Here is a 105597-nt window from a genome sequence, read left to right as displayed (position 1 = left end):
GTCGGAAGAAAAGAGGGATTCTTCAGAAGAAGAGAGAGATTCTTCAGAGGAAGAAAGCAGCCAGGTGAAGAAAAAGAAACAGGAGAAGAAAAGAAGAAGGGAAGAAAGTGAGGAGGAAGAGGAGGAAAAGACTGTGACGGTGAAGAAATTGAAAAAAAGAGAGAGTAAAAAAGAAAGAAACAGAAGAAGTGAATGCAATTTATAAAGTGTTCTGTTGTGAATTGTGAATTGGATTGTAACTATGGAGAAAAGAATACATTAATTATATAAGGTAAGTGTCTTTGAGTTTTGATTTTAAAATAAGAAGCTACACTCACGCACTCATACACAGACATGTACTATAAGGGTAAAATGTTTTTTTTTTTTGTTTTTTTGTTGATTTTTGAGTTATTGGCAAATTGAAAGGCTATCTCTTTTCGAGAGAAGTGGGTGGCCCTGAAAAGGGCCTTTTTATTTTGGTGTAGGGGGTGAGTTTAAGCAATCAACTTTAACTGCCTTAAGCCTTTGCCACGGCCGAGGCCTACTTCTGATGATTGGGTTGAAATCACCAAGGGTGGTACGATAGGCTTAGTCACAGGGTTGGCATGTTTAGCTCGGGAAGGTCGTATTCTCTTCGGTCGTGATAAAGAAGTCTGATACATTTGTTTCAGACTTCTTAACTCCGCTAAAATGTCCAGCAGTACCGTAGCCGTTTGATTTTCACCCTCTTGTTTCTTTGCTGCTACTTCTTCTTCTTCTTGTTTTTTTCTTACCTCTTCTTGTTGCTGTTGCTGTTGCTGTAGGAGAAAAGCTTGTTCCGCTTCCTTTTGTCGTTGTATAAATTTCTCCAATTCTTCTTTTTGTCTCTGTCTAAAATTTTCCACTTGCGGTAATGAAGAAGGTAACGAAGGTTCCGAAACAAATTCTTGCGAGGTAAGAAAATCCACAAAATCCCAATTCACCTCTTCTGAAAGTAAGTCCGGGTTCCCTTGGGCAGTCTCCCCTGCTGGTGCACCCCCCCCCCCCCCGATCGTTTTCTGAGTTTCCGTCATGTTTGAATCACTGTCGCATAGATTGACTGTACACAAGCGCTTGCGAATCTATATAGACCACGTGACGTCACAGACTGCTCTCTTCGGATTGGATGCGGGCTGACTGAATTTTGTAACGCGTGTTCGGATTGGTGAATGAACTCAATCCGTTTCAATCCTTCCTCTACCTATAAATAAGCGCAGTTCACTGCATTGATTCACCTGTTCTCGTCGCCTCACGATGTGGACCACAGTTGAATCATCCACCCTTGTGTCTTCCATGATGTTTAGGACGGACATGCTCATGTATGTCCGGTCCAAGTGGACTGTTGTTGATAGGACAGATACTAGTCTATGGATGAGAAGAGCTTACATAGAAAGACAAGGATGCCTCAAGAGGGTACTTGTGTATGGACCTGCAGTTAGAAGGAGTTTAAGAAGAAGAAGAAGATGTGACAGATGCCGTCTATGTTAATATTAATATTAACATAAACCCAAAGGCCCTTTTCAGGGCCACCCACATTTCTCGAAAAGAGATAGCCTTTCGATTGCCTACCCCTTTATAAAAATTTAAAAAAAAAAAAAAAAATCCCATGTTCAATTCCCCTTGTCCCTAAAGTAGTTTTTTTTTTAACATGTTCAATTCTCCTTTGTCCCTAGACAAACCCACACTTTATTCCCATGTTCAATTCCCCTTGTCCCTAGACAGACCCAAACTCTATTCCCCATGTTCAATTGCCTTTGTCCCTAGAATCGATGTTTTTTTTTCCATTGTTCGAATGCCTTTGACGCTAATCTCAATATTTCCTTTTTTTTCCTTTCTCCAATGTTAAATTCCATTGACGCTAATCTTACCCAGGGCTTTTTGCCCATGTTAAATTTCCATTGACGCTAATCTCGCCCAGGGTGGTTAATGTTAAATTTCCATTGACGCTAATCTCGCCCAGGGGGTGTTTGTAATGCTAATTCCCATTGACGCTAATCTCACCCCTTTCACTACTCCCATGTGACCAAGTGGTCAAAGATGCTCGCTTTTACAGATGACTCACATCTCACCTCAGTACGCATGGGCTTGAATCTCGGCTCAGCCAATGTTGATATGTGAACAAATTTGCAAGAAGCTCCCCATAGGTCATTGGTTCTTCCTGGGGTCTTACTCCACCTGGTGTATTGGCTGCCATGTATAAACTATTGTGTGGCGAAAAACTGCACAAAACCAACACAAATAAAAATGTATCTAAAGTGAGAGGGAGAAGAATCAGTGAATTCATGTGTGTATGTACATGTATGCAGCATTCTCGTTGAAGTACTACAGTGTGTAACTTATGTACAACATTTCTGGCATATGTTTTCTTAAAATGTGCACACACATGTACATTGTACATGTCAGGTAAACTCTGTCTTCATCATTTTTGTAGTAAACATCAAAGAAAGGTGCTAAGTTTACTCTGTATTCAAATGATTGGAAATGCTGATATGTATATATGTGTGTGTGTTTCAGTAAGTATGCAAATTGTGTCTAAATATATATGCATGTGTGTGTATGTGTGTGTCTCAGTATGTATGCAAATTGTGTCTGCATATATATGCAAGTGTGTACATATGTAAACATGCATGTGTAATATGTATGTCACAAAATCCTGTTTTTCTCCATGCCATAGAAACTGATTATGTGTAAGCCTATTAGATATTTTATTTGACCAAAGTGTATAGAGTCGTATCAGATGTATGAAGTTTTCAACTGATCTTTATAATTTGGACGACCCATTTATTAACAGTAAGAGTTATGTCAACTGGACTGATAAGTAATTTGCTTAAGTAATCAAGGAAGCAGCACACACAGACCACCTCATCTTCAGAAAAGGTTTTGAATAACTCGATATTGTGTCTAACACCTATATGCAGTCAGCTACCTTAAAGCTTTAAGAACTTTAAAATATTGTTGAAATGAGTATTCAAAATCTGTACTGAAAAGTGAATTTTCTAATGCATTTTTTATTGTGGTCTGATTAGATAAAGAAAATAAGCAGATGATGGATGCAGTGATGCTTGTTATCTGTAATATGTTATTGATAGTGGTCAGGATAAACTTTGCGCAGTGTACAAAGTGTACAGATTTACCATTGGCACCTTTCTCTACTTAAACTTACACTGAAGATATATAAATATATATCTTAAAGAAAATTCCATCAAAATCCATTAAGAACTTTTTGAGAAGTTTAAAATCAAAACTTTTCAGAAAAGATAAATTCTGTTAAGGTCATTAATATTCCTGAGTTCTGATGATTTCAGAATATCCTAAAATATTCTAAACATGTATTATCAAGATTAGTATGATATCTTGTTTGTTTGTTGTTGTTTTTTTTTTTTTTTTTGTTTTTTTTTTTTGTTGTTTTTTTTGTGTTTTTTTTTTTGGGGGGGGGAGGGGTTGTATTTCACTGGATATTTCGGGAATGATGTACTTGCAACTAATATACGCAAAATTTGGAGCTTGATAACATTAATCAGTTTTATTCCTTTTCATTTCAGTATGCTATTATTATCTGTAATATAAAACACACAAGACATGAAAATCTTCTTTTGAGCTTGCAAAGATTAGTTAAATTATTTTAAATTAGATTTTTTTCACCTATGTTATAAATGTTTTTACAACTTTATTGTTTAAGGAGTTATCACCCCACCCCATCCCCCACCAAAAAAAAGAAGTGCTCGTTACCTAAGGCTATTTCACAGAATTTGCTCAAATTTTCACTCATGTTTATGTTAGAAATGTCGATTTTTTGCGGTGCTTATTTCCAGAGTTCTGTGTCACATGTACTCTGATCACTATTACTGGAACATCGCTCGGACTTTTCCGTCAGGTTGTGAAACAACCGCGGAAGTAGTTTTAGGAATACACACCAGTTTGATGTGCTTTGTGGTTCGTCTCTGGCGGATTGCATCACATGTGCTGTGACAGTAAAGGGCAAGATATTTCTGATCATCTCCTTCCGCAGCCATTATTTTTCAGTGTGAACGAAAGAAGTTCAGAATATAGTTGCTACTTAGCGACGTACATCCGATGTTTATTTGTTTGCACGTATATCTTTTTAAAAAATGGATTTGAGACATTTTAATCATTTTTATCAACTTTGTAAACACCGTTTGAAAATTCAGTGTCGCAGATCATAAAATTTAATATAATACGCCTTCGTTTACTTATGGTTAGATTGTCTAATCAAGTATCATGTCACTATAGTACTATTTACACATTTAGATTAATTATTGAAATTTGGGACATAACAGTTTTTCATCTAGATTTGAGGTGTACATATTTTACATCTAGATTTAAGGAGTACATATTTTACATCTAGATTTGGGGTATACATATTTTACATCTAGATTTGAGGTATACATATTTTTCATCTAGATTTGGGGTACACATATTTTACATCTAGATTTGAGGTACACATATTTTACATCTAGATTTAAGGTGTATATATTTTACATCTAGATTTTAGGGTATACATATTTTTCATCTAGATTTGGGGTACACATATTTTACATCTAGATTTAAGGTGTACATATTTTACATCTAGATTTGGGGTACACATATTTTACATCTAGATTTAAGGTGTACATATTTTACATCTAGATTTGGGGTATACATATTTTACATCTAGATTTGGGGTATACATATTTTACATCTAGATTTGGGGTATGCATATTTTACATCTAGATTTGGGGTATGCATATTTTACATCTAGATTTGGGGTATACATATTTTACATCTAGATTTGGGGTATACATATTTTACATCTAGATTTGGGGTATGCATATTTTACATCTAGATTTGGGGTATGCATATTTTACATCTAGATTTGGGGTATACATATTTTACATCTAGATTTGGGGTACACATATTTACATCTACATTTGAGGTATACATATTTTACATCTAGATTTGGGATATACATATTTTACATCTACATTTGAGGTATACATATTTTACATCTAGATTTGGGGTATGCATATTTTACATCTAGATTTGGGGTATACATATTTTACATGTAGATTTGGGGTATACATATTTTACATCTAGATTTAAGGTATACATATTTTTCATCTAGATTTGGGGTATACATATTTTACATCTAGATTTGGGGTATACATATTTTACATCTAGATTTAAGGTATACATATTTTTCATCTAGATTTGGGGTATGCATATTTTACATCTAGATTTGGGGTATACATATTTTACATCTAGATTTGAGGTATACATATTTTTCATCTAGATTTGGGGTACACATATGTTACATCTAGATTTGGGGTACACATATTTTACATCTAGATTTAAGGTGTACATACTTTACATCTAGATTTGGGGTATACATATTTTACATCTAGATTTGAGGTATACATATTTTTCATCTAGATTTGGGGTATACATATTTTACATCTAGATTTGGGGTACACATATTTTACATCTAGATTTAAGGTATACATATTTTACATCTAGATTTGGGGTATACATATTTTACATCTAGATTTGGGGTATACATATTTTACATCTAGATTTGAGGTCTACATATTTTACATCTAGATTTAAGGTGTACATATTTTACGTCTAGATCTGGGGTATGCATATTTTACATCTAGATTTGGAGTACACATATTTTACATCTACATTTGAGGTATACATATTTTACATCTAGATTTGGGGTATACATATTTTACATCTAGATCTGGGGTATACATATTTTACATCTAGATTTGGGGTATACATATTTTACATGTAGATTTGGGGTATGCATATTTTACATCTAGATTTGGGGTATACATATTTTACATCTAGATTTGGGGTATACATATTTTACATCTAGATTTGGGGCACACATATTTTACATCTACATTTGAGGTATACATATATTAGATCTAGATTTGAGGTATATACATATTTTACATCTAGATTTGGGGTATACATATTTTACATCTAGATTTGGGGTATACATATTTTACATCTAGATTTGAGGTGTACATATTTTACATCTAGATTTAAGGTGTACATATTTTACATCTAGATTTGGGGTATACATATTTTACATCTAGATTTGGGGTATGCATATTTTACATCTAGATTTGGAGTACACATATTTTACATCTACATTTGAGGTATACATATTTTACATCTAGATTTGGGGTATACATATTTTACATCTAGATTTGGGGTATACATATTTTACATCTAGATTTGGGGTATGCATATTTTACATCTAGATTTGGGGTACACATATTTTACATCTAGATTTGGGGTATACATATTTTACATCTAGATTTGGGGTATGCATATTTTACATCTAGATTTTGGGGTACACATATTTTACATCTACATTTGAGGTATACATATTTTACATCTAGATTTGGGGTATACATATTTTACATCTAGATTTGGGGTATACATATTTTACATCTAGATTTGAGGTATATATATTTTACATCTAGATTTGGGTATACATATTTTACATCTGGATTTGGGGTACACATATTTTACATCTAGATTTGGGGTATACATATTTTACATCTAGATTTGGGGTATACATATTTTACATCTAGATTTAGGGTATGCATATTTTACATCTAGATTTGAGGTATGCATATTTTACAAACACAAATCTAACACTGAACATTATTAATGAGTCTATTTGTGGTCTTCCCAAGTAAAACATCGCTTCGACACATGTAGTTTTCAGGAAAAGTGAATTTAACAAAAACAAAATCTAAACTGTGTACCTGGAAAAAAATTGATTCGGCCATCGGGGCAACTTACGATTTTATGTTCCCATATGGGTCTTTTCTCCATATATTTTGGCCATACAACTTCAAAAGAGGTCAGCAGAAACTGTTCATTGTAATTAATTACAATTGTTAGGAATATCTTGGTTACATTATGGCAATTAAAAATAGGTATAAACCTTGAATCGATTGCCATTAGCACACGCATTTCAGTTTTTACTAGTTTTCAAACCTTTACCTAATAATAACAATAATACATGTACTCTTAGCAGTTAGACTTACTTACAATTATAGTTTCTCATCTACTTAATGTCATGTGATCAAAATGCAATGTATAGATGCCCAAGATGGGAACACACCGCCTAATTATCTTCATGCGTTATTGTGTGTAGTAAAATGAATGTATATAAGTCCCTTGGCTTATCGAGCATAAATATATATTGTCTCAAGGTGATATGTGTAGTCACTTGAATTTATATGTTTGCCCTGACTTATATGATTGTAGTTATCTTTATTAGTAATAAAAATCTCTCTGAAAATACGGAATCGTCTTATTCTTCACACTTTCACAAAAGGACACTTGTTCGTCTTATTCTTCAAGATACTTGCTCGTCTTATTCTTCATATAGTCACAGAAAGAAACTTATTTGTCTTATTCTTTACACAGTCATGGAAAGACACTTGTTCGTTTTATTTTTTACACACTCATGGAAAGACACTTGCTCGTCTTATTCTTCACAGTCACGGAAAGACACATGTTCGTCTTATTATTCACACAGTCACATAAAGACACTTGTTTGTCTTATTCTAAACACAGTCACGGAAAGACATTTGTTTGTCTTATTCTTCACACGATCGCAGAACGGAAGCGAGATGTCGTGGGTTCGAACCCCGGCCGAATCATACCAAAGACTTACAAAAAATATTACTAACAGCTGCCTCGCTAGGCGCTCAGCGTTAAGAGGCTAGTGTTAGGACTGGTCGGCCCGGTGTCAGAATAATGTGACTGGGTGGGACATCATACTACATGTCTGCGGCATGATACCCCAGTGCTAGACATCACTATAAACTGCCAAACTGCAGACATCGTAGCGATATGACTGAAAAATTGTTAAAGCTACATTATAAATCTTAATCACACACACACACACACACACACGATTGCTGAAAGACTTTGTTCGTCTTATTCTTCGTAGTCACAGAAAAGCATTCTTGTTCATCTTATTCATAGTCACAGAGAGACGCTGGCTCTTACAAAAATATTGGTTTGCATCAATAATACACGCTAGATCCTCGTTTACATTTTATCGGGGTTTGAGGGCAATGCCTCTCTCACTAGATTAACATTACATATGAAGAGAAAGAAATGATAAACTTGGATCATGTAGTCTATCAAGGAATGTTGTTAAAAGTTAACAAGATCGTGTAGAAACAAATCAGACAGAATGCTGTTAAAACTTTCCAACAGGCCATTAAAAGGATAATAAATTATTTGGAAGTTACATTTCTGATCCAATTATTGAGTCGCTATTTCCCAGACTGCATTACATTTTATGTCCACTGAACGGCATCTTGGTTGACACATCGTTTTGCAGAAGAAATCATTTGAAGTAGTAAGTACTTAAAAAATAAATAAGATGCCAACTTTGTCTTCAACACCTTCAATTCTCGTGTTAAAACCAGAGACAAAAATAATGAGAACCCTTCTCTCTCTCTCTCTCTCTCTCTCTGATTTATTGATGCGGCTCTGTATGTAATTATACCCCCATTAGACCCTGGATGTCTCTCCTTCACAAACTTAAGTTGTAAGGTACCATAACTAGTGCTAAAAACATACGAAAAAATATCTAGTAACTCCGTATAAAAATCAGATGGAGTTGACATCTCAGTCCAAAGAAAAAAGTCCTTCATTATCATACATATCCATCGTATATTTCCGACAGGTGATTGGGCAATACCTGATATTCGTATCACGTGTTCTTCCTGGTCCAAGCACATTTATGCTATTTATGTCACCCCAACCGATACTTTAATATATTCATACTGACCGATGATGTTGCATCGAAGTATGACATGTACGTAAATATCGGAAGTAGATAATAGCTATATTCACCATAGTAAATTGCGAGAGATGATGATTAAACAATTTAAATATGCTTACTTGCATAAAACTTGGATTTCCAGCTAAACACCCACCCACCCTTTATCTCTCTCTCTCTCTCTGTCAGCATAATAGCTAAATGATAAAACTTAAGAAGATATCTTCAATAAAAATATAAAAGTATTCACATAATTCAAATTCATCTCCAAAATGGCATTCCTGGTTTTGCCTTCTTTATTTTTATCAGTGAAAATAAATGAACCCAAGACCAACCCCCTTCCGGGCTGTGTCTTGTTTTGACAGGACATTGTCTTATCACGGGAATTATCGGTACACCACAAGTAAGTTTAAAGTCCAAGAACATAGTTTATGTTAAATGATCAATACGCAGGCACGTGTCCACGACTTGTATATCAATTATTTAGTTGAAGTGAAGATAAGCTATCGTCATAAATATGGTCGGTTATCCTCATCCTGCTCATCGTGATCAGAATGAAAGAGGTTTTCAAATGGAACTGTTCGAAATGAAGAGCGAACAAGTCTTAAGTCGATGTCGTAGAGTCGCAAAATAATCCATAACTTGTTTGTATAATGTGGACACTAATTGGTCCATCTTTGCTGACCAAGGGTCATAACAATACACGTTGTTCCACATAGACCAAGAACTAAATGGATGGATGATTCTTGGCAAATTAATATTTTAATTGGTCAAAACAGACAAAACCATTTTGAAAAGAAAGAATTAAAAGAAATTACTACTACACAGCAAGAGCAAGTGAACGAATGTGTTTGTATTTGTAAAACAAATGATAGATAGACATATTCGAGATAAAATCATCGTATCTCTGTGGATGGCATGGTCATTCTTACTTCTTTATTTTAAAAAAGGTTAATGTAAACAAGCATACTTGCAATTTTAAAAATGGAGCCAATGAAGTTCACACATTGAGCTTATTATGGAATAGACACAATGACCAGTGGAAATACTAGACTTAGTAAAAGACAAGCTAAACACTACTCTTAGAAAGGAAAAGATTTTGAGATGTATTCTACACTAAACTAAGCAATGAAAAAATATGAAGACATAATGAACACACAACTGAGTATGGAATATTTCTAGAGAAATGCTGAATACTATGTTCCGTGAAGAACTTCATTCAACACTAGACTTCGTAAGGAAGAGACCTAAAGATATGGATGACCGGACTTAGTTAAGAACAAAACCTTCGAACATCTTGGACAATACGCTTGGTAAGGAACACAATTAATGGTAAATTAGCCACTGTGAGGAAAATAAGTAAAGGTAAATTGGAAATTATGCTTGGTAAGGAACATAAGTAAGGGCAAATTGGACAAGGTGCTTGGTAAGGAACATAGATAAAGGTAAACAGGACACTATACTTAGTAAGGAACATAAGTAAAGGTAAATTGGACATTATGCTTGGAAAGGAATATAAGTAAAGGTAACTTGGACACTATGCTTGGTAAAGAACATAAGTAAAGGTAAATTGGACACTATGTTTAGTAAGGACATAAGGAAAGGTAAATTGGACACCATGCTTGGTAATGAAAATTAAGTAAAGGTAAATTGGACACTGTGCTTGGTAAATAACATAAGCAAAGGTAAATTGTATATGAAGTTCTATGTGACCCACTGTTATGCGTTGGGGTGGGATGCTCCCAATATTTATTTGAATTGCTGTGGAATTCCCACCCTGGCTCGTTTTATAGGAAGTGAAATTAGTGATAGAGAGAGGCAAAGCTCCGATCCCCCAGTCAGCAATACCGACAATTAAATTATTAAGAACACAAAGGTGAAATTCAAAAGAATAACAATTTAATACAAGTTAAACGATATTAATTTCTCAACCAATCTTCTTCCTCTCGACCATGTAACAACCTAGTTCATCACGTGATTATAGTGTGAGATGGCTTTCCCCTGTACTTGGTTTCTACTCATCTGTGTTTACTCCGCCAATTCCTTTCCTCCTTCCGGCGTTCTCCGTACTACGTTATTCCTGTACGCTTCCCCTTCTTGTTCCTTTTTCTCCTCCTCCTTCTCTCTCTCTCTCTCTCTCTCTCTAGCAACTAGGCTTGATCTCTGCCTACTGCCTTGCTCTATACTGTCTCCCCCTCTGAGACTCGGGACTTAGTTCTGTCCCCAAAAGCTTCCTTTACGAAGCTTTCTGTCCTTTAGAATGTACTAAATGTTTTCCCGCCAAATCACGAGTGGCTCCCGGAGTGAGTATATTTCTGCTTGACCAGTACGATGGCTTACAATCACTAATTCGTTCACAGCCCAAATGACTGTTAAATTCTGGTTCGAATTGATTGCCCCACCCTTCCTCAGTTCCGATTGGATATCAATTCTACCCCAGTCGGTCTAGATTAACAGACGAGCCTCAGGCCATCTGTCAACGCGGGGAGATTTACAACAGCATCGAGGGTCCTTTGTTCTAAAACAAAGCTTCCAACATCTACATGCGAGTTTTGACACCTCACGGATCGGCTCTTGTACAAACAGGAATCGCCACGACAGTGCAGGGTCGACATACACATGGCGCTAACCCATTCCTTTGCTCCTGACTTACGCAATCGCGGGCAGGCAAACGTGACATTGTACATTGTGCTTGGTAAGGAACATAAGTAAAGGTAAATTGGACACTATGCATGGTAAGGAAACTTAAGTAAAGGTAAATTGGACAGCAAGCTTAGTAAGGAACATAAGTAAAGATAAATTAGACACTATGCTTGGTAAGGAACATAAGTAAAGTCAAACTGGACATTATGCTTAGTAAGGAACATAAGTAAAGGTAAACTGGACATAATACGTGGTAAGGAAAGTTAGGTAAAGGTAAATTGGACAGCATGCTTGGTGAGGAAAATAAGTAAAGGCAAACTGGACAGCATGGTTAGTAAGGAACATAAGCAAAGGTAAATTAGACACTGTGCTTGGTAAGGAACATAAGTACAGGTAAATTGGTCATTATGCTTAGTAAGGAACATAAGTAAAGGTAAATTTGACACTATGCTTAGTAAGGAACATAAGTAAAGGTAAATTGGACACTATGCTTAGTAAGGAACATAAGTAAAGGTAAATTGGACACTATGCTTAGTAAGGAACATAAGTAAAGGTAAATTTGACACTATGCTTAGTAAGGAACATAAGTAAAGGTAAATTTGACACTATGCTTAGTAAGGAACATAAGTAAAGGTAAAATGGACATTATGCTTGGTAAGGAATATAAGTAAAGGTAAATTGGACACTATGCTTAGTAAGGAACATAAGTAAAGGTAAATTGGACACTATGCTTAGTAAGGAACATAAGTAAAGGTAAATTGGACACTGTGGTTAGTAAGGAACATAAGTAAAGGTAAATTGGACAGCATGCTTTGTAAGAAACATAAGTAAAATTATATTGGGCACTATGCTTAGTAAGTAATATAAGTAAAGGTAACTGGACACTGCTTTGTAAGGAACGCAAGTAAAGGTAAATTAGACACTGTGCTTGGTAAGGAAACGTAAGTAAAGGTAAATAGGACAGCATGCTTGGTAAGGAACATAATTAAAGGTAAACTGGACAGTGTGCTTAGCAAATAACATAAATAAAGGTAAATTGGATACTGTGTTTAGTAAGGAACATAAGTAACGGTCAATTGGACAGCATGCTTAGTTAGTAACATAAATAAAGGTAAATTGGACACTATGCTTGGTAAGGAACATAAGTAAAGGTAAATGGACACTAAGCTTAGTAAGGAATATAAGTAAAGGTAAATTAGACATTATGCTTGGTATGGAAACATAAGTAAAGGTAAATTAGATACTATACTTGGTATGGAAACGTAAGTAAAGGTAAATTGGACAGCATATATAAGTCCTGCTCATGTGACTCTTTGATATATATCAGCGATCAGTGATCGTTGACGACCCTGCAAGTAAGCTTTTACACTGGAAAATAACACCAACATGACGATTGACGTAGCTCCAGCAAACCGTCCAAACCATATTTTTATCAAGGTCAAATTTTACGTTTATTATTTTTTTATTAACTAAAAATGAAAATAACGAAATATGAAGCATACAAAAAATTAAAAACTTTATGCTTAAAGAAAAACAAACGACTGTAATTGCTTTCTAAATGCGACATCTGTATTCGTTGATAACTCGCACCATTTAATAACAGCATGGACACAACAGTTCCATCGCATACAGTGTCCCCAAATCAGAATGTATGCTGTTCACCTGCATAAAGTAAAATAGACAGCATACACCCTTATCTTCCAAATACATTACGTAATAAACTGCATATACCCTTATCTCTCAAATACATTATGTAATCAACAGCATATACCCTTATCTCCCAAATACATTATGTAATAAACTGCATATACCCTTATCTCCCAATACATTATATAATCTCATAGATATATCTATCTTGTCATCTGTTGGACGCGTCTTATGCATGAGCATTATATAACGGGATATATGTATCTATATTGTTCTCTGTTGGACACGTGTTATACATGTGCATTACCTAATAGCATAGATATCTACCCCGTCCTCTGATGGAAACGTTGTAAATGAGGATTATGTAACTGCATAAATGTATTTAAATTGTTTTTTATTTGACGCGTGTTATACGGAAGAAGCTATGGTAACAAATTGATTCAGACAGAGTAATGATGGTCTCTGTTTACAGCTACACCCTGTGACACCTTTACATCAAGGTGCAGATGTTTCTATTGCCGTCGCCAGATAAACTGTTCCAGTAATACCAGTAATTATAATTTTCGTCAGGAATTTTAGTAACAAATTTTAAGTTCAAACGAACTACATTTATATATGACCGTCATTATATTACGGTCATGCATCCAACACCAACCCCTCAACTTCAGCTTTGGGTCAAAATATTTTGATTCAGGACGCGTGAGCTGGAATTTTATCCAAATTTACAGCTGACTTCAATCTTCAGACAAATTCTCGCGTGAGACTAAAACGAACAGCCAGCTACTGTTTTTAATATTACTTATTATCATAAAATTTTAAAATCATACAAGAATTTGTACAAGAGAGTGAGTTTTATGATTGTCACGTGCCATTCAAAGGAAACGTCCGGTAGGGAGTCAAAATAAGAAATATCGCGCATTCCAGTGGTGTGCATCATTTTTGCTTGAAGAGTCAAATTGCAATGTTTTCTTACTTACAGAGGCGTTGATGCAAGTTATGAAAAGATGGCGGGTTAGATATAAATCTTTGGAGGGTCGGATTATGGCGCACGGACCGTATGCTACACAACCCTGTTCTAAAGTATATGATAATCACGTATTCTTTGTAAAATATCTCAACTCTGTTTATAACATATCTTATTTGATTTATATGCTATCTCATAACACTTGTAAACGATCTTGTAGAGCAGGGGTGTCCAAAGTCCGGCCCGCGAGCCAATCACGGCCGCGGTAAGATTTCATACGGCCCGCAGCTTCGGTCATATAACGTATTATTTATGGCCCGCTAGCACGCGAACCCTTCTCCGCTCAATAATAAGATATTTTTTGTGTGAAAAGGGGCAACAAATGGAAGAATTGTCCGATCCTGTATGGCTGGCAGATTTGTCTCTTTTGGTTGACATAACGAAGCATCTGAATAGGCTGAATGTTAATCTTCAAGGACGAGATGCAGTGGTGAGCCAGCTATACGTTCACGTCAAGGCTTTTGGAACGAAGCTCAACTTTTTCAAGACACTTGTCCCAAACAGAACCCTGCACCGCGCACTTCCCAGCTTTGAAAGAGGTAATTGACAGTTTCCCACAGAACAACATCGGTGTGCAAATGAAGAGTTATGCAATAGCTATCGCATCTCTTTCTGTGGAATTCAACAAACGCTTTCATGATTTTGCAGTTATTGAAAAGGACATGGTGCTTTTATCTTCTCCCTTTTCCGTGGACCCTGATGATGCTCCTCCACAGCTGTTTTTTTATTTATGTATTGTTCTATAACAGTGTATATTTGCATGTAACTTTTGTGGTTAAAAAAAATCAGAAGGAACGATTGGCCCCCGGACATCTTCACTTTATCAAATCTGGCCCTCTTTGCAAAACGTTTGGACCCATGTTGTAGAGTGTATAAGATATATCCAAAATGTAATAAGAGATTTTTTATGGTTATGATATATCTAGATTTTTTAAATAAATATCGATAATAAAGATTAATTCAAGCAATAAGTCTACTAGCCCGTTAAACATTACAGTTTACCCCAACCCCAACCACCAGCACTATGGAATATAAATGTACCTGTAATTGGTTTCTTTTTATGAGTTGGAATTTGGCAGATGTGCTACACATCAAGGTCGCCAGGTAAACTACTAAAGCCTGTCAGGTTTGAGTATATGATAGTCATTCACATATTGCTTGAAATCTTTATAATTACCGCAAACACATAAAATTTTCATATCACGACATTTTGAGAGTGGTCTGACATTTATATGGTAGCCACAATCTCCACTTTACATTAAATCCTTTAAACTACCAGGCACTCGAACATGTAAATGCTACAATTTAATTTCTGCAACACGAGAGAGAGAGAGAGAGAGAGAGAGAGAGAGAGACTCAAATATACTGACATTTTATTCTGTTTATAGAAATACAATTTTATAACAAAAGGCTAAATATTCTTACAGGTTACAAACTATTACTGTGTAAGGATGAATTCAAGTCAACACAGTTCATTGAATGGTAGAAAACATGTTCCTGTGTAAGATTTCAACGCGGTAATGGAGCAGGATCAATTCAAGCCAATTCAAACATATGGTGCAAAACATGGGTGATATTTCCCACGCGGCGGAGGAGTAGGACGAACTCAGGTTAAGTCAATTCCAATTTGTGGTACAATATACGTTTCCGTGCAATATTTCCCACACTGTAGTGGAGCACGATAAATTCATGTTACGTCAATTCAAATACATAGTAAAAAACATGTTCCTATGGAAGATTTCCCACGCGGAAGTGGAGCAAGACGAATTCAAGTCAAGTCAGTTTAAATCAGTGTTTTAAAAAGCATGTTCCTGTATCAGATTTCCCACGTGGTTGTGGAGCAGGATAAACTAAAGTCAATTCAGATTTTTGGTTCAAATATTCCTGTAAAAGACGGATGAGTGGAGCAGGATGAATTCAAGTCGATACAATTTAATGTACGAAACAACGTTCTGGTGTAAACTCGTGCACTTGTTGGTGGAGCAGGATGAATTCATGTAAAGCCAATTCAAATTATTGAACAAAACATGTTCCTGTAAAAGTTTCATACCCGGTAGTAGAGCAGGGTGAATTAATGTAAAGTCAATTCAAATGTATTGTACAAAACATGTTCCTGTATAAGGTTTCCTACCCGGTGGTGGAGCAGGATGAAGTCACGTAAAGCCAATTCATATTATTGAACAAAATATGTTCCTGTATAAGGTTTCCCACCCGGTAGTAGAGCAGGGTGAATTAATGTAAAGCCAATTCAAATGTATTGTACAAAACATGTTCCTGTATAAGGTTTCCCACCCGGTGGTGGAGCAGGATGAATTCATGTAAAGCCAATTCAAATCTATTGTACAAAACATGTTCCTGTATAAGGTTTCCCACCCGGTAGTGGAGCAGGATGAATTAATGTAAAGCCAGTTCAAATGTATTGTACAAAAAATGTACAAAAAATGTTCCAGTACAACGTATCCCATCTAGTGGTGGAGCAGGATGAATTCACATAAAGACAATTTAAATTTATTGTGCGAAACATGTTCTTGTATAAGGTTTCCCACCCTGTGGTGGATCAGGATCAATTCAAAGTTATGGGACAGTTATTGATGTGTAATAATTCCCAGGTGGTGGTTGAGCAGATGAGTTCAAGTCAATTCTAATTTATGGTGCAAAACATGTAGATAATTAAACGTAACACAATTTTAAAAAATCAAAGACATGTGGCAAGACAATGGTACACTTCAAAGATGTTATGTTCGAATCAATACTATGTTATTAATGTCCTAATCTTGTGACCATTCATATTGAACCCTTCAAATTCTACTGTATTTCATATAAGCGGTAATGGCTTATTTATTAGACAGCATTGCATACCAATGTACGCTACTTTAAAAGGAGTAATCGCGCCCATTTTTAATACAACCATACATTTTGAAATAAAATGACGAGACAGAAAACATTTAAATGGTAGTTTATTTACAGCCATTTTCAATCTTTGAGTACACTTTTAACCAGGTTCAAGAGTGTCCCTAGAAATCTCTCTCTCTCTCTCTCTCTCTCTCTCTCTCTCTCTCTCATGAAAAGTCTGAATAATTGAAGGTGAATGTGAAGAGTTTTATAACATGGCAGCTATTATAAATGTTTAGTTGTTGCTGTAGGGTTTAACGCCATTTTTAAGCACACGATAGGTTATACATGGCGGCCAGTATTAATGGTGGAGGCAGAACCAATGAAATATCAGGGAAAAACCACCTACCCACGAGAAGCTACTGGCAACCTTTCTCACATACCAACATTGACTGAATCCGAGACTCGAACCCACGCAGAGAGAGAGATGGCAGTGATATGTAGCGGAGAGCGCCTTAGACCACTCAGCCACTCGGGCCCCCATCATAAAGGTTGTCTTCTATCTATATAGTACTCCATGTTCAACTCGTAATTTAACACGAAAGAACAAAATTTTTCACATACAACTTAGATAATACTTTCGACTTTTCAGTTTATGACGTTTTATCCTTTGTTCGTCTGCAATATTCTAAAATGTTCATGTAAAATTAAATATGTGAAGTTGACAATTTATACAGAGACTGCGCTTGAAGTCAATGGTGAAAAACAGGGCCGTTGTTTAAGTTGCTTTTTACTCAGCGTGAACAGATGCAGTGACAGAGGTTGTCCTTGAATGGATGGATGAAACTGAGTGTTTGGGGAATTTGGATTGAGTGAAAGCACGTATTGGTCTTTTATTTGAAACGAACACTTCAGTTCCATCGAAAACTCTATTGGTCTACCTGATATGGACCTGTATGACTCGATCATAGTAAAAATTAAATTCTAGACACCGTGTCGTTGTCATAGGGTTTCTTTCAAACAATTCGCTTAAATATTGCCTAAAGATGGTGTGATAATGATAAGATAGCCATCTTACATATAAGCATTTTTTTAGAGGAAGATTGGAAGAGGAAACTCTAAACATGGAGCTAATTAAATCCCAATAAACTCGTTATCATATAAGACACCCAACTAGGGGTGTGATGAAGAAATAATTTGTCATGGGCAAGCGACAAGTATTGAAAATAAAATGGATGTAATAGGATGTTGGAGACGAAATAAGAGTAGTGGTAACATTTAGAAAAGTGAACAGGCAAAGGAGACGAGTTAAACGGATTGAAGGCAGCCGTTCCGACCCGGGCTGGATGGGTATGTTATCTGCAATCCTTTGATTACGAGTCTGGGTTGTGCTTCCACGGTTTTCTACAATTTCCTTGTCCACTGAACTAACCGTGTGAACTGTACATTTATTAAAAAGAAACAAAAAGGCAAGCAACTAGCCGTCGTTATTGTTACTGTTAATTCTCCCTAAATATTTAAGTTCATGCATATCGTGTATCATTCCATTTTTTTAAGAACCTTTTTCTGTAATCAATATCAACATTTTATCTTGGTTGTCTTCAGTGTGATGGAGACTGACAATTAAAACCAGCCTGAGGACACAGAGAAATGATTGTGAGATAGATTTATATTTTTTCGAGTGACAACAGAAACAAATATTCATATTAATTATGGACTGATTTCTGCGGGAAAAGAACGACACCATGCTATAATGCTGGCGAAAATTATCAAGGACTCTCTTGTACTACTTACATATAGTCACATTCATGTTGATAGTTAAGTATATAATTATGGAAAATTTAGCATTTTAGCCGAAATTTGAAATCCATGATCAGTGCGTCTGTGACTTGGAGTAGTTTATGCCATGTTAAGTTGAAATGCCTAAATGCTATTATTATCCACTTGTTATCGTGGGACACCTCCCAGTCTCTATACACAATTCATGCCGCATGCATGTTATATAGTATGCCGTGTTTATACTAAGTAATGACCTTGTATGTTTGTCAGTTTTACTGACCGCTTTTAAAAGGAAGTGGCCTGTGTCGTATCGATCTGCCCAAGCTGTATTGATTCCATGTTGCTGTGGGAGATAATATAGCAAGTAACTGAGTTATCTGAAACCGCGTCACTACAAACAATTGTGCATGTCGTTCTCCAATCATAGCCAACAATAGTAATTTTAGGCAAACAAATCGTGCATTTGCCTGTTTTTCAGGTAAACAAATACATACACCTCTCTCTCTCTCACACACACACACACACACACGCACGCACAGTCATTTTTCTTCATTTCTTTAACTAATATAATGAATATAGTAGGGTCCTGTTTGTCATAAATCAGATGAAGTATATTTTTTAAGCTATCGGAAAGCTGAAATTATTTATTTTTGAATTCCAGGCATCCATCATCTTCGAAAATTAAATTGTCGGTCCCATCTATAAATGGCACGCATTAGTATATACACAACAACATAACTGGGGAATAGCGTGAGCCCTATCTATAAATGGCACGCATTAATACATACATACACAACAACATAACTGGACAATAACGTGGGCCCCATCTATAAATGGCACGCATTAATACATACACATAACTGGGCAATAACATGGGCACCATCTATAGTAGTAGTGGTCGTCATCGTCTTCATTGTGGGTCACAGGATGGCCGACTGGTCTAAAGCAATCGCCTTTACCGATCACTGCCATCATACTTCTGTCCTTTGGGTCGGTGGTTATTACCAATTATACAGACCACCGGTCTTCCGCTGAGAATTGACATTAAACCCAAAACAACTGTCGTAGACGCAGCAGTAATAAGAGAAGTAACGGTAACAGATCTAATTGCCTCGGCAGATATATATCAATAACTGCATCAAATTGTGATATCGAATTAGCATTTCTTGATTCGCATGGTATTGACATGGAGGCTAGCACATAGGGGCAAGGGGAGGGAAACTAACCCCTAACCCGGAAATCACCTCTAAACAAGTTTTGGCCTACGTCCGTAAAATTGAATAGTTGACCACTACGTGTTTGCTAACCCACTCACACCCACACCCAGCCCCGAAAATAATTCAGCGGGTGCCCCTGGGCATTGATGTTGAATATATTTCATGTATTGTAAACATACAGCAGACACTGTACTTGAGTAGTTTTAACGGTGATTTTTGTAGACCTGAAATGTAGCTATTTTGGACCTACTCATCAACTAAGGAAGCCGATACCGAAACCTAGGTGAAGTAGGTTTGAGTCAGCAAAATCAATAATGCATTATCGCAACTGAGTCTGCTTTATCAAACTCGGTCAATGTGCAGATGTTGTGATGTTTGGAATTATAAATAACCTAGAAACCGGATTTATCCGCCTTATTGTATATACTTGTAACTACCATAAAAGGCACGTAACCTTGACTAATGTCAGTATCACAGTCAGACAAGAAAAGGTTTAGAATATTCTTATATTCCATGTGAAGCTGAAATGCCTAAATGCTATTATTATCCAGTTGTTATCGTGGGACACCTCCCAGTCTCTATACACAATTCTAGCCGCATGCATGTTATATAGTATGCTGTGTTTATGCCAAGTAATGACCTTGCATGTTTGTCAGTTTTATTGACCGCTTTTGAAAGGAAGTGGCCTGTGTCGTATCCATCTGCCGAAGCTGTATTGATTCCATGTTGCTGTGGGAGATAATATAGCAAGTAACTGAGTTATTTGAAACCGCGTAACTACAAACAATTGCGCATGTCGTTCTCCAGTCATAGCCAACAATAGTAATTTTAGGCAAACAAATCGTGCATTTGCCTGTTTTTCAGGTAAAGAAATACACACACCTCTTTCTCTTTCTCTCTCTGTTTCTCTCTCTCTTTCTCTCTCACGTACGCACGCACAGTCATTTTTCTTCTTTTCGTTAACTAATATAATGAATACAGTAGGGTTCTGTTTGTCATAAATCAGATGAAGTATATTTTTTAAGCTATCGGAAAGCTGAAATTATTTATTTTTGAATTCCAGGCATCCATCATCTTCGAAAATTAAATTGTCGGTCCCATCTATAAATGGCACGCATTAATATATACACAACAACATAACTGGGAAATAACGTGAGCCCTATCTATAAATGGCACGCATTAATAATACACAACAACATAACTGGGCAATAACGTGGGCCCCATCTATAAATGGCACGCATTAATACATACACATAACTGGGCAATAACATTGGCACCATCTATAGTAGTAGTGGTCGTCATCGTCTTCATTGTGGGTCACAGGATGGCCGACTGGTCTAAAGCAATCGCCTTTACCGATCACTGCCATCATACTTCTGTCTTTTGGGTCGGTGGTTATTACCAATTATACAGACCACCGGTCTTCCGCTGAGAATTGACATTAAACCCAAAACAACTGTCGTAGACGCAGCAGTAATAAGAGAAGTAACGGTAACAGATCTAATTGCCTCGGCATATATATATCAATAACTGCATCAAATTGTGACATCGAATTAGCATTTCTTGATTCACATGGTATTGACATGGAGGCTATCACATAGGGGCAAGGGGAGGGAAACTTAACTTCTAACCCGGAATTCACCTCTAAACAAGTTTTGGCCTACGTCCGTAAAACTGAATAGTTGACCACTACGTGTTTGCTAACCCACTCACACCCACACCCAGCCCCGAAAATAATTCAGCGGGCGCCCCTGGGCATTGATGTTGAATATTTTTCATGTATTGTAAACATACAACAGACACTGTAATTGAGTAGTTTTAACGGTGATTTTTGTAGACCTGAAATGGAGTTATTTTGGACTTACTCATCAACTAAGGAAGCCGATACCGAAACCTAGGTGGAGTAGGTTTGAGTCATCAACATCAATGATGTATTACTGCAACCAAGTCTGCGTTATCAAACTCAATGTGCAGATGTTGTGATAAATAACATAGGAACTGGATTTATCCGCCTTATTGTAAATACTTGTAATTACCGTAAATGACACGTAATATTAACTAATGTCAGTATCACAGTCAGACAAGAAAAGGTTTAGAATATTCTTATGTGTCCCATGAATGAACATTGATAGAAGTGCTGTTAACGTGCATTATGAATTATTGACAGCTTTCCCACTCTGTTATATATATGTCATAAATCATGCCCCAAACAACGGGGTGGGGGGGGAGTAGGGGGCGGGGGGGGGGGGAGAGAACACTGATGAAAGCATGCGTGCATATCTAGAAATTCCTTCAATACTACTCGAGACCACGCTAATACTGAGTTACCTAGATCCTTAGTCCAATGATTATAATTGTACACAGGGCAATATAGAGCGATAACGGGCCCTGAGGTAAAAACACCCCGGCCTCTCCCAGATTTTGCCTTACGGTTGCCCCCCCCCCCCCCCCCCCCCCCCGTCGGCCATGATCGAACACCAATTTAAATACAGTTTAGCTGTACAGATTGTGCAATACTGCAATATAAGATAAGATAACATAACAGACTCGTGACATCAGAGTTGTTCATTTTGATACACGGTGGAGATGGACGAATAAAGGCAGTGACGACGCATTACAAATTCATTTTTGTAACCTTGAGAACGAAAACGCTCAGCGGAATTTAGTTGTGACAACTTCCGAAACACCTATGGCACCAAAGCACTGAACTAAGATACATAATAGTGGCACCAGTAGCTATGTCTTGCAATTGAGGTACTACCATAGAATTTAGGCGTGCGAGTGGCTATGTCGTGGCCCTGGAGAACTACCATATATGTGAGATGTGTTAGTGGCTGTTGTCATTAATGTCATTTGTTACTATGGAAGCTGTCAACAGAACAATTATGTGCTTCTGTGACGTGACTTAGTAACACGCATGATTGTCAGCAGGAATGGGGGTGGGGGATCTATCTGACTTTTTAAAAATCCATTGTGCAGTATACATAGCTACAGCCTTTCCGTCCCTTTGATTTTTGGCTTTCCCCCCACCCACCCAAGGAAAATTCCTGCGGTGTATATTCTCGTCTTCTTGAGAAGCGGCTGTTACATTAATACAATATTACAGTCTGGTTTCATTAAGAGATACAATGTAGCTATTTCATCTCCCATATTGATTAATAGATACAGTGTTGCAGTCAGGTCTCTCATTCATTATATCAGTCAAGGTCTAACAAACCTACAATAATATAAATAAATAATATACAACTCTCTCTTCAGCCTTCCGATTATCAGTATAGAAATTCCATTTATTTAATGCAAGTATTTTAAAAATTTTCCAAGTCATGAAATTCTTCTTTTGTAAAGTTTACACAAACATTTTATTTCACATGAAGTATTAGGACATAATTTTTTAGTACAAGTAATAAGATTGAAATTTATTCTAAATTATATTAAAAGTAATTTTTGATTAAATTATAGTGAAAGTAATTTTCTCTTAAAATGCATTAAGATTAAATCCATTTATTTCGGTATTGCAATTATATACTGTTTAATAAAGATTGCGGCAAAATTCTCTATATATTTCCTTTGTATCATAAGTCAGCAAAAACTACACTCGTTAAGATGTGAAAGTTACTGCATTGCGGATGCCTAAAATTCCTGACTAAGCTATAAGCTCCACGCGCTGACGTCGTAGAATTGTCTGTCCAATGACGTACATAGACCCATACGATAGCCGTTAAGAAATTACAAAGCCTCACTTTGAGATTCTGGCAAAACTCAAGAACCATATGTATGTCCATACTTGGCCATGTCCTAAGAAACTGATATAAAATGCAAGAGATCTGTTTGATAATAGTTCATTCGTCGGAATCTCAAAGAGGTTTGTGTCGTTACAGCATACTAAAGTACCTCCGCTTGCCAAATTCCCAAGATGTAGCAGTATCTACACCGTTATGAGTGACACCCTCTTTCAAGAGAGCCCGAAAGTCTCTCTCTCTCTCTCCCTCCCTCCCTCTCTCTCTCTCTCTCTCTCTCCCTACGTGGCCAAAGACATTAATTAACTGATGGATAATTCCCGGTCGTAAAAACTATATCATGAAAAATCCATTTCATAAAAGCTGGCGGAGAATAAAGCTCAGTGGAAAATATCATGAATAAAGGTGTCACTCTGCATAATTATGATCCACGAGAGAGACTCTGACCAAACCTTTGCGACTTTCAGACTTCACGCCGCCCAGGTATGCTACATCAACTTCGGAACGACTGGACAACTCTTCTGTGATTTTCGTACTTTTTGCCCACAAGAAGGATCTGTTCTGGAACATCAGCACCAGAAACATCACAAGGGTAACGAACACAATTATAGCTTAAAAGATTCCCGGTATAAAATGTATACATCACCGGTGAGAATTCTTCTTGCAGTAACACATGAAATTCCCGACATGTCGAAAGCATACTATACCTAGTCCAGCCCCGAATTCGAGCTACCTACACCCAGGATGAAATACATCTATCCATGCCAAAACCAGAGATTTCCATGGGTCCAACAGCGACATCTCCACCATGCCCCGAGTCAACAACAGCCGCATTGACAGTTTCCTTTCCAGTGATGGTGACATGAACTTTTACAATTTGAACTCTTTCTATATTACAGACAATACCTGTATTGTTTACTAGTCATTTAATATACAATTCTTTTCATAAGGAGAATATTTCTGGACTGTGGTAATTCTCACACAGGTATATTTTTGCTATACCATATATTGCAAGTTTAGTGAGTTAATTTCAAAATAGTTCCAAATAACTCCTCTAATTTATGCTGTATTTAATTTCCTATTTAGTAACAATAACCTTTTCTATACCTACTTCAGTAACACTCATCGCGCTTGCTAAAGTTTCTACTGCAGAGTGTGAATGAGCCTACTGACTTTAACTTGCATTCCAGACAAAGCTTTTACATCAAACTTGTTCGTACTGAAATCTGAAACCACCGTATACATATTTCGCTGCCTACACACAAAAACAATGTCTTACCGTATTTGCCTATCTTAGGGAGGTTGTATTTTCCGCCTGGTCGTCTCAAACATATTGACGCAGATTTTGTTTATTTTTTCAGCCAAATGGGGTTCCATATTGGTATTTAGGTTTCTCTCTCACGTTTTCATACGAATCGTATGAATGTATACCTTATGATATTGGGTCTTGGCGATAATGCCATAGAAATGGACATAATGCCTTCAAACCAGTCAGAAGAGGAGCTTCCTTCCCTGGTTAGGCAACATCAATTGATGTTGTCGTGTTGGTCATTATATACGTATGTTGAAATGATAAAATAGTCAAATTGTCGGAGCGATTGCTCGACACCGAGTTTCCCGTAATGCATGGCTCTCATAAGAAATACAGACTTAAAGTGTTATTTTGTGATGTATAGGATAAATTAATATTGTCAACATCCCTTAATCCATGAGTAAATATTGAGTTACGTGATGATACATGTTGTAACCAAGACAACGAATACATCTTACTGATTCTTGCTACCCACGCTATTGATGATCAGGTCAGGTCACCATAAAATACAATAGAAGTGATAAAATGTGTCCGAAATTTCGGTTTGGTGAATCAATAATGAACAATTAGAAAGATAAAAACATTGCTTGAGGAATGGACTATGAAAGGATCAACAACAAAATTTTTTTAAAAAAAAATATAGTTTCAAAAATGATAGCCCAGAATAATTATTATTATCTCGGGTTCGGCCTTTCGGCACACAGCCACCATTTATTTTCTCTTCCTTGTAATAGAAAAGAGCATGTTTAGTTGAATGGAATAATATTGGATTTACCTTTACCCATTACAAGGAAGTTGCTGAAAATAAGATTATCCGAAATTGTGACAACAATGTTACATGAAACTGTAAAGGAAAAAGAGCTATTTGATTAAGTATCCTATTTACTCTGAATTCCTCAATGTTGTAATTTGAACCTATCATAAAAATAAAACAGCGAGGTAAGGAATTACAGGTATCCTGCAACAGGTGGTATATTGATCTAATTTCAAATATACACACGCTGATTAATCATAAGTCTGAATTTGTATAACCATTGTTATCCCTTTTCCATATGTTATGATTCCAGTTTCTAGCACTAGTTACGTCCTTTGCTTTAAAAGAAAAGTAAAATTAGCAATGAACGAACTAAATATATATTTTAAATAATTACAATTACTTTCTATTTTAATGCTGTGTATGAAAATCCATTGTATTCAAAGTTTCCTTCAGTGATGTGTACCGTCAATAAAATACATTGTGAAATGTTATTAAACTTGATTTGCAAATATAGTAAAATAGATTTAAATATAAAAAACGAACGAATAAATAAATAAATTCGTAAATGAAATTAGAGAAGAGAACGAGAGTACATTAATCTAATAAATGCATCTGAGATGCCAGTTCATTTTCAGCATTTTTGTTTTTTTTCTCAAACCCTCTTATACCCCCTCCATTATTACTATCTTTCTGTTCCTTGTCTATTCTTCAAGGACTCACGGTACTAATTCAGTTCCCATAGTAAACCTATGCAAACACCATGATATTAAAAATTGAATAACGTAAAATTTTTGAGTGCTCATGATCAAACCTATATTTATCAGTAGAGATGAAACCAGGATGTCAGCTTCTGTGTAGAGGAAAGGACATGAACCGCGGCATTTTCTGGACCTGCATGTGTTTGAAACATGTGCTTTCACTTCTGCACCAAAGAGTCAGGTGCTAATTTTCCAAACTCAAGACTGTTAAAGGACTGAAATTCTCTCAATAAAACAATGTTTCTATTTTTTTTCACTTACATCTAGGATAAGCTCTCAAAAAATTATTTTCCCTACAACATAACTTACATTATTAACCAATCCTAGTCAGCCATTTCCAGGCTGGTTCCAATTTTTCTATACCATTAGTACCGTGTGTCCTCAAAGAGTAATTCAGGACACATTTTATCATGTCTCTGGTATTTCAAGGTGTTCTGACCAGACCCTTCAATAACACGGGTAACGAGAACGAGAAGATCTCTACAGCAAACTGGGTACAACATGCATCATCTTGTAGCTTCCCTGGGGATTAAGGGGTGTTGTCAATATCAATATATCCATTATACTTACAAATGGCATTTTAATTCTGTATTTCATATTCTAATTGATTGTATCGTTTAAGATAAAATATTTGTAACATATGTCCTTTTTCAAAACTCCAACATATATTAGATACCATAATTTTATAGATGCACTTTAATTGGTAGTCAACCCCTGTCTCACCGATTTCTGTAAACCACTGCCATCGAGAAAAACTTGAGTACGGTCACTAAATAAAACTTCCTAGTTTTAACATTCATATATAAATCATGCAAATATAAGGTCTCACTGGATAGTTTCGTATTTTGATACCTCCCTAATTTTTAAGGTAGAAGGCATGAACCTAATTATCACAAGCCTAGCATTTATAAATTCACACAGAAGCTAAATCTGTAATGCGGTTTAGATTTACTTTGAGTTGGTCTTGGAAATGGGTTGGCTTATTGGTGACTGCCTGTTACAGTTAGACGAGCATTGAAGATCAAATGCTTGACTTGGGCTGCAAATGAGCAGCCGACTTGGCTTACGTATTTACGCGTGTCTGCTAAAAATCTAAATGGTTGAGGGGTGATGAAAAGTATGCTTATTTGTTATAGTACTAGTGAACTTTATTCATGCATAAGGAACATACTGATTCTTTTAGCTGCCTTGTCACAGGAAAATATTCAAAATAGCTCTTTGCCGTAAAAGATGAATGTAAACTTTAGGGGTTGGTGGCAGTGTTGGGTCAGTATAAAAGCCACCAGTTGCATCAGGAATTAACCTGATTTCCGCAGTCAAAATTGCACATGTATGCTTTCAACAAAAATCATTAGTTTGTTTTTATTTGTATCTTCAGTGTAAAGTTATTCTCATTTTTCTGCAGTAGTTCATTGTCGGATAAAAATTCACCAGATAAACTGTCCAGCTAGACCTTAATGAGCTCTCATCCAAAAGAAATACCTTACCAGGTGATTACACTGATGATTGCACGGAGGATGGATAACAGGGTGTAATTTTTTTCCATGTAAACCACCCAGTTTTTACAGTGTTGAAAAATACAAACTTAGAACAGTTAGGAATTTGTTAACTTCACAACAGGGCGGGGGGGGGGGGGGCTAGTTGTTAAAGTCAAGAATTTGACATTCTCAGATTTCTTATCTCCAAGCTTCATTTCATTCCTCAAATAAGCAGAATACCCCCTGTTTATATAACCAAAAGAAATATAGTTTTAATTTCAAATATTATCGTTATTTATTCAGAATAAATATATTTTTATAAGCATGAAATTCGAGGTATTGGTTCGCAATCTCTAGATCTGTGTTTTGCCAGCCATGTGTTTTTTCTTCCTTGTAATAAATGACGTGTTCAAATGAGTTAGATAATCTTACATTCGCCCTTGTTCTCATCCATGTAATTTACCAGGAAGGTTTGACCCAAATATCGAAGTTGTGCCATCCATCCAAATTCATGTAATTTGCCAGGACGTTTTGACCCAAATATCGAAGTTGTGCCATCCATATAAATTTATGACGAAACTGAAAACGTGAATCTCTATTTAGGATAGGTATCGTACTTATTCTAAATTCCGCCATATTGAAATTTGAACGTAATATTCATTACAATAAGGTGGCGAATAATTGTAAGATTGTTGTAACAATGATAGATAGATAGATAGATAGATAGATAGATAGATAGATAGATAGATAGATAGATTGCTTAACTATGTTTGGCCTTGAAAAATTATTTACATCCACTACCCTCAAATATCAACCCCAACATTTAGCATACGTTACGGCCTTTGTTTTAAAATTAGTGCTGAATAAACGAGATACATTTTAATTAGCTACAAGTCCTTTTCATTATAATATCGTATATAAATAAAGGTACATTCCAGTTCATTTGTTTCCATTTTTATCTCTTATACATTTTTATTTTCCATTTCACTCCATACTCTTTGTTTTTATCCTTCTAACGTTTTCTGACTCTGTAGATTTAAATTCGGAATACTTTTGTCACATTTGAAGATGCCCTGACCTGACACTAGATAGCGTGGGCCACTAAGACCATGAATATCTCTGTAGACTGGGTACAGCAGGCATTGTCACGTATGCTAATGATTCATGTGAACTCTACATGATGACATAGGTGTTACGAGATGTTGTACTCTACATGATGACACAAGTGTTATGGGATCTTGTACTTGTTACTTAAATATGATTTAATTCACATTTATTTTAATTTAATTGTTTGTCAGTTTTAATTTTTTTTATTATATGCTATTATAATGTAATTTTCTTTGCTAAAGATGATACTTTTTTCAGGAAATAGTTTGATCTTGACTGTTAGTTTATAAATGCCAGGTGTTGATCTAAATTCTGACTATTCACATCAAAGGGTTCTATATCATGCTTGGGTGATTCGGCCAATCTTATCCCTATTAAAATTTTAAGGAATACAGGAGCTTCTCAGAGTCTTTGATTGTCAGGTACCTTGCCTTTTTCTGAGAAGTCTTCTTCTAATGAGAGTGTTCTTATTCAGGGAGTAGAGTGCGGCTTTGTTAATATTCCCCTCCCCTGTGTAAATTTGTCATCAGACTTAGTTTCAGACCCGTGACAGTCGGAACGGTCTCAGTTTTACCCGTTGAGGGGATTCATTTATTACTAGGCAACGACCTAGCTGGAGAAAGGTTGTGGTTAATCCACTTGTAACTGACAAGCCTTGCTTGGAGCAGAAAGTAGATCCAATTGAAAAAGAATTCCCAGATGTATTTACAGCTTGTGCAGTTACCAGAGTTATGGCAAAGAAAGCTCTCCAGAATGATGTTGATAAGGAAAATATTCCATTAGCTGACATGTGTATTGGTCAGGCTTTTGGTGAGGTCACTTTCACTCCTTGTTTGGATCAATCAGAAGGTATTGATCACAGTGATCCTCTTTTAACGATTCATTCTCTTTATTCTAATCAGGGTGATAAACGACAATAACTTGTGGTTGAACAGGAAAAAGATCCTGAGATTTCCTGTGTGTTTCAGAAGGCCATTAATGAAACTGAAGCTACTGAAGTTCCTGTCTGTTATTTCATTAAAAATGGAATTCTTATGAGAAAATGAAGACCTCCCGAGGTACCTGCTGATGACGAATGGTCAGTGAACTATCAAATTGTAGTTCCAAAACCTTACAGACAGGAAATACTTCGTCTGGCCCATGAAACACCAATGGCTGGTCATTTAGGGATCAGTAAAACTTATCACAAGCTATTAACTCACTTCTATTGGCCAAAAATCAAAACTGATGTTAGTAAATACTGTAGATCTTGTCATATCTGTCAAATGGTAGGTAAGCCAAATCAGAAAATTTCCAAGGCTCATCTACAGCCTATTCCTGCCTTCGACAAACCATTCAGTAGAATTATGGTAGGTTGTGTTGGACCATTACCTAAGACCAAGTCAGGTAACCAATAGCTGTTGACCATTATGTGTGCGTCAACAAGGTTTCCAAAGGCAGTTCTATTGAGGAAAATAAAATCTAAAACAATAGTAAAAGCTTTGTAAAATCTTTTACTCATTTTGGCCTTTCCAACTCTGTCCAATTGGATCAAAGGTCAAAGTTTAGGTCAAGAACTTTCCAGCCTATTATGTTTGAATTTGGCATTGAGCAATTCAAGTCAAAATTGATATTGTGGCTTGACAGAACTATAGCGGAGAGAACTTTTGAATTTGGCAATAATGGATTTTTGTCTCTCTTGCTGATTCTTCAAGTTTTCCTTCAGTTTGGATATTACGGCCCTTACAAAGTTAAGAAGAAAATGCATGAGTTAAATTATAATATTAGTGCTCCTTGGATCTAAATAAATTATAGGAGTACCATTATATTGAAAGAGATAGCCAGGTTAAACATGCAGTTAATTTAGTTGTACCTGTCCCACTCACTGGAGTGACAAATCCTCGGAATTCAGAAATTATGAAAGATTTGGACCAGAAACTTTCACATTTGCAAGAGCAAGAAAGAACTTATCTTAAACAGTTATTATTTGAAAATGACCACTTATTTCCAGATGTTCCTACAAGGACAAACAACACCCGTACAGGATGAACCCTCTCAAACAGGAATACTTGGAAAAGGAAGGTCAATATTTGCTCAAGAATGATTTTATAGAGCCCAGTAAAAGTGACTAGAGTTCACCATGCATACTTGTTCCAAAACCAGATAAAACTTTCCGTATGTGTACTTATTATAGGAAGGTGAATAGTGTGGCAAAAACAGATTCATTCCCATTTCCAAGAATCGTTGACTGTATTGATAAGATCGGGAATGCCAAGTATGTCACCAAATGTGACCTTCTGAATGGATTTTGGCAGATTCCACTAACGGAAAGAGCAAATGAAATTTCGGCATTCATGACTCCAGATGGACTTTATCAATATAAAGTAATGCCGTTCGGGATGAAAGGGTCGCCAAATACATTTCAACGTCTCATGAATATGATTACTTCTGGTCTAGACAATTGTGATGCTTATATCGATTGATATCATCATCTATAACGACACCTGGAAAGAACATTTAGCAACAATTCGAAATTCTTTGACAGACTCACAGATGTATGATTGACAATTAATTTATCTAAAAGTGAGTTCTGCCGTGCTAGTGGTACTTTTTTAGGACATATTGTGGGACATGGACAAGTTAAACCTATAGATGCTAAGGTCGAGACTATCTCTGAATTTCCCGTGTATAACAATGTATTGTTCCATGTACACTGTTTATAATTCATAAGAGTACTTCTTATGTTTTTCTTAAAACTCATGCATAATTAATCTATGGTAAAAAGAAAGCTTTATCATATAAATCTTTCTTTTTTATAGGGGAAGGTGTTACGTATATATGATTTAATTCATATTTATTTTAATTTAATTGTTTGTCAGTTTTAAATTTTGTATTCTATTATATGCTATTATAATGTAAATTTCTTTACTAGAGATTATACTTTTTACAGGAGATAATTTGACCTTAACTGTTAGTTTATAAACACCAGGCGTTGATCTAAATTCTGACCTTGTTTCAAAATTTGTAGCAAACATCTAAACAAGTTCTATCTTTGTTTTAAAATGATTGGTTGTTGTCAAAGTCATGATGGGGCTTTGGAAATGGAAATAGGATGCAAGTGGTTCCATAAGGCAAAGACCAAACATATGATTAATCATTATGTCTATATATATGTCTAGTACAACATACTTGTAATTATTAGGTTCAAATCGTAATATGTTAGAATTTTGATTAAGATAAATATTTTAATAGCTGGTTCGTATTTTCCACCTTCATTATACATTATTATTGTCATAATTTCGGGTGGATCTATCTTCGATATTTGGATTAAAACCTCCTTGTAAACAGCAATATAAATCCAATATTATACCACTCAAATCAATACGTGTCTTTTGTTATGACAGAAAGAACAATATATTGGGTGGCTGTGTGCCAAATGCCCGAACCCGAGATGTTGATTTGTGATGCATCCTGAAAAATATAATTATTATGTGTTATCATCTTTAAAACGATGCAGTTTTATATTAGACTGTTATATTATTTTTGGTTATATAAACAGGGCTAACATGGTTGTTTGAGGAATAGAGTTAAGCGCGGAGACAAGAGATCAAGAAATGCCAACTTCTTGTGTTTGTCCCCCCCCCCCCCACACACTCAATATACCTAACTCGTTTTGTACTGTCAACAAGTCATTGTTGTTCTAATTTTATCCTAGCATATTTAAATCCCGCAATACCTATTTAGTTTAAACAGAAATACGATCATTACTGGAATGAATTACACACTCTTATCTGACCTGTGTGCAGTCAATACCATCGGAAGATAAAGTACTTCAATAATTTCTGCTCATAAAGGCGCTGGTGGGTTGAAATGCAGAAATTAAATATATTTTTATATCAAATTAGACTAATCTTTTGTTTATTTGTATTAATTCATAACATTTACTAAATAGAAATAGAGGTGACTGCATGAAATATTTGGTCTTCTTTTACTTCTTTATTTCCTACCTACTGATTTTATCTTCCGAAACATTGGTCTATAGCTGTGTGCCATGATGACCTATCCTATTTGGGCCTTGCATAATTTTTCTAAGTATTCTATTTATAAATCAACGCTAAGATGAGGCCGTTTTAGTAGTCACCGAACTTAAGTATCACACTGGCAGTCATCTACAGAGATAGGTGAGATGGGGGTTGGCTACCAACCGAAGCTCATTTCTAAAAATGCGTATTATAGTAATTTTTTTTTTTAGTTTTGAAAAGCAATACATCTCATAAACATCTAAATTGATCGATAGAATCAATTTAAATGTGAAATACAGACAGTGTTATTTGTTAATGAATATTATATATTGATATTGACAACACCCCTTAATCACCGGGGAAAATACTGAGCTACATGGTGACGCATGTTGTACACACTTTGCTGCAGATATCGTCCTGGTTCTCGTTAACCACGCTACTGAGAATCTGGTCAATGCACATGGAAGTACCATAGGCGTGATTAAACGTGTCCGGAATTTCGGTTTGAAGAGCAAATAAGGAGCGGGTCGAAATACAGAAACAATGGAGAGGGAGACGGACAATGAAAAATCTTGAAATACATAAAAATGCGGATGAATGTATTAGCCGCATGAGTTCTCCTGGATTTCCCTATTTTTGTTTATTTATTCATTCATTTATTTTTTAAAATATTTGATTACACTTGCAAAGTAAGTTGTGTAGAACTTCACATTGTGTTCTACAGACACACATCAGCACAGAGAAATTCAAACTCCTATGATTGTTTCTTATGTCACATGAAAAAAGAAAGTTCCTTTAGTTTTATATATATATATATATATATATATATATATATATATATATATATATATATATATATATATATGGTCGTAGTGTATGCTAGACCTTTGTAGTGAAGATATATGGGTATGGGATAGAAACAGTTAGACAAGGTGAAGTATGTGATTTACCATTGTATTTATCTGTCTGTGGCATTGAAATTATCTATCTGTTACGTTGTAGTTGTCATTCTGTTACATTGTATTTTTCTGTTACATAGTAATTATTTGTTTTTACATTGTTGTTATCAGTCTGCCACATTGTTATTATCTTTCTGTTACATCGTAATTATCTTTCTGTTACATTGTAATTATCTCTTACACCATGCTTGTTGTTCCCTACCATTTGTAGTATTTTATGTTAGGATCATATTGCATGGGTACCAGAAGACCGAACTTGAGGTAATGATTTGTGATGTACCGAGATTCTCAGACTTTCTCAATTTACTTATTCTATGTTATCATCTTTGAAGAGATAGACTTTAAACTTAAACACTTATATCACTTTTCTATATGTTAGTATTGCCTATTTTGGTATCTAAGTAATAAAATGAAACGTAGAAAACAGAGTTTTGAGGATGACAACTTCTTGACTTTGACAACTACCCCATAATGTAACTAACTTAGGGTTCCAAGTCAACAAGTCCTTGTTATTCTAAATTTACACTATTAGGTTCAAACTAGCACGAACTGGGTTGTTGCAATCGGACAAAGGAAATCCTTTCATGATTAACTGCCCCACTTAAGTAACCCTTGTGATGATCAGCAAAGTGTTATCACAAGGAAAGAAAGTGCTGATGTTAGTTGGTATGATTTACAGTTGAGTCATGTAGACAGTGAGATCATAGTCATAAGAAGTGTTTGCATGCAATATATAGTCATCCACGTTCTTACGAAGGCCAAGGACAACTCATTCATTCATTCATTCATTCTAGAGATCAGGGGGAATAAAATCGCACAATCTTAAATACAATTTATCCAGATTTGTTTTGCAATCGTTCAACTTAATATAAATTCAGCCTAATTCATCGAATACCAGTTTCCTTGCAAAAGGTTAAATATACGGAATTTCTTAAGGCGTGGGCAATAGTTAAGGTATTAAATATTTTAATTTAAACTTTTACACTTTTTTTTTTATTTCTTTGTTGGATGATTTATATTTCTTCTTCCTTTTGGAACCGCTTCGGTGGCCAAGCGGTTTGAGCGTCCGCCTCAGATGCGGGAGGTCACGCATTCGAACCCCGGCCGAGTCATACCAAAGACTTATAAATATGGTACAAACAGCTGCCTCGCTAGGCGTTCAGTATTAAGAGGTTTGTGTTATGACTTGTCGGCCTGCTGTCACGATAACGTGACTGGGTGGGACATCATGCTACATGTCTGTGACGTGATGCCCCAAGTGCTAGACATCACTATAAACTGCTACACTGCTTATATTGTAGTGATATGACTGAACAAATGTTAAAGCTACGTTACAAATCCAAATATCACACACACACACACACACACACACACACTTTTTCCTTTGGATACGCACAATTCACTATTTAAATAACTTGTGAGACTATCCTTTCATTGCTACTGCGATGACCTACTTTTCGTGAAACTATTATTTCGCGATTTCAATAATATCTTAGTACTGCATCGCCAAAGTGAATAAGGACTGATGCAAACATATAACACATGTATCATGCTGTAAAATGATTTGTTGATCTATATTCTTGTCTTGACTCTACTTTTGATTTCGATTTCGGACCGCTCCGGTGGCTTAGTGGTTAGAGCGTCCGCCTTGGATGCGGGAGGTCATGGGTTCGATCCCCGGTCAAGTCATACCAAAGACTTACAAAAATGGTACTAACAGCTGCCTCGCTTGGCGCTCTGCATTAATAGGTTAGTGTTAGGACTGGTCGACCTGGTGTCAGGATAATGTGACTGGGTGGGACATCATGCTACATGTCTGCAGCATGATCCTCCAGTGTTAGACATCATTATAAACTGCCACACTGCAGACATCGTAGCGATATGACTGAAAAATTGTTAAAGCTACGTTAAAATTCCAAATCACACACACACATGCACAAACACACTTTCGATTTCAATTTAGTGTAACTCAGAACTGTTTTCGTTTCCTTTCACATGAGAACCAGCCTGAGTATTGACTGAATGGTTTGCAATTCATTTACATTGCCCAAGGTGATGGTAGGTACATATAAAGTAAAATTGCCGAACATGGCTCAGAGCGTAATTTAACTGTTACTGTATTCTTCCAGTGTTATATGCTTCCACACGTTTTCGTGTTTGTATTTATAATCGAGTAAACATTTACTTGGTGGAAGATATTAGATATCATTGATAATCAACATCATCGTTCTCATCGTCATTGTCATAATAATGTGCACACATATTACTAGTAGTAGCAATAGTTGTAACATTTACTATTTATTCATTTCCTTTATGCTAATGTTGCAAATGACAAAAAGAAAATGATGACGGTGAATTGGAAGTAATACCTGAGCTATCTGGGGTCCTCAGATGATCGAATGGTCTAAATGTCTTTACACATCCCACATCTCTCTACTATCTGCTTCAGTTCGAGTCTAGGCTTGAAGAATGTGGGTATGGGAGAAAGCTTGTTATAAGCTTCCTGTGTGTCGAAGGTTTTCCCAGGGCTCTTCCTCCATAAAAATAGACTGGCCGCCATACATAGCCCATTATATGCTGAAGAATGACTCTATCCCACCCACCCACCACCGACCCCACTCCTCACCCTGCTGCAACTTTTAAATTCATTTTGGTTTTCCACAATCTTTATTAGAGTAATGCCATGTCGTTAACTTATTTGACAGTGTATGGTTTGGTTTTTCTTGGACCTAGTGTCAGAATATTATTGTGCATAATAACCAAATAGTATGAATTTTTTTGGTTTATTTTCATGCTGGATGTGCAAAACCATGAACAGGACCTGTTTAATAAGTCACCAGCTTAAGGGAGGTAACTTAAAAATGTAGCACTACAACTGTCAGTAGTATGACTACGACTGATACGAGGTCTGTTACTATCAGAATTAATGACCTGTTTTTACATTTCAGAAATGCATTAGTATCTCATTAATTATCTTATCTAGATTGGATAGGAGCTGTAGTCTGCAACCAGTCTCTGCAAATTTAGATAAAAATAGCTTAACACTAATTGATAAAGTCAATGAAAGATGCAGGACAGTTATCCAAGCGCGATACTTTGAAATCGACAATTATGTTCACATTAATGAAACATAAACTGGGTCTGCTTTAGCACAACATTTTGACACAAGAAATAAATACACATGCTAACTCTCCTTTACTCAGTCTGACAGATACAATTAAAATAAACTCACTGAGCCAGAAATTTGAAAATAGCTTAGATAACAAAACAGGGCTTAATCTTAAGCAGGTAGAGTCAACAACTAAACCAGAAATTATATATTAGGATAGATAAACAAAACACCAATTATTCAACAAATTTACCAGGCCAATAGTGCGAACCTGTTATTCCTTGATTGGTTTGGACAAGCCTGCAGGTACAACCGACAGGAACAGTTAGTCCATTGTTTCAATGACCATTTTAATTGATATCCACATGTTTAATAATAACAGTATTTGTATCAAAAAATGCATTAACCAGTAGCTAGCTCTAACCGTATTTATTATTTATCTTCTGAATCTTCCACAGTCATAGTTTTTTTCTTTGATTAATTACTTTTAATTCACTGCAAGCAGAAACATTCCATATAATAATGATGCGAGTGAAAAGTTGGACACTTGTTATCGATTTAATAGAAAAGTTGACGTATGATGGCAATATATAGAAAAGTTGACATATGATGGCGATATGATAAAAAGTTGACATGATGGCGATATGATAAAAAGTTGACATATGATCGCTATGTGATAAAAAGTTGACATGTGATAAAGATGTGATAGAAATGTTGACATATGATGGCGTCATGATATAAATGTTTATAATAATGATTGATAGAAATGTTGACATATAATAACTATGTGATAGAAATGTTGACAGATGATGGCCATGTGATAGAAAAGTTGACACGATATCAACGTAAAAATAGTTGACATATAATGGCGATGAAATAAAAATGTTGACATATGATATCGATGTGACTAACAAAGTCGTTGCATTCAGTCTCTATCAGATTGAGTACAAACAACCCTTTCACAGAATTTTTCACTCCAATGTTTATCATATCATGTTTTAGTTTTTTTTTTAACACAGTTCTGCCAGGATGAATGATCTGGACATCATGCCTAAACCTAAGTGACTCATGTTGGTTCTTTTGAACTTGAACCTTACAATGTTAAACAAAATAATAATTATGTGAGCGTTAACGTGTTTTCTCCTGCTGATACGAAATCGAACACCTTGTTGAGTATATTCTACTTTGAGGGACATCGACCGTACATTATGTCACTTGTACATGGTCAATAAAATAATTTCTGTATTAATTGAGTTACCTATATACGGTTACATCAACAATCATTTTTTATTTCTTCCATTAATCTCATTTCTCTTTCCAGTTGTAATTTATTAATTTCTAATGACAAGTAATTTTTGAATTGAGCACAACAAGTTCTATTTGTAGGATGAGTATCTCAACAAAGTTAAAACATCAGACTGAGAAAAAAAAATCCAAGAGAAATTTTAGCTGCAAAAATCAGTAAAAAATGGTCCAGCTAAACAGGCGGAAGTTAAAGGTCTAGCAATTAGTTAATTTATTTTCATATGCTAATTTTGCTAGGGTGAGTTAAGACATTTTAATACATCTGAGTCGCATTTTAATGGTAAAGTGCTTTACTGGTTATATTTTCAATCTGAAGTCTATTATTTAGAGTGAAGAATTTAGTACGATGAACAGTATTTTCCTATACATCGTATATAAGATTGACTTTTTTGATGCAAATACATCGATTCTTTATTTAAAATAGCTTTTTATCCACATTCAAAAAATGTCATGATGCACCATCAGGGTGTTGTGACAAGTATGTGATGAAACATGTGACATCATTAATGTTATGATGTAGAAGCAACCAAGGGCTTGAGGGAATTTTGAAATGAACAGTACTTACATCCAAGGTTTCTACAAAGGTAACAAAAAGGGCAATGACATTCTGATTGCTAATGAGACAAGATGAAAATTGTTCTGATAAATGTAGGTTTGGAGGATGTGTAGGGGGATACAGTTTGGAGGATGTTTAGTGGGATACACATTTGGATGATGTTTAGTGGGGATACACATTTGGATGATGTTTAGTGGGGATTCACAATCTGGTGGATGTTTAGTGGGGATACACATTTGGATGATGTTTAGTGGGGATACACAGTTTGGAGGATGTTTAGTGGCAATACAGATTTGGATAATGTTTAGTGGGGATGCACATTTGTAAGATGTTTAGTGGGCATACATAATCTGGTGGATGTTTAGTGGGGATACACATTTGGATGATGTTTAGTGGGGATACACAGTTTGGAGGATGTTTAGTGGCAATACAAATTTGGATAATGTTTAGTGGGGATACACAGTTTGTATGATGTTTAGTAGGGATACACTGTTTGTATGATGTTTAGTAGGATACACATTTGGATGATGTTTAGTGGGGATACACAGTTTGGATGATGTTTAGTGGGGGTACACAGTTTGGATGATGTTTAGTGGGGATACACATTTGGATGATGTTTAGTGGGGATACACAATCTGGTGGATGATTAGTGGGGATACACATTTGGATGATGTTTAGTGGGGATACACAATCTGGTGGATGTTTAGTGGGGATACACAGTTTGGATGATGTTTAGTGGGGATACACATTTGGAAGATGTTTAGTGGGGATACACATTTGGATGATGTTTAGGGGATAAACTGTTTGGATGATTTTAGGGGATACACTTTTTGGATTAACCAATAATCCAAATGAATTGGGTTTGAACAAAGTAGATTATACTGTTAGAACAATGATTAATATTTCAACTTTTTATTCACATAATACATATACATGTACTTCATTCTCTTATATACACCATACATGTACTTCAATGTTTTATAATATGGCAAAATACTTATATATCCAAGCACATCTTTCAGAATACCTGAATGTTACTAAATGGTCAACATATACCTTGGTATTTTGTTTTATTGGTTCATTTATTCCAGGATGTGAATGTGTAAAAATAAATTTCATTTACATTGCTCTTGCTGTACACTGAAATTCAATCAACAAAGTGCTACCTCAGGATGCTAATACAGAAAAGTGAATTAATTTTCATCAACGTACATTTACAAAATAAAATTTAAATTACAGAATGCTACTTTTTTGCCAATGCTAACATTCTTGCAGTGTATGTTCATTTTTGAGATCACAAAACACAATTTATTTTGATGATTCTTCTGCACTATGAAAAATCAGAATATTTATACTGAGCACCATATACATCATATGATCACCATTCTTTTAGTCTCGTTATGTAAATGACGTATGATATTCTTGGAATGTAAAATGTTAAGACCAAGTGCCATTCTTTTAGTCTCATGTAAATGACGTACAATATTCTTGGAATGTAAAATGTAAACAAAGTAATATTTATTGCAGTAGTACAAAAACATGGCTAGAAAATGTAATGTTCTGTACGATTTTCGTAAAGTAAATATTTACATCAATCATGTACTATATCTTAAGAAACGGTAATCATTTACTGTTATATTAATATGACACACAGTAATTTGGTACACTTCACATTTTGGATGATTTGTTTTGCCTGATAAACATAGTCCAGACTCTTGAGATCTTTTGCCAATAATGAACATCTCCAGCAACTGCATTTGGTTTTTTACATTATCATCATATGTCACAAAAAATGAATGTCTGGGAAAATGTCATGCCTTTCTTTGCTCACTAAGAGCTTTAAGTTATGACACAATATAGGAAGAGCAAATCTAGACCAACTTCATTGCATTCAACTTTAGATGTAACACTTAACAGGGGACCCCAAAGCCATACTGTCATATCTGAATTTTGTGATAAACGATGAAAAATATTAATTAAACAATGGTATGTACCATGTCTTATAATTGATAATAACCAATTAAAAGTATTATATAAGTACTGGCATGTACTGTATCTTACAATTGATAATAATGAAAAATACATGTATTATATAAACACTGACAGGTACAGTGTCATGTACTTGATAACAACCAATATTTTGTGATGTCTCATTTGATTATAAACATTTATGTATGTATGTATGCATGCATGCATGCATGCATGCATGTATGTATGTATGTATGTATGTATGTAAATGCAAACATTCCATATCAATAACAAAACGTTACTGCATCTGTTCTATATTTCCCTCTACTATTTTGACCTTATTATTATGGATGTTTTTAAGCAGACATCAATGCTGTGTAGCTACATGAAGGGCAACCTTGAATATGATGAGACAGACAGATATCAATGCTGTGTAGCTACATGAAGGGCAACCTTGAATATGATGAGACAGACAGATATCAATGCTGTGTAGCTACATGAAGAGCAACCTTGAATATGATGAGACAGACAGATATCAATGCTGTGTAGCTACATGAAGAGCAACCTTGAATATGATGAGACAGACAGATACCAGTGCTGTGTAGCTACATGAAGGGCAACCTTGAATATGATGAGACAGACAGATATCAATGCTGTGTAGCTACATGAAGGGCAGCCTTGAATATGATGAGACAGAAAATAAAGAATGGATATGTTACTAATTCCTCATTTCCTATTGATTTGTTTTTCATGTTGTGCTTTTCATGATACTCTTCACACATTATTGAATGTATCATGACAAGGAGTTAAATGACCTTCCCCAAGGACAAAACAAGCAGCCAGCCTGGTTTGACCTGGGTAGGTAGTGAACTGTTGATGCCTGTATCCAACACTCTACCAGCTGAGCTAATGTGGTTCCAGATTCCCTGTTGAAATATACACACATCCATATTCAACAAGTAATTAGTCACAAATATTCAAAATTGTCCCTGCTGTTGAACTTTGACCTCTGACTGGCATTCCAATGGACCCCTGGGAAAGAACTTAGAATAATAATAACACCCCTTTTGCACATGATTATGACTGTAGCCATAACAAAATTCAGGATGGACAGGAGTCACATTAGTTCTTACAAATACAGGATAATTTACATATTAACTTATGACCTGATTTGTATGTGGAGATTACAAGTTGAGTCCTATTTGAATCTGAATTTGCTCCCAACACTTGATGCAGTAACCTTTTTTTCTGTATGCCTACTAAATAATTCACATTACAATTTCATAAAATTTTGCAGTAATTCAGTTTTACACATCCGTTGCTGTGATTCTGTATTACATATCTGACACTGTGATTCAGTTTTACACATCTGCTAAATATTCCTATTGAACTTCTGGATGGGGATTCCAAATGGTTTCCCTGCTATGTTTCCCCTGTGGTAACCATGTGCAAGAGGGGTGACATTCTGGCTCCCACCTCTGGGAGGTTAAGGTAAAATATCTGAACAGAAATGACAATTTCAATATTTTCTAACCAAACTTGTTGTATGCAGTCACAGCTCTAAAGGTGCTATATATGTTACTGATTGCATGTTATGACTTCTGGGCCACCAACTAGCATTGTGGATAAATAGCTTATGAGGAAAGTGGGAAAGAATATGCAGTAAAAAGCCTTAGGTTTTTCATAGCACATACATTGTTCCAATCTGTGAAATGTATAACGTAACCATTATAAAATAAGTTTGGTTCCTACTATAATAATGTTTTTTCCCACTTTTTCAAGCTTTAATACGATATGGTTTTTCAGACTGTTGTTTGTACATGTGCAAGAAATATTTCATTTTTCATACAATTAATTTTTTTTCTTTCCCATCTTTATTGAAATCCTGCTATAACATTAAATCAGATATAACAAAATTGTGCCATGGGTCCTGAATTTTTACAATCTCTACACAAATGCAGTATGGAAATTAGACTGGTGGCTTTCAGTTGTATGAACTATTTTTTAACTATCCTCTGATTTACTTTTGAAATGATGTATAATACAGTAGTCAAATTCTGATTATGTAAAAATGAATAATTATATAAAACTTTGGGATGACAAACTATTACAAATAAATGTAAATAAAGAATTACATTAAAACTTTAGTAAGTCATGCCATTACAAATAAATTTAAATTACATTAAAACTTTAGCAGGTCATACCATTACAAATAAATGTTAGCATGAAGTATTCCAAGATAAAGTATACAAGCTAAAGATGATACAATTCAATTACAATTCAATGGAAAAGGTAAAAATGAGCAAATCGTTAAAACTATACGGTAACATTTTTGTTGCACAAACTGCAAACCCCACCCCTACAAAGGTCAGATTTTGCAAGGTGGTACATCATTATAAACTGAGCAAAACTTTGAAAAAGCAATTGGAAATGACATCTACACTACCGACCACTGCTCAAAGCAATATCGCTGCCAGTAGTTAAATACAAGTACAGAACTGACTACTAAAATTTGCATACCTATGCTACAACAGAGTACAGTTAGAATTTATGATAAAAAAGAAGCATTTTGAAATACATGATTTAAAAAGCCAAAATTTCTCAGCCAGTTCCATGTAGCAAAGCTAACTAAAATAAGGTTAAAATGTAATGGTTTGCTAAAGCAAGTGAGTATGTAAAAACTAGATTTTCATAAGAACCAAATACACTATACACATACTGTGGCTGAAATAGCTTTGGTTCCTGCTATTTCTTTCCTCTTGAGTTAATGCAAAGTAGGTCATTTGATTGGTGTGCTTTCATCGTAAATACTGCCTGCCTAAAGGACTCCAATTCATTGATTTCATGTGATGTAGCCATGTTACTAGTTTGTGCTGTCACAGTAAATACTACTGCCAAAAGGACTCCAATTCATTGATTTCATGTGATGTAGCCATGTTACTAGTTTGTGCTGTCACAGTAAATACTACTGCCCAAAGGACTTCAATTTCTGGATCTCATGCGAAGTAAGTCATCCTACTGGTTTGTGCTCTCACGGTATAAACTACTGCCAAAAGAAATCCAATTCATGGACAAATTAGCTGCAGCTCCTCCATAATTGAATCTAGAATCTGAAGGGTACCCTGTAAATAATAATAATAATAACAATATTAATAACAGGAATATAACAGTAATAATAACTACAACAACAACAACAATAATGATGATGAAAGAAATAACATTTAGGAGAAAGAACAGAAATACCATTCATCAGCAACATCAATAACAAAGAACTATGAAGACAACAACAGACTTACCAGCCTGATATCAGACCAAAAAGAGAACAGAAGTTGACCAGATAATCTGGATTAAAATCTGATTCCATATTTTAATGTAGATTTGAATATACTTTTAAACCCTATGTCAGGGTTATCTGGTAAATTAAATTCAGTAAATTAAATACTGAATACTGCAAACAATTTTTAAAATTTATACCAGGTTTATCTTTTAAATTAAATACTGAATTCTGCTGGAAAATTTTGAAATTTTATATCAGGGTTATGTACTAAATTAAATACTGAATGGAAAATTTTGAAACTTTATATTATGGTTATCTGTTATATTAAATAAAAATTTCTGCTGAATTATTTTTACAATGGATATATTTACGATTTTGTCTGGTTATATTTCTTGTATATGGCAATATCAGATGGCCTCATGTTCCTCAGTTGAACAATTTTGTGTTACACAGCCAATAATTTGTACAAGTCAACTGACAGCATTACGTTCTAAAGTGGCCCCTTTGTATGGCAATATTTTCAGGAGAAGTCTAAAACAAAAGTTCCTCAACAGATATCTAAATTGGTGCAGATTCATTGATAACACAAAATCACAATGGATAAAACAGACAACAATTTCAAACTATTCTTTGAATTCACCAGTGACATCCCGCCCACACTTCAAGTTAGTCTGAGTCATGACACACGTCCAATGTCATCATGAATATTCAATCTACCAGTCAGAAACAGAGCAAAGAACTTACTATTGCAAAACCAACTGACTCTCACCAGTATCTGCTACAACCAGCTGTCACCAATAGCATATAATAAAAATCTTCCTTATGACCTGCCAGGTGAGACCAAATGCTGCTACCAACCAACTGTCACCAAAAGCATATAATACAGATCTTCCTTATGACCTGTGACCAAATGCTACTCCAGTCCAGATGTCACCAATAGCATATAATACAAATCTTCCTTATGACCTGCCAGGTGAGACCAAATGCTGCTACCAACCAGCTGTCACCAAAAGCATATAATACAAATCTTCCTTATGACCTGCCAGGTGAGACTAAATGCTGCTCCAATCCAGCTGTCCTTGGAATGAGACTCGGAGAGCTCAGTGAGCACCTTAAAATGTGAAGACACAAGAGGATATGAAGTGACAAGCTATGAACATACCTAGATTCCTTGACAGAAAAACCTTTGTGAAATACAAGAGTCCCGTGAAAGGACTGATGCTCAACTAGCTAAAAAGAATTTCCAGGAATCCAAGATAAGACCATTCTTCTTTTTAACTGCTGAATGCTGAAACCATCTGACAGCTATATTGAATTTCAAATCAACATCATTGTCATGCTGGCACAAGTAGACATAAAAGTTTTCAAACACACACACACACACGAATGCACACACATGCTTAGTATGGCCATTCATTCTACTGGAGTAGTATCAAGTATCTGAAACTGGCTGCTAAGGTGACCATATTTGATGCAAACATTTGGCGCCATTTTTCATTTATAACCATCTACTTATGTTACCAAGTTTTGCAGCAAATTTAACAAGTTGTTACAACCATCTATTCAAGAGTAGACATGATGTTTCAAGAGGCCACCATGATAGTCATTTTGAATGCAAGATGGCACTCTCTTCACTTAAGACCAAGGATGTACTTGAAACAAGTGCTTTAGTGAAAAACCCATGTTAATATAATAATCCATTCAGTATGACTAGTGATAAGATTTTCAAGAGGACCACCATGATGGCCATATTGGAAATCAGCATTATTTTTTTTATGGCCAAGTATATAATGAATATGTTTTAGTGAAAACCCAATCTTTATATATCATCTCTTCAAAGAAGTCGAAATAAAATGACTTTCAAGCCAGTAATCATATTGGAGCCAATCTGACCATCTGAGGGACTTTATTTTCAAGCCAGTAATCATATCTAAGGGACACAATCTTTAAGCCAGTAATCATATGTAAGGGACACTATTTTCAAGCCAGTAATCATACTGCAGACATACTGACTGACTGAAGTACACTATTTTTCAAGCCAGTAATCATATCTTATGGACACTATTTTCAAGCCAGTAGTCATACTGCAGATATACTGACTGTCTGAGGAACACCATTTTCAAGCCAGTAGTCATACTGCAGCCATACTGACTGTCTGAGGGACGCTATTTTCAAGTCAGTAATCATATCTTATGGACACTATTTTCAAGCCAGTAATCATATCTTATGGACACTATTTTCAAGCCAGTAATCATATCTTATGGACACTATTTTCAAGCCAGTAATCATATCTTATGGACACTATTTTCAAGCCAGTAATCATACTGCAGACATAGTGACTGTCTGAGTGACACTATCTTCAAACCAGTAATCATATTGCAGTGGTACTGATTGTCTGAGGGATGCTATTTTCAAACCAGTAATCATATTGTACCATACTGACTGACTGAGGGAATTATTTTCATTTAAGACCAAATAAACCATCAGAAGCAACACCATGCAAAGTTTCTTAACTTTTCTTCAAGGAGTTTAAGAGGAGTAGCAATAACAAATTTTAACACATGTCAATGATGGACAGATGCCAGGTACAGAGTCATTGTATAAACTCCTCTGCTCTGCAACTAGTATTGCTAAGATGGCATATCAGATTCACTTAGTCAAAAGGCTTTATGGTAGGATGCTTAAGTCCTGAAAAGCTTATGTGATGTGTCCATGATATTGACCTGAAATTTCTTGACAGCCATTAAAAATATTTGTTTTCTTTTTTTTCAGCAATAAATAGTCACATCAGCCATATTAGATGGGAAATGTTACAATAGGTATATTAAATGTCAGATGTTACAACAGCCATATTAAATGACAGATGTTACAACAGCCATATTAAATGTCAGATGTTACAACAGCTATATTAAAGGTCAGATGTCACAACAGCCATATTAAATGTCAGATGTTACAACAGCCATATTAAATGTCAGATGTTACAACAGCCATATTAAATGTCAGATGTTACAACAGCCATATTAAATGTCAGATGTTACAATAGATACATTAAATGTTAGATGTTACAACAGCCATATTAAATGTCACACGATAAAACACCCATATTAAATGTTGAATGTTACAACAGCCATATTAAATGTCAGATGTTAAATGTCAGATGTTACAACAGCCATATTAAATGTTAGATGTTACAACAGCCATATTATATGTCAGATGTTACAACAGCCATATTAAATGTCAGATGTTACAAAAGCCATATTAAATGTCACATGATAAAACAGCCACATTAAAGGCAAATGTTGCAATAGCCATATTAAATGGCAGATGTTAAAACAGCCATATTAAATGTCAGATGTTTCAACAGCCATATTAAATGTTAAATATTATAATAACCATGTTAAAGGCAGATGTTATAACAGCCATGTTAAATGTCAGATGTTTCAATAGCCATATTAACTGTTACATTTTATAATAACCATATTAAATGGCAGATACTACAAAATGTGAACTGCAAAGAAAGGATTTCTCACCTTCCCCTCATAATGGTTGGTTTTCAGCATTATGTGCTGGTGGTTTTAAGTTATATATTTGAGTTAGCTTTTATCCAAGTTCCTTTCTTACAGCTAAAGGTCTACAGCACAGAAACATGAGTGTCATTAGTGATCCTGTTAATAATGCAACAAACATTAAACAATCCTGATATTTAGAAGCATGTAAAATTAAGCTTTGCAAGAAATCAACTTGTCTTCTCATCCTGAGTGGTGGCTGATATGCTTAAACAACTATTGTCCTAAACAGGAAAATAACAAAACAAGAGACCTAAGTGTACATGATACTGCTCATGTGGTTGACGTCTGCCTAATTGTCAGTTGGATATTCTCTCTAGAACTGTATTGCCCTGATTGCATATACTATGAAAATGTAATTTCTTCTGCGGGAACTAATTTTAATGGCATAATACCTATCTGTTTATTTTAGAAATGGGTTAGGGCCACAAATGTCCTCCCTTGGCCTTTGCAACACCCATTTTTAGGGCCTGACTTGCCAAGGAAGAGCCCTGAATTGTGGTATTGCTTGGACTGATACTGCATGGCTCTGAAGAACTTCAGGGATGGATGATATTGTGCTCCAGTAGGACTCTGGATGTGTCCAAAAGCAACATCAATGCAGAGGTGGAGTAGCTGATCCCTTATAAAGCAATGGACATAATGTTTAGACATTTTGGCCACTGCTTCCAACAAATTCGGAAGGCAAACTGGTGACAGAAATTCCTCCTTTGACAAGCTGAATGAGGCTGCCTCAAAGAGAATATCATTCATGAGTATGATTACAAAAGACCATGAGCCTTTAGCTCTGAGGCTTCCAATGTATTAACTGGAAGGCAACACTAGGTCCCCAGGAAAATACCCTCATATGCCACTCCAGTGTCCAAAGTGGGTGGTTTCAAGGGCCAGGATGGGATGTGAACCCTTTAACTAGCTTCAGAGACCAAGGGTCTTAACATGAGGGGTTGGGGTCAGTTGGGTTGGGGACAGACCACCACTTACACTATCGAGAAAACTCATGGCCCTTAGTCAATCTTTGGGAAAACCCCTTAATGACAGCTGAGTGAGGATGAGACAAAAGATCTGATTCAATGGGTTAACATGAAGTTTATATGAATATAGATATCGTGAGAATTTAAATATAAATTAAATATCTTTGACATTGAAGGATTATAGTACTGAAGTAGTATTATGGATAAAACTAGATTAACTGGTGATTTAAAAAAATCTAACAATTAAATATTAAATCTGTTTAAGAAATTCTTGTTTTTAATAAGGAACAGGTGGAGAATTGGGTCAATTAATTCTGAAGTTATGTCCCCAACACCCTCTTATATATTAATGCCACCCCATCTCTTGTTTTCCAGTAGCTCAATATGGTACAATTAGCACAATAGCTTTTTGTGGACCCTGATCATAGCACAAGAGCTTTTTGTGGACCCTGACCATAGCACAGTGGCTTTCTATGGACCCTGATCATAGCACAATGGCTTTCTGTGGACCCTGATCATAGCACAAAGGCTTTCTGTGGACCCTGATCATAGCATAATGGCTTTTTGTGGACCCTGATCATAGCACAATAGCTTTCTGTGGACCCTGATCATAGCACAATGGCTTTCTGTGGACCCTGGTCATAGCACAATGGCTTTTTGTGGACCCTGGCCATAGCACAATAGCTTTCTGTGGACCCTGATCATAGCACAATGGCTTTCTGTGGACCCTGGTCATAGCACAATTGCTTTCTGTGGATCCTGGCCATAGCACAATGGCTTTTTGTGGACCCTGTTCATAGCACAATGGCTTTCTGTGGACCCTGATCATAGCACAAATGCTTTCTGTGGACCCTGATCATAGCACAATGGCTTTTTGTGGACCCTGGCCATAGCACAATGGCTTTCTGTGGACCCTGATCATAGCACAATGGCTTTTTGTAGACCCTGCCCATAGCACAATGGCTTTTTGTGGACCCTGATCATAGCACAATGGCTTTCTGTGGACCCTGATCATAGCATAATAGCTTTCTGTGGACCCTGGTCATCATGCAGCAGCAAGGTTTCACTGCACTTTGTCAGAGGAAATTAGATATTATACACATGTATGTGTGTATGTGTGTGATTTGGATTTTTAATGTAGCTTTAAAAGAAATTCAGTCACATCGCTATGATGTCTGCAGTGTGACAGTTTATAGTGATATCTAGCACTGGGGCATTATGCTGCAGACATGTAGCATGATGTCCCACCCAGTCACATTATCCTGACACCAGGCTGACCAGTCCTAACACTAACCTCTTAATGCTGAGCACCTAGTGAGGCAGCTGTTAGTACCATTTTTGTAAGTCTTTGGTATGACTCGGCGTAGGTTAAAACCTGTGACCTCCTGCATCTGAGGTAGATGCTCTAATTTTCAGGCCACTGGAGCAGAAGATACTATATATCAAAATAAAAGCAAATATTTTGCATAGATTGTGCACAGATTGAACTTGTGAAGTTAATAACTGGAGATATAGTAAATCCATTGCTAGGCAAAGGGAGCATCTCAAACATTTACAATTTTATTTTTTATTCCTCCAAACCGTAGACTGGTTTAATGGCTGTAAAATAATTGGTGTCTCAAATCTACAGGAAGGGTTACTGAAATGTAACTAAACGAAAAATCTTTAACCAAAACCCTAATGCAAGGTTTTTTATGACTGTAAATTTGATCCTATGGTTCAAGGTGTGACTGGGTTATGTCATACAAAGAAGTGTCTTTGATTCATAATGGTTCAAATACAAACAGAATCAATCCAATAGTTTGGGAAATCAAAGCAAATAAATTTAATTTGAAATACAAATATGCCTACAGCAGATTTCAATTTTGTATAAAAATATACCTACATCAAATTTCATTTGTCAGAAAATATGTGTATCAAACTTCATTTGTATACAAATATGCCTACAGCAACTTTAAATATTTTATAAAAATACACCTACATCAAGTTTCATTTTTCTACCTCAAGTTTTTTAAAACTTAATCATGTTTACAATGTTTTCATCAAAAAGGTCTCAAGTGTTCAGAAAGTATTAAAAATATTTCAAAAAATGAAGTAATGATCTGGGAATCAAATCCATTATCTATATATTCATACAAATATGTCAATCATATTCATTTGTCTATGTCGATTGGTGTTTAGCATTCCTGCTAAAAAGTTCCCCAGGATTTAAGGATGGACGGAATGACCATAAAGTATTTTTTCTGAGCGTCATAACCATGTTTCAACATTTTGATAAGTTTTGCCACCCTCAAAATAAATTCTGGTGACCCTCTGCAACCCTCCAGATTGCCCTCACAACCCTGATTTACAACCTAACCAAGGGTTTGAGAACCAATGACATACTGTAAGGATGGATGAATGGACAGGGATGTACAGACAAAGCATAAAAATGGACTGAACCAAATCAAGACATGCAGCACAGCCCTAAAAATGTACAAGTAATTTACACTGGAATTTCCTCACAATGACATTGCTTTACAGTTTATGGGGATTTTTGAAATGGGGAACCAGACTGTGACGTCAACAGGGTTAGATTTTTATATGGGAAGCAAAAGGTTAAACGGGACAAAATGCTAACATATCAGACTGCAGGCAACAAAAACATGGACCGATATGGAACTGTGTGGTGCCTGTCTGATATCTTTTGGTTTGTAGTTCAGTAGGGTCACTGATAAAAAGTGACATGTTGACCATTGTTGATTGGTCAACAGTCTCATTAAATTACCTGAAATACATTAATTATGATGTACGCAAGCTTGTTTATAAACTTACCAGTTTGCACTTCATTAAATGCTGAAAAAAAAACAAGAAAGAGGTCACCAAGCTGAAATTCTCAAATAAAAGCAGAAAAAGTTGGATCTAAACACTATAAAATGCCAATAAATAAATCTGCACTACTGATAAACAGTAAGTCACAGGGGAAAAGGGTCTTGTTTTTAATTTAAGCTATCATTCTTCAAAGCAGGCTTTCTAGACTCATCTTGCATAATGCTTTTCTTACAGGAAAAAAAATCATTTAAACAAAAACAAATGGAGCTAGAGAATCATAAACCATTAAGTGAAATAATATGTTGGTATGTTCCACTGATGAATAGATCTGAGAAAAATATGGAACTGCTGAAGTTCTAATTTGATAAGTCTATTCTACAACTCTACTATTCAACAATGCACTGCACAATTGTAAAATTTACACTATTCAACAATGCACTGTACCATTATAAATATTACACTATTCAACAATGCACTGTACAATTGTAAAAATTACACTATTCAACAATGCACTGTACAATTGTAAAAAGTACACTATTCAATAATGCACTGTACAATTGTAAAAATTACACTATTCAATAATGCACTGTACAATTGTAAAAATTACACTATTCAACAATGCACTGTACAATTGTAAAAATTACACTATTCAACAATGCACTGTACAATTGTAAAAAGTACACTATTCAATAATGCACTGTACAATTGTAAAAATTACACTATTCAATAATGCACTGTACAATTGTAAAAATTACACTATTCAATAATGCACTGTACAATTGTGAAAATTACACTATTCAATAATGCACTGTACAATTGTAAAAAGTACACTATTCAATAATGCACTGTACAATTGTAAAAATTACACTATTCAATAATGCACTGTACAATTGTGAAAATTACACTATTCAATAATGCATTTTTAAAACCTGCAGAATACTAATGGCATACATTCTGTTCTGAATAAATGCTAATGACAATGAAAGAGATTTGTTCCATTTGAATTTTGGCTGATTGGTGCTGTAAATGTTATAATAGTGAAATTGTGTTTTACTGTGCAAACTAAATTTTGGCCTATGCTATTGTGTTTTATTTTGCAGACTTGTTCTTAGCCTAAGCTATTGTGTTTTACTATGCAAACTTGTTCTTAGCCAAAGCTATTGTGTTTTACTATACAAACTTGTTCTTGGCCTAAGCTATTGTATTTTATTTTGCAAACTTTTTCTTAAGCTGAGCTATTGTGTTTTACTATGCAAACTTGTTCTTAGCCTATGCTATTGTGTTTTACTATGCAAACTTGTTCTTAGCCTAAGCTATTGTGTTTTATTGTGCAAACTTCTTCTTGGCCTAAGCTATTGTGTTTTACTATGCAAACTTGTTCTTAGCCTAAGCTATTGTGTTTTATTGTGCAAACTTGTTCTTAGCCTAAGCTATTGTGTTTTACTATGCAAACTTGTTCTTAGCCTAAGCTATTGTGTTTTATTGTGCAAACTTGTTCTTAGCCTAAGCTATTGTGTTTTACTATGCAAACTTGTTCTTAGCCTAAGCTGGTTGGGTTCCTTTATCAGTGCTACTGTTCTATGAATAAGTGCCAAGCACAAAGTTACCTCCCTTTACATCATAAATAGGTACAATTTCATGCAGCTTTTTCTGTTAGTGGAGAGCCTCTAGCACAAGTAAAACACAGTGGATCACAACACTTTCTTTTGAAAGTGATTTTAAAAATAAATAAAAACCCATCCTACCCTCTCCTTTTCTCTTTCTTTAATATGTTAGTTAGAAATGAATACAGGGACTGTTCTGAATGCCCTGGACCATAGCATCTACACATTATATGCCAGTTGTTAAGATGGAAGAAACAAAAACAAACAAACAATTTCGGGTGTAGATTCAGCAGTTGTTTTGTGTATTTTTTATTTTTTGTTTTTGTTTTTTTAAATATTTTTTACACAAATGTTTACAAGGAAATCCGCATGGGAAATTGTATTTCAAGCTCCCAACATTTCAAGTGGTACACATATTACATGATCAAATAAACATTTTCAATGAGCAAAGTGTAAAAATTTATTTATTGCATAAAATGCCACAAAAAAGAAAAAAAAAATAACATGAATGATGTGACACAACTTACCAATTGGTGCAGATATTTAAATTTTTATCTTAGAGCAAAACAAACAAAATTTAAAAACAAAATCAAGTTCTTGAGGGTCATTCTTTTACCTGATCTCAATTAGAGAAAGGATTTGGTATCATTAAAGAAAAGAAGCCATAACAAGATTTTCCTGACAGCCACCAAAACTGGCCATATTGGCATTCTGATTAGAACCAAATTAATATCATAAAAAGTCAGATGGTGAAAATCCTTTATCAGTACAATCATTCACTCCAGAGAAGTAGCATTAAGATTTTCCAGATGGCAACAATGGTGGACATGTTGGAGGTATGATCCACACCATTGTCTTTTCAGACCAATTACTTATGAAAAGAATCTTCTGACGAAAAAAACCCATTTGATTTGACCATCAATTTTGATATGACACATGACCATCTATCATGATATGACATATCACCATCCATTTTGATATGATATCTGACCACCCATTTTGATACGACACATGACCATCCATTTTGATAAGACACATGACCATCTATCATGACATGACATATCACCATCCATTTTGATATGACACATGACGATCCATTTTGATAGGACTCATGGCCATCCATTTTGATGATACCTGACCATCCATTTTGATATGACACATGACCATCCAATTTGATATGACACCTGACCATCCATTTTGATAAGATATATAACCATCCATTTTGATATGACACATGACCATCCATTTTGATATGATACCTGACCATCCATTTTGATAAGACACATAACCATCCATTTTGATATGACACATGACCATCCAATTTGATATGACACCTGACCATCCATTTTGATAAGACACATAACCATCCATTTTGATATGACACATGACCATCCATTTTGATAAGACACATGACCATCCATTTTGATATGATACCTGACCATCCATTTTGATATGACACATGACCATCCATTTTGATATGATACCTGACCATCCATTTTGATATGACACATGACCATCCATTTTGATATGACAAATGACCATCCATTATGATATGACACATGACCATCCATTTTGATAAGACACATGACCATCCATTTTGATAAGACACATGACCATTTATTTTGATATGACAAATGACCATCCATTTTGATGTGACACATGACCATCCATTTTGATAAGACACATGACCATCCATTTTGATATGACACATGACCATCCATTTTGATGTGTAAAGTTTCAGAGCAAGCAAGGGATAATTGTGTGTATACTGTTTCATAGCAAGCAAAGGTTAACTTTAAGTGTAAAGTTTCAAAGCATGCAAGGGATAACTGTGTGTGTAAAATTTCCAGGCAATATTCTCAGTAGATTAGAATAACAATCACAAAATGCAAGGTATGTTCTACTGGACAGGAAATGGAAGGTGTACAGACAATGGACAGACAATGGAAACTGTAAAGACAGTGGACTGACATTGGAAACTGTACAGACAATGGACAGACAATGGAAACTGTACAGACAATGGACTGACATTGGAAGCTGTACAGACAGTGGACAGACAATGGAAACTGTAAATACAGTGGACTGACATTGGAAACTATAGATGATAATCAGCAGGCTCTTCTGGTCTGTGTCCATATTTGGGGACTTGCATGTAAATAAAATCAATAAACAGAATAAATAAGCTTCCAGTAAATGAAAGTGAAATAGTAAAATCTGACATACACGAAACTTACGGCTTACTACAGCAACTTTCTTTTCTTGTAAACTTTTTTCTGTAAGGAAAAATAAAAAATGTCTACAACATTACTCATACAATTTCTAATAACTATGTTTACATATAATTTGTCCTAAGCAAGGTTGCAATTGGGGTTATTAATTAGTTAGAAGTTTTATAATTAACAATATATGTAATTATATCAACAAGAACCCAAATCTTCAATCAAAAACTTATTACATTAAACAGTGGCTAAAATGAGGCAACAAAAGGATAAAAACTTTATTTCTGATTTTGCCAATGTTTTCCTTTAATATACAATCTTAAGCTTGCAAACTCATTTACCTATTGTTTGAAAATTAAGTGAAGGACAAAACTGCCAAAAAGGTAATTATCTGTGGAATAACCAATGCATTCCAGAGACTGGAAATTAAATTTTGTAGTATATTGTTTCTTCAAGAATACTTACCCATATCACATTAATATTAGGAACATAAGCCTGCTACCTCCTGAATCCAATTTTACTATAAGATGAAAATTGTCTTTCCTGTCTATGTCATATACACAAAGGGCAGTAACACTTGCCCAGTACCTTCCCTCGCCACCACTTGGTGTAACCATTTTAATGCTGAGTGAACTACCCATGAGCATGCCCACATAGAAAAGTGTTTAGATCAATCTTCAAAAACAATATGACTGGGTAAATACTATTCTTTGACAATCATAATTTACTACAAAATCTGATTTTTTTCTGAATACATTCCTATATCACATTAAATTTAGGAGAATAGGTAATAGGTACCAATATCACATTAACATTAGGAAAATGACTGCAGATGGCCTAGTGGTTAGATCGTCCATCTTTGATGTGGGAGGTCACTGGTTTGAATCCCGGCCGAGTCATACCAAAGACTTATAAAAATGTTACTAACTGCTGCTGCGCTTGGCATGCAACATTAAGAACTTCGTGTTAGGACTGGTTGGCCTGGTGTCAGCATAAGGTGACTGGGTGGGACATCATGCTACCTGTCTGTGGCATAAAGCCCCAGTGCTAGATATCTGTAAGCTGCCACACTGCAGATATCATAGGGATATGAGTGAAAAATGGTTAAAGCTACATTAAAAATCCAAATCACACACACTCATTAGGAGAAGAGGCAATAAGTTGGGGGAATGCTGATCATACTACCTGTACATCAGGTATAGTTCTATTAAGAAATATTGGATTCCTCATGTGAATGTTAACCATTCTCTTCCGTAAAGCAACACAGCCTATGGTTATGTGATCTGTGATAACTCTATTATGTTAAGAAGTTGATTACTAAAGCCTTCTTACTGTCAAAATTCACTGGTGAATCCTGTGAAGCTAAGAGGCTGTGTTGGTTTAAGAAGGTTGTCTATGCCACAGGACCCACCACATTTAGACTCTGACTCTGTAAAGCTAAGTCCAGAAGTAAAAAAAACAAAAAACGTTCATTTCATGCCGGTCAACCACTTTTATGATGTCCTGGATCAAAATATTGTGTTTAAACCCAAGGCTTGCAGAGACTGCATCAATTTCATGGGCTGAAATCCTCATGAGGCAACTTCTATCCTTTCAGGCATTCAAGTATGCCTAGAGTATAACCCACTTAATCCATGAAGACAGGGCTTGAGAGATGATATCCTCTTTTCCAGCTTTTACAGACAGAAGTGGTCTTTTGCAGTTGCCACAACTTGTCTCTGTACACTTCAATTAGTGCTTCATGGCACAGACTTTAATTAGTGCTTCATGGCACAGACTTTAATTAGAGCTTCAGGGCACAGACAGGATCTAACATGGCCAATGCTCTCAGTTTATGTACATATGAAAGGGAGCGTATGATGACTCAGACTGCCAACTGACAGCAAATGATACTTGGCCACAACGCCTTGTTGTATCATGAGGATTACCTAACAGTTTGATCTGGACCAACGACTGGTAAATTGAAAAGGCATGTCACTCTGTAAGTTCAAGTAAAAGCTATTAGAGACAGGTTTAGTATGATAACTTGAGTGAGGTCCTAGCTGATTGCTCAGACTTCTCTGAGTTAAGCAATGTTAAAACCCAGGAAAGATTCCACTTTGGAAACAGAGTGAATGATTTTGATCTATTCAAATAAAAAATGGCTAGTAAGTCTGACAGATCTTTATCATGACCGGTATCTCCTCTGTCATGTTACCTAAATGTGTCGGATGTCAGGGCGCAGTAGTCTTTGATGGTAATTGGTGCCAACATTTTCTCCTTGTATAACCAGAGAAGAAAGTCGATCAGTTGAAGCATTAAGGTACTCAATGGGATAATGGTTTTGACTCTACACCAGTCACTGAGAAGATGCCACTTTCCCCCATAAGCCTTCAGAATATAGTTCTTGCCACTCCCCTTCATAAACCCTCAGAATGGAAGGCCTTGATCCCAAACAGCAGTGGTGGGTCAAACTGAATCATTCTTAAAGCTAGTGCCTGATGCAGGTTTAGTGATATTATGCATAAACATGCATCATGGCATATCAAAACAAGATTGGAAGAGGCAGTCCATGCATTAGCCATTGAATGGTGAGCTGATCTATCAATGACCTGAGCCATTCAGGCCATCAGCTCCCAAACGTGTTGGTCTGCTGGTAATTCTGCTGGTCAGAAAATCATCAATGAGGCCAGATCCAGCATCCAAAATGTGGCACCAGTATATCTAACCAGTTTTAATTATGCCAGAAATAAATTCTTATCCACCTTATAAAATGGTGGGACAGACAAGTTAATTACCATTATATGCTTATCCAATAATGGGAGTTCGGTATTATTTGTATTGGAATGTGTCCTGTACCAGTGCAGTGAGAACATGGCTTGTATCTGGCTTTCTGAAAAGAAGGCTGTATCATTCTTCAGGCCATAGACAAGTTCAGACAGCTGACTGTTAATTTTCTCGCGTTTTGCTGACTGAGGAAGTGGGTAGAAAGATGGTGACTCTTTCTCATCCTCGATATTGACAGACACTTTGGCTTTATAGTCATGCATGGTGGTGGTGATGGTACTGATATTCTATATCTGGCTACACCCAGTAGATAGCCACCTTAAAACTAAACTCTGTCCTCTCCAAGGTTGGATCAGAGTAGGGCTGTCACTAAGAAGTATCTTTACATACTGTTTATATACTCTTATCCTTTGCCTGTTTCACATCAGGATAAATCATGCTCTTAGGTAACAATGACACAGTACCTTCATCCATAAATAAACTACTGTGAATATTATGTGAGTAGGCAGTGAAAATCAGACACGTGTAAGCCAGACTGTTCTGATTCGGTACCAGCCGTGCTGGTAGAATGAATGGAGGAAATGATTTTCTGTTCTCAGTCTCATCCCAATCTGAATATGTAATCATCTTCTTGCCCACAGGAATGGATCTTCCACTAAAATTACCATTCTTAAAAATATAAGGAGTCATATTGCTGGTGAAATGATAAGATCTATCATTAGTTCGCTGGATTGCCAATACGGCTCTGGTTGGTGAGACAGTACTACATGCCATCATCCCTATATAAACCATGTGAATACCATTTGGGTGGGAAGTGAAAATCAGATGCATGTAAGCCATCCTGATCTGAATATATAATTGTCTTCTTGCATATAGGAATGGATCTTTCACTAAGATTCCTATTTTATAAATATATGAAGCCATATTTCTGGTTAAATGGTTGAATCAATCATTAAGATCCAAATAATCAAATCCAGGCTGAGATGGCAGGGTTGGTTGGATGGTCAAGTCCAGGCTAATATGTATGGATCGGTTGGATGGTCAAGTCCAGGCTGGGATGGCTGGGTTGGTTGTATGGTCAAGTCCAGGTTGGGATGTTTGGGTTGGTTGGATGGTCAAGTCCAGGCTGGGATGGCTGGGTTGGTTGGATGGTCAAGTCCAGGCTGGGACGGCTGGGTTGGCTGAATGGTCAAGTCCAGGCTGGGATGGCTGGGTTGGCTGGATGGTCAAGTCCAGGCTGGGATGGCTGGGTTGGTTGGATGGTCAAGTCCAGGCTAGGATGTTTGAGATGGTTGGATGATCAAGTCTGGGTTGGTTGGATGGTCAAGTCCAGGCTAGGATGTCTGGGTTGGCTGGATGGTCAAGTCCATGCTGGGATGTCTGGGTTGGCCGGATGGTCAAGTCCAGGCTGGGATGTCTGGGTTGGTTGGGTGGTCAAGTCCAGGCTGGGATGGCTGGATGGGCAAGTCCAGGCTGGGATGGCAGATTTGGCTGGATGGTCAAGTCCAGGCTGGGATGGCAGAGTTGGTTGGATGGTCAAGTCCAGGCTGGGATGTCTGGGTTGGCTGCATGTTACAAGATGTTAGATCTACTAGATCTGAAAAATACACGTCCTATAGGCCAGAAGGCCAAGTTGAGACTGGAGAGGGAACTTACACTAGGCTGCCTAAAATTTAAGGAAAATTTGTCACTGTATCCAAATTATCTGCAAAAGTTGTAAAGGGAAGTAAAATTTGGCTTAAAGTCAAGAATTGTGTCATATTATCCAAAAGGCTGGTGGATCAAACTGTGACTGCAAACTATCTGCATTTGATTCCTGTAAAGCTGGTGATGTCGCAGTAGAAGGCATCATCCATCTGATTTCTGGTGCAGTGTGGACCATAGTATCCCCCTCCCTGACTCACAACTGATTCTGTATTCAGATGCATAGTCCATATATGCATTCTGGTCTCGAGTGTTTTTTCCTTCTCTCTGCTTATTGCTGATTTCTACTGAACAGCCAGCAAGTCCTCAGACCATGAATCAGACATGCTGCAAGGGCTAGATGTATATTTTTTACATGCCTGTCAGAACTCAAACATGTCTTCCCTTGCTTTGTATTTACTGCATTTACTGCTTTTAGAAGGACCTGATCTGAACCAATAATGAAAAAGAAACAATAGATAAATTAACACATACATGTAATGAAAGTTGATTAAATAATTCACAAAATAACACTTGTTATAAACAGAGTGCATTAGTAAAATCCTATTTATGTCTAAATTTTGAATGGATGGCTTGAATTTCACACAAAAAGACTTGGATTAATGGGATGCTTCTTCCATCCAGTGTTGTTTACTGAAGTGAAGCTTAAAATCTGGTGACACTAAGGTGTGGCATGAGGAGGTACTGCAAAAGAGTTACTGCCCTTTGTTTATAATACAGAAAAGAAATAAGAATTTGTGACTTATAATAGGGCTGGATTCAGGAGGCAGCAGGCTTATATTCTTAATACTAATGTGATCAATGAATCTAATCCAAGAAGAAAATGACATAAAATTAAAAAAAGTACAGCACTGGTATTATAATGAATTAGTTAAATATGAATTAATGTTTTTTTTCTTCAAATCAGCTTGAGAAGCTATTATCATTGTCCATCCCTATAAGTCAGAGTTTACTGTGTGAAAGTCACAGACTTAAAGATACTCTGAAGTAATTACCTTGAAGTGACACACAGTATGACTACTATTAGATGCAGAGTTCATGCCTCAGTAATTACCTTGAAGTGACAAGCAGCATGATTAATACTAGAAGCATAGTTCATGCCTCAGTAATTACCTTGAAGTGACAAGCAGTATGATTACTATTAGAAGTATAGTTCATGCCTCAGTAATTACCTTGAAGTGACATGCAGTAAGACCACTATTAAAAGCATAGTTCATGCCTCAGTACTTACCTTGAAGTGACATGCAGTAAGATTACTATTAGAAGTATAGTTCATGCCTCAGTAATTACTTTGTAGTGACATGCAGTAAAACCACTGTTAGAAGCATAGTTCATGCCTCAGTAATTACCTTGCAGTGACATGCAGTAAAACCACTATTAGAAACATAGTTCATGCCTCAGTAATTACGTTGAAGTGACATGCAGTAAGACCACTATTAGAAACATAGTTCATGCCTCAGTAATTACTTTGTAGTGACATGCAGTAAAACCACTATCAGAAGCATAGTTCATGCCTCAGTAATTACCTTGCAGTGACACGCAGTAAAACCACTATTAGAAACATAGTTCATGCCTCAGTAATTACTTTGTAGTGACATGCAGTAAAACCACTATTAGAAGCATAGTTCATGCCTCAGTAATTACCTTGAAGTGACAAGCAGCATTATGTGGGTTGTAGTACTAATGGAATTATATGTAACCTTTTAGTATAATGACTGAAGCATAAACAGAAGAAGAAACAAAAAACATTATACTAAAGTGAGTGAAATTTGAAATATGGGCCAAAGTGACATATTTTTATGATGAGGGTGTAGTACACATCAAGATGTATCCAAGTTTCATGATTCCATGTGTAACATTATTACACTGCAGATAAAAAGAAACAATGGGGTCATGAGGTAAATGTAAACATTTTACCTAAACCAGTAAAATGTCAAATGTAGATCACAATGACATTTGTTCTACGAGTGTGGTACGATCAGAAATTCACAAATACAACCAGTTTGATGGTTCTGGCTTGATAAGTGATTGAGACTGAAACCCAAGTGAGCTGTACTAATCAAGGTGCCTGCTCTCACAAAGTTTTATCTTGGTACAGAATGATGTATGCAGAGTGCTAAAATTCTCTTTGGTTATGAACTGAACGAAATAATTTAACTTAAGCCAATAAAATGTAAAATACTGGTCATTTTGACCTTCTTTTGTTCTAAGGGTGTGGTACTAATAGAGGTTCATACAATCATCCAGTGTGATGATTCCAGTATAGACAGATATTGAAAATTTAACTTAAAAATAAGACTTAACCAGTAAAGCATGAAATAAAGGTTGTAGTGACCTACATTTGTGATGAGGGTGTAGAACCCACCAAGATGCATACCCTCACCAAGTTTCAAAAATCTAGATATAACATTATATATCCATGGCAATATAAACCTATTTCATGGTAAGCAAAGAAAAACTTGAACTTTGCCAGAAACATGTGAAATGTAGGTCACAGTGACCTTGCTTAGTGGAAAAGGTGTGATATGAATATAAATCCATAAAATCATCTAGTCTAATGATTTTTAGCATGAACAGAGCTTGAGGACATTAAATTAAAACAACAATTTACCAAAATCAGTAAAGGGTGATACACAGGTCACAGTGACTCTGCTTCTGAGATGTGCATGTTGTACTCCTCAAGATACTTCCCCACATCAAGCTTGATGATTTCAAGCATAACAATATTTATACCATGTGCAAAAATCTTGAGCTAAATGAAAACATTGAAAGAAGAATGTACAACTAATTTACATGCACAAAGAGAGCCCCCTACCTTGGGGACAGGTGATAAACAACACAATCCAAGTCATTGTTTAGAATCTAGGAAGAAATAATGATCAATATACAATGACTGTGTAGATACATGTACATACAAATTTGTGAAAACTAATGTTGACATTATGAATAGTACAATAGCTTAACTCTACTTCACAAAGTTAAACAAAACAAAACCAGAATTTTAGAAAAGCAGAGAATAATTGATTTACCATACTTAAAGTTTAATGGGGTAAGCATGACTCAAAATATATATACAGTAGATAGCCATTCAAAATGTACATTCACAGCAGATAGTAGATAGCCATTCAAAATGTACATTCACAGCAGATAGTAGACAGTCATTCAAAATGTACATTCACAGCAGATAGTAGATAGTCATTCAAAATGTACATTCACATGCCTATGCATGTCTTCAAAATTTAGCAATGACAAAAGATATTGACTGAATGAACATACATGTACACCCAGCTGAATGAACACACATGTACACCCAGCTGAATGAACACACATGTACACCCAGACAGACTTACTATCAGGAGAGCCATCCTCCATCTCCACAACTGTTGTGGGTTTTTCTCTCTGTCTTGGTTCCTTCTGCACTTCTAAGTGACATAAGCTTAGGGCTGGATCGAGGTCAGTTACTTGACAAGCTGCATCATTTCCATCTGTGTGATGCAAATTTGTTCCATGGTATGAAATGGATGTACTTTTGCAGTGGGTTGCATCTGGATCATCTGATCCATTGATCAAGTTGTTGTTTGGATTAGTTTCCCCTGATTCACAATTTTCATCAGATTGCTGACTCAAGTCTCTCATACATGGATCATCTGGTTTGTGAATGAATACTTTGAATTGGTAATCTATTAGTCAAATCAAACATGTTATGTTTTCATCACTTAATTAGATTATAATCAGATTGATTCATATCTGCACTTTATCTAATTTCCTTGTGATTTTCTTCCAAATTTAACATCCCAAATATTCAAAATAAATTTCTTAACTAATTAACCCCTGACGCTGCTTTAACGTGGCAAGAGGTAGTAGCATACTGCCGAGTTCTGTAGCATCAAGGTCATGTTTGATTTACTAAAGTGGGTGGTATTATAGAAAGGTAGAAAGATCTAGCTCTACAATAATACCAAATAATCTGGACATTTTAGTTGCACTACAAAATACAGTTGGAAAACCTAATCTTTTGGACCTGTTTTTTTTTCTCCCAAATTTCACCCATGGTCAGAATCCGATTTTGTGTCTGGATTTTATACATTTTGGCCTCAGATCTAAGGCAGGATGGTCTGAGCCGCACACAGACAGGAACCTTTGCAAAAAGTAGGATAAGATGGGCATATGGAATAAAGAATGGTCTTGGTATGAAAATGATGGGTCCGCTAAGCAAAAAAAAACAAAAATCTCCAACTTTTACCCTTCTCCTGTTCATGCGTGAGTGATCAAAATAGCCAGTGCAAAACGATGTTTCTAACACAACTAGGCATTAGGCTAATGGAAAATCTGTTGGAAGTCGATGTATTAGGATGTATTCAGAAATAGCCTCCCAATTGTGTTTCCTACTCACATTTCTGGTGAAAATAATAAAAACTTCCAGGGGTTAACGAGTTAAATATTTCTTTATTTTGTTTTGGACGATTAGCTGAACTTGGTCTTAAATTGACATTATTACCTTGTTTTCCAGCATGAAATAATTTCCTGAGATATAATGGGGCCACTAATAGTGCACAAGCTTAGACTTTTTAAAAAATATTTTAATATCATTCATTAAATTTGGGAAATTTTCATCATTATCTATTTTAACATGTGGAATAATTTACAAATATTTCTTACCCCCCCCCCCAATATTACAGCTGTCTAGTTATTGTTGTACATGTATGTAGCTTTTGTATTATAAATAAATAAATATATATATATATATATATATATATATATATATATATATATATATATATATATATATATATATACCTATGTTGGTTACTTACTTTCCACTTTAGCTCATTTTGTTAGGTAGTACTAATACTCTAGTATTGTCTGTATTTACTTTCATGCACCAGGAATCAGATGTAAGTAAGACTATCTGAAGGTGTGATTTTTGGCCACCTGAAATCTGACAGAGTGGTGTCATCTGTATACATGTATAAGTTGGCACATTAAACACAGTTACCTATTTTCTGAGACAGATCATTTATAAAAAGCAGAAGTAGATGTAAGACTGACACCATTTTCATTAAAGACTGACTAGATATCACATATCAATGTGGCCATCCATTCAGACTGACTAGATATCACATATCAATGTGGCCATCCATTCAGACTGACTAGATATCACATATCAATGTGGCCATCCAATCAGACGGACTAGATATGACAAGTTATATTTTGGTGAATACCACAAGTCTTCATTCAGGAAGAGTAGCAATAAGAAGACATTCAAGATGGCCACCATGGAGGGCATTTTGGAAGACAGATCAGCATTACCTTTTCATAGGACATAAGAAGTCTAGTACAAAAAAATCCCCATGTTGATACAACCAGCATAAGGTGTCAAGCACAAAATCCCCAATCATGCTGATACAACCAGCATAAGATGTCTAGCACAAAATCCCCATGTTGATACAACCAGCATAAGACTAGTATAAAATCTGCATGTTGATACAACCAGCATAAATAGTACAAAATCCCCATGTTGATGCAACCAGTATAAGAAGTCTAGTACAAAATCCCCATGTAGATACAACCAGCATAAGAAGACTAGTACAAAATCCACATGTTGATACAACCAGCATAAGAAGTCTAGTACAAAATCCCCATGTTGATGCAACCAGCATAATAAGTCTAGTACAAAATCTCCTTGTTGATACAACCAGCATATGAAGTCTAGTACAAAATCCCCATGTTGATACAACCAGCATTAAAAGTATATTATAAAATCCCCATGTTGATCCAACCAGCATATGAAGTCTAGTACACAATCCCCATGTTGACACAACCAGCATAAGAAGAATAGTACAAAATCCCCATGTTGATACAACCAGCATAAGAAGTCTATTATAAAATACTCATGTTGATACAACCAGCATAAGAAGCCTATTACAAAATCCCCATGTTGATACAACCAGCATAAGAAGTCTATTATAAAATACCCATGTTGATACAACCAGCATAAGAAGCCTATTACAAAATCACCATGTTGATAAAACCAGCATAAGAAGTATAATACAAAATCCCCATGTTCATACAACTTTCCCATCTGAGGTGGTGCTCTATGGTTTCATATTTTGCATAGGGTTAGAATTTTAAAGAAAAAGAATTTCCCCTGGTTTCTTCAGAGGTTATACTGGCTATTTAAAAAAGACCATGTATATCTTAGGTATAATTAAAAGAACCTTTAATTCCTTTTATTTTGATGTATGATTGATGGGTGTAATATGCATTGTAGAGTTTACAGCTTAGCCTTACTCCAGATGTGCACCTTTCCAAAAAATGCTAGCTCCACCTGGTCATTGTCACTTCCTGAGCTTCAGAGGTAAATTGTCAAAAGAAGATCAGATAAATTTTTGTAAATTTTATATATTTGGTAATTCATTCATTGCACTTTTATAAAGCTGGCATTGTCTAGTCTGGCAGAATATATATTCCCAGGATTTTAACCCTTTACCTCATGCAAGTGCCTTTGAACACCTCTACTCCATTCTCATGGAAGCGTCTTTGGATGTCTCTACTCCATTCACATGGAAGCACCTTTTGCTGCCTCTACAATATTCTCATGGAAGTGACTTTCAATACCTGCTGTAAACATCAGCCATTTTGACTGGGTTTTCATAGTGCCATCTTCAGGGGAAACTACATTCATCGGTGTGAATGACCATTACATCAGATCAAGTGGTCAATGTTTATGCTCTGGTCGAAATCTGCTATTTAAAGTAACTGGGTCATATTCTCCACTCTCCAAAATGGATGTCATGGATTTCGTTCAGTGCTTACTTGAGTTTTCACAATTAGAATCACAACTATGAAAGCTTCAATAACTTAGGTAAAGGCTCTGATATTGATGTAGGCAGCAATTACTTTTTATAAATTATCAAAAATTCAGATGATTTAGTAACGTAGATGCAGACAAAAAATTTGAAAATTTTGAGCATGAGAAATGTCAGATATGGTTGGTCAGGCGGTTTCACTGACTTGACGGTGAATGAATTCTCTTAAGATTTTAAAGCACATAAAAAATTCTTCCATGAAAAATAATTATACAGTTATAACGATCAGAATTTACTCTTAAATCTTTCCATACATAATATATGTGTATCAAAAATGTAAAATGGTTAAATATGCTGTTAAATGTAACACTACACTGCTTAACAGTTAACAGGCAGGATTATGTGTATGGAATCAAATAGGTAACAGGTGTTCTATTTATAGCGCACTGCACTGGGTAACTTTTGCTACATGTATATCCAAGGGCTAAAAAGTCATACACTCTGTGAGGTAAAGGGTTAACAGCAGCTAAGGATAGTGTACTTTAGACTGATTCAGGCTGATTTTTGGAGCACAAGGGAGCAGTCATTTTAGTTAGCAGTGTGCTGAGATCATGTACAATTTCGGCCACATTACAGCAAAGTATAGAGGCATGCCAACATTCTATCCACTGCGCATTTTTTAAATGCAAACAACTTCACCTTACATACATCACTCTCTCAAAAGAACATACTAACTGGTGAGCACCCACTTAAAGGGTCGCAATAACATGGTTTTCAAGATGACTGCCATACCAGACCTGCCAACCCTGATGAGTTCATCTCAGTAAGGCAGTTGATTTTTTTCCGTAAGATTGACCAGTTTTCAGTAAGGTGTAACAAAATATCAATAACTGCTATTGTAAAACTGGAAAATGTAAAACAAAGTTTGATGCATTGATGATAAACGTTATGTTCAACTGAAAAGTTTGTAAAGTATGCTTGGACTTTATTTACTACTAGTACAGTTGTACAAACCCTATGCAGCTCAATGGCTTGTTGCTATCTCTCAACTTGACATAATTCTTGGAAATTGTTTTCCATTTCACATGAGGATGGCAATCATATCTCCCGCCACGAGACATACTCAAATTGACAAATGATGTCCGATTTTTATAATTGTTTCCTTTCCAGCTTTCATTCAAAAAAATCTGAGTACTCCTTTTTATTCTTTTGTGTTGATTAGTAACGCTTTTCTAGAAGCTTTTATCCTCCTTAAGCATGCATCTTTTTCTGGACGCCATTTAAAAAAATTCTATAATCAACAGTTTGATCATGCAGATGCTTCACATGAACAAACAGGTGCAGTTTAAAGCATCTGGGGTGCTTTTTGTAAAGTTAGTCTGGTTCTTTGACTAATTTTAATAATTCTAAGATGAAACCTGGATTTAAAAACAAAAAATGATGAACCAATTATTTGGACTTTTCGGTAATGATAATTTTTCCAGAGTTTATGCTAGTATGCTGTAAATCTGTATTTTAAGTGTAATTTTCATAAGACTTAACGGCCAAATCATAAGAGTTGGCAGTTCTGCCATACAGCCAAATCTTATTGGCACCATTTTCACTTATGACTAACTAGACATCATTAGAAGCCTTTTGGTGAAAGCACATGTCGATATGACATCAATCAAATAAATACACTAGTCCCCCTATTGAACGGCCCCCTTGACCAGCGGCCACCCACTCCTTATGGCCAGAATCCATTGGCACCGACGAGTTTGTGTTCAAAAGTACCCCTCACGAAGGCTACCCAGCTAACGTGACCTGTGGCCAGCATATTAGTGCAATAATATAAAATTTACCCCTCACAAGCGGCTGCATTTTGTTTTAATATGTATCCAGAACCAGTATTTTATTCATAACGTGTGTTAAGTAATCCGATTTCTGTTTCCCGATGTCAGGTTTTCGTTACTGAAAGAATTGTTGACTAAAGTACATGTACCACTAAGGTTAATATTGTATCATTTATGCCTCAGGAGAAGCCACATTTATTCCATAAAACTGAGAAAGACTTAAAGTTTAATCCATACAAAACGGTAAGTACATGTAATCTGATTAGCCTTACTTCTGTGTTATCATGAGATGTCTGGTCCAGTCACTCTGATAATTGTTAAGACTGCAATTATTGAACAGTAGTGGCTATTACTACTGACAATAATTGTTAAGATTACAAATCCTAAGGGCCGCAAGGTCAAATCAGAGTGATATTAATGGCACATAATGAAGCTGTTTTGGCTTCTCTCATTTAGTGTAAATAAATGTATAAAAACAATAGGGTACCAGACTATGACTAGCAAATCACATGACAAGATCATTTCCTTTAAAAACACATGGCAATTTGTTTAAATGCATAAAAATTGTTTTATCAGTCTTGTAGTTGGCAAATTGAATAACTTACTGAAAAAAGATCAACATGTCATCGAGGAAAAAAAAAATTCACAGTATAGAAGAGAAAGTGAAAGTAATTCAACTGACCAAGAAGAGGTGGGGTTTCGAGGATCCTTGCAGAAAACTGTGATGTCGGAAAGATTCAGATAAACAATATTGTGAAAGATAAGGAAACAATTCTGCAGAAGTAGGAAGCAGGAATGGACAGAGAAAGGAAAATTGTTTGAGCCAGGAGATGTTTGCATCTTGATTTCAACGACAATGTTTTTGAATGGTTTTACACTGCGAATGCTAAGAAAATTCCACACACTGGACTAATGATCCAAGAAAAAATCAACAAAAATGTCAGTTGAAATGGGATATGATGACTTTACTGCAAGTAACAGATGGCTGCACAGATTTCAAGTCTGACACAATATTAAGTGTTCTGTCCTTAGTGGAGAATCAGCTGATGATAATAATGAAGGTGTTGAAGATTGGAACAAAAGATTAAATGATATATGCAAGGGATATGACAGCAAGGATATTTTTTATTGTAATAAAACTGGTTTGTTTTTTAGAGTGTTACCAACAAAGTGACATATGATGTGACCTCTAACATAATTAAAAGACAGTTTTAAAACTGTATCAGTGGTTATTCATAACATTCTTTTGAAAATGATGAAACAGTCTGTTTATTTCACACTGTGTGCGCTCACTGACCCTTCATTTCAAAATAATGGTAACAAGATTGGCAAGATGGTCACAATGTCAGGAGTCTTTAAGTGAAAACACCCATGTAAATACAACGATTCATTCAGGAGTATCAGCAATTACAAGATTTTCAAGATGGCCATATTGGAGTTCTAATCCGTACTATTTTCATTTTGGACCAATTAGACATGATAAGAAATCTTTAAGTGAAAACCCCATTTAGAAGAATTAGCAGTAGAAAGATTTGCAAGATGAACTCCATGACAGACAACAGGTTATCAGAAAAGCTCCTCTAGTCTATATCCACTAGCGTTAAAAAATATGCAGATATGTGGGATTTTTGGTGAACAAGTTAAGAGTATTTCTGCTGGTGCTGGTAAAAACTGAATCTGAAGATGACAATATCAATATGGTTTTTGCAAATGTCCTTTTCTTAATTTTTATTCATTATCTTGAAATATGCAAGTGCAGCTATTTCGTTGGTCAGAATATTTTCAAATCAAACTAAGTTTCATGACAAAGAGGCCCATAATGCCGTTGTCACTCTGGCTGGTCAGAACAGTAAAAAAACTCAAAAGCAGAATTTTCTAAATAGCAAAGTATTATTAACTGTACTGTTTGCCAGACTTAAGTCTTATTAAGCATGCTTTTAAAAAAATGTATTTTAGTACGTAATCATGCAAAATGTTATTTCACAGGTTTACTTGTGTCTTTGTTTAAAATTTAATAATACCAATACTGTATTTCTAACTTTTTAAGCTGTACAAGATATCGCTAATTAAATGGATATACCTGCATAATCATTTGGACTTAAAAATGGGTCACTTTCTTGACAACTGTCCTCCTCTTCAGCTAATCTGGGTTCTTCCGTAAGTTTTGAATCCTTGTGTACTTCTACCTGGCATGAACTTTGGCTTGGACCTTGAGCAGCTTCATCGTCTGATTCATGTCTGACTATGATATCCAGATTTCTACCTGATTCATGTCCGACTGTGATATCCATATTTCTACCTGATTCATGTCCAACTGTGATATCTAAATTTCTACCTGATTCATGTCCGACTGTGATATCCATATTTCTACCAGTTTCCATATCAGATCTATTGCTCAAGTTTATGCTGTTTGAATCAGCCTCCCCTGGTTCATGATTTTCATTGGATCCCTGACTCAAGCCACACACACCTGAATCAGTTGCTTCTGATACTTTGTCAGCATTTAATCCACTGTTTCTATCTGCGGGGTCTGATTCTATCAACTCACTGCTTTGCCTATGGTCTGTAAAAGAGATATTCAATAATGATCTCATCATCTCACTGCTTTCTCTATAGTCTGTAGTAGAGATATTCAATAATTTCAGAACAAGAGGTGCAAGTGGCCCTAGAAACTATGCTCAGCAGACTTATGCTGCTGCATTAGGAAAGAAAGTTGGGTATACTTTTCAGTTTTTTTGTCATTTATCTCTATATTTATAGGTTACTGCATTTGTATCGGGAAATATGAACTAGTATTTTTGGATAGATGTTGCATGACCTTGGGAGTGTAGTATATCCATCTGACAGAATAAGTCCATATTTTTCTAAGGCTTAGTCATACAAACAAGCAAAGTAACTGAATTTATGCTGTGATCTACACTAAATACATAAGTGCAGATCCATCTGTACACAACATTAATGCACGTATAACTTTGCCCAGCAAAATTTTCACTTGGTCAAGCGCTCAACATCACTGTCAAAATAAATTCTCATTTTGGTCTACTTAAAATTAAAATTTAATTTAGAGTCATATTGTGAAAGAATACATTTTGCAACCACTTTTCCATTTCATCTGGAATGAATAGATTTTGGTATTCTTGTCAATTTTACTAAATTTCATGATTTGAGCAGCGAGGCAGGCATTTTGACTCATCTGCAAGTTTCTGTTCTGCCATAAAAATTTTGGAATCATAATGTGGGAAAAATATGAACTCTTTCAGTTGTAATTATCAAAACGATGCTGTGGAATATCATGTTCATTTCATTTTGAGTGCAGTCCAAACTAAATTTGACTTGGGACGTACGAAAAAGTAAATATACGTCATCATTCATTACATGATTGTGCTGTTTTTCCACTGAATTCAGACCAATATGACCTACGACAAAATAATTGAATTTCAAATCTCTGTGTACATATTTTCGACAGAATCACTTGTATTGTGGATTCAATGTATATGATGAGATTCGCAGGTGAGTACATGGTGTTGATACTCTATTCATGCTATACATTAGACATGTATATATAAACAGTATTCACATATATGTACCAATTCGTAGTTCTCTAAATAAAGTAATCTATTACATATGCCTTCTGTTTTCACTACAGGTGTATTTCTCATTTAATATGCATCGATTTAAGATGGTAACTGTGCCAATGAAGCATGTATTTTACCACCCGCATTTATTACCTACCCTCCCCCACATATCCATCATTTTTTTCAGCTAAATGACCTGGTTCCTTATAACATGGTTCGGTCTATAATACAGGTCATTTTCTATGGCTCCCAACTACCATGCTATTGCGTGGTCACACTGCATATATATATATATATATATATATATATATATATATATATATATATATATATACACACATATACATACATAAACACACACACATGGCTGAGAAGATGAAGTTGCGGTCTTCTCAAATACCAAAATTTTCACTAGCAAATCCAGCAAAGCTAATAGTTGTGTAGACTGGTCTAGTTGGGTCTGGTGGCCATCTGTGCTACTGCCACCAGCCCTACCAGATCCAACATTTGTCTATGCAATGCTAAATCTCTGAGGTAAAAACTTGAAATGGTTGACTCTGCACGCTTGCCAACAGCTTTTATAATGTCTCAGATCAAAACATTGCATTCAAAAGTGAGACTCACAGAAATGGCTCTAATCTCATGAACTATGATCCTCATGAGACAAGTCTGACCTGGAGAGACCTCAGAGTTTGCCAAGCATATAACCCACTTCAACCATGAAACAAAGGTTTGAGAGGTGTTGCCTTGTTTTCTGTCCTTGACCAGGAGGAAGTGATACTTGCACATGACATGACTTGTCTCTGTGTCTCATGTGGTGCCTGTGTGCGCAAACAAGGCAAATCTGATCTGGTGAGATGTCACAGTACACCAAGCGTATGACCCCATTCAGCCAGGAATAAAGGGCATGAAGCATGATATCTGTGTTCTGTCTTACAGGAATTGCTAAAAACTTTGGAACAGCAAGACACGTGAGAAGAGGCATTGCTTGTGCCACGACTTGTCTCTGTGCATCTCAAGTAGTGCCTGAGGGTGCAGACATGATCTTGTGTGGCTGCCTCTATAGACTTGTCTATGGAACAGAGATGATGAGTGTTGACTTGTCAATTACCAGCAACTAATTGTTGGCAACAAAGCCTGCTTGTGTGAGGAGGACTACCAAACAATCCAAACTAAACAGAAGATAGCTCGGGTCAGCTAAATAGGCATGTAGCTCACTGACCCTCATGTGATGGCTAAAGCTACCAGGAAGCATGTCTTGTATGATAGGAACCTTAGCGAGTTAAGCCAAGTTAGAACCCAAGACAAATTCCATTTTGGAAACAATGTTATGGATTTTGGTTATTGGATATCAAATTGTCTAACAGATCAAAGAGATCTTTGTCATACCCAATGTCACATCTGCCATGATGTTGGAATGTGTCCGAATGTGTCAGAGATCATTGATCCCTGAGGGCAGGAATAGAACCTTGCAATGGCTGCTGTTTTCGACCTGGTCATGGAAGAAAGTGAGTAGGGACACTGTTTGACTACCAACAGACGTATTCTGTTCTGGGCTACGAATTCTGATGGTATCTTGAGAACCAACAAACCTTCCGATCTGAACTGAAGAGCATTCTAGTGAAAATAAAGGGGGATGCTTTCTTCTTATACTGCACACTGAAGCTAAAGCTATCAGCAAACATGGTATGTACGATAGTGACTTTAGCAATGTGTATGCTAGAAGTATTAAGGGGTTCAAATCTAGTCATGTTAATAAAAAAACAGTTGGATCCCTCTTGTGGAAAATGAGAGATATTGGTATCTGAATTGTATGTTGATATGGAGACTGATGAGCCCACATAGAAAAATGCCAAATCAGAACACCAGACAAGTGGCCTGGTACCTCCCTGTTTGAGGATATAGGTCACCACCACAGTGTTGTCAGATTGAAATAGAACCGTTTCATCCCCAGGATCGATCTTTACAGAAATGAAAGGTACTGATTACAGCCTTCCTTTCTAGGATATTGATGTGTAGGGGATCATTCCCTGGTGTTGCTAACACAAGCTCCTGGGCCTTTTATGAGTGACCATATCATCTGCTAATGAAAGGTGTATCATGTGGAGGGGTATGTGGATTGTTGACGAATGAAACCCAAAACCCCTCCAACTGACCTGGATCAGCCCCCCCACCTTCTGAGGGAACAGTGAGGTCCAGTGAGCTCAAATCGGTTCCATACAGTCACTGTACTATTTCATGATGGGGTGGATGTGGGTGCACATGTGACTATCAATGACTCATCACCATTACTGTGCTCTGGGTTCACATCTGGCAGGGTTCAAGCTCAGAATAACTCATTCCGGGTGGCCTTGACAACTCCTCTTGGTCATATATGTGCAAGACATGAGCTCTCCCTTGAGTATAAACCATGAGTACTCAAATATCTGTCATCTCTGGTAAAGACAGCATTGCCAGCCTTTCCTGCACTGCCTGTATCTCTGGCCTTTCTTGTACTGTCAGCATCGCCACACTACCAAACTTTCCAACACCGTCACTATACATATATGTCTGTCCAGCATGCACCTGTGCTAGCCACTCCAAAGCCATGGCAGAATTCTCATTGAAATCACTGGTGAAATAATGACATGTTGCTGACTGCCTAACAAATGGATCTATCACTAAAAACCCCATAAACATTGTGTACTTGGCCCATTCTGGCCAAGAGGTCTCCATGCTTGGATGGCTGGTAATGTTCGGATGGCTGCTGGTTTCAGCTGGACAGCTTGTGTTGGTGTGGCAGTATTATTATTAATTTATTACTTGGGTCCTGCTGATCAATTGTAAATTCCATTCACTCCGACTTACTGGCACTTGCTGCCAATGACATTAACTATGACATTGTCAGTGTTAACCTGCTGTCAGTGACAATAACTATGACATTGTCAGTGTTAACTTGCTGCCAATGACAATAACTATGACACTGTCAGTGTTAACTTGCTGTCAATGACAATAACTATGACATTGTCAGTGTTAACTTGCTGCCAATGACAATAACTATGACATTGTCAGTGTTAACTTGCTGTCAATGACAATAACTATGACATTTAAGAGTATGGAATTTGTTAAATAAAATTCTCACAATAATCAGTACGAAATAATATAACTGGCTCTTTAATTCATTCTTGGTACATTCTTACCTCCTATTGGCCTGTTGGAACGATGTTTGCGGAACTTGACACATAAATATGAAACCACTAGTGTGACCAATATGCTGCTGATGATGATGATGATGATTGGAAGAAGAATTCTCCTGTGATAAATATTTGAAACAGAAATATATATTTCCAGTTTAGTATTATTTAACATAGTCATCAAAATTAAATTGTAATGGAATTCAACCGAATAAACTCAAATGTGAAGTATCACATACCTTACTAATTCTATAAACAAGATCACTTATGAGATTTAAATATTGCATGTAGAAAACAAGCTCATTTTCTATGAAACCAATATAGCAGTCTGTATGTCTCACCATTTTCTATGAAACCAATATAGTAGTCTGTATGTCTTACCATTTTCTATGAAACCAATACAGTAGTCTGTACGTCTTACGTTTTTCTATGAAACCAATATAGTAGTCTGTACGTCTTACCATTTTCTATGAAGCCAATATAGTAGTCTGTATGTCTTACCATTTTCTATGAAACCAATATAGTAGTCTATATGTCTTACCATTTTCTATGAAACCAATATAGTAGTCTGTATGTCTTACCATTTTCTATGAAACCAATATAGTAGTCTGTATGTTTTACCATTTTCTATGAAACCAATATAGTTTTCTGTATGTCTTACCATTTTCTACAAAACCAATATAGTAGTCTGTATGTCTTACAATTTTCTACGAAACCAATATAGTAGTCTGTATGTCTTACCATTTTCTATGAAATCAATATAGTAGTCTGTATGTCTTACCATTTTCTATGAAATCAATACAGTAGTCTGTATGTCTTACCATTCTTGAACTTACAAAGTAAAGCTGATTAGATTTGTATATGTCTAAATCAAATAACATCCAAAACTTTTAAAAAGGGAAAATTTGCTTTAATGGCACCATAATAAGGCTCAGAAACCTAAAGTTGCCATTAGTATTGCTTCCAGCTAGACCAAATTGCATTTGGCTGCAAAAAAATGGTTTCTGACTTAACACCAAACTGATTTTGATTACATAAAATGCATTTGGCCACATAAAACTTTAGTTACATCAAATTGCTTTTGGCTTAATATCAAACTGTATTTGGCTAAAATCAATTGCATTTGGCTTCATCAAATTGCTAACTGGGTAGGCCTATTTAATATCAAATTGCATTCTGGGTAGGCCTGTTTTCACATCACAATGACTTTCTAAATAACTTGATAGACCCATTTTCACATTCACCCTGAATTTTAAAGTAACTAGGTAGGTCACTGTTTTCACACTCACACTGAAGTCTGAACAAACTGGGTAGGCCCTTGTTTTCATATTCACCCTGAATTCTGATCTAACTGGGTAGGCACATTTTCACAGTCACCCTTACATTTGAGCAAGGGGCCCCAAGTGGCTGAGTGGTCTAAAGCACTCTCCGTTACGGATCACTGCCATCTCACCTCTGTCTGCGCCGGTTCGAGTCTCGGATTCAGCAAGTGTGGGTATGTGAGAAAGCTTGCCGGTAGCTTCTCGTGAGTTGGTGGTTCCTTCCCGGGTTTTACCAGGTTCTTCCTCCACCATTAATACTGGCAGCCATGTATAGCCTATCATGCACTGAAAAATGGCATTAAACCCCACAACAACAAAATTAGGTAGTTTTCATATTCAATGTACCATGGCCATGACCGCTGACCTTTAGACCCCAGAATCTAAAGGTTTCTTTACTACCCAAAGTGTAAAGCATCCACAGTTTGGTCAAGAAACTTACTCTACAACAAAACTTATTCTGCAAAACTCATTTGTCTTTGAGACAACATCTCTGACCTTTGATGCCAAAATAAATAGTCCTCTTCCATACCTAAGGTAAAACTCCTCCACAACTTTGGTCAAGGCACAAGGTCTATAACTAAATTTATGCCAAAAAAGTCACAATGACCAAACCATTGACCTCCTGACCCCAAATCAAAAGCTTTCTTTCTTACCCAACATGTAAGACATCCACAAACTTTGTTAAGATACAAAACTGTGAAATGAAGTTTTTTGCAAAATAATTTTTCTTTTCAGTCCTTAACCTTTTACTTTCTGACTTGAACAGGAATTAAGCATCCTACCTACCCAAAGCAAAAGTTTTGTTCAGGTTTCATTTAATTTGTGTGTGTGTGTGTGATTTTCAATTTTAATGTAGCTTTAACAATTTTTCAGTCATATCACTATGATGTATGCAGTGTGTCAGTTTATAGTGATGTCTAGTACGATATGTACCATGATGTCCCACCCAGTCACATTATCCTGACACCAGGCAGACCAGTCCTATCACTAACCTCTTAATGCTGACTGCCAAGCAAGGCAGCTGTTAGTACCATTTTTACAAGTCTTTAGAGGGGCCCTGAGTGGCTGATTGGTCTAAAGTGCTCTCTGTTACGGATCACTGCCATGTCACCTCTGTCTGCGTGGGTTCGAGTCTTGGATTTGGCTAATGTGGGTATGTGAGAAAGCTTGCCAGGAGCTTCTCATGGGTTGGTTGTTCTTTCCTTGGTTTTCCTGGGTTCTTCCTCCATCATTAATACTGGGCACCATGTATAGCCTATTGTGCGCTGAAAAATGGTGTTAAACCCTACAATAACAACAAGCCTTTGGTATGATTCGGCAGTGGTTCAAACCCAAGACCTTTTGCATCTGTAATGGATGCTCTAACCATTAGGCCAACGGAATGGTCCTGGTCTGTGATATAAAACCAATGTTAGTGAGTGGAAATACATGACCTATTTTGACCTTTTGACTCCAAAATCCATGGCCTTCTTTCTTTTATTAACTAGAAAAGTTGGCATTGGTAAACAATTGTAATTGTAAATCTGAAGGCATTGTGTAGAAAAGGAAAACCACATGGACAGACAGACAGACAGGTAATGTCACATAATAATATATTCAACCTAAAGCTGAGGAACTAAAAATCAAATAAGGATTTGTTTTGATTGACACAATACAGACTGTATTCATACACTTCATTTCCTTTGGCTTCTGTGTCAGTTCCATCCTTTGTAGCACCAATCTTGTCAGTATTCTTTGTTGTATCTGCAAAAGCAAACAATATAACAGCCTTGATTTTTGTTTGTTTTTTCATTTTACAATTTATAATCAAAACTGGGAATAAACAAATGATAATATAATTCCTTAACTTGGATTAACAGTCCCTAATTGGAAAAAAGGATCTTCTGGAATCCCAAAACAAGTCCATTTCTTCTTTATAACTAGCACAATGAGACCATCTCTGATATTCTTGAGAAACACCAACATGCCAAATTTAGAAACAACTATTTTTTTTAATGTATAATCACAGTCACAAGATGCTTATTGTATACAAAGAAATCTTTGTCATGACCTTTGATCTTTAACCTGAATAGAAATACATTCAGTGACTTGTCTAACACAAGGTCAAGATATAACCAAGGCTAAGTTTGGTTAAATCTACAATAAGTATATTTTTAAAAGAGATATTCAAAGTTACTCATGTTTATAATTGCCAAAATGAATTTGCAGGAAGCCAAGACAAGAAAGACTATTTTCTCTTTCTAACTGCCAAGGAGGTGTACATGAATTGAAAAATTGATACAGTAATATTTATTTATCATGTCCATAAGTTAACTTAACATAACATTAAGAGTGACATGAAATATAGCATATTAATTACACAGTAAATAATGATATCACTTACTCATGCTGTGTATAAATTAGTGGTTTTGACCAGACTTTTTATAAATACAGAATACATATTTACCAATCAGGGCCGGCCTTATGCTAATTGTACAAATTGGCTCAATCAGGCCCAGCACTCGCAAGGACCATGTGCATTATTAATTTCTAAAAATATATCTATAGAGAGAAAATAATTTTAAAGTGATGGAAGAAAGTTTTAACTTCAATATTATAAAAACTTTTTAAAAGTTTATTTCCAAATGCTGTGCTCACAGGGGATGCCTCCAAAGTGATACAAACTGGGCCATGCCTTTGACCTAAAACAGTGAGACAGGTAACTATCATCTTGTTAATTGGAAAGCAACTAAATACAATGTCCGCTCCAAATTCACTTGTACAAAATCACATTTTTCATAAGCTCAATGAATTACAAAAATGTAAGCAATAATAACCAGCTTCACCCCTTTCTAAACTAGGTCTGGTTGTAAGCAATGATAACCAGCTTGACCCCTTTCTAAACTAGGTCTGGTTGTAAGCAATGATAACCAGCTTGACCCCTTTCTAAACTAGGTCTGGTTGTAAGCAATGATAACCAGCTTCACCCCTTTCTAAACTAGGTCTGGTTGTAAGCAATGATAACCAGCTTCACCCCTTTCTAAACTAGGTCTGGTTGTAAGCAATAATAACCAGCTTGACCCCTTTCTAAACTAGGTCTAGTTGTAAGCAATGATAACCAGCTTCACCCCTTTCTAAACTAGGTCTAGTTGTAAGCACTGATAACCAGCTTGACCCCTTTCTAAACTAGGTCTGGTTGTAAGCAATGATAACCAGCTTCACCCCTTTCTAAACTAGGTCTGGTTGTAAGCAATGATAACCAGCTTGACCCCTTTCTAAATTAGGTCTAGTTGTAAGCAATGATAACCAGCTTCACCCCTTTCTAAACTAGGTCTGGTTGTAAGCAATGATAACCAGCTTCACCCCTGAGTTAAGAAGTAACTAACAGACTTTCAATATGTATATCATGGCAGCCATACTGGAGATCAAATTGGCAATATTTACATTTAGGACAAACTATATGTCATAAAAAGTATTTCTGTGAAAGACCCATGCTAAAAGTTATCCATTTATAAGAGGCACAGGAAGCTATAATGAAGTTCTCCTGAGAGCCACCATATTGGCATATTGTTAGCCAGATTGTCACCATTGTCTTTAGGCCTAACTAGTGGTAAGAAGTCTTTTAGTAGCATACAATGTCAGGAAGTCATTTAGTAAAATACAATGTTAGGAAGTCTTTTAGTAAAATACAATGTCAGGATGTTTTTAGTAAAATACAATAAAAGTCTTTGAGATAAAAAAAATGTATGTAGTTATTGCATTTGTTTAGAAGATTGACAGCAAGATTTGGTGACCCTGTTGGATATTAGATATGCACCATTTGTGTTTAGTATCAAGTTAACATCACAAGTCTTTAAATTGTTTCCACATGTAAATATAACTGTGCATTCTGTAGCAGTGATAACAAGATTTCCAACATTGTGACTGTGGCAGCCAGAATGGATGTTAGAGGGGAACCATTTTGTTATTCAGGACCAAATAGACATAGTAAGAAACATTTCAGTGAAAACTCCATGTCAATAAAACAATTTTTTCTGTGAGAAGATTTTTTGGGATCGCTGCCGTGGTGGCCATATTTGGATGTCAAATTGGTCCAACTTTCAGTTAGGACCAAATACAAGATCTTCAAGATGGGTTTTCTGTTTGCCGTGGTGGCCATATTTGGCTGTCAAATTGGTCCAACTTTCAGTTAGGACCAAATACAAGATCTTCAAGATGGGTTTTCTGTTTGCCATATTGCATGTAGTTTCATACCCTAGCTAATAAAAGACATGAGAAACCAAATTCATACTGGGAGCAGCATCCTGTGGTTTATATCTTTTTGAACAAATGGAGGACAGAAAAAGTGTTTAAACATTGACTGTGAGACACAAATGGTTTTGCACAGTTTGAAATATTCTTAAATATTGTGAAATATTAAAAATGTCATATTTGGAATAGGACTCAGACCACTATCCAACATTTAATAACTGAGCAGGGTACCAGTCTTTAAGTGGGGAATACTGGACACACTGAGCAGGGTACCAGTCTTTAAGTGGAGAATGCTAGATACACTGAGCAGGGTACCAGTCGTGAAGTGGGGAACACTATATACCATACTTAACAGTTCAAGTTCCAAGCCATTGACTGTATTATCAACATGGAATTTTTCTTCCTTAATTTTCCAAGACTGTTATGAGTGCATTCAACTTCAAGACAGATTCTGTCTGTGCATGGATACAATTCTGAGTTTTTGCTTACCCAGGGTAAGACTCTTGATTAAATGTGATTATAAAGGTATCTCCCTTTAGGGACACATATCTAAAAAGATTCAGCAAAAAAGAACTTAATTTTGTTTCTTTAAAAACTTTGTGCTAATTTCACTGAAAAAGTAAATGTGTTGTATTCTGAGTAAACTAGTGCACAAAAGTTCTACTTTCTCAAACTTAACATTGATGTCTACAGGAAATGCATGTTGACTATTCAATAATCATGGTTACAGTGTATTAAATAAAGGTTAGCAGTTTTAGTATGTTATTGTGATGCAGTCATTTACAGCAGTATCAAAATGCTTATTTTATCCAACAATCATGGCCACTAGTTGCATTTCTTTAATAAAGTCATGCAGTCCATGACAGTCATAAATGAACAGTGGATGTTCAAATCCAGTTTAATTGTATCACCATCATCACCTGCCTGCTTCATTTAGAAATAATAATCTCCTACTTCCAATGAAAAGAAGAGAACATTGATTCCAGGAATTGGCCTGTTAACATTACTACTGATCTGTATTTTCATCCAATTTTTCCACATATCAGTCCATGGTTTACCTGTTGGTTTTGGTAATAAAGTCTTTGCTGTCCAACCTGGGTTGATGGTTTTGAAAATAGTGCTGGAACTGCTTCTTGTTGGCGGGCTGAAGTACAATTTGTAAACAATTAACAATTATTATTGACCAAACATGATCTGAAAAAAAAGTGTTTAACAATGTCTTTACACACTCAGTATAACATGATCTAAATGAACATCACTTTGAAGTAAGTGTATAAAAATGTCTTAACACACTCATTAAAATAGTAAAACGTATTGTTCAAACTAAATTAGGGACCATACAATTTTGGTGTGGAGGCAGCAGAGTCGTTTGTGGGAAATTTCAATATATAAGTGAAATCATGGAAGAAATTTTGGAATGTTGCTCTCTTGGGTCAGGTGTCCATTATTTAAAGGTGTCTGATCATAGCTTGACTGTACACAATCCTTTGATCTAAATAAGTTCTCAATTATTTATGTATTTCAGGAGTACAACCATGAACGACAAATATATCACCACTAAGATTCATATTACATGTAAGACAAAACTTGTAAGGTAACATTTAGTTGACAGGTAACATGCCAGCAATATCTATAGTATAACATTTACCTGACAGGGAACATGCCAGCAATATCTATAGTATTAGCATGCCCTCCTGGAACCCCACAACTGATTTTAAAAATGAAAAGCATCAAGTGTAAAAAAATTGCACAAAACTTAGTCATTTCATTTATAATTTCTAAGATGATTGATGGGTCCCTGACACTGTCAACTTATTGGGGTTTCAGTGGAGATGTATGTTCCCAATGTAAACATGAAGACATACTGCTTGTTGTCCATTTCTGGTTTCTAGAACAGTCTATTTTGGTATAACCTGTGTCATCTGCATTTAATATTTGCAATGTCAAGCTATAATATTTCTAAGCAAATTAAAGAAAAAAACAGGAGGAACTAATGTGTATGCATGTTCAAAAAGATATAACTCCAAAATTCATGGAATTATTGAAAGTATCAAAGACAAACCACAAAATGCTAACAGTGTTTGGGATCCCCTAGCAACAATCATTTTAGAACTTATAAATCAATGAATAAAATGACCACGTTTAATGCATTTTGTATCATCCTTGATACCCATTGTTTTTAAAATCAGCAGAGAAGACCAAATCAAACAGGAAGGGGAGAGAATACTACAGTACTGTGGTAACCTTATCTTATGGTAATATGCTTGTTACATCAAGGGCTAACTTTACCTGGTAGGCAATATACTAGTGGTGTGTATATATAGCTTTGCTGGTCAGCAATGTGCTAGTATTAACTAAGGGTAACTTTACCTGGTCTGTAATGTGCTAGTATTAACTAGGGGTAAATTTACCTGGTCAGTACTGTACTAGTATTAACAAAGGGTAACTTTACCTGGTATGTAATGTGCTAGTATTAACTAAGGGTAACTTTACATGGTTGGTAATGTGCTAGTATTAACTAGGGGTAACTTTACCTGGTCTGTAATGTGCTAGTATTAGCTAGGGGTAACTTTACCTGGTAGGCAATATACTAGTGGTGTGTATATATAGCTTTGCTGGTCAGCAATGTGCTAGTATTAGCTAGGGGTAACTTTACCTGGTAGGCAATATACTAGTGGTGTGTATATATAGCTTTGCTGGTCAGCAATGTGCTAGTATTAACTTAGGGTAACTTTACCTGGTAGGCAATATACTAGACTGGTGTGTATATATAGCTTTGCTGGACAGCAATGTGCTAGTATTAACTAAGGGTAACTTTACCTGGTCTGTAATGTGCTAGTATTAACTAGGGGTAAATTTACCTGGTCAGTACTGTACTAGTATTAACAAAGGGTAACTTTACCTGGTATGTAATGTGCTAGTATTAACAAAGGGTAACTTTACATGGTTGGTAATGTGCTAGTATTAACTAGGGGTAACTTTACCTGGTCTGTAATGTGCTAGTATTAGCTAGGGGTAACTTTACCTGGTCTGTAATGTGCTAGTATTAGCTAGGGGTAACTTTACACAGTCGGTAATGTGCTAGTAATAGTTAGGGGTAACTTTACCTGGTCTGTAATGTGCTAGTAATAACTAGGGGTAACTTAACATGGTCTGTAATGTGCTAGTATAGCTAGGAGTAACTTTACACAGTTGGTAATGTGCTAGTATTAACTATGGGTAACTTTACCTGGTCTGTAATGTGTAGTATTAACTAAGGGTAACTACCTGGTCTGTAATGTGCTAGTATTAACTAAGGGTAACTACCTGGTCTGTACTGTACTAGTATTAACTAAGGGTAACTTTACCTGGTCTGTAATGTGCTAGTATTAACTAAGGGTAACTACCTGGTCTGTACTGTGCTAGTATTAACTAAGGGTAACTTTACCTGGTCTGTAATGTGCTAGTATTAACTATGGGTAACTTTATCTGGTCTGTAATGTGCTAGTATTAACTAAGGGTAACTTTACCTGGTCTGTAATGTGCTAGCATTAACTAAGGGTAACTACCTGGTCTGTACTGTGCTAGTATTAGCTAAGGGTAATTTTACCTGGTCATTAATGTGGTAGTGTTTACTGGGGGTGCACAAGAACAGTCTTGAAGAACCTTCCCTATACACCTGATGTATTTAATATCAAGGCAGTTTGAAGGGTCCAGTCCACATTTTCCAAGCTCTAAACTGCAGATACAAACTGTCCAACAGTAACCATCAATGCATTTCGAGTCTTTCTTGATTCCTATAATAATAACAAAGTAGACATAGAAAACATCACATGGAGTTCCAGTTTTCCTAGGATAACTAATCCATTCATTAATTAACATCCCTATGTATTTAAAGTCAAGCAATCAAAACAAGAAAATCCTATACAAAGACACATGATTATGGTAAACTATGCAAAAATGTAATCCTTTTAATTTTCCAGCATAAAATTCTTTTTTTTCTCAAATTCATAATTAAGAAAAAATGTATGATTTGTTTGAGATAATTTATTTTGTCTGGTGAAAAAGAGTGACATTACACCATGCAAGTTTAGTTAGATAGAACAAATATTGGATATCAAATGTGGGTATGCTGACACTGATGAAAAAATGTCCAAGTTGACCACAATGGAGTACATACAAAATGAAATTGGTCAGATCAAAAAATGCCCAAGTTGACCACAATGGAGTACATATGAAATGAAATTGGTCAGATCAAAAAATGCCCAAGTTGACCACAATGGAGTACATACGAAATGAAATTGGTCAGATCAAAAAATGCCCAAGCTGACCACAATGGAGTACATATGAAATGAAATTGGTCAGATCAAAAGCTATGGGTATGTAGAAAAAAGGATCAGATCAAAAGCAAGTTTGTAAATGGAAATCAAAGAGCAAGGAGAATTTATTATTCGATGTTGGACAACATAACAATGTGTACAAATGACTAAGCCAATGCATAAATTAAATCACAAATATAACTCTTAGAAACTCATTACTTGTGTTATCAGGAGCTATTTATTTACATACCGAGGAATTACCACGTAAAAATAATAACAAAAATCCATTTTTCCCTGCTTGGAATTCATAGCATTTTTGCACTGCAGTAATTTCAGGTAAACTAAAAACTTCAAACACCACAATTACTCATAAAATGCATTTTCTAAATACCTAAACAAAGATTTTTTTTTAAAGTAAATTAAATTTCTCTGAGAATACTTACTCTTTTCACACCAATATCATAGACAAAGGGCAATAACACTTACCACTACCTCCCTTTGATACCACCAGTGTCACCAGTTTATAGCTGCACAAGATACTAACAAGGATGCATGCATGGTGGGGTACTTGCAAGGGTGTTTGAGTAATGTGATTGCATAAGCATTCTCAGAAAAACATAATTTACTTCAAAATATGCCTTCTCCTTCGAATACGTTCTCCAATCACATCACATTAGGAGAATAAGTAATAGGAGGAGGGTATGCTGAGCACCCAACTCCTAACTCAAGTATCCTTCAAGGGAAGAAAAGCTGATATCCCCATGAAAACAATAACCTGTTCTCCTAACTACATAAGCAACAAAACCTTGGGTAACTTGACCTGTGACCTGTGACCCTAAGATAAGGTTAAGAAGATGATTATTGAAATTTTCTTACCTAAACAATTTCATCAGCAAATCCAGCAAAGCTAACAGGCTGTGTTGATTGCGCCAGTCGGGTCGGGTGGCCTTCTGTGCTGCCACCACTGGACCCACCAGATTCTAGGATACCTATGCAATGCCAAATCTCTGAAATGGAGGCTCAAGAAGGCTAGATCTGCCTGCCAGCCAACAGCTTCTATGATACCTCTGGTTAGAGCATTGTGCTCAAAACACTAGGTTCACAGAGATTGCTTTAAAGTTATGAGCAGTAATCTATGTTGAGGCAACTCTGATCTGGTTAGACGTTAGAGCACACCAAGCATATGACCATCTTTAGTCCCAAAGAAAGGGCTTGAAGGGTGATATCCTGTGTTCCAGCTCACACCAGAAGGAAGAAGCAAAATTTGCATATGCCATGACTTGTCTTCTGTGTGCTTTGAGCTAGTGCTTGAGAGTGTGAATACGATCTTGCATGGCTGCTGTTCTTGACCTGGCTATGGAAGAGAGTGAGAAAGTGATGAATGAATGAGTTACCATGTCAGATGGTATCATGAGAACCACTGAACCCTCCAATCTGAACTGAAGGGAATTCTGATCGACATAAAAGGGCATGCAGCTCTCTTACCCTGCATGTAGTAGCTAAAGCTATCAGGAAACATGATCTGTATGATAGTGACTTACCCTACATGTAGTAGCTAAAGCTATCAGGAAACATGATCTGTATGATAGTGACTTACCCTACATGTAGTAGCTAAAGCTATCAGGAAACATGATCAGTATGATAGTGACTTACCCTGCATGTAGTAGCTAAAGCTATCAGGAAACATGATCAGTATGATATTGACTTACCCTGCATGCAGTAGCTAAAGCTACCAGGAAACATGATCAGTATGATAGTGACTTACCCTGCATGCAGTAGCTAAAGCTATCAGGAAACATGATCAGTATGATAGTGACTTACCCTGCATGCAGTAGCTAAAGCTATCAGGAAACATGATCAGTATGATAGTGACTTACCCTGCATGCAGTAGCTAAAGCTATCAGGAAACATGATCAGTATGATAATGACTTACCCTGCATGTAGTAACTAAAGCTATCAGGAAACATGATCAGTATGATAGTGACTTACCCTGCATGCTGTAGCTAAAGTTATCAGGAAACATGGTCAGTATGATAATGACTTACCCTGCATGTAGTAACTAAAGCTATCAGGAAACATGGTCAGTATGATAATGACTTACCCTGCATGTAGTAACTAAAGCTATCAGGAAACATGGTCAGTATGATAATGACTTACCCTGCATGCTGTAGCTAAAGTTATCAGGAAACATGGTCAGTATGATAATGACTTACCCTGCATGTAGTAACTAAAGCTATCAGGAAACATGATCAGTATGATAATGACTTACCCTGCATGTAGTAACTAAAGCTATCAGGAAACATGATCAGTATGATATTGACTTACCGTATATACTCACGTATAAGTCGAAACATTTAGGAACAAATAAGGCCTGGAAGAAGGAGGATCGGCTTATCTATGGGCCAAGGTCCAAGTCTGAAATTTTTAACGCTTTTTCCCTCGATTTCCAGTATTTATTGTTTCTGTCGATTGCCGAAGATGAGATCACATGCCTAATGATGCCACATGGTTCATAAGATTTGTGCTGTCGTGAAGTGAAACAAATATTTTTTTCTAACTTAAGTGCTAGGATAATGAATGAAAAACATGTTTTAACGTACTTGACATCTATTTGACAGATGTCCATCCACCAGAAAATGCAGCTATACGTGTTATTTGAGCCATGGTGGTATGTGTATTTTCCAAAAGAACTGCCATATTAGTAATCTCCAGTCTTTAACCCTCAGCTAATCAGTAATAATTAAACTCTACGGTATCATACAAAAGCACGCTAGCTTGTTTCAGTGTAAATATGAAAAGAATCTACGTAAAAAATAAAAGAATTACGATAATGAATGTATATATGACAAACATTTTGATAGAGAGCAGAAATACATGTAAGATAGTCTTAAAGGAACAATAGCGAGAGGCTCCATAGGGGTTTGTTGCGAGCACGCTTAGGAAGGGTAAATATCAGGGCAATATATGAGTCAGCGTGAATAATTGTAAAACAATATAATTTGTGGGATTTCTTTGACAGATGTTTTAGAAGTAATTGGCAGCCACAGTTTATATACTACTGTTGTTTAGTTGCTTGTAAAGCAAAGTGGTTTGTTAGCAGTAGAGTGTTGTACAATAGCTACCATATGCTTAATCTGTGGTAAATGCCTCGGGGATAATAGGTTTGTTTTGTTGCACAATGTCAATGACATTACTAATACATGCCGACTCTCAGATGCATTGTTTAATGAGATATGGTAGTGGACATGGTTACTGCTCAAAGTTATAAACTGTCACAATACTTGAATAATTTCCACGCTGAAACCAACCATATTTTGATCAGGAAACATGATCAGTATGATATTGACTTTAGTGAAGTTTAGGCTAGAAGTTCAAAGGGATCCTTAACGAGATATCTTCAGGGTTAGTAGCATATTTCTTTAAAAATTTTCAAGGCTTTTTCAAGGTTCAAAATCAAGTTTTTCAAGGTGCATTATTACATTAATTTTAAAGGAAACATAAATGAAACTGTATGTAAACTCAAGTTAATACTTACTATTACTCCATGTAAGGAACATTTCTTGCAAATTTATTTTTAAAGAAACAGCCCAAACTTTTGGGTCTGGAACTGGAATGATCAAGGTGGGTAGCTTTTGAATCCACCTCGTCACCAAGAGTTTGAACCCTGGATGCCCTCAAAGTCTGAAAATCTGAATGAAGACTGACTGATGGAGAGACCATTCAATGTGAAGGACCTGAATACCTCTGGATTGATTCTCGGCCAAGACACTGATGCTGACGGGAACGTGTCTGATTTGTATGTTGATATGGAGACTGTTGCACCCAAGTAGAAAATGTTAAATCAGAACACACAGGTCAAGTGGAGAAACTTACTAGTGATGGGGCGGATAGTGACCAGAAAGTGGGTATCTGTCAAATCAAGACTGACAGCATACTCGCCCTGTCTGACATATAGGTGGATTGAACTCACTGTCTCCATCCTGAATTGAGTGAGTTAGTGGTGGGCCTCAAGCAGCTGTTTGCATTCCAAAAAGTAAAATGCTGGGATTATGCCCTTTGCACAAGTTCCACAATCTGATGGTGTATTCATGAAGAGGGGAGAGGGAAATGTTGATGAACAAAACCTTTAGCCCATCTGAATGACATGGATTAGCCACTCTCCCCCTCTGAAGGAATAGGAAAGGTCCAGTGACCTTGAAAATTGGTTTCATACCACCACTGTATGATTGCATCCTAGCGATTCATGTTTATGCACATATGACTGTTGAGATCCCCTGTCTTGAGGTTGCTTAACATGCCTTTACAATGATGGCAACTGACTGGTCCAAATGCCAGAGTGGGTTGAGCGGCGAGGTGAAGGGGCAGTTCCTGAGATGCCTGCTTCCTTTATTCTTCCTCCAAAGCAATGGTGACCTGAACAGGGTCGTCAAGAAAGGGAGGGTATGATAATGTAGGAGTGATGTGGATCGCACACATGCAACATGTTGCATCAAGAGTAGACTGGCCAATTCCATCAAAGAGTTGGCCATGGTCATTAACCCTAACAATCCTGGCTGTAGCCTCACAAGCTGTTGGCGATTATAGAAAATGGTCTGGATATCACTGGTACCATTCGCTCAAAAGGCATGGCTGGACAGACAGATTTCTCACTGAAATCTCCAGGATAGAAAGGGCATGTCACAGACAATAGCCATGGTGCATTTACACTAATTCATGGACTTTGTGATTCTGAAGCAATAAGCCTTTATATTTATAGTTATTGTGGCATGGATGGGGGTGGGTGTTAGTGGTGGGGGGTAGTGTGTTTACAGTTTTAGCCATGGCTTGAATATAGGGCCGGTAAGGATGTTAGTTTTTGCTGCACGAATAGATAAATATTATGGTTGTAAATTTATATTCTGATATTTCTCATCTTATGATTTTCAAGGCCTGGATAAGTTGATCCTTTCTTATCTGATGCTTTTCAAGTCCTGAATGAGATGAATTTTCTCATCTTATGATTTATCAAGGCATAGATGAGTATAATTCTTACCCTCCTCTGTACACTGAGGTTCTGCAATGCACATGGGTGAACTGCTAGAGTTTGTCTCATCTGGCTGATATTGACCAATCAGACACTTCCTTATGCTGTCCTTTGCTTCATTCTCTGTGCATGGTACAGCTTCAAATCCTAATCAGCAAAGAATAAAATAAAAATAATAAAAAGATAAAGGAATAATAATTCTACAGGAATTAAGAAGCCATGCCTTTGCTCATTCAACAATCATTAATTCCCTATCCTAACCCATCATTCCCTATCCTAACCCAACATTCCCTATCCTATCCCATCATTCCCTATCCTAACCCATCATTCCCCATCCTAACCCATCATTCCCCATCCTATCCCATCATTCCCTATCCTAACCCATCATCCCTATCCTATCCCATCATTCCCTATCCTATCCCATCATTCCCTATCCTATCCCATCATTCCCTATCCTGTTCCATCATTCCCTATCCTATACCATCATTCCCTATCCTATCCCATCATTCCCACCACAAGATTCAGATTGTGATTCTAAATTGATTAGCTTCATATACAATCAAGCACTAATGTTTAATATTGGTATCTTAACTAGAGAAAGTAAACACATGTATCTGCAGTCTCCCATTTGGTCTCACCACTTCAATCTCAGCCACTAGGGGTAAGGATAGTTCCAAGGGCCTGTAATCTATACCCCTGTGGCTAAGGATAATTCCGAGGGCAAATACTGGTTGTATGTCTGAAACAGTATATATAAACATAGCTATAGAACAGGGATATTGTCCAGTTTTTGTTCAAATCTCTATAAATGTTCAATGTGAAATTCTCCCCAATCCCGATAAAAGGACTTTAATTATATTATCCCACCAAAGACCAATTCATTTCCTCTTAAAACTATGTTGACAAGTGTGCATAAATAAGTAGGATCACACAATGGGCAAAGGTCATGAAATGTATGTTTTTTCTGAACCTCACTATAAACCCCATATTTTATATCACTCTCTTATAAAATGCATGGACCCACTGAAATTAGTCAAGTTTTATTTTATCATTGTTATTTAGCTTACTGTAATGTTTTGTTTTGTTGTTGACACATGAAAACCAATAACAACAAAAACAACACAAAGTCACAATTAATTAGATAATAAAACATCAATATGCTTCTTTCTGCATACGGGGCCCCGAGTGGCCGAGTGGTCTAAAGCGCTCTTCGTTACGGATCACTGCCATCTCACCTCTGTCTGCGGCGGTTCAAGTCTAAGATTCAGCCAATGTGGGTATGTGAGAAAGCTTGCCAGTAGCTTCTCGAGGGTCGGTGGTTCTTTCCGGGGTTTTCCCGGGTTCTTCCTCCACCATTAATACTGGCCGCCATGTATAGCCTATCTTGTGCTGAAAAATGGCGTTAAACCCCACAACAACAACAACAACAACTTTCTGCATACAACAGGCTAGGCTGTGAAAAGTTATCTCCCTTGACCTTGCCATGGGGACTGTCTGCCATAAAACTTTGCTCAGCATAATGGATTTGGGGTGTCCATGGACAACACATGAGAGCAAGGTAAAGTATTTGCATGGTTCTTGCTGGAATAATGTCAAGAACCTTGATATATATTGGTATGTACATGCATCTCAATCTGATTAAATTGTTAAAATTTTGCATTGGCATTTAAGTGCTATACTTTTCACAATTATTATGCCTGGCAGCAAATCTGATTTTTCAAACAACAGCTGTGTTCATTTTCAGTTTCACTAGCATGATTCTATCATTTGTATTCAATCAAGTCTTGACTATTCCACATTCACCTGGATAGTAAAGTTATTTGACACACTATTGACATAAAAGCACAACTTCAATCAGATCTCTAGGTATTTCACACATTAATGGAATCTTCGGTGTGATGGGACAATGGCTCTCATAATCAGAACAGTGATTGACTGCTTATTCAAAGATATTATTTTTCTATTAAAAATAACCCATCACTAAAAAGCAGTGCCCTTGTGCACTTAGGAGATCACAGTTGTCATCTAACAATTCAAGATTACAAATGACATGTAACCTTTCACTGACATGCCCACAAACCTGACAACACACCCTAATGATCATATGCACCAACATATTTTTTTGCTTCATTCATATATCTCACAAAAGCACACAAATTCAATCATAAGAAAGTCTGAGTTTTTATTTCACATTTTTATTGTAACTAGATTGACTAGTTTAACAGGTTAATATAGGTGTTGAAATATTGAATTTGCATAACTTTGGCCATCCCAATCACCAGGTGTCAATCTCTTTCAAACATACAGTATTTGTCTTGACAGCTTATAAGTTATTATTACATATTAATGATTTAATACTTGTTTGTTCAGAAACATGAATTTAAAAAAAATATAAAGCAGGTGTAAGGAAAATGAGGCAATAATCAATACTAGTTTCTTAACATTACTATGGGAAGACTGGCAGGTAGGAAAGATATTGCTTGTTTCTGATCCATTCTTTTTTTCACAGATGGTCACTACCCAGAAGTAATATTTTTTAAATATAGTTTTTGTACTGTGAAATTTTTTAAAATATTTTCTTAATGAAAACTTAGATGAATTACAGTAAATACAGTTCTTGACTAAACTGGTGAACTGTAGAGAACAAAGTTATGGCTTACTTACCATCTTCTTAAACTGTATAGAACAAAGTTATGGCTTACTTACCATCTTCTTAAACTGTATAGAACAAAGTTATGGCTTACTTACCATCTTCTTCAACTGTATAGAACAAAGTTATGGCTTAATTACCATCTTCTTAAACAGTACGTCAGATTAATGTATAATACAACAAATTTGTTCCTACTCATGTTAAACTGCAAGTTAATTTTATGTATATACAGTCCTATGTTCTGGCACCTTAGCATGCTAAATCTGATTTCCAAAGCTGAAGAGTTATGTGTGCAAAGAAGGATAATGTAATGTAGTTTTAGTGTATGAAACCATATTTAATTTAGTAATACTTACCTGCTATCTCACTCCAAGATCAAAATTCAATCCTCCTGCAGTTTTTATTCAAGACCCCCAATTACTAAATGCAGTATACTATTGAAATCCTACTATAAATAAGTAACCAATAGGTGAGCTTTTCACCTTGGAATGGGGACTATGTTTTTGAAAAGAGATAACTTGATATAATAACAGCAAATAATGCATTAATTTGCAATTAAAGACAGTCTTTTTGTCTGTGTCACAATGACATAACAATAATTGATATTATTATGTCAGTGTTTTGTTCAAAATTTAAGACTGCAAAATTAAAAACAGTTTACCATGTTCTGGCTAAATTGTTCAAAACATCATGTGATGGCATCCCATGAAGAAACATTACAAGCTTCAATTACCTCGTTTAACAAGGACTTCTCTGCAGAATAGTACTTTGTTTGTGCCTGGATCCCAATGCTCATATAAACCATTGCTGTACAATGGAGTGGCAACCATGGACTTGATAAACACTTGGAAGATAAGACATAATGCCTGGAAAAGAAAGAATACATTTTATATGCATCAAGATGATTTGATTACACAGGGCTACTGCTATTACATACACTTACATGAGTAATGAATCATGAGTTCTTCTCCTCCCATTTCTAGATTCAATATAATAACTTTCCCCAGTGGTCAGAGGTCAATTTTGTGCAGGACTTTATATGGATATAACCTTACATAGTTCAATGTCCAGCTTTCCATATCACTGGAATAAATTCTTCTGGAAGCACTTTTGATTTACCTTTTTTCTATGAAGCCATTTTTTCCTGACATATTCTGCAGATTGTGTCACTGACACAGTCTACCCGTAACATCCCTTGCATACTTGTGTCCCTTTACTGCTTACTGTATGTGGACTCCCATATGCCTAACTGGGATATAACATCTAAATATTTCCTTTGATTAACTTGTGTTAACTGATACAAGACTTTAAAAAGCAAATTTATTTGATAAGAAACACAAACATTGGTTAATTTTATGATGGCCCAAAGGACTCACATCAGGTACATGTAAATCCTGTTGGTACACCAGCAAGCAATTCAACTTATGGCCTATATATTGATGACTATGGTATTTCAAACAATGCCACTTTTTACTACACGCTGCTTATTAAACCATTTCTAAGAGGACATGTGGTCATAGTATTATGAATAACAATAACACCAGGTGGACATCAATAATGATAACACCAGGTGGACATGAGATTACTCACCTGGCTGACACATGCCTAATAGTCCGATTCAAGAGTGGTTGGTCAAAACATCGGGGTCTGTAGGATGACTGCCAAAATTTCTTGAAATACTGTAAACTGGTCATGAAACAATTCACTAAAATTTCTCCATTGTTTTACATTGCCATCCATATTAGACAATAAATCAACACCATTTCTAAAAATAACAAAAGGCCTTTATGCCAAGAGTTGGATTATATTTGGCTGATCAGCTGGTTGGGAGTGGTTGGGTGAGGCAGTCTAAAGTCAATTAAAGTTTTGTTTCCATTCCTAGTGACCATATTAGATAAGATTATGATCACTGTTAGCAATTTTAAATGGCTTCATGCCAGGATGCTGATGAATTTTTCCAAAGTTTTGTTTAGAGGACACTTTAACATATTTATATTTTTTAGAAACAAAGGCCATATTTAATGGCAAATCAGTTTGATCTGTACAAATTGTAAAGACCTTTTAACCAGAATGCCTTTCCTCAAATTTCCCCACTTTAGAGCAGATTAAAAGAAAAGTCATTTAAAGATTTTTTCTTCACTTTTTGTAACAGATGCCATGATCACAGATTAGCATTGCAAGCTTTTGTAATAACTTTATAGATCTTCATACCAGGGTACTTTTGGTCACTTTAACCCCTCTGCAGGCTTAGAGATTTACAATACGTCTGATGTCAACATGCTTAGAAATGTACAATAGGCCTGATGTCCACATGCTTTGAGATGTATAAGCCTGATGTTCACATGCTTAGAGATGTACAATAGGCCTGATGTCCACATGCTTAGAGATGTACAATATGCCTGATGTCTACATGCTTAGAGATGTACAATAGGCCTGATGTCCATATGCTTAGAGATGTACAATAGACCTAATGTTCACATGCTTAGAGATGTACAATAGGCCTGATGTCCACATGCTTAGAAATGTACAACAGGCCTGATGTCTACATGCTCAAAGAAGTACAATATGCCCAATGTTCACATGCTTTGAGATGTACAATAGGCTTGATGTCCACATGCTTTGAGATGTACAATAAGCCCGATGTTCACATGCTTAGAAATGTACAACAGGCCTGATGTCTACATGCTCAAAGATGTACAATATGCCCGATGTTCACATGCTTTGAGATGTACAATAAGCCCAACGTTCACATGCTTTGAGATGTACAATATGCCCGATGTTCACATGCTTTGAGATGTACAAAAAGCCCAACGTTCACATGCTTTGAGATGTACAATAAGCCCGATGTTCACATGCTTAGAAATGTACAACAGGCCTGATGTCTACATGCTCAAAGATGTACAATATGCCCGATGTTCACATGCTTTGAGATGTACAATAAGCCCGATGTTCACATGCTTTGAGATGTACAATAAGCTCAATGTTCACATGCCTAGAAATGTACAACAGCCCTGATGTATACATGCTCAAAGATGTACAATAGGTCCTATGTTCACATGCTTTGAGATGCACAGGCCTGATGTCCACATGCTTTGAGATGTACAATAGGCTCGATGTTCACATGCTTTGAGATGTACAATAAGCCCGATGTTCACATGCTTAGAAATGTACAACAGGCCTGATGTCTACATGCTCAAAGATGTACAATATGCCCGATGTTCACATGCTTTGAGATGTACAATAAGCCCAACGTTCACATGCTTTGAGATGTACAATATGCCCGATGTTCACATGCTTTGAGATGTACAATAAGCCCAACGTTCACATGCTTTGAGATGTACAATAAGCCCGATGTTCACATGCTTAGAAATGTACAACAGGCCTGATGTCTACATGCTCAAAGATGTACAATATGCCCGATGTTCACATGCTTTGAGATGTACAATAAGCCCGATGTTCACATGCTTTGAGATGTACAATAAGCTCAATGTTCACATGCCTAGAAATGTACAACAGCCCTGATGTATACATGCTCAAAGATGTACAATAGGTCCTATGTTCACATGCTTTGAGATGCACAGGCCTGATGTCCACATGCTTTGAGATGTACAATAGGCTCGATGTTCACATGCTTTGAGATGTACAATAAGCCCGATGTTCACATGCTCAAAGATGTACAACAGCCCTGATGTCTACATGCTTTGAGATGTACAACAGTCCTGATGTATACATGCTTAGAGATGTACAATATGCCTGATGTCTACATGATTTGAGATGTACAACAGCCCTGATGTATACATGCTTAGAGATGTACAACAGACCTGATGTATACATGCTTAGAGATGTACAATAGGCCTGATGTCTACATGCTTAGAGATGTACAATGTACCTGATGTCCACATGCTTTGAGATGTACAATGAGCCTAATGTCTACATGCTTAGAGATGTACAACAGGCCTGGTGTATACATGCTTAGAAATGTACAACATGCTTGATGTCTACATGCTTAGAGATGTACAACAGGCCTGATGTCCACATGCTTTGAGATGTACAACAGGCCTGGTGTATACATGCTTTGAGATGTACAACATGCCTGGTGTATACATGCTTAGACATGTACAACAGGCCTGATGTCTACATGCCTAGAGATGTACAACAGGCCTGATGTCCACATGCTTAGAGATGTACAACAGGTCTGCTGTATACAGGCTTAGAGATGTACAACAGGCCTGATGTCTACATGCTTAGAGATGTACAACAGGCCTGATATCCACATGCTTAGAGATGTACAACAGGCCTGATGTCTACATGCTTAGAGATGTACAACAGGCCTGATATCCACATGCTTAGAGATGTACAACAGGCCTGATTTCTACATGCTTAGAGATGTACAACAGGCCTGATGTCTACATGCTTAGAGATGTACAACAGGCCTGATGTCCACATGCTTAGAGATGTTGTTGTTGTAGGGTTTAACGCCATTTTTCAGCACACGATAGGCTATACATGGCGGCCAGTATTAATGGTGGAGGAAGAACCCGGGAAAAGCCCGGAAAGAACCACCGACCCACGAGAAGCTACTGGCAAGCTTTCACACGTACCCACATTGGCAGAATCCGAGACTCAAACCCACGCAGACAAAGGTGAGATGGCAGTGATCCGTAACGGAGAATGCTTTAGACCACTCGGCCAGTCGAGGCCCCTGCTTAGAAATGTACAACAGTCCTGATGTCCACATGCTTAGAAATGTACAATAAGTCTTATGTCCACATGCTTAGAAATGTACTATGGACCTGATGTTCACTCCTGGATGTAGCAAGATGCAACTATTGGTGTTAGGAGTCCTTGTGGAACAGTTCTTAGCATCCTATATTCACATCTAAACGGGTATGGGTATCTGCTATTGGATCAGTGGATGTCGAGTACCTTGGTGTCTTTGGGCAAGGCACTTTAGCCCAAAAGCTCCAACACTAAATAACCTACTTGTGTTGCTGTGCCACAAAACAAAACAAACAAAACCAATCCCATCTGGTGAAATTCTTTTGATATGTGTCTTCACTGTCCAGAAATTGAGGTTCTAATAGGACAATTGGTCCCCTGATGAGAGAAACAGTAGTCCATCAAAGGGCATACAATCATTACATTCAAGGAAAAATAGATAAAATTTGTTCTTATATGAAATCTTATTTGCTATATTTTTTTTCTCAGCCAAAGTTTCACTTTATCTTCTTCATGTTTTGAATATAAAAAATCCATACTTCTGTCATAATTGTCTTTCTTGCAAAGTTAGAGATTTTATTTTACAACTTTTAGAGAAAAGTATACATCCACTGGACTAAGTTTCACAAAACTGAGAGTCCATAGCTACCTATTGCAGGTCCAAACATATCCCAGTTCTAAGACTCAGTGGGTTCATCTGAATGTCCAGAATGCAGTGGAAGCAATGAGAGCTATGCTTATTTCACCATTATTCCAGCTTGAACTCAGGGGGAAAATACACATAGTATAATTTTAATAAAATTGTTTTGCATGTGAAAAATCTCACCCTGAATGCTCCTCTGTTCCTCATCTGCTGGAATGAGATTTATCATACTGGAGTGTTGTACTGGTACACTTTACCTGAAAGACATGTACATACTGGTACACTTTACTTGAAAGACGTGCACATACTGGTACACTTTACCTGAAAGATATGTACATACTGGTACACTTTACCTGAAAGACATGTACATACTGGTACACTTTACCTGAAAGACATGTACATACTGGTACACTTTACCTGAAAGACATGTACATACTGGTACACTTTACCTGAAGGACATGTACATACTGGTACACTTTACCTGAAAGATATGCACATACTGGTACACTTTACCTGAAAGATATGCACATACTGGTATACTTTACCCGAAAGACATGTACATACTGGTACACTTTACCTGAAAGACATGTACATACTGGTACACTTTACCTAAAGGACATGTACAATATTTAACAGTTGACCATTTCACCAAGCATGCTTATGTAGTAGTGGAAGAATACATCCTGTATAAAATGTCTCCCAAGCGTACATAATCTTGATTTCACCTATCTGCCTACATCCTAATAAAAATTCTTTTTGATGATTCAGGCACGGCTACTATACACTATCTCTTGCTCATAATTGAAGTCATCCACAGTCTTGATTACAATAAACCCATTCACTAAATTTAAAGATAGTCGGTTGGAAATCTGTTCTCTAGATTAACATCCGCTGATCTAAGTTACAATATTAACCATTTTGATACATTCAAGCTTACTGTGGAGATAAATCCAATTGGAATTCAGTCTCTGGAAATTGGATTAGAAATATAATTTCTAGATTTAGAGTGGTAACAATCTCAGCCAATCATATACAAGACTATCTTAACTGTATGTGTAGATTTTTACTCAAAATAAAACTCATAAAAAAAACTTGCTAATACAAGACTATTAAAAAAAAGTAATCAAAACCTGAGCAGAAATACAGTTGATAGATTAGAGTGTATATCAATTTTTTTCTGCATGTAAGTTATTAATCTATTCCCTGTTGATCAATATTCATTTTATTACACACTGGCATTCCAGCCTTTTTATTATGTACATGCATGTATGTTCATCAACCATTTTCTTTGCCATGGGTTTTAAAGTTTATTAAGTATGTCTCAGACCATTAGCCATAATATCTGGAATTATTATTATGGCTGAGAGTTATGATACTACCAGAGTAAGAAGTTGATATTTATTCATGCTAGAACAAACATACCAGTATTAAATGTTGTTGTTGTATATATATATATATATATATATATATATATATATATATATATATATATATATATATGCAGGGGTTTCCAGGTTTCCTTACCAGCCAGGAGCTGGGTGATTTACCTGGCTACTTTTACTCTACACCCAGCTACTTTAAACAAATCAACCCCAACCCCACCCCCATCTACTTTATTAACTCAACGTTAAATCTAATGGAAAGTCCTGTATACGGTATGTAATGGTGCAAGTTTTTGCAGATGTCACAGTAGTACATTAGCTATGGCGAGTGGTACATTTGACAAATTAAAATAACAATGTTTCAGTCATATTGCTCACTAAATGATGTCTGCAATGTGGCAGTTTATAGTGATGTCTAATTAAAACTGATTAAGGGGATAGATAGCATAATAAATCACCAAACTGCAATAGTTTAACATCCATGGTTAGGGGCATGATTCACTTTTAATTGGAGAAATGGTCTGAGAGATGGAGAGGCAAAGTAAATCCGGGTTTAAGTAGCAGAAAAGCAACAAAGTGGAGACAATCCAGAGTCAATTTTGTGACATTTGAACTAAGTGTCATAAAGTGAAGATTAACACCTGGAATCGGTTTGTCTAATAAGGGTGGAATAATAGAGAATGAATCTAACCTTGATGGGTGTGTTAATTTTTGACAGTTACATAAATGTAATCCTGACTGGCTAAGTTAAATAAGGGGAGGGTGTTCCCAGACAAAATTCATTGTTGTAAGTATTTTTCCTTGCCAAATTAGTAAGTACAAGTTTTATTGTGAAAGGGGCAGTCCTTGACTCCAGGGGAGTAAAAGTATCTCTTGTTATAAAGTGTCCAAGTGATGGGTATCTGGAAGTGAGGGACATGGGACTTTAAAGGTACAGAGAGATTTTGCTACATAAAAGAGAGCGAGTCTTGAGTAGGCACAAGAGGAAACAGCTCCATGAACATACTCACAGAGAGACAAAGAAGGGATAAAAATTATAGTTGATGACCTGGTGAGGCTGAAGGGAGAGAGAGAGGAGCTAAAGGAACACATGTACATTGATTCTAACATTGAATTTGGAAGTAATAGCAAGCAACCAGGTCACGCAGGCATGCTGGACAATTGAGTTCGAATGTTCACTCATTTTCGTGATGAAATTTGTTCTTTAGGTATAAACAAAAAAAGCTAATTTCACTTTTTATATATTTATTAATGTTATTTCTAAGAGACAGTGAATCATTCAAATATCATGTTCAATTTTATTGTTTATACTATTGATTAAATTGCTATATTCTACATATGGGGGTCATGTTGTTCTATTCTGTATACTGGCTCGGATGTGTTATTCCATCCATTAATTTTATCTTATGTTATACAGTTGATGCAGGCAACAACATCATGACCAATCATCCTCCAATAACAATAACCACCCCTGTCATGTAATAAATCCTATATAGGTATTAGGACATTTGAGTCAAGATTCTGAGCAAATATAGAATAGAAAGAAATGTATCCAAATACTGATAATTTTGGTAATGCTTGTGCAGAAATATCGATTGGAGTGAATCGAACCATTGTCTGCTCATTTTATATGTTCAGTGTATGCAATTTTCTTGCAATGAATTTTCATGTTACAATGGTAACAATGTAAGAGATTGATACACATGCCTTAAATGATATTATTCACACCATTGGAGAGAAAGGATCATATTCAGAATTTGTGAAATTCGGGGGGAAAATTACCTTTGTATTATTTTGAGAAGAGTTAATTAGGTGAAACCACAGTAGCAATTATACCTTGTTTGGTGTGTAAGTTTTACGCTGAATTTGCATGTTGTGCTGACCATTCATTGATTGTTTGTGCAAAGGATAGTCTGGTTTCAGTGAGTCCATAGGTAGGGCCATACCAGAAGTAAGTAAATACACGTGGAACTAGTTTTATAATAGGGCAGTAATACTAGAGTGTGGGTAGAGGACCTAGTTCTTGTGACACAATACAAGTAAACTAGGGATGGAGATGGAACTTAAGTTAATTGGAAAGGATAAGTTAGATTCTAAAGGGGACCAGTTGCCTGAAAATATTTTGAAGTGAAGTGTTAGGGAACACAAGGTATAAGTGGCAGAATGAGGCAAAGAAAGAGAAATACAAGCAGCAGAATGAGAGAAAGAAAAAGACAAGAAGCTAGTATGAAAAGGAGAAAAAACTTGAGTTAGCTAGACTCCAAGCCAAGGATAAAGCAAGGGAATGCAAACGTATGTAAGCAATGGAGATGCTGAGGATCAAACTCAAGTCCAAAATGGGTGAAGACTTGAAAGAATGTTCAGGACCTACAAGTAGGTGATCTGAAGACAGATGACCAATACAGATCACCATGCCCATGTTCAAGTAGGTGATCTGAAGACAGATGACCAATACAGACCACCATGCCCATGTTCAAGTAGGTGATCTGAAGACAGATGACCAATACAGATCACCATGCCCATGTTCATGTCGGTGATCTGAAGACAGATGACCAATACAGACCACCATGCCCATGTTCAAGTTGGTGATCTGAAGACAGATGACCAATACAGATCACCATGCCCATGTTCATGTCAGTGATCTGAAGACAGATGACCAATACAGATCACTATGCCCTTGTTCAAATAGGTGATCTGAAGACAGATGACCAATACAGATCACCATGCCCTTGTTCAAATAGGTGATCTGAAGACAGATGACCAATACACTGATCATCATGCCCATGTTCAGTGACAGGGAAAATAGATCCATATATACCATAACAGATGTAAGAGAGGAGAAAATTACAGTTGATGACCCGAACAAGGATGGAGAGAAAGGAGCCTCAAGGCATATGTCAACTCTAACCTATCATCACTTAATTTGGAAGTTCTGCCAAGCAACCAGGTTATGCACACATGCTGCATTTATCAATTGAGCTCGAATCATTCACTCTTGAAAGGATCAATGGACACTCAGATTTCTACAACCCAAATGCCAAAATTTCAAAAATGGGGCTCAAAAGGAACTAGGATTAAATTCTCTCAAATTCAAATGAAGATTGCCATTTTTATAACATTCCCCAATCAATATTTAAATGCCATAAATTCAATATTCAAGAAGGCAGAGATGACTGGGACATTTTGCTTTAGTGGGTTCTTTTGTAACTTCTGTTCAAGAAATACTTATAAGTTCATCACAAACACTATACATTTTATAGTCTTTAAAAAAAAAAAAATCCAATAAGCCTAATAGCATGCTTTTTAAAGTCTACATTTCATATACTGTTTATTAGCAACGTATAGTTCATGTCATACAGTTTTATATGGAGTATTGCATTCTATTTGAAAGACGGTAGTCTAATTACTAAACTACTCATAAGAATATAATTTTACTTCGAGTTCAACTTGACCGGATATGACGTTATAACCACCAAGGTCGGGTCAGGTCAATTGTTGGCTGGGTGTGTGTGAAATTGCAAAAGGGTACCTACTTTCCTTGAAAGGATACCAAAAAAAAAAATGTCAATTATTCAATGTGTGTATCATACCCAATAAACGTGTGCAAGAATAAAACTACGGTCAAATTTCAAGTGGCAAGTGACTACATTGGGGGAGGGGGGGAGACAGAAATTCCGTTACCACCCTCTCCAACCCCGATTTTAGGCCCAGCTAAGACAATTTCACCACGGGAAAATACTTCTTGGTTAACTCTAAATACTGAAAGTTAGCTACAGCATTACGAACTGTATATAATTTAGGCATTGTCCTCCTGTGCTAATTTAGGCATATCTAATTAGGTGAATCTTTAAATACATCCAACTGATGTGTATTCCTACAACTACGCCTACTTCCGATGTTTTTTTCACTATCTGAAGGAAATGGCCAAGCGATGTTCCGATGATGTAGTACTAATATTAGTACCCTTACTCGTACCTCAACCACAACAAATCAAGTTGAGGCTACGACATCGTAGCTACCGATGATGAAGTCGACAAATCATGTCCGCAGTCAATAACAGTGATAGTGGCGGCTTAAAGTGTTGGCATTCATCTGTTATCAATTAAAAAGTTTTCTCTGTATATAAATAAACATCTTATCATAGGTATATCTGAGCGTATTTGAGTAAAAAGACGTGAAACAAGTTTTGCCTTGATTTACCGAGTTTCCTGCCTGGTGTAATTTTTCTCCCTGGATCCCGCACATGCCTGGTACCGACAAGAGCAAGTAAATCGCTGATTCCAATAAAATCACAACCAGTACCATAAATAACAATACAGCCACGCATATCTAACTTTAACCAAGGGACAAAACCGAGGGGAAAACCCGATCCGGTGTAGTGTTAAATTTTGACCATCGTTGAATTCTGACCCGCCGGGTCATTTTTCAACGACTGTGATCAAAATTTCACGTTAAAATCTGACCCTTTTTTAAATGTCCTGTTAAATAACGACCCAGATGTAGTATCACATTTTGACCCTCGGTGAATTCTGATCCGGTCGGTAATTTTTCAACGTGATCTATATATATATATATATATATATATATATATATATATATATATATATATATATATAAGTTGGTTCCATATCTTTAAATCTGGGTAGCCTCTATCTATTTATCCTGATTCCTATTTATGATGTTTATTATTATGATGTTTTTATTTTTAGGTATTAATATGTGTTTTCCCTATTTGTGGTTAATTGGTCAGATTACTTTTAGTCCCAGATAGTTCTCCTTGTCGATTATTCGAACCTTCTAAGAGAGATCAAGGACATCTGATCTGGTTGGTCCCTATTGCGTTTTCTCTTTTTCGATTTGTATTGTTATATCAATTGATATGAATAGTTATTTTTTTTTAATTATAGTATTTTTATAGTATTTTTTTGTATGACAAAATTGGTTTTTTTTGTTATTTAAAAAAAATTAAATAGGTTTTTATATATAGTTTAATTGTGCCCTATGAGAAGTTAATTGATCAGAATTATTTTAGTCCCAGATAAGATATCCTTGTCGATTATTCGAACCTTCTAAGAGGGTTCAAGGATGTCTAATCTGGTTGGTCCCTAATGAGTTTTCCTTATTTTACTAGTTATTGATATATCGATGATTGGCTATTATATTTTTTATTATCTAAACGTGTTTTACGTAAGTAGGTTATTATATTTGTATAGGTACTGTTCAGGTTAAGGTTGGATTTGTTTAGGATTTCGGGGAAGGTAACTGGGGATCCTATTTTACTTTGATCTGTTTTGAATATGTCCCTTTCTTTTCTAAATTTAAGGCATACATTGAATATGCGTGGTAGGTCCTCAGGCACCCGGCAATAATAGCAATTAGGATTGTGTGGGAATGGTCCTATGTGCTTGTCATAACTGGTAGCCAGTTTGGTTTGACCTGTATATATTCTATTAACTATCTTTTGATCTTTACTTTGGAGTACGGGTGGTTTCCTGTTTCTTTTGACTTCATTAATGATGTTGTAACGTTTCCCACCTTGGGTACTGTCATTCCATCTTTTGCTGCCATTTTTTGTGTGTCATTAATGATGTTGTTAGGCTGTATATTTCGCTAATACTATAGTCCAATTGGACGTGGCTAGGTTCGTTAATTTTTTGTTTAGCTATTGAATCTGCTAGGTTATTGCCTGGTATATTTATATGGAATGGAATCCATAGGAATTATATGTGCTGTTTATTGTTGTTTAAGCTTTTTAGCTTTAAGTTGGTTTGTTTCAGAAAATTTTCTCCGTATTTGGTATTGAGAAGATGACGCTAAGGGATTCGCTTATAATTACTGTCATCGGAGTCTCGACCGATTTAAGTGCTTCTTTTATGGCCCAGAATTCTGCCGTATATATTGAGCAGTGGAGGGGTAGTCTATGTCCTACTTTGATGTTTAATTCAGGGATGACAAATGCGGCTGCCGTTTTGTCTGGTCCTTTAGTTTTTGATCCATCAGTATATATCTT

General features: G+C 36.1%; 1 protein-coding gene across 9 annotated transcripts; it reads right to left on the bottom strand.

Moving 5' to 3' along the window:
• Window positions 1-39941: 39941 nt before the first annotated feature.
• Window positions 39942-103909, bottom strand: LOC149782375 (uncharacterized). 9 transcript variants are annotated; one of them, XM_089933758.1, is made up of 13 exons: window positions 103788-103909; window positions 98389-98462; window positions 93577-93709; window positions 90203-90340; window positions 84462-84648; window positions 81931-82016; window positions 78313-78385; window positions 75327-75439; window positions 70653-71135; window positions 63282-63578; window positions 55477-55515; window positions 51642-51662; window positions 39942-44135 (listed from the first exon to the last, which is right to left on the bottom strand). In XM_089933758.1, exons 2-13 carry the CDS (start codon window positions 98410-98412, stop codon window positions 44029-44031), a joined length of 1701 nt encoding a protein of 566 aa, XP_089789884.1. In that variant the 5' UTR covers window positions 98413-98462; window positions 103788-103909; the 3' UTR covers window positions 39942-44028. The 9 variants fall into 9 exon arrangements, with proteins under 9 accessions (XP_089789884.1, XP_089789882.1, XP_089789881.1 ...); XM_089933756.1 differs by lacking the exon at window positions 98389-98462 and having other exon boundaries at window positions 55466-55515; window positions 103788-103893; XM_089933755.1 differs by lacking the exon at window positions 98389-98462 and having other exon boundaries at window positions 103788-103893.
• Between the last annotated feature and the right edge of the window lie 1688 nt (window positions 103910-105597).

Source organism: Sinohyriopsis cumingii, chromosome 15 (assembly GCF_028554795.1).
Source record: "Sinohyriopsis cumingii isolate HCF-2022 chromosome 15, ASM2855479v2, whole genome shotgun sequence".
Classification (NCBI taxonomy): Eukaryota; Metazoa; Mollusca; class Bivalvia; order Unionida; family Unionidae; genus Sinohyriopsis; species Sinohyriopsis cumingii.
The sequence above is the reverse complement of the archived record's forward strand: the minus strand, read 5'-3'. Positions and strand labels throughout refer to the sequence as shown.

Coding starts and splice junctions, on each gene's coding strand:
- LOC149782375 (XM_089933755.1), bottom strand. CDS start 103,892: ATGGTACTGGTTGTGATTTTATTGGAATCAGCGATTTACTTGCTCTTG. Junction 93,710..103,787: donor TACACCAGGCAGGAAACTCG/GTAAATCAAGGC, acceptor TTTCTTTTCCAG/GCATTATGTCTTATCTTCCA. Junction 71,136..75,326: donor TTCCAACAGGCCAATAGGAG/GTAAGAATGTAC, acceptor TCTCTTTTACAG/ACCATAGGCAAAGCAGTGAG.